A 144,179-nucleotide genomic window follows, 5' to 3' on the forward strand; every position below is an offset into this window, starting at 1 on the left:
GAGCAGTATGCAAGCAATAATAATAATAATATGAACACACGACAACTACTTACTTTTCTGAAGAACTCGCTTGATCCTTCTGTACTGATCGTGTGCCCTCAGTTTCAGGTCTGATCAGCGCTTTCTAAGTTGATCCTTGGATCGTCGTAGCCCAAAATTCTTCTGGAGACTCTTCCCAACTTTAGTCATGATCTTGGCCTTTCTGATATTTGGGTTTGGGTAAGGTCCATAATTCCCATCATAGTCGTTCCCCTTCAATATGTCCACCATCTCCAACATCTCAACAAAAGACATATTTGATCAGGACGTTTCAGGCTCTGGGCTTTCCTCATCCTCCTCCTCGTTAGTGGAATTCTGATCATGCCCCTGCTGTGTCTCTGCCATGTGCTCTCCCCACTGCGCTGAAAGAGAAGGGACGGGGAATAGTCTAGTACATTTGTCATACGTACGATCTGTGAGCAGAGGGAGAAGCTGACTCGACGATCGTGCAAACTAAGGTACAATTTTAACTTGGAACATCACTAGCCTATACTGCTTCTAGATTGAGGCCTGTACTGGGACAAGATTAGGAGAGTTTAGCCTGACATTAGGGTTTGTCTTGTGTCTTGCAGACAAGATGGATGGGTTTAACGACCATAGCTTTCTCCCCCTGTTCATCGACAATTACAGGGAGCTACCCTGTCTGTGGCAAGCTACACATCCCCACTACAGCAACAAATTAAATAGGCAGGCAGCAATGGAGAAAATGGTGGAGTTTGTGAAGCCGGTGGTCCCCAGAGCAGACCTCAACTATTTAAGAATTAAAATTGGTGACCTGTGCTGGAGTCCATGCAAACTGGAGCAGCAACAGATGAAGTTTATGTCCCCAGGCTGTGGTATTATGAGAGGATGCATTTTCTGTCAGACCAGGCTGAGGTCAGGGAATCCCTCTCTACCCATCCTTCCACGCGTCCTTCTGCACTTCATTTCACCCCTGCTGAGTCTTCCAACGCCAAACCTGGGCCTTCCAGACAGGAAGGTGTGGAGGAGCCCAGCTTGAGCCAGGTATAGTATTGTTCTACATATTTTTGGAGTAAAAATGAATGATGTTAACTTGATTGTTGCTCACTAATTGCTGATTTTAGAAAGTGTTTCACATATCAATAGACAGTAGTGGCCAAAACATTTGGGCAAAGAATGAAAAATGCTGGGCTTAGAATGATAGTCTTTTCTATTTGTTAACAATTTGCAACAGTCTTGAGCTAAAAATTGTGTGTGTTTTATGAACCTAAAACTAAAACTATGTCCCTTTTTCATACACAGGAAGACCTCAGCCAGGAGGAGGGTGTGGAATGCAGTAGCCAGGAGGTGGCTGTGGAACGTGACAACCAGGAGGAGGCAGGGGTAAGCGGCAGCCAAGACGTGGGCAGGTGTAGAAGCCTGACTCAGTCACAGGTCCCTCCCCTACTCCTTCCAACCAAAAGGGCCATAAAGGGGGGGAATGTGGAGGAGTCGGCTCTGAAGCTCATTGGGGAGGCTTCAGCGGCCCTTAAAGCCACCCCCACATATCAAGAGGCCTTTGCCTCCTTGGCTGCCTGTAAACTCCAGCAAATGGAGGCGGGGCAACACCTCTTGTGTGAGGAGCTCATCATCCACACACTCAACAAGGGGTTGTTGGGCCAAATCACACAAACAACACACTTGTGTGATTTGGACCATGATCCTCCTCCTCCTCCTTCTGCCACACTTGCCAGCACCACAGCCACAGCCTGGAAGGAAGCGTGGAAGGAAGACCAGAGAGTGATGGTCTGGGTTCAGTCTGGTCTGACAGAAGATGCAGCCTCTTGTAGGACCACAGCCTGGGGACATAGATGTCATCGGCTGCTGTTCTGGATTTATTGGACTTCAGGACCAGACTGTTCTCACTCAGATATGTACTCCTCGGGCCACCAATTTTTGCGTTTAAATTATTATTATTTTTTTTTCAATAAATTTTTATTAAGATTTTATCAAGTACATACATACATTGAGTACAAAAGCAGGTACAAGGTACGTAAATGTAGGCAATTTTTAACAGATAAAATCTAGAACTTATGCATAACAGTATCCAAAATATAAGTCAAACATGTCAAAATAGGCCAACTGGCCGTAAAGTACGATCGGAGCACTCTTGTAGGAGAGGCTATAACAAGGGGGTCAGTCAATACTCTCAAACAAACATTGGTGTTTGCCATAGAGGGCGTGAACATTAATGCAACAGATAAAGGCACGGCAGTGCTGAGTAAAAATACAGAATCCCAACCCATGGTCACCCCTAATGGGCTCTGACTGTGACCATAGGTGGGAGAAATGAAGGATAGTGGTCAGCACTGCAATGCAATTAAGGCAGTACCGTCCTTGAGTCTAGAATATTGAAGGACAGCCGCTCTCTGAACACAAAAGGGTGGGAAAAATGTTGGTTTAGTTCCCTTGTAAGGCATCTTATTTATGAGGCTAAGGGGTTAAGTGGCCCAGTCAATACCAGATGAGCATCCGCTAAAGTTCGATCAACCGATTCACTCAGTAAGTAAGGGACTGTCCGAACAAGGAGATAGTAGGAAGGGGGGGTCTGCAACACTCGAGTATGTTATGGTTCCAATGATGGGCGTGCATTGGAGTAAGAATTTTGTGGTTGGTTAGGGTGAGGTTGTTCAGACATCACGGAAGATCTGAAATGTTTCCAAACTGTCCAGGTTTGCCCGTAGATGTGCGGGGTATCTTTTGCTTGATGAATAAGTTCTTCCATCTCTGCTTGCGTTTAAATAGTTGATGTGTGCCCTGGGGGCCAAAGGCTTAGCTAATTTCCCCAGTTTCACCAGCGTTGCCTCCCTCTTTATTTGTTGCTGACACCTAAATAAAGGTTTTTTTTTTGGTTCAAGAAATACTTGCCTATGTGATTTACTTGAAAAAGGACAGTTTATTTGTAGACAGGTATATTTCAAAAATGCAAAGTCAAATTAATAACAAGGGGCACCAACACCAAACAACACCAAACAACCTCCTCTAGATTAAAAAAGAAAACAATAAAATAAAAAGATAATGGTGCTGTGGTAAGTTGACACACAAAATACACCAAAAAAATTCTGAAGATGAGCAAACTGTCAAAAAAGGAGATGTTGATTAAAACAACCAACCACAAAATTTAAAACAAAAAAAAAAAATGATTGGGGAGATGTGACGAATTAAAATATTGTATTCATGAAATGAGGAAAAAGAATAAAGAAATACGTTTGGGAGAAGTGTGTGTGAATATGAGCAGCGAAACAACTTCATTCTTTTAGCATTCTAAAGAAAAAGAGAATGCACTGCATTAAAGATTTTTTAACATTGCAGCGTGACGAATGTGCTATATCGATTACGAGCAGTAGTTTTACCTGACCGAGCGCTTCCGTCTCAGAATTTATTCTGAGCATGCGTGGCACCTTGTCCGTCAGACTAGGCTACACACGATCGGAACTGATGCACATCAGATCATGTTGTCGGAAAATTTTATAGCCAGCTCTCAAACAGTCCGATGAAGCCCACACACAGTCGGATTATTGGACAACATGGTCCGATCGGACATTTTCCATCGGATTTTCAGACTGTGTGTACAAGGGCTTAAAGTGAATCTGTTCTTAGAGAAAGTATTGAGACCACAGTAATAGACAGCAATAGGCACAGGTCTGTCTAACTAAAAGGAAAAATCCAACCAACATTGGATCGAGGGTTAAAACATTTGTCATGGTTTAAATGCATGCATGTTGAGATTTGCTCTCATTACCTGTTCTGTCTGACACCCAAAACCTAGACTGGTAAAAAGAGCAAGTCTGCATAATAGGCCAAGAACTGAAAGAATCCAGTGCACTCCTTTCTTCCATAGAACTTCAATGTTACTGTGGTGGCACCGCCCTTTTCCCGTCGTTTTACTTCCGCCCTTCCGCCTATATGCTCCACAATTTTTGGTGGGGGTGTACACTTAGATGTAAACACTGTCCCAGAAATTCATAATGTTGTAGACCTTTGTAGCACTGACCTCCGAAGGAGCTGCTGGTTTTATTGGGCTTACCATTACCTTCTTGACTGCTTCTCCATCTAGGGTTTCCCGTGGTAGATGGCCCAAAGAAATGTGGAAACTGACACTGAATCTTCTTTTGGGTTATTTATTTAAAGTAGAAACAGAGTCTCTCAGTTTAGGATAGATGGCTAGGAGTGAGTTCAGGTACTTTGGACTGCAAAAATGGAAAGTCTTTTTACAAGAAAAATCCAGAGAATAACCATTTCACAGCTGGATTTCATAACCCCCACATAGACCTCCTCTCACTAGGCCAAGCAGCCGACAGGGTGCCAAGGAAAGTCTCTGCCACAGACTTGAGTGTAAAACACTTGAGTAAAAGTCTCTGCCACAGACTTGAGTGTAAAATACTTGAGTAAAAGTCTCTGCCACAGACTTGATTGTAACTGAGGGATGTAGACAAATTTAAAGAGCTATAATATGGTACCAGTATCTCTCAGGCGATCCGGCTATACCGTACGAGTGAAGATCCATGAAGTGTCCTTCAACTGAGCCTCCAGGCTCCTTCAGAGAAGCCAGCCTTGTGCACGGCCTTCTCCTGAAGAGTCCTCCCCTGGGGTTCCTCCAGTTGCTGGGCCTCTCCCTTAGATGAGACTGCACGGACCACCTTTGAATCAATAGGCCCCGATATCCATTCAGGCCTGTCCCTGCAGTTTTGTCGCCTCAGGTTAGCCAGCCCCAAGACTCGGAAATGCATGGTTCTGCACCACAGGCCGAACAGAACAGAACCGCAAAGCCCGTGATATCAGTACCTTAAATACCACCTCCCAGAATGCACAGCAGGAGAACACTCCCACTGGGCCGGCTCCAAAAGAAACGTGGCATTTAATACAACCAACTAGACTGTGTTCTCAACCTTGCCGTCGGTGACAGCGACACCTGCGACCAAGGAGAACCCAGTGCAATCCAGCTAGACTGGTAGTGAAACCATAAATTTAGTAAAATTATCCCCAAAACCCAACTGTGGTTTCAGGAGATTTAACTTTAAAAGCATATAGTGAATGCTCATCAGGAGCCAGCGCTACACCTTCTTTAGAATTCTGTACCTTCTCCGCACATGTTGTTGCAGGCAACAGCTTCATGGACAGGTACAGGATCAGGTAAACGAATCTGACATAATGCCCATAATGCGGACACTCTGTTCTAATGGCATGTTCAGCCCCTTGCTAACTAGGACACTGTCAACTTTGAATTCTTTTTGAATATTTTTAGTAGCAGATTCTTAAAATGGCAGAATTAGAAAATCTGAATCGTTGGATCTCCTACTAAAATTGTCACAAGAAAGAATTAGGCGCAGGCCATTTTTTTTTTTTTTTTTTTTTTTTTGATTTAAATATTTTATTACTTTTAATCTCACATTTATATTTTTTCTCCAAACAAAGTAAGTGGAGCATTTAAAGTTAAATATTAAAGGTAAACGAAAAAAATAAAAATAAATATGTTTTGTACAGATCAGCCATTAACCACCTCTTCTCGGGTCCCCCCCGCTGGCTCTCCTGGCTCCTCTTCTTCTCCGATTGCCCCCAGAGGAAGCCCCTTGCTATGGGGGCACTCGTGCATGCCCTCTCCGGAGCGCCGCTCTGTGTGTCCATAAGAGCTCCTTCACACTGAAAGCGCCTGAGCGTCAGCAGTAAAGCAGCGCTACAGAACAGAGCTTGGCCCTCCCCCCACTCTCTCCTCACTGGCTGTGATGGACAGCAGCAGAAGCCAATATCTCTCAGCCAATACAGAGGCAGAGATCTAGGAGAGCAGCCACTCTCATGCACACCGCTGGATCGCTCAGGTAAGTATTTTTTATTTTTTTTTAATCTTTATTTATATCAAAGTTTTTTTTTTCATAACAATATAAATACATGCATGAAAAGGAAAGGGACCATATTCATACAAATACAATATATACCATACCAACAGAAAAGAAATTATTAGATTAAACCTACACCAATGTAATCTTTATATTCCCCCCCCTCCCCCCCCCCCTCAACCCGCCCCACCCATACCTTGTAGAACCGCTAGTGGGTTCCCTCTTAGTGACCGTTATTTTTTAACAGAATAATGGTTTCTTCTGAAGTTTATTGTGTAATTTCCTCCACATATCTCCAGGTCAGTTTAAATTCTTCCCAGGATGCCCATTTATTTGAGCCTCCCTCCTCTGCTGTTACATCAACATCCCCTTCGTTATAGTTTTCTATTTTTTGTATTTCATTTAAACGAAAAACCCAATCCGATATTTTAGGGCTCTCCTTTTCCTTCCATTTTTTTGGAATTAAATTTTTGGCGGTGTCTAACAGGGTTGGAATTAATGAGTTTTTATAATGCTTTATGGGTTCGTCTGTCCCATGAAATAGGACGGTCCACGGATCTTCTCTTATTTCCTTTTTTGTTACAACTTTGATTATCTCTAAGATTTTTCTCCAGTAAGTTTTAATAATGGGGCAGTCCCACCAAATGTGGGCCATAGTCCCAATTTTTTTACACCCGCGCCAGCAATCCGCAGATTGCTCTAATCCAAATTTGGCCATTTTGTCGGGTGTCGCGTACCACCTTGCAAGGCATTTGTAGTTCGTTTCTATCAGTTTATTATCAACAACCCCCGAGTGAATTAATTTAAAAATCTTCTTACGAGTTGGTGTGCTACATTGTGACCCCAGCTCTGATTCCCACTTTTGGATGTATGGCGGGTCCTCCAATTCGTCCCCCTCAGAGAGGATCTTGTATAAAAGTGTAATATTTTTTTTTGATGTTTCTCTCAGACATAGACGCTCCAAGGGTCTCAGTTCCTCTTCACTACGAATTGGCTGAGGTAAACTCGAAATGAAGTGACTAAGTTGGAGAAACCGCCACCCGTCCATTTTCATAAGGTCTGTGTCCAAACTAAGTGCTTGAAATGAAGCTATTTTACCGTTAACTAATATATCTTTTAATTGTGCGGTGTCTTTCCTGATCCAGTTGCCCCCCACCTCCTGTTTACCCGGTGTGAAAAAAACATTATCTTTAAGAAAAATCAAAGGTGAATTGTACCCCCACTTATTTTGTGAATGTGTTCGGTCCCATATCTTTAAAGCTAAACGTGTAATCTCGTGAGCGTGAGGTCCGATGGACCTAAACTGTGGGGGGTTCCATATCGTGCGACCTAAACGTGTTTGACTCATTGTGTTCTCTACACTCACCCACCTCTTTTTATTTGCCTCTTTCGCCCATTCAACTACTCGAGACAGAACCACTGCATTGTAGTATCTTTTTAGATCCGGGACAGACAATCCCCCTTGTCTTTTTCCCCTGCATAACACCCCCATGGCAATTCTCGGTTTTTTATGTTGCCAAATATACTTCGAAATTAAATTTTTCATTAATCTAAAATAAGCAGAAGAGAGCGGAATGGGCAGCATCTGAAACTTATAGATAATCTTTGGGATTAGTATCATTTTAACTGCGTTGATACGCCCTAACCAAGAGAGGGAACATGCTGAGATTTTTTTTAATTCACTTTTGATTTCATCAAGTAAGGGGATATAGTTCTTCGTATATATTTTCCTTATGGTGTTCGATAGATAGATTCCCAAGTATTTAATCTCCTTACGCCATGGGAAACGGAATTCTGACCGAAGATTTTCCTCTTCCTGGGTGCTGATGTTAACATTCATAGCTTCGGACTTGCTGAGGTTTATTTTCAAATTCGATATTTTACCGAATTTTTCCAACACCCTCAGCAAGTTCGGAATCGTGATCCTAGGTTTAGTTATGAAGAATAAAACATCATCCGCGTAAGCGGCTAATTTGTGATCCTCCCCTCCCAGCTTGATCCCCGCTATATCCTTATTTTTTCGGATATGGGTCAACAACGGCTCCAAGGACAGAGCAAATAAGAGTGGGGACAGTGGGCACCCCTGTCTGGTGCCGTTACCCATCTGAAAAAGAGAGGAGGATTCTCCATTAATTTTGACGGAGGCCTGCGGGTGATTGTAGAGGGCCTGGATCGATTGGATCATTCTCGAACCTACACCCATAACTTACAACGTTTCTATCATGAGTCCCCAGTCTACCCTGTCAAATGCTTTCTCTGCATCTATCGACAGGAATAGAGCTGGGGACCCACTGTTTTTTAAGGCCTGGAGGAGGAGTAAGGCCCTCACCCCATTGTCCCTTCCTTCTCTCTCAGGAATAAATCCAACCTGATCTGGGTGCACTAGATCGCTCATCTTGTTCTTCAGCCTGGCTGCCAATATTTTGGCGAATAATTTTGTGTCAGCATTCAATAATGCTATTGGCCTATAACTTGAGCAAAGTGTATGATCCTTCCCTTCCTTCGGAATTACCGTGATTGAGGCCAATAGAGCTTCAGCATTCATGTCATAATTTGTACCGAGCCCATTCATATAGTGACATAATCTTGGGACTAAGATTTCCTTGAATTTTTTATAATAAAGAATCGTAAACCCGTCAGGACCGGGACTTTTGCCCAGTTCTGTCTCCTTTAATGCTCTATATATTTCCTCCTCAGTAATAGGTCTGTCTAAGCTGTTTCTTTCACTCTCTTGTAATCGGGGTAAGTTGGTATCATACAAAAATTCTATAATACTTTCCTTAGCCCCTTTACCACACCTCCCTTTTTGGCCAACATTATATAGGGTACTGTAATATTGTCTAAATACCTCCGCAATTTCCTTAGTGGTATGGACCATTTTCCCCTTCTTATCCTGAATTTTATCAATAAAATTAGTCTCCCTCCTCCCTTTTAGTTGTCTCGCTAAGTATTTGCCTGTTTTGTTTCTCCCATAGTATCCCTCTCTGATTCTCCCTTCGAGTAACCTACTTGCTTCCTGATCCAACAGGTCTTTAAGTTCCTCCCTTTTATTAATCAATAGGTGAAGATGTTCCGGCTGTTGGGCCTTTTGTTTTTTATGCTCTTGCTCTAATCTATGGACTTCTTTAATCAGGTACTCCCTTTTCTGAATTTTAGCTTTCTTTTTATTTGTGCCAATGGAGATGAGGATACCCCTTATATATGCTTTATGTCCTTCCCATAGGGAGGCACCCGAGATATCCCCTGTATCATTCGTCGAGAAGTAGAATTCTAATTCTTTCCGGATTATCTCGATGTTATCGTTATCCTGTACCAGATTTTCGTTTAATCGCCAAGTAAAGGGTTGTCTGTATAACCCTGGTATCCTCAACTTCATTGTCACAGGGGAGTGATCAGAGAGGGAGGCTATTCCTATCCCTGTCTCAGCGACGTCATCTAGCAGCCTGTGATCCACCAATATGTAATCCAATCTAGAATACGTCCCGTGCACTGGGGAATAGAAAGAGAAGTCCTTCGTTTTCTCATGTTGTATCCGCCAAGCGTCAACCATTTGATGCCGTTTAAGGCGTTGTTTCAGTATTTTCAGGGACCTCTCATTCGTCCCCCTTGCGCGGGACGTACTGTCCATGGCGGTATCCATACAAAAATTAAAATCCCCTGCTAAGATTATATCGCCAGATTTAAATTCTGCTAATCTTCGTAGGATCCGTTTCATATATCCTAAGGGATTATTATTTGGGCAGTATACATTAGCAAGAGTAACCGCCCTATTTCCTAGCTCTCCCTTAAGGAACAAGTATCGGCCCTCAGGGTCAGTCAGTCTGTCAATCAGAGTAAATCGTGTGTGTTTCTCGAATCCAATTGCCACCCCCTTAGCCCTCCTAATGGGGGAATCTCCGTAAAACCATGTCGGGAAGCTATCTGAAAATAGCTTAACATTCGAATCCAGGGAAAGATGGGTCTCCTGCAAGAATACTACTTCAGCTCTACATTGATGTAATTCTGATAAAAGTTTGTACCTTTTGTTTAGGGCGTTTAGTCCTCTTACATTATAGGATATAAAATTTACTTCAGTCAACCTGTACTGACTACTGGAATACTTAATCTATACTTATTTGTCCAACCCGCACTTTTCATGTCCCTTTCGGTCCCCCACTCTACAAGGCGATTCTTCTCCCAATCCTCCCCCCACCCCCCCTGTCCCTTCCCCCCCCCCTCTCCCGCCCCTAACCCCCCCCATCCCTTCACCCACCCCCCTCCCCCCCCCTTAGCCCTGTCCTGGCCTATACTTGATTATGGGTGGCCCTGCCCCCCTCTGCAAGTAATACTTTCCAGGGTGTAGCTCCACCTGCGGACTTCCACTTCAACACCCCCCTGTCCCCCCACCCCTAAGGGTGGAGATACTCCGTCTCCTGACAGGGAGTGATGGAGCCCGGATCCGCCCCACCTATCCATCTTCCCTTCCAACCCAACCCCGCACCCCTCCCCCAAGTCCCCCCCCCCCCGCCCCCACCCAAAAAAACAACATTGAGTAAAAAAAAAAAAGCAAAAGCAGTCAGAAACAGACTCAGAAACCTAGGGGCCCATGCTAGAAGCGCTGGGGACCCCCTCCTCCCCTCTCAATAAGCCCATTAGTTTTCACAAGAGTCTCAGGGGAGCTTAAGGGGTGGAATTCCCAAATTGTTGCAAAAGACCTCGAGTTCTTCTAGGAACTTTAACTTATACGTCCTTCCCTCTCTCTGAACAATCAGAGCTGTCGGAAAGCCCCAGCTGTATCTTATATTGACACTTCTCAGGTGTTCCAATAAGGGTTTGAGTTGTCTTCTCCTAGCCAAGGTCCCTGCGGAAAGATCGGCAAAAATTTGTAGAGTTGTCCCTTCGTATTGTAATGAGGGCAAACCTCTTAGTTTACTCCAAATCTTGGCTTTGTCCTCGTAGAGATGAAATTTTACAATCACATCACGGGATACCTCTGCCTTCAGTCCTGGAGGTTTCCTTACTCTATGGACACGATCTATCTTTAGTTCTTCATCTTCCATTCTTCCTAATAGAGGGTTAAATAGCTTCCTCATCTTTGCACCGAGGTCTTCTCCTTGTTGTTCAGGTAAGGTTCTAATCCTCAGGTTCTGTCGTCTGCTCTGATTTTCCTGTTCCTCCAGTCTGTATAGAATGTCCCTGTGAGCCTCTTGCATTTTTCTAGACTGCGCTTTTAAGTCTAGTACTTCCTGAGCCTGTTTGCCCAATAAATCCTCCGTATCTTCTATTCTCCTTAACAGGTGACCCATATCTGCCCTAACAGTTAAGATCTCTGACTTAATTGAATTTTCCAGTTTCAAAAACATTTCTTGTATTTCACCTTTGGTAGGTATTTGGGAGATATCTGTCTGTTCTCTGTTTTTACCATCCAGGTCTGACTCTGTTTCTTCACCAGAGGAATCGCCTTGGATCCCGGTTGATTTTCCAGCCTCCTTCCTCCTCTCTCGCTTGCCCGCTTGTTTTTTATCCAGGCCTGGACTTTTTTGACTTGTCTCTTTGAGATATTTCTGGATAGAGCTTGTGTTTAGGCTCTCTTTGGGGGCTTTAGAGTCATTGACTTTTGGGTTTCTACCCTTCATGTTGTCCCTCTTAGGCTTTCTCTTCCCCAGAGTTCCCTTTCGTTTGAAAGCACCTCAGAGAAAGGCTATAGGATTGCAAATAGCAAACTGAGAATAGGGGTGCAAATAATAATATAAATAATATAGTCAGGTCTTTTCCTCTGAGCTAACAGATGGCCTATCTATGAGACAGCGAGCTCTCCCTAGGAAATCAGACCGTGTAGCTCCCGGGACTCGGTGAAAAACGGGAAGATCTACTGCACCTCTACTTGGGCTAGAGAAAAAGCCGGGTTAACTCCCTTAACTGTTCGTGATTATGAGCAGTAGAGGCCAAGAGGAGAAAAAATAGAGAGATACTGCCAAAACGGGCCGCCAAAGGGCCCCTTTTCTCCCTTTCCACCCGAGTATACTCACCCCCCGATACAAAATAAGATTGAGCGTGTGGTTATCTGGTTCTGGGGGATTAACAGATACTATATTTGGGGTTTTTTGGTCCCTTCTGCACTAGGGGAGTCCTAGTGCGGCTCTCAGGCTTAATCGTCCCCAGTTTCTCCACAAGTTCCACTAATTCCAAGCGGGGGCGTATGGTCATGCCCGTGACTGCCTTGCAAACAGGCGGGGGCCCTTGGGCTGGGCTGCCTTTAGTTTAGATCCACTCGTACCGGAGGAATGGAGAGACAAAGAAAAAAGAAATGCCCCACCATTCAAGGGTGTATCAGTGATCAATACTGAACTTTTCAATGCGTGATTAACATGTAAAAGAAGCTATATATCAACAGCTAACATCAAAGTCCTGGGCGGAACTTTTCAGGGCATAGAGAAGCATATGGATCTTAATGTGTACATTCAAAATGCTGCTGTTGAGAGAGTAAGTTACATTTGATTCCAACAGCCTGCTTGCTCCTTATATGCATCTACTCAGTACTTTGACTGAAGGATATATAACAGTCCAGGAGAAAAAAAACGTAACAGTTTGGAAGGGTCTGACCTGTTAGTAGTCTTCTGCAAACATAGGCTCTTCAGCCCACAGGGACTGCACGCACTCAACGACGTCTAATAAAGGAGTGGAGGAGTAGAGAAATATGGGGGGGGGGGGGTAGAGCCGAGGGTTCCGCTCGCTCCAGCGAGGCCCTCCGTACCGTCTACCGGTGTCCCTCCGGATCGCGCCAGGAGTACTCTCTGGTCCGGGCAAGCGGTGTTCGAATGCGGGTGCTGGTGCCGGAACGGGAGTCATTTAGGAGCGCCGCGCTTTCTCCCTGCGCCTAGCTCCGGATGGTGCGGCGAATCCACCTCCATCCCTGTCTCGTGGAAGCCGCCGCTAGGCTCCTCCCCTCTCACGTACGCCGCATGACGTCCCCCATGCTCGTCGTGATTGCTCTCCGCTCAGGTAAGTATTGGGGAGGCTGTAGGCGCAGGCCATTTTAATGTCACCAGAAAAATGTTGTAACTTTAGCCCTGTGTCTGTTGTTAAGTCATGGCTCCCTTATGTGCTTCTGGTTTAGTGACACCTTCTGGGTTCCAGCTGCAGGCATACTGATTAAGTTACAATAGCAAAAGGGATGCTGGGCTGTTAGAAATCACAGCCCCCCCCCCCCCAAAAAAAAATCAATATAATATTTTGTGAATGAGGTCTTGGGGCTAAATTACATGTACTGTGTCATGTACATTGTGAATCATCTTTTTTTGGGCTTTTTTAAGGCAACATATATTATGCTATGGGGACACAGCAGCTGTAAGAACACAGCCACAGGTACTAATTTGACAGTTGTGTGGGTGCAGGTGTATGTCCCCAAATACAGACAGTGTGCATTTGGGGCCACACCTGTCAAATTAGGACCTGTGGCTATCTTTTATTCAGCCACATGACCACTCTTGGCCACTCAAATGGCCAGAGAACCTTATTGAAACAACAAAGTGATTCTTTGCTCTGTGGTGGCGTCAGGAATAATATCTGCTGTCAAATGCAACCTATTCAAGTGAATAGCGCAGCTCTAAAAGCACCCTGCAACCATGTGCAAGGTACTCAGTTGTGGCTTGCTAGTACAGGGTTGAAGGAGTTAAAACAGGTGGTAAGAAGGCAGTTCATTTCACCCTCTCCACCTGGCAAATGTATGTGCAAATTAATCCTTAATTCTGTTTTAAATTACATTTTAAAAAATTTCCTTTTTTCACAATTTAACCATGTGCCAACTGTGCTATAGCCGAAAAATGGCTACAGTGTTGTCATCTAGTTCTGGGAGGGCATCGATAGACATCCTCCCAGAACCCCGTCCCCTGGGTGCTTCCTGTGGCACGCATTGGACACACTCCTCGGGACACAGCGATCACAGATCAGGGCCAATCACAGCTGATCACATGTAAACAGACTTGTTGGACATCTGTAGTCCTTTCCTCCCACACTGTCTGTAGGGAGGAAAGGAAAGGAAAGACGTTAACCGGCAAGCCTGTCAGCATATCTTCACTCTGATAATTAGGGCACTGAATAACAGTTCCCTGGTTATCAATGCAGTCCCATCAGTGTCAATTATTGACCATCGGTGCCGCCCATCAGTGCCACCTATCAGTGCCCATTAGTGCCACCTATCATTGCCTATCAGTGTCACCTGTTAGTGCTCATCAGTTCCCATCAATGCCGCTTATCATTAGTGTCGCCTATCAGTGCAGCCTCATAAGTGCCCATCTGATCTGAATGGCCCCTACTACATCATTTAAAGTCCCAAATACCTTTGCTCTTTTTCTTAATCATTTAATTAGGGATGGAGGCATACAGTCGCATTAACAATTAATTTATTTCCCCTTTTAATTTTAATTTTGTCAATTTGTCAATTGTCAATTTTGATTGTTTTTGTATACCAATAATCAATTGGATACTACACTTCCCTGTTTTTTCTTGTTAGCTCGATTACTTTGGTTTTATACATGCGCATTGGTGGTATCGGACGTTGTCTGTCTCATGACTGTGCTCTTCTTTGTTATGTTCCGGGGTTGCGACGCGCACTGGGGATTTCCCCCCCCGCCCTGTTCTGATGTAGGGTGGGCGGGATCTCCTCCACTGTGCATCAACGTCATGTTTCCGGTGCCAGATATTTGATGTCCCCGTAGCGCACTTGTACCAGCTGCCGAGTTTTCCATCTCCGACAATTGGAGGGCTCGGTCTGACGCTCACGACTGCCTAGCCTGGTTGGTATGGCAGGCAGCTGTTGGTGCCTTCCTTGTCCCTTTGGATTTTGGGTTCTTGACGTTGGGGGTAAGTCTATGGCGGCGCCCTCTGCATGAGTTTTCCCCCCTCTGTAGGTTCTCATACCCAGGTCTTTTTTATCACTCCTTTTTGCAATCACATGTACAATGGTTTCCTTACCTTCACCCACGTATTCTTAGGTACTCACACATTTGCATCTCCTTTTTTTTTTTCCTTGAGATTTTTTTCCACCACCCGATTTTCTTTTCTGATTCTTTACTTCTATAGTCTTTCCATTTTTTACTTCTTTCACTAAATTTCTTGCTTTTCAACTTTTTCCTTTTTTCCTTTTCTCAGTTTTGTACTTCACTTTCACATTCACTTGTTACACTCAGATTTTTTGACTGTTTATTTTTTAGATGTCCCTTTATTACGAGTCACTCCATCTTCAACAATGAATTTGTGTCATATTCTACACTTTGACCTGCTTGGGGTGTCATTTGTGCTTTTTGGGTGTCGCCTGGGTTTTGCCCCCTCAACCCCGGTCTATGGCATTTTTGGCCGGCCTGACTACCAATGTGCCGCACCACCTCTGCGCAGGTATATATAAGTCCTTCGGTCAAGTGTACATATGGGGTTTTTTCATAGTGTATATTTGTGTTCTCTCTATTCATAGGTTACCATTAGGGTCTTGCTCCTGACGAGTGACAAAAAGGTCATGAAACACATAGAGCTGTCAACTTCCGTGTTGTGTGCACAATTTTTTACAAAGAATGGATGCTACTTTTTGATTTATTCTTTTTTTTTGTTTTTATTTTTCCTAAGTGGCACTTTACTGTGTCACATACCCATATATAATAGGTGCTTACTGAATGTGAACTTTCTCATGTATTTGCTATTAAGTCCTTGTTGGAATGTATATTTTGAAGAAATTGAAAATATTAATGTATGGTTATGTGCAATAATATGTAAATATATGATTATTTGAACTTATTACAACCCGTTTTTTTACCTACATTTATTTTTCTGCTTCCGTGTGCCTCATACAAAGTCCTGCACGTTGCTCCCCTTTTTTTTCTAAATATTGAACCCGGGATGGAGGAGGGGATCTGAGTGGCCCCTACCACCTCATTTAAAGTCCCAAATACCTTTGCTCTTTTTCTTAATCACTATAAACATTTTGTTTGGTTATAGTGTTACCTGACTAAGTAAGTTTTAATCAAATTGTGAGGGCACTGAGAGCTGAAAATTGGCCTGGACAGGAAGGGGGTAAATATGCCCAGTAGGCAAGTGGTTAACAGACCTGTTGGGGGGTTCCAAAACAGATCCATGATGTCCCACTTCTGAGACACAGAAAGGGACTGAGGACATTGATTCCTCAATCCTTTTCTCTGCAGCCCCAGCTGAACTGCAGATGAATGAACAGGAATTGCTCTACACAGACTCTCCCTGTTTATTTACAAACTGAAGCATGGTAAACACAGTTTACTGGGTGGTGGGAACAGTGGAAAGGGGGGTGATTGAAGGGGCAAGGGAGCAAATACTGGACCTATTGGAGACAGGTTCATGAATTCATCAGAGGTATGGTGGGGATGACATTGAGGTCAGGATCCATACTACGGTCACTTCTGTCACCAGTTCATGTTCAGCCCCAGCAGCGCAGTGTTGTTGATTGCTATGCACCTTTGGCTTTTGTGCTGGGAAGTTGTTATGAATGTAAGGGCTTCCTGTACAGCACTAAGATGTCGGGGGCCACCAGCAGTCATCGACTTTCTAGCAACCATTGAGTCATTTCCAGCTCCATTCAGCTAATGGCCACCATAATTGGCCAATGATGTCCACAAACATCCCCTTCCCTTTGAATCTACCGGTTGGCAGCTAAATGGGGTCCGTTGATGAGTCATTGGCTGTTAGAAAGCCATCAGCGTCCTAACAACCACAAGGCACTGTGCAAAAACGGCTTTGCAGCACAAAATTCTCCAAAATGAGTACTACACGCAACTTCAGAGTTGATTTTAATTACTGCCAGTGTGCTTATCTGTGAACTAGTGGTGATCCTTTTTGAATCTGTCACAACCATAGCAACAGATTCGTAAAGTGCCAAAAATAAGTAATACATAAATCTGGTGGGAATTTAGAATCTTTTACAGAAATTGTTAAAATGTTTTTCTGAATTAGGGGGCAGACTGTTTTTATGGACTCATACCGCCAGAAAATGTAGTCACTCCTTTACTAAATTCCCCCATGATCTTCAGCACTGTATAATTTCGGACCAGAGCAGCTTGGAGTTTGCATAAGGTTTCTTCTCTTTACCTACATTTGTAAATGGAGCAATGGGAAATCAAATAATGGTAGTTATATACAGCTAATAAGGAAGCAATGGCTGCTATAGTAACTTGTTACTTTTCCCTGCATGAGCAAAGCACAGGTTCACTCTAATGCCTCGTACACACAATCTGACTTTCCAACAACAAAACCGTGGAATTTTGTTCGAAGGGTGTTGGCTCAAACTTGTTTTGCATACACACGGTCATACAAATGTTGGCCAACAGTTACGAATGTAGTAAAGTATTAGCTCTTGTACACACGGTCGGAGAATCTGTCGGAATGCGTCTTATCGGACCGTGTCATCAGATAATCCGACTGTGTGTGGTATGCATCGGACTGATTCCGTCCGAATCTCCGTTCGACCCAATTTTCCAACATGTTGGAAATATTTCCCGACCAACTGGTTCGATCGGACATACTCCGATCATGTGTAGAGAATTTTGATCAGACCAAGTGCCACGCATGCTCAGATCAAATTCCTACATCAAAGCTATTGGCTACTAGCCTGAACGTAGTCCCATCGTAACGAAATTACGTTATCACGTTCTGAATGATCGGATTTTTCGACAACTTAGTCCGACCGTGTGTATGCAACAGTTTCGGACAAGATCGGATTTGGTTGTCGAAATCTCCGACCGTGTGTACAGGGGCTTAGACATACTATGTGTTTTTTTCAGCTCTTTAGTGCCACACTTTGGGCTCCTTGTGCTAATTTTGTGTTATTAGAAGTTTGATGAGTGTTGATTCGTGCTTTTCAATTTGTTTCTGAACGGCCGTTCGTGAACCAGACATGTTGCGGAATCAGAGGAGATAACGCACTATTTATTATTGGTCTTGCAGTTATTGCTTTGACATAATTTTTTGGGTTGAATAATGATTTGATTTGGTATATTTTCTATATTTTTGGATGCATAGAATGCACTTTTTGGTTCTTTTGGCAGATAGCATGTCTAATTTTATTTGTTTTCTTTTTTTTAATGCACAATAAAAAAAATGTGGAGAATAATACTTGGTTATGTGTTTTACTTCAAATGACAGTTTGGGAGTAGGCAGTTACATTTAAAAAAATACAATGTAAAATTTACAAGGGACGCCAACATAGTTGTATCTTTGATCTTAAAAACTACAGGATAATGGTGTTGTGCTAACTTGCACAAATAAAACAAAACAAAAAAAAAACATAATAATAATCTTGATATCACTAGAAAAAAAAAGACTTTGAAAATTTGTTTGCAATAACTCCATCAGTATCACCAGAAAAGCAGCTTCATTATTATCCCATTAAAGAAGAAGAAATTTGTGCGCTGCATTTGGAAATTTCATAATTTGCCACGTCACGAATGTTAATTCTCCATTACGAACGCTAGTTTACCGACTGGTTCTGCTTCCGAGCATGCGTATTTATACTCTGGACTTTTGCCCGACGGACTTGTGTACACACAATTTGTTGGCGGAAAATTTGAGAGCATGCTAGCCAACATTTGTTGGTGGAAAGTCCGACAACAAATGTCTGATAGAGCATACACACGGTTGAACTTACTGCAACAAGCTCACATCCAACATTTCCCGTCTGAAAATCCGATTGTGTGTACGCGGCATAAGGATTGTCAGGAGAATTCATAAAATACTACAACACTTTTTAGAATGCCGTCGTGGCTCTGCACCAATAATGTTGGTGCGGCGATAGATTCATGTGCCTGTTGAAAACAGGAAATTAATTTGGGACAAGCATCACGTGTCCGTATGGACTTTTCATTTTTAGTTCAGTGAAGCTAAGTTTCCTCCTGCCACTGCAGCTGTCAGACAGTACAGCGCTAAGAAGCTTTGTGGCTGGGTGGGCGGAGCCTAATGGGGATTCAGATACCAATTCCCCATCAGGTTCGCTCTACTTGGTATTGACAGCAGACAGTGGGTGGATCCATAGCCAATAAACAGCCTGCTATTTGCTATAGAAACTCCCAATGCCTTCTTTTAAACTTTCAGCTTTCCCAACAGAATCCATCCACTGTCAGCATCACTAGCTGCTAGGAGGCTGTTGGCTGCAAAGCCAGCAACCTCCTTAACAAACAGTGACAGGTGAGAATGGGAGGGGTTAGCGGAGTCAAATATGCCGCCTGCCACATAACGTACAGAGACAGACACTCTGCCTATCGCTGTGCATTACAGTTGGTCTTAATTACTTCCAGTTTCATTATTTGGGAAATAGAGTGGTAATTATTTTTGAATAAGATACACTAATCGCAACACTATCTAAAAGTAGAGCTATTATGAACTACCTGAATCTGCCCCACATGTTGGTAAAGCTACCAAAACGGGTGGCAGGGGATTTTTGATCCGGTCCATTTTAAAGTGTCATACAACCTGGAAAGTGTTGTTACATCTTTGTTGATTTTCCCATGTTCATAAAATTGCAAAAAAAGTGATACCAATTAAACTATAGAGAAAAATACGTAAAAATCCCACTAATGATTTATAATCCCAAGAAAAATGATAGAAAAAAAAAGTCTAAAGTCTAAATATGTTCTTTTTTTTTTAAGTGTCAGTTTGATGATTTTTTGTTTGATGTGTTGGTTTGTGATATAGGTAAGGACAGAGGCTTGTAATATAAGTCTTCGCTGAGAGTGCTGAGGAGAGCAGGTGCAAAGCTCCCCACAGATCTCGGAAATGAGTCTCTCTGCTAGCCAGCTGTTCCAAGTATTTGAGTCTGAAGCAGGTCAATAGACAGCCTGGAGGTTTCAGCATCTGCTGCCCTATACGTGTCTGTAAGATGCCTCCACATATAACAAGGCAGCCAGGGAAATGACCCCACAAGATTTTTACTACTTTGCTGCCGGAGACAATTGGTAACATATTCTTTTGTTGTTTAATTTCTTTTAATCATATAGATATGAACTGGGACAAAAAAAACATGACGGGTGACCTATAGAAGTGAGAGGCTCCACAGGGCATGTACGATTTTGTTAAGTATCACATGACTATTTTACGGTAAATATGACCATATGCTTTTTACTGAAAACAGGAGCATCTGCTTGGCAAAATTATGGCATATAACATGGATGGAACAATCTTTTTCTGGAAAGTGGTAAGAAAGTCTCAAGCATTGGCAAAGCCATCACAAATAATCCAAAGAAAACTCTTATCAAAAAATTATAACAAACAAAGTGTATCAACTGGTGATAAATAAAGAGTTCAATAAACGAGTGTCCATGTGTATGAAAAATTATTCCATTGGATTTATAAATCTATTTCTCTGTCACTGTATAACTTGTACACTGTGAAAATTCAATAAAAATTATTTTGAAAAAAAAATTATTCCATTGGTATTCCATCAACTGGGTCTGCTATCCACCGTTCCCAGTGATAAGAAAGTATAACAATCCAAATGAAAATTAAATTGGCCTCTTATCAACTCCCGATGATCTCTAGAATATAAGAGATTATCAAACACCAGATCGGCCAATCAGCACTGTCCAAAGGGTCAGGAGTCAGGAAGCCTCATAGGACAGTCAGAGGAGAATGAAAACTCCTTCTTCAAGCTTTAACCAGTGTTTGTCTGGACACTGATAGAAGTCACAAGACTGCTATATACTGCTGATGGGAAAAGGTATTCAGCAGTTTATATTTACTAAAATAATATATAAAATCTAAATATAATATAAAATATATAAAATAATGCATTTATATGTTCTGTGTACTGTGGAAGATCAGATATCGTGAATGCTGGGTTTAGTAACACTTTAAATTAATTGTAAATTATTTTTAAAATGAATATTTTCTTTTAAAAAACAAATGTGTTTTTTAGTTGGTTATTAGTTCTGTACCTTTGAGTTTAAAGTAGAAATGCAGCAAAAATGTGTTTTTTAACATTGGCAATGATGAAAAGATTTTAGACCCTCTGTCAAGTTTCTTTTGCTTTCTGTGCCATCAATGTACAATGTAAATTTCCAACAACTTCCAGTCCTGGGGCCCTTGTTAAAAGATTTCCCTTTTGTATTATTTTGGTGGCAACAGTCCCTAGAGCATATAGGAAGTGTGAATATCCTAAAACAAAACATTATAAAACAATGATAAAAAAAAAAAAGAGGTACTAAACCTTACCCCTTAATAAAAATGGCTACCACTACACTTTAATCCCACAATGCTCTGAAAGGCTCTCAAAGTCAGCCTGTCTCAGATTCAGACAGAGCATATGATGAAAAAATAAATTAGCAAAACACCCTCCAAAAAAAAAAAAATCTGTGGTAGGTCCACAGATTCAAGCAAAGTTATGCAAATCTTGTAAAATAAAAAAGTGCAGCTCTTAACCAATAAATATTACTGTGACTATTGAAAAAGTGCAAAGAAAGAATACCAAAAAAAATTGTGGAAACGAATACACAAAAATTATTAAAGATGAATCAAAAAATATAAATTCAGGTGTCCATATATAAATGCATACAAAAAATATGGAAAATATAAATTCAAGTGTCCATATATGAATTGATACAAAAAAATATATAAAATGTCCAGTGTATGTATAATAATAATTGAAACTTGATTGTTTAATCAAATTGTATTTGACCATGTGGACCCGTCACCTCTAAACACCACTATTAGATGGAGGCTTACCAGATGCCCAGTGACCCCCCCCTATTAGGGGAGGTCAAACTGTGCAAATTAGATCTCAGGTCCCATAGACGTCCTTCGGTTGCGAGACATCTGAAAGATCGGGATAATCTCCGGCATCTGGGTATCTGGACGTCTATGGGACTTAAGATCGAATTCGCGCACGCAGTTCCTTTTTCACCCCTTTTCTCGCGCCTCCCTTCCTTCTCCCTTTTCCCCTCCCAGCTCTATCTTCCCCTCTCCCCTTTAATTTTAAAATTATAATTTTTTTTATATTCCTTTATTTTATTTTATTATTTCTTTATTGTTTATTTTTTATTCTTTTATTTTTATTATATATTTTTTATTTTTATTATTATTCTTATATTTCTAATATTTATTATTTTTATTCTTTATTATTTTTCATTTTTTCCCCGATATAATTTTCCTTTTCCTTTGTTCCTTCTTTTTTCCCCCTTTTTTCTCTGTCAGCAGACCGGGTTAGATAGGGCCCCGTGTTAATGTCCCCTGGCGGCGGACATGTGATCTCCCTGCCATGGACGATATTCAGTTTGTCCTTGCTTGCGGAGGCTAAGCCTGGATCGAGTGATCAATGAGCTCTTCCCCCCGCGCACTTGCGCAGTAGCAACTAGCTGTGTACCTGCACATTGTGGGTGAGCAGACCCTGTGACGTCAGACGCCGCCGTTCTGGCGGTGTGCGCTTGGTGCCATTAGGGTTGGGGAGCTCATTTAGCGGTCGTGCAGACCGTTTAATGGGCAGGTATGCCAGACTCAGTTTTGGGCTGTTGCGGTGGATGGTACACATCACAGGTTAGTACGGTGACCTAACGCTGGGGAGACCTGGTGTCCCTCCAGTGTTTCCTTTTAGCTTTATGTCTCTGCTTGGCTTTCTAATATAGTTATTTTTATACTTTTTACAGATTTGATCCCTTTTGCAGAGCTTTATTCGTCTTTATGGTTCTTATGTTTGCTGTGTCAGTTTCATTAGTTCTCCTTACTGCATCAACGCTCTGCTTTATATTCCAATTTGGTCACTGTCTCATTTGTGTTACCTCCATATGTGGTGCTCCAGCCCATGCAATTACTTTAACTACCTTGATACCTTGGTAAGTTGATTTTAACCAGCATGTACCTCGGTGGAAAGGGTGGCTTTGGTGGTGAGTCCCTGTTCATTGCTTAAATCAAATTTTCTTCTTTTTCACACTTTTTCACTTCCTTTGTATGCTAGTATCTTTACCATCCCCCTTCTTTCTATTCTTCCCTCATTTCCTTCTTTCTTTCCCCCCCCCACGCTTTTTCTTCCCCCTTCCCCCCTTTTCCCCCTCTCTTTTTTTCTAAGGCTTCAGGGGTGTCCATTTCTGATCTTAATTCAAGAGTAATTGTCATATTCATTCCCTTAAAATTAATGGAAGCATCAGTTAGCTATGTTTATTAGATAAACCCAAACAATGAAACACGTTTAACCACTTCAGCCCGGAAGGATTTGCCCCCTTAATGACCAGGCCAAATAGAGCTTTCTTTTGGTGGTATTTGATGACCTCTGCAGTTTTTATTTTTTGCGCTATAAACAAAAACATTTGTTTTACTTCCTGCTATAATACATATCCAAAAAAAAAATATATATAAAAAAAATATAAATTTATCAGTTTATGCCAGTATATATTCCTCTACACATTTTTGGTAAAAAAAAAAAAAATCACACTAGGCATATATTGATTGGTTTGGGCAAAAGTTATTACATCTACAAACAACGGATTTATAGACTTTTTTTTTTTACATTTGTTTTTACTGGTAATGGCGGCGAGCTGTGATTTTTTTTAGCAGGACTGCAACATTGCGGCAGACAAATCTGACTATAATTGACACTTTGGAGGGACCAGTGACATTATTACCTTGATCAGTGCTATAAAAATGCACTGATCAATGTAAAAATTACACTGGCGAGGAAGGGGCTAAAACTAGGGGGTGATCAAGGGATTAAGTGTGTTACCTGGGTGTGTTCTAACTGTAGGGGGGGTGGGCTGACTGGAACAAGACAGAGATCACAGTTCCCGAACACTGGGAACAGTAGATCTCTGTCATATCACTAGGCGGAACAGAGAATTGCCTTGTTTACATAGGCAGTTCTGCGTTCTGCCTCTCCTCAACACGATTGCGGGTCACCGGCAGACATTGAGTCCGTGGGACCTAATGGCATGCTCCCGCATGTGATATCCACCTTGCACAGAGTGACGTACAGGTACGTTGATTCACGCAGGAGAACCGACCTGCCGCAATATATCTGCATGAGCTGGTTGGCTAGTGGTTAATCCACCAGAGATTATTGTTCCAGGGAATATTAGATGGCGCCTGTGGTCAGTAAGAGGAGAAATAGTGCCCCATTGTTAGTGTCAGGGGAAGGAATAGTGCTCCATCACTTGTGTCAATGGGAAGAATAGTTCTCCAAGGTTGGTTTCAGTAGGAGGAATAGTGTCCCATCATTGTTATCAGTGGTAGGCATAGTATTCCATCATTTATATCAGTGGGAGGAATATGTCCCTTTGTTCGTGTCAATGGGAGAAACAGTGCCCCATTATTGGTACCAATGGAAGGAATAATGCCCAATCATTGGTGTCAATGGGAAAAATATTGCTTCATTATTGGTATGAGTGGGAGGAAATGCATTCAATCATTTATATCATTGGGAAGTATCAGTGGGAAGACTTGTTCCCCATCGTGTCAGTGGAAGGAATAGTGCCCAACGTTGATGTCAGTGGAAGGAATAGTTCCCCCATCTTTGGAGTCAATGTGAGGAATCATGCCCCACTGTAGGTGTCAGTAGAAGGAATGGTGCCTCATCATTGGTGTCAGTAGACCCTACAGTGTGGAGACCTTGTCTCTAGATCAACTGTGGGTTTAGGATTTTGTATATGGAGGTTTTCTGTTTATTCTATTTATTTTTTTGGTTGGTTGAACTAGATAGTCAGGTTGAAAAAATACACAAGCCTAACTATGTAATTATGTTTAATTCTGTATATCTGTCTGAATATTTTAACTTTGATAAGTGTTATTAATATCATCAAGAAGATTCTGGGCCTTGGTTGATATTTGGCATTGGAGCCTATGCAAGTTTTGCCCTTTGATTGAAGTGATAATGATTACTTTTTATCCAGTTATTGAGCACACTGCAAAGTGCTCAACGACTTCTTTTTGAACCGACATTGCATCTAACTCAAACTTCCCATAATGCAGTGCAAGACCGCTCACGCCGTTTTCGGGAACAGCATGGATCACAGTTGACATATTACTAGCAACGTGATGATACATACCCTTCAATTGATTCACATGATGCTATATCATTTCTTTCTCCCGCTCCAAAAAACCCGCAATTAATAATGAGCTGATATACTCAGTACTCCATTACAATTCTGCACCTAACGATCATTTTCCCAAAACACAGACAAAGTGACATTTGAAGAGCCCAGGTAAAATATCGGTCTCCCTTTGAGCACAAAATATAATTTGAGAAAGTTCATCACAAATGCTGATCCCATGCCTAATAAAAAAAATAGGTGTTTGCAAAATGAATCCCATTTAAATAAAATCCATCATTCACCGGGAAGCCGCTCAGCTTTTTTTCCAACGATTAATTCCAAACGGTGATATTGATCAGCTCACATATTTCCAGTCTCGGCTGACAATTATTAACCATAATATGAAATTTATAATGTGGGGAGCTGGAATCCTACGAGATTAAAATGCTTCTGACTTTCAGTCTTAGCAAATAATACAAAGCATTGATCGTCAGTGAGCGATATGTTTCAAAGCTCCTGACAGTGTGTGTGTGTGGTTATTAAAAGGATTTCCTGGCTGACAAAGACAAAGCCCCGCATTTCACATGTAGGAAGATCAGAATTACACTTGTAATTTCTAGCTTGAGAGAGTAAGCATTATCCATACGTCACGGAAACATTGTGATGGCCGATAAGTGCCCATTTCAAGCTCTGTCTGTCCATCTCTTTGTTCGCAGCTTGTTTTACATGCAAAACGGTAATGTTTTCTGCTACTTTTCTCCTAAAGAATATTAATACTGTATATATTATTACCTGTTCCCTCCTGTCTTAGAACATTTTATAAGGAAAATGATCATTGTTTTTATGTATGTGTATTTTGTTTATGTGTAATTTTATCTCATCCTATTCACTTCTGTTTACAATTACAACACAGGCTATTCAGAGCATAGCAATAAATGTGGTTTCCAAAGCGAAAAAATCCTTGCTTGCATTAAGAGAGGTATGAACTCCAGAGGGAGACATAACATTTCGTCCCTGTACAAATCATTAGTAAGACCTCATCTGGAATTTGCAGTTCAGTTTTGGGCACAAATTTACAAAAAAGGATATCGGGGGAACTGGAGAAAGCACAGAGAAGGGCAACCAAACTGATAAGAGGCATGCAGGAGCTCAGCTATTTGGAAAGATTAGGGGAACTGAATTTTTTCTCTCTTGAGAAGAGGAGATTAAGTACATATATATACAACTATAATAGTGAATAGTCCATACAGTGAACTTGGTGTTGAGTTATTCGCTTTAAGGCCATCACATAAGGACAAGGGTGCACTCTTTATGTTGGAGGAAAAGCGTTTTAAACTCCAAATATGGAAAGGCTTCTTCAGAGTAAGCTATGGAAATTGAGAATAGACTCCCTCAAGAGCTGGTTCTGTCCAGCTCAGTAGATTGCTTTAAAAAAAAAAAGGATAAACTCTTTCCTAGATACACATAATATAACTGGATACTAACATTTATAGGTAAAGTTGATCCAGGGAAAATCAGATTGCCTCTCGGGGGATCATGAAGGAATAATTTTCCCGTTGTAACAAATTGAATCATGCTTTCCTGGGGTTTTTAGCCTTCCTCTGGATCAACTGTGGGTATAGTATTGTGCATATAAGATTGCATGATTTTTTTTTTTAAAACATTGGGAATATGTAATAAATCAGCTGGTTTATAAATGAATTGCAAAGTAGCCTAAAATGTGCTGCAAGTGTTAGGTAAACATTTTTAAGAATATATATTATATATATATATATATATATATATATATATATATATATATATATATATATATATATATATATGTATATATATTTACAAGTGTAAATGGAACATAGAGTGTACTGACATAGTGTAAGATCCTCATAAAATCTTCAGCTGGTTAAAATAAATATACACAAAAGTGATGTAAAGACACACTTCTCACATAATTCCATAAGGACAATCTCACTGAATGCGCTAATCCGTCCATAAGTGTTTCAATCGAAAACCAAACCCTAATATACTGTAGGCAGCACCTCTTCATTAGAGCCAACTCCCCATCCATCATTGCGTCATTCGAAGACCAACTTCTAATATACCGGATAAAACATTTCAAGACAGCACCTCTTCATCAGAACCATCTGCCTGTCTCTAGTTCTTCAATTGAAGACTATCCTTCAAAATATTGGCTGACATGTTTTGAGGCAGAACAACTCATTGGCTCTAATGAAGGGGCACCACCTCTAAATGCATTAGCCAATATAGTAGAGGTTAGTCTTGGATGAGTGGATGGATGAATACATTCACTGGTAAAGCAGATGTTCCTTATGTAAAATTATGGGTGTCTTTACAAAAGTTCTTGCCAAACCAATCTATTAACCTTCTATGAGGAGGTGAGTTGCCATCTGGATAAAGGAAGGCCCATAGACGCGGTGTATCTGGATTTTGCAAAAGCATTCAACACAGTTCCCCATAAACGTTTATTGTACAAAATAAGGTCCATTGGCATGGATCATAGGGTGAGTACAGGGATTTAAAACTGGCTACAAGGGCGAGTTCAGAGGGTGGTGATAAGTGGGGAGTACTCGGAATGGTCAGGGGTGGGTAGTGGGGGATTAATTCCAGAGATAAAACAATAATTCTACCACTCTACAAGACTCTGGTCCAGTTGCACCTAGAGTATGCTGTCCAGTTCTGGGCACCCGTCCTCAGGAAGTAGGTACTGGAAATGGAGCGATAGTTATGAGGAAAGGTTGCAAGCACTGAACTTATTCTCTCTGGAGAAGAGACGCTTGAGAGGGGATATGATTTCAATATACAAGTATGATACTGGTGACCACACAATAGGGATAAAAAAAATTTGCGGAAGGACAACAAAACATGTGGCCACTCATTAAAATTAGAAGAAAAAGAGGTTTAACCTTAAACTATGTAGAGGGTTCTTTACTGTAAGATCGGTAAGGATGTGGAATTCCCTTTCACAGGCGGTGGTCTCAGCGGGGGCATCGATAGTTTCAAGAAACTATTAGATAAGCACCCGAACGACCGCAACATACAGGGATATATAATGTAATACTGACATATAATCACACACATAGGTTGGACTTGATGGACTTATGTCTTTTTTCAACTTCACCTACTATGTAACTACAATATATTTATTTTAACCAATTCTTTGAGGATCTTACACTATTCAAGTGCACTCTGTTTTATATTGTGGAAATAATTAGAACTTTGGTAGACTTACACTTGTAGATTCCAGCACTGTTAAGCACTGACATTAGTTTATTATTTTTGAGTATTCACAACTGTGTTTCAATATAACTTTGTATTGGTATCTACGTGTACACCTAGTCCTAATTCATTCAAGTCCAGAGCTTAACTTTTTCATTGAAGTGGTTCTAAAGGCTCAAGTTTTTTTTTTCAACTTAATTCATTCTTTTCATTAAGGTAAAAAGCCTTCTGGGTGCAGCTCCCCCCTCAGCCCCCTCTCATACTTACCTGAGCCCCATCTTGATTCAGCGATTTGCACAACAGCAGTGGCTCTCCCCAGTCTCTCTCTCTCCCCATTGACTCACAAAGCAGTGAGAACCATTGGCTCCTGCTGCTGTCAATCCTAGCTAGTAAGCCAATGAGCAGAGAGTGGGAGAGGTGCCAAAACGTGCACTCTATGTGAATGGACACAGAGTGTGGCTCGGGAGCAAGCCTGCTCGAGTGCCTGCCCCATAGCAAGAGTCTTGCTATTAGGGGCACTCAGCAGGAAGGAAGAGCCAGAACTAGCAGCGAGGGACCCAAAAAAAAGAGGATTGAGGCTCTGTGCAAAACCATGTTTTTTTTTTTTTTCATTCTTTCCTTTAGGGCTCTTTCACTTTGCACTTTTATCTCATTTCCCTTCAAATCCTATGGGACTATTCACACTACTGCGCTGTGGGTGCGGTGCACACCAAAAATTAAGCTTCCCATTGAAATAAATGGATCAAGGTAAATAAACGTTTTTGAGTCACGTGTCCATTTTTTATGTGCAGCAGGCCCAAACATGCACCAGAAAGGCAGGGAAAATGCATCTGAAACACAAAAAAAATTGCAGTAAAAACACATAGCATTTTTACCACAATTTTCCTACAGACCACGGTGAAATGGGCCTTAGAATCACATTAAAGAGTAAGTAAACCTTTTTAGTCCTGACCTGTAAAGTAAAGGCATAACGTGCTAGTATGCATTGCAAACGAAGCACGGATCATCCCCGCTGGAAGCCGCATCTATCTTTGCCTGTCTTCCTACTGGGGCCGTGGACTCCGGCTATGTGAATGGCTGGAGCTGTGTGACATCACTCCCATGCAATCGCGCGGGAGCCCCCGGTGACGGCAAGGGCTTCCTGAAGAAACGTCACGAGCAGCCGTTCCTTCAGAGCGCATGACCCAATGACATCATCAGTGTAAAAATAGTGCTGCACCTCTAGTTTTACAGATGTCTGGTATAGAATTTAGGGGCGAACACACTATCATTTAAAGTGGCAGTCAATAACAGCTTTGGACATTTAATTCTGTTTGTAAACAAATGACCAGGGATCCCCTTCATCCATGCCAGACCATATTGTAGATGAGGGCCTGGTATAGATGTTATTTGGGAGATAATACACAATAAAAGGTCCACCTTAAAAATACATACCAGACTCTGGTATGGATATCAGGAAACCCCACGCAAAAAAAAAATAGTGGGGACTCTAGGTTCAGGTGGTAGCATCACCACGTAAGGGCTGGCGAAAGCGTGTTTTGTGCTGCCGCAGGAGATGAAGCTGTGGTAGTACTTGGAGAAGTAGCCAAAGACTGCACACATTCCTCCAGCTGAATGTAACCATCCTGCAGATACTTGATGGCTTGGGTGAGGGCTGCAGGGTGCTGACAGATGTCATCCATTGGAGAGGCTCCTCTTGCAGGCTCAGACATGGCTGTCTGATACTGTCATGTACCTTGTAACAGAGCCTGAAGTATTACAGCCCTGGCTCAGTGACCACTGGAGTTGCAATGAGGTACGAGTGCCTGCAGAATTCCTTGCTGACGGCCGAGATGTGCAGCTGATGGGTTGCCAGACCAGGCTGGGTGATGAGCAGCAAGTGGCAGCAGAAGCAGCAGTTGCAGATGCAGGACAGCATTACCAGATACTGGATGGAGCAGAATGGAGCAAAACTGGAGCAGGGTCAAACAAGCCAAGTCAATCACAGATAATGAGATATGGCATAAGCGGTAAGCAGAGATTGGTTAGTAGACAGGCAGAGGTTGGCAGCAGGATATCAGTTTGAATAGCATGTATAGCAAAGTTAAGGCAAGCTGGGGTCAGGACTGGAGATAAGCAAGCGTAGTCTAGGAAGCTGGGTCAAACACAGGTAATCAGATGCAGATACAGGATTAGACTCCGGTAAAGCTGCAGATCAGAAAGCACTGCACTAGTGCAGCTGTTGTGTTTATATAGTCCGTATGGCACCAGCATTAATGGCTAACGTGCACGCTCATTTTATCGCATGGGCATTAGCCTATGCCCGGCAAGACGGTAGCTATTCATTGAACTCATCATAATGTCAGAACCCCACTGAAGTCTATGAGGAGCGAACCTTAAAAATCATTTCTGGACAATTTTCAGGGTAATATGCAGACAATTGTCAAACAAAGGGCATGGGGAGTTAAGCATTGCCATGGAGGACATGAAACAATGCAAAAACATTTGCATCACTAACACTGTGTTCTGGCCCAAATTCTCACAACACTTATTTTGCATGTGTAAAGAATGTTTTACTTTTGCATCATTGTTTGGCCTAAATATAGCAACAATGCCCCAATCTGATACAATTTGAAAAAAGGCTTCTTTTTTAAGGGTAAATTTATTGGTCTTTCACAAAATACAATAAACAGCATTCATCAGAAAGTATATGGTCACATATTCAAACATAAGCATTTGTGTAGTCACATGTATTACTTTTCAACAGACAGCAATTCAAATATTCTCTGCTGCTACAAAAAAATTGAAAAAATACTTTAGATAGCTTTGCCTGCAACACATTTTTTTTATTCAGTGGTAATAGGCCAAATGGTGGAAATAGGAGCCAAAACAGATCTAAACAATAAAAAAAATTACTCTTATTAAAAACAAAAGCTAAAGCTCTCAACTTTGGACAAATTGGCAGTGGCACAACAGTTTAGTAGTATAAACATTCCACTTGAAAAGAAGAAAAGGACCATGCTCTCCACCTTGAGATCCATACATCCATTTGGTGCATTAACAAATCCACCTGCACCTCCAGCAGGATTGAATTTGTGTTTCACTTGGTGAAGAACATAATTGTAGAGTGCAGGATGGGAGGATACATTTATTTCACCTTAATACAAAGCACCTGCACTCGGCAGGAGTCTTCTAAAATAAGCTACCAGGGAGTGCTCAGTGAACATACTAACAATCAAGCTTAGGATGCTTACAATTTAGTTATAATATGGGAAATTTGCACATAGATATGAAATTTATCCTTCTGACATAAATCTGTCACAGTTGTTTCATTTGTCTTGTGATTTTAATAATGTTTAAATCTGTATCTTTAATAAATCTCAATGATCTTATGATTGTGGGTGGGAGGAGGGGGTTTGTTTCAAATAGCGTTATATGTGTGTATACATATGTGTATGCAGGTAACATTGTGTGAGAGAATATATATGTTTATACTGGGGCTAATCTGCATGAAATGACATGAAGTTGATATAAATCAGATATCTATCAAATCAGTTTGGTATACATATATTAGACAGAGTGCACAAAAAACACTTCAAACCCCAACCCCACTTTTCACAAAGCCATTTCCATCCCTGTCTTCCCATTTAATCATTTAAAATATTCTAAAATGGACTTCAGTTATGTATGTATCTCAAATAAATTGACCGTCTTCAGGAAAAAAAAAGGATTTTTATAACAACAGCTTACCTGCAACATCCTTTTCTTTTGAAGAACATCACGGGACACAGGGCCGTAGTACTTACTATGTGGGTTATAGTCCACCTTCAGGTGCTGGACACTGGCACACCCTAAACAGGAATTTGCCTCCCTATATAACCCCTCCCACTATTGGGAGTATCTCAGTTTTTCTGCCAGTGTCTAAGGTGTTGGTCACAAGTGAAGATGTGCTGTACTGTGCTCCACTGGAGCAATCCTTGCTGGGGCCAGCTATGCAGCCGGATCCATTCAAAGTGTTTTTTTGGCCGAAATGAACAGTACCCGGGCCTCGTTTCCGAAGAAACAAGGTTTTGCCTGTAAACGCTTCTCTTTTTAGAGAGCTGGACGCCGGGATCCAGTACTTTTGGTATTAAGGCCATAAAGTTTTACTGGCGGTGGTGCTATTACAGGTCCAGGATTGTGGGTTTCCCTGAGGGTCCCCAGCTCCTGAAGGTTTGTTAACGGAACCCATCCTGAAGGGTGAAGATTGGGTCTGTTGGTTTTACCACAGAAAACCTTGCGGCGAGAAAGGTAAGTGGATTTTTCTAAGAAATTTTAGAATTTTCTTATGAATGTCTCCTTTAATTTAGGCTCTGTGATGTTGACCAATGTTGACCAATGTAATCACTATCTCCTGCATTCCTGTTTAAAGACTTGCTTTGCTGACATCCCTTCTGTCTCCAGATCCTGCTTGCTGTTCCGCTACATTGATCCCTAACTTCTGGCTTCTCACTATCCGTTCCGGTTACTGAACTTTGGCTATGTTTTAATTACTTTTGTTCTTTATACTTTAATTATTAAACAAGTGTGATTTAACTGTACTTCTGTCTCGGTCTAATTTCATGGTTTCTCGGTCTGCTTTCATGGTTTCTGACACCCGTTCTCTTTCTCGTAGGTTGCAATTTATTGTGATAAAGGCTGTTATAATGAGTGCCAGCACCGGAGCTCACAGGAGCAGCGTCCTCACTGCTTCATGTCAAAACCATGCCCCCCCATGTCCCTGTGTTCTTGATTTTATTTTCAGATTGGGTTTGTGGTGGTCATAATAAACAACACATTTCTACTTAGAAGATACTCCCAGTTTTTTTCTTATGATTCTGATTTCCTGTGGGGGAAGGGAAGGTGATCAACGCTCCAGGTGGATGTATGGATACAAGACTTTCCTCAGAACTGGAGCTCCAGGTGCAGGCTAAGCATATAGCAAAATGAAGCAAAAAGGAAGTTCTGGACAGCCGCACTTTATTTGAAAAAATCTAACAGATGCGAGCCACAGCAAAAAATGGGACAAACAGACTGACGCGTTTCACACTTAACAGTGCTTAGTCATAGCTACTCTCTGATTTCCTGTGGAGCAGAAAGAGCCTCAAAAGTCTGGTTGTCTTATATGCAAATAGCAACCAGTTTTTGTAAAGAGAAATTGGGATGGTTCTGCGCTAAATGGCAAGGTATGGAAAAACATGGGACTTCAAAGTTAGGGGACACAACTGGAATGCCCCAAGCCCCATGTCCAGGTGAAAATAGCATCTTCATCTAATAGCAGTGTAAACCGAGGGGCAGGAATAACATCAAGCTAAATGAGGTATAACAGACTACCACAATTAAAAACAATTTGTGGAATGACTTTAACCCTTCTGCACTAGTCACCTTGCTCTATCCCCCTCACTTGACAAAAATTCCATGCGTTTTTCAGCAACTGAATGATGCAACTTTGAAAAAAAAAATTTCCGTTGGACATTGAAAGATTTTTTTGTTATTTTTTCTTGGTACTTTTACAAACGCTTTGGACTGTCACTTTTGAGGATTCTGAACATATAGCATAATTTATAGATATTGGTTTATGGTTTGCATATGATTTCTTTACTAAGCACATATGTATTATTTTTAATTATTTATTTTCATGCGATTTATTCACTATTTTCTTGCAACACATGTGCATTTCTGAGTTGCAAGTCAACAGACACACATTTTTTCTTTAATTTTCCCTTTTTTTCCTTTCTCAATTTTATTTTAATATCTACTTAGATATACCAACACGTATTTTGGTAGATATCACGTATATAGTAGATTTTAGGAGATTTCCACATTAGTTCACATCAATTGTTTAGATCATCAGCAGAGATAATAGATCACCACACACATATACATAATTTTGGCACCCACAGTGCACGTTAAAAAAGGTTTTAGCGCCATAGCTTAATTTACACTTCAGATTTCTGGCCTACTCCTATATTTAGGGGCAGGTTTCAAGCACAGGCAGCTTCAACCTCTGGAGTTCATCTCACCATTATTAGTTTCATTCACTTGATTTCACTTGATTTTATAGTTTTTTTCTTGACCCGTGTAGTGAATAGGTAGAAGTTGTCCATAGCGCAATCTTATTTATTTTATTGCAATCCCCGACTCTGCCTAAGTTCCTGTAATACAGAGAGCTCCCAGGCCTTGGTCTTTATGGAGAAAATTGATTTAATAAACAGATTTTGGAGAAAAGCCTTAAGGGCGTCCCATCACATACCTGAAGACACTGTATTTGTATTGATAGTAAAAAAATCTGTGAGAGCAGTAGTTACTGGGTCTGGGATAGGAAACAAGGAGAGCTGGAATGGATTTATTTTCCAGTGTTTCCTTTTGCAAGGGCCAGAAGTGGTTATCTGATCCCAATATGGAGAAGGGCCAGAGACCGTCCTTGGTTCATACTGGGCATCAGCAACAAGTGAAAGCATTTCCTCATTGCAGAGACCAAGGTCAATTCTGAAAAGGCCCCTGTGTGAAGCAGAATGGCAAGAATAAGTCCTAGTTTGAGGGTTCTTTAGGTGCCATACATCATGAAGTCCCATCTCTGCCAGAAGATCGGCAAACTGTGTCTTCGGCAAGGGCGAGCCACTGTAGAGTTACCTAACTGGAAATTTAAGTAGTTATTGAAGTCTCCCACCATGAGGGCTGGAACATTAGGATGGTGGGCCAAAAATCCCCCTAAAATCTTAAAGACTTCTGCGGAGAAAGGAGGAGGTATGTACACATTGGCTAATATACAGTCCACCAGCCCCCCCCCCCCCCCCAAGTTGCCTCTTAGAAAAATATACTTCCCATTTTTATCGATTACTGAAAGTGTACATAAAAAGGGAATCCTCTGGGGGATCAATATACTCACTCCCCGAGAAAACGAGGAATAGGTAGAGTTACACTGTTGGCTAAAAAATGAGCTGAGAATTGTACAGATTGATCTGTATGCATATCTGTTTCCTGCAGAAATATTACAGAGGACCATAGGTGCTTAGTCACATGTGTCACAGCCAACCTTTTCACCCTGTTAACCAAGCCTCTCACGTTCCAACTAAGCACCACATGAGATCTAGCCATGATATGTCAGTGAGAAATAGCTGGCAGATAGCTTTCAAAGTAAAACATAATATCCCATTATAGAACCTATATATTCACCATACCATTGTCCATATAGAAAGAAAAACACTCGCCGAGCACAGAGAAGTTCAGTTGTTGACCCGGGATCAGCAGTAAGCTGGGGAATTAAGCTCTAAAGCTTCAGATAGGGTCTTGATCTGTGAACAAGAACATCAAATAGGCCAACAGAGCCTTTGTAAAAAACGTATGAAGAGACCTTCGTCCACTAGGGACCTTTGAGACATCTAGGGTGTGGGGGATTGGGTCTCTGGGCTTCCTGTCTGTGCGTCTTGTAAGCTTAGGTGTCACAACAAGCGTTACTAGCTTGAAGATATTATCGCACATTTCTTAGAACATTCGTCTTGCCAAACATTGAATAACGGTGGACATCAGCAAGTTGTGGCAAAGTTTTAAGGAGATTTGCAGTAAGCTTGCGGCCATCAGAAACCTACGGTTCGTCGTTTCCTCCCGAATGGAGCAATCCTCTCTTTCCAGTCATTAAGAAACCAAATGCGTTTTTTCAAAGAAATGGACCTGGTCTCTTGGCACCATGCGGAGACGAGAAGGGTACAGCATGGAATATTGTACGCTGAGGGTCCTTAAGCATTTCTTTAGTTTGATTTTGGAGTTAGCCATCTTCAAAGCGTCCCCAAAAATTCCTTGCTTTTGAAAGGACCACGCCTCTATCTTTGTAGTTGAGTAGTTTGAATAGAAACATGCGGGGGTTTGCCCGGCGGAAGTGGTCTCATGGGTACCCTGTGAGCTTGTTCAACACAAAACATGGGAGAAAAGGAATCTTTCCCATAAATTTGAAGGAGCCACTGTTCAATAAAATGTGCCGGGTTCTTCCCTTTGGTCTTTTCCAGAATGCCTATGGCCCAAACATTATTTATGGCTGGAGCCCTATGGCCGATATGTATCTGAACAAAACAAGCTTATCATGAGACACCTTATATGAAATGGACCTGAAAGTGTGCCTTGGTCTAATGGACGGTATACCAAAATAAGGGGGCATACCCAGTAATTAGAATAAATGTGATTGAAGAGAAATGTTTTAGATAAATGCCCTAAAAAGGGGATGGGAGGGAGGGTATTGCGCACCGGAAACCGACAACTACCACAGGCGAACGGGCTGGTTAAATACCCCCCGGGCTCCTCCCATAAATTCAGGCCACCATACTGGCCTTCTTACTTATGGCTGGAGCCCTATGGCCGATATGTATCTGAACAAAACAAGCTTATCATGAGACACCTTATATGAAATGGACCTGAAAGTGTGCCTTGGTCTAATGGACGGTATACCAAAATAAGGGGGCAAAACAGTCAGGTAGGGATAAGAGTTTTATTGTTTCCTGGTTAATCTTTATTGAGCCAGTTGAGTGAATGCTCGTGACATCTCTACCTGTGGGTTAGGGATGTACCGAGTGAAGCAGGCCGACTTCCACCTGCCCAACCTTTTGATGACGTGGTCCGGGACCCCATGCCGGGATGCGGATGAAGCTGCTCCGATGCGGAAGGAGTGGCCGGAATACTCACTGGGATTGAGGAGCAAGTTGTGGAGGAGAATCCTGACATGCTTAATGAATTGGTGGTTAGTTAGTGGTTTGACCGGGAAGGGCAAAAGAGGGCTAGAGTCCGGGAGCTCGGGTAGCCGAGAGAGAAGCTGTGTAAGCACCGCGACCGGGCACCAGGCATTGTTAGTCTTGAAGAGGTGGATGTCTACGCCGGTGCCTGTCTGCTGGGTCTTGGTTACCGGGAGGTGGAGGATGAAATGGTCCTGGTGACGGAGCAGATGACGTCTGCGGAGGACTGGGCTGTGTGGGCTGTTGTGAGTGAACTCACCGGGCCGAAGGAAGCCATAGAAGGCTAGGTAAATGGCTGCCTGTATGACCAGACTGGGGAGAGCACCGAAGGGGTAGCTGGTGAGTATGGTGGACATGTCCCTGAAAATGGAACTGGTGATGGGGAGCCGTTTGACTTTCACTGGCGGCTGTTGTTTTTGGATGCCGCGTAGTATGGCTCGGACAGCGTGGGACGAAAAAACAGAGGGATTGGTAGGATCCTGGATTGAGAGGAAGTGCTGAACGCCAGCTAAATATAAGCGGATGGTGTTAAAAGACAAGGCCAGTTGGTTGTGGCAGTACGAGATGAAGGCTAGTATGTGTCTAGCATCTGTGGGGGTGCCTACTGTGGAGGCCACCAGAAATGTGTTGAAGGCCTTCCAGGCTACCTGGTAGGCTTTCAGCGTATTGTCCGATAAAGAACGGTTGATGAGCTGCGTGGCTCCTAGTAGATGCGGCTCTAGTCCAGGGTCAACTGCGACCAATGCGGGATAGGAGCTGATGTGGTATCTGCACTGGGAACCTGTAGAAAGAAGGACCGGAAATTAAAACGGGACAGGGCGTCAGCTGCGAGGTTATATTTCCCTGGGATAAACATGCAGACAACGTTAAATTGGTGCTGTAGCGACAGCTGCACCAGCCTGCGTAGGAAGGACATCACGGAGGGAGATTTAGACCTGCCTTTATTGACAATTTCGGCTGTGGCCTGATTGTCGGTGGTGAAGCCTACCGTTTGACCAGACCAGGTAGGGCCCCAGAGCTGGGCGGCTGCAACCATGGGGTAGAGCTCGAAGAGTGAAGAGGATTGACTAAACCCCGGGATCCTAAGAATTTGAGAAGGCCAGGGTCCGGCGAACCAATGGTGGCCAAAAATTGCTGCAAACCCTGTAGAGGCCGCGGCATCTGTGACTACCTGTGGTGAGAGAGGTGAGATGCACGGGATGAAGAGAGAGATGCCATTCCAGTTGGACAGGAACTCGTCCCACATTGCCAGGTCTGCTAAAGCTGCGGTGTCTAGGCAGAGGATTTGATCCGGGTCTTGAGCCTGAGACAGGTAGACCAACAGACGTGATACAAAGGAACGACCTTGTGGAATAATGCGCATGGCATAGTTGAGCATGCCCAACAGCGACTGCAGCTGTCTCCTTGTACATCCCCTGGTCCGAGTGAATTCATGGAGTGCCGCCTTGATGCGGGTTAGTTTGTCAAGGGGCAGGCTGGCTTTCATGGAGCTGGTGTCTAAATTGACTCCAAGGAAGGTGATTGAACGTGCGGGTCCTTCCACCTTATGTTCAGCGATGGGAACATTGAGGTTCCCAAAGACGGTCCTTAACTTGTCGAGATCCCTCGGAGGTGTGCCTGGCCGTTCTATCAACAAGAAGTCGTCTAGGTAGTGGATAATTTGCTGACAGCCGACCTTGTGTAAGAGAATCCACTCGAGGGACTGAGCGAACATGTCGAACAGCCACGGGCTGCTTTTGGAGCCGAACGTCAACTTCGTAGCGAAGTCATATTGATCCTTCCACTTAATCCCGTGCCAGCACCAGAGGGACGGGTGGATAGGCAACAGTTTAAAGGCGTCGGATATGTCCGCTTTGGCCAGCCACGCACCTGTGCCTACTTTAAGGATGGCCTGAATTGCCATGTCCACGGAGGAGTACTTTAAGGAGAACTCCTCAGAAGGGATCAAGGAGTTTAAGCTGGGAATGTGAGAAGAACGAGGCGCAGACAGGTCATACACTAAACGGTTTTTATTGGAAAACTTGCCCTTGACAAGCCCAATAGGGCTAACTCTCCACATATTGAAGGGGGGCTGAGTGAAGGGGCCTATGACGAAGCCTCGATCCACCTCGTTCTGCAGCAGCAGGTCGATGGCCTGTTCGTCAGAGGCTGCTGAGCGGAGGTTTCTGCACTCGTGGGTTTGGTGGGGTAGGGAGATGAGGCCGGTGTGGAAACCTGAGGTGAAGCCACCGATGAGGAAGGTGGCTAGTGAAGGAGTGGGGTGCGTGTTGAGATAGAAGCCCAGGCAAAGCACATCTATACGGCTTAGTCAAGAGCCTTTGTGCGCTTTGACCTCGCACAAATTTCTGGGGTGTGCCCTGTGGCATATAACGCAGATGTGCAGTAGACGGCACTGGCTGTAATTGCAAGAACCATAGTTAAAGTTATTGCAGATGGCCGCACCCCCAACGGTTCGGACCGTGCGTCCAAATTTGTCCACCTGGTTCTTAGGTGCCGAGCCTGATGGGCCTAGGGCTGCGGCAGAGGTGGAGGGGAACTCTACTGGGCGACTAGCCGGTATGTTGGCGCACCAGGGAGCGGTATGGGTGGAGGACTGGCAGATGGCACACAGGGGTGAACGAAGGCCGGCAAAATGCCGGCAGAATAGTTCCGTATCCATAAGGCTCCAGTCTGTGGGTGACTGGAACTGTGCCAGTTTGGCGGCTGCTTTCGCTGAGAAGGAACGATGGTAATCGTAGAAAGCAAAGCCACCATATTTGTATCCCAGGTCCACCACCGTGTGGAGATACAAATCTAGTTCTACCCTCCTGGCAGGAGAGGCTGAGCAAACGACATCTCTCAGCGTTCCAAAGGCTAGGGTAAACTCGGGGATGGATAGTTTACGGTTCAGCCTGGGGTCCTTAGCTTTGAGGACTACGGATACATCCCCCCAGGTGTAAGCCTTATTCTCTGCCAGGTCATGTACTGAAATGAGCAAGGAGGCAAGGTTAACATCCTTGCCGTCCAAGATGTCCTTCCTAATGCTGGCCGGCACCAGATGTGCTGGACAGACCACGGGACATGTGCCTTCGGTACCTGTTGGTAGTGGAGACGGGACTGCGTCCGGAACCGGGGTGGCTGTGGCTGGGAGTGTTTCTAAGAGGGTCACTCTGGTTTGAACATCCGTGACCGAGCTGGATAGAGACGACACCATGGCATGTAGTTGGCCTATGGCCGTTGAGATGGACTGCAGAGTAGCCTGAGGCGGGGTACTAGGCCCGGCGGTAGCTGGGGGGGTAGAGAGGAGCCTAAACAGCTCTGCTTTCCTAGCTGTGGCTGGGAAGGGGATGCCCCTGCGTCTGAGCTCTGCTGTCAGCCTAGGGATAGTCCAGCCCCTGAAAGACTGTATGCTGTCGCTCACTGAAGGCGGGCGAGGTGACAGGGGGGCAGTAAGGTCTTCGCTGCCGAGCTGGGACATGGCTCCTGATGGATCGTGTCCTAGGAGTGATGTCCTATCTCTTTGGGGAAGATAGATGGACGACCGGAACCTATAAAGGATGACAAAGTCAAGACTGTTTCTCTATTTTCCAAGTGAACCCACCTGTTGCTGGGTACTAAGGCGGAAGCGAACGCGTATACACATATATATTGACGTGTGCCTTAGCGTACATACATATGTGTATCGGTCCGTCTCGCTGTCGCCTTTTCCACTCCTAGCCCTCTTGTTTTTTTTTTGTTTTTTTTTACCTGGGAGATAACGTCCAAGCTGGTGCAGGGTGGACCTGCTAAAGTTAGACTGACCTGGAGAGAGAAACAACAGATGATAATTGTTGAAGGAGCCTAACAAGGAAACTGACAAGCGACGTAAGCGGCTGGCTAACACAACTGAAGTGCACCGGTGAGTAGATATTTCTTCGCCACAATTTCTAAGTCATCGCGCCGTTATTTCCCTCATACTTTCTGTTTTCCTTTTGGGGTTTCCTTTTTTTTTATTTATTTTTTTTTTTTTTGGCCGAACGCCAGGCAACCTGTGGAAAAAATGAATGAAATGTGGCTGTTCCCTCTGGGGCACGCCGAACCGTATCGATGCATCATAGATGCTACTGGATTCGGGTCGGGGCGCTATAAGTGATCGTGAGATGAAGTATGGTTGCCGTGACAGAGGCACCACTGGTCGTGTCGCTAGTACGACTGACAACAGCACGGACTCTGGAGCACGTACTGAAATGTGGGAAATAACCTGGGGCGAACCGGAACGAATCGGTGCATGCGATCGTGCGACTGGATTCGAACCGGAGCGCGGAATGTGACAGTGAAATGAACTGAAGGACTATTGTCATGACAGAGGCCTGGGACGGCCGGCCACGGACTGAGGCTGGAACCGACCCGGATTTCTGGAGCATGCACTGAAATGAGGCCGAAAACCTACAAACCTGGGACCGTCCGGACGAGTCGATGCAAGTGAATGCGATCAGACTCGAACCGGGCGTACTAGATGAGGGTGAAATGTTTCCCATGGTAGAGCTACGACTCGGAGAGGACGCGACTCGCGACCGTCAACGAACGGGCTCTAGCGCATGTACTGAAATGAGGCCAACGCAAACTGGGACACGTCGATCGAAACCTGTGCGTTTTGACAAAGCGACTGGTATTGATTCGAACGTGATAGGTGACGTGAAATGACTCCCATGACAGGGCCCGGGTTGGAATGGTAACGAACGGGCTCTGGAGCATGTACTGAAATGAGGCCAAGATCCTTGGGATACGTTGGTCGAACCTGTGCGTTTTTATTTGAAAAGACGACTGGTATCGATTCGAACGTAGTAGGTGACGTGAAATGACCCCCCCCCATGACAGAGACCCGGACGGTTGGAACGATCGGGCTCTGGAGCATGTACCGAAATGAGGCCGAGTACCTAGGGGCACACCGGGACGAATCGGCGCATTTAGTTTATGCAACTGGATTCGAATCGGAGCGTAGTAAGTGACAGGTGAAATGAAGAAATGGCCTACGTGAGCCAGCTTGTGGCAGAGGCACGAGTCGTTGTGCCGTAAGATACGACTGGCAACGATATGACTGTGGCACACGACAAACAAGATTTAGACAACCAGCTACTAACATAGTATTACAAGCAATATCTACCGAACGACGCCCGTGAAATGAAGGGCGTATGCGGACATGTGCGTCTTGAGTGATAACAACCCGGTATCATCACGAACGATATGACATTTTTGGGGTTTTAGGACCCTCAAACAAATATGGAAAGGAAGGTCAATCGAGACCCCTACCTGTGGCAGTCGAGCCAGCGAGATTGTACAAAACCGGACGGAACACGAGCACTGCGAGACTTCCTAGAAGGGAGACGTTTGTCCGAATGGTAATCAATGGTGATCAACACGCGCTGTCGGCCTAGTGACGTGGTATTGCGCACCGGAAACCGACAACTACCACAGGCGAACGGGCTGGTTAAATACCCCCCCGGGCTCCTCCCATAAATTCAGGCCACCATACTGGCCTTCTTACTTATCTGCATCCTATTTTCCATGTCATCTATGTGGGCAGCCTGCTTGTCAACCACAACTGTATTGTAGTGCACATCTCGTTGTATGGGGGCCCACTCATCCTCTAATGTACTTAATCTTCCCTCCAATACAGTAGTGCGGTCTCCTTGTATTTCTCTTTGGCTGGACGGGGGCAGCCTGCCGCCATCTTGGCCAGCTTGGTCGGGAACAGATTGGGATGCCGATCAGCGTCTAGACATGGTGTGTGGCCAAACGAAAGGCACCGCCATGTAGCTGGGGATGTCAGCTGTCAAATCCGGAAGCAGGATCCGGGAAGGAAACAGGTGAAAGAACACTCCACAGGATCAAAGAGAGGATCTTCGACAGAGCAGACAGCTTTCAGCTAAATATGCTGCTAAGCCAAACCCTGCCACAAGAATGAATTTATGATAAACACAATTAAAGAGCACCTGACACCTGATTCACTGAACATTTAAATAAGAACTATTTGTGTACATATCAAGGATTGATAGTTTGTCTGAATACATCAAAGATTGATCAACTGTTTAAAAGAGCACTAGTCACTTTATTTACTATTATTACTTTCCACTTATTTTGCACATTTCAAGGTCCATTTATGTGCGGTTTGGAATTTTTACTCTTATTTTTCATCTCTAGTTTGTATTTTTAATTTTGAGGAATATGAGCACTTGATAAATGTCCTATGAATAACTACCGTATTTTTCGGACTATAAGGCGCACCGGATTATAAGGCGCACTAGCAAGACCGGCTGATAAAATGGATATTTCCATATATAAGGCGCATCGGACTATAAGGCGCACCGGATTATAAGGCGCACTAGCAACGACCGGCTGATAAAATGGATATTTCCATATATATAAGGCGCATCGGACTATAAGGCGCACGGTCGATTTTGTGAGAAAATTTAGGCTTTTACGTGCGCCTTATAGTCCGAAGGTTAACGTCAAGAGACTTGATCTGTGACTCCATGCGCGCCCATCTGACAGATACTGTTAACAAAGAACTCCAGCGATGTCAACAGGTCATATATAAGGCGCACCGGATTATAAGGCGCACGGTCGTTTTTGGGAGAAAATTTAGGCTTTTACGTGCGCCTTATAGTCCGAAAAATACGGTACTACAAATGTAAGGAAGATCCAATTAATTGCACACATACTAGAGACTAACAATTCATTTGCATCTATCAAAGTTTGATCAGCTGTTTAAAAGAGCACCAGTCACTTTTTACAGTTTGCTTTTTTGCACATGGTTTAAGGTCTATTGATTTTTGTTTCACTTATAAATTTTAATTGCGGATTATGAATATTTGACATACATTTCAGCAATGGTCATTACAACATAAATAAGACTCAACTGAGCATAAATATTTCACCTATTAAAAGGGTACATTCATTTATAGAACCGCGCCACACCTACTACCCCAATCAATTCTCAACCAGCTGTTGGGCTTCAAGCTTTGGCCTATCTTTTCCCGCTTTCTTAATTTTAGGACCCATTGGTGAAACCGCCCATGACAGTGGCACAGGAAATGTAAGACACAAAAGAGGTGAGAGAAGAATGGTCAGAGCAAATGACTACATAAGCTGGTGCATTTTGCAATTTTAGAGTTTTATAAAGTTGCTGGGGTGTGCGACAGGAAATTAACGATCTACAGACACCTGGATTTCACGGCAATATAAAGTAAGTGGCAATGTAGTGTGTTTTATACCCATAGGTTTGCTTTAAAAGATCTATTCAAAGAAGGATATTTTCTCTAGAATGTTAGCAAAAGGTTTGTAAAGAGTTACATTAAGATGACATGCACTAGACTGGACTTTGTCAGGAAAATCTGTTTAGATCTCTAGACTCCAGCTGGTATGCACCCAACGCGCTTCCTGCACGGTCTGCTAATGCAGGTGGTGTTCAGTGTGACCTGTCATCAGAAGCAGCCCTTGTGCATCTCAACCTCCAATGTGCCACATTCCCTGAGAGCATCCACCTTCTGGAAATGAAAGCTGGAGGAGGGCTCTGCAAGATGGCATGGTTAGCCTGGGGCACAGAGTCAGAGAGAACATTGGGGGGAGGGGAGCAAATGATAAAGTTACTTGTACAGAGCTTGTTAAATCTCTTATTGGTAAGTTGACATGCCGTTGTGAATTGTTTTGCTATTAGGTCATAATAAAACATTAAAATTTTTTAACTGTATCTACACACAATGCACATTCATAAGACATACACTGTTCAGCCATAACTTTATGACCACTGACCCATTAAGTGAATAACATTGATTATCATGGTACAATGGCATCTGAAAGTGGGTGAGATATATTAGGCAGCAAGTAAACATCTTGTTCCTGGGTTGAAAGCAGAAAAAGTGTAATTGCAGTTATGTAAGGGTATGCATAGCCACAGACCAGTCATGGTGCCCTACAACGGACATGTGAGCATCAGAACTGGACCACGGAGCAATGGAAGAAGGTGGTCTGGTCTGATGTATCACTTTTTTTTTACATCAGGTAGATGCCCAGGTGCATGTGCTCAGAAACCTAGGGACATGCCATTCATGTGGATGTTACGTGACACATACCACCTACCTGAACATTTTTGCTGACCAAGTACACCCCATGAAATTCCTTGACGGTAGTGGCCACTTTCAGCAGGATAATGCACTCTACCACACTGGAAAAAAAGGTTCAGGAACATTTTGAGTTTGAGGTGTTGACTTGGCCTTCAATTTCTCCAAATCTCAATCCAATCTAGCATCTGTGGGATGTGCTGGAAAAACAAGTCCAATTCATAGACTTCATGGGCTCAATTCTACCTTGAAGCTTACAGGATCTAAAGGATCTGCTACTGATGGCTTGGTGCCAGATACCACAGCAAATCTTTAGAGGTCTAGTGACAGTCATGCCTCGATGGGTCAGGGCTGTATTGGTAGCAAGGGGGGCTGTTTTTTTGTTGGCAAAAGTGGGACCTACCTATTAGGCGGGAGGTCATAAAGTTAGAGCCAATTGGTATATGTTTCTTTTATGTTACATTTCATCAGTTAACCCCCCTGACGGTATTCCCGAGTCTGGCTCGGGGTGGAATTTTCATACCAAAAGCGGTATCCCCGAGCCAGACTAGGGACTGCATCGCTGGATCCAGGAGGAGGTTTACTTACCTTCTCCCTCGGATCCAGCGTTGTCTCCCCGCTGTACGAGCAAGCCGTGTCTCGCTCGATGCATCACATCGCCGATCTCCGTGCCCTGCGAGCGTTGCGACGCACGGGGACGAAGATCGGCGCCAAATTCAAAAAGTGAAACAAACGGTAAACATACAGTATAATGTAATCTTACAGATTACATTGCTGTATGTAAATATTTCACATCCCCGTTGTCCCTAGTGGTCTGCCCAGTGTCCTGCATGCAGTTTTATGTAATAAAAAGTGTTCTTTATGCCTGGAAACTGGAGATTGTCCATAGCAACCAAAACTGTCCTTTTACATCAAAAATGGTTTTAGGCCAGCTAGAAAACAGCGATAATAAATTGGAATCACTCGCAGAATTGAGGGATAGCGATTTGTGGGGAGATCCGTCATCAAATACTGAAAAGTAATGACAGTGACAATTCTGCAGCTGAGCAAATTTCAGTGTTTTTGATTTGATTACATTATTGAATAATTTTTATTATTGTTATATTATTATTTGGTACAATTATTTATAATTATTTATTATATTATAATTTATGATTTCATTTTTCAAACTTTATTATACCCGGGATGTCTGCTAGACTCTGGTTTGGACAGATTTAAGTTATTCCTAAGAATTACAGGACTACAATATAAAACGCCAAATTTTCATGCAAAATAATGGTACCGCTTTTAGCACCTAAAATCCGAAATAATCGTACCGCCAGGGAGGTTAATCAACAGTAGGTAGAAAAACAGCACTGCAGATACTGGTAGATCTTAAAGTACAGTTAAGTTCTATCCAAAACTAATTTTTTTTTTTGCTGGACATACACTTTAACCACTTCAATACAGGGCACTTAAACACCTTCCTGCCCAGACCAATTTTGAGCTTTCAGCGCTGTCGCACTTTGAATGACAATTGCGCGGTCATGCTACACTGTACCCAAATGAAATTTTTATCATTCTTTTCCCACAAATAGAGCTTTCTTTTGGTGGTATTTGATCACCTCTACGGTTTTTATTTTTTGCGCTATAAATAAAAAAATACCGAAAATTTTGAAAAAAAAAAATTTTTTTTTTGTTTCAGTTTCAAAACTTTGTAAATAAGTACGTTTTTTCCTTCACTGATGGGCACTGATGGGGCTACACTGATGGGCACTGATAAGGCGGCACTGATGGGCACCAATGTGGCACCAATGAAGTGGCACTGATAGGCGGCACTGATGGGCGACACGGATGGGCGACACGGATGGGCAACACGGACGGACACTGATAGGTGGCACAAATTGGCACTGATAGCTGGCACGGATGGGCGGCACGGATGGGCGGCACGGATGGGCATGGATAGGCGGCACAGGTGGGCATGGATAGGCGGCACAGGTGGGCATGGATAGGCGGCACAGGTGGGCACTCAGGCGGCACAGATGGGCACTCAGGCGGCACAGGTGGGCACTCATAGGCGGCACAGGTGGGCACTCAGGCGGCATCGGTGTTATAGTAATGGATGCCAATCAGTGCCAAACAATAATGCATGCCAATCAGTGATGCCCATTGTGGGCACTGATTGGCATCCATTATGGGCACTGATTGGCACCCATTGTGCTGACTGGCATCCCTGGTGGTCTAGGGAGGATTATGGCCTTTATTACCTTTTCCCTGGTGGTCTAGTGGCGTCCCTGGTGGTCCAGTGTGGGCATCCTCGGGGGGGCTGTGCTGATAATCAATCGATCGGCTCTCCTCTACTCGCGTCTGACAGACGCGAGTGAGGGAAAGCCGATCACCGGCTCTTCCCATTTACACTGTGATCAGCCGTGATTGGACACGGCTGATCACATGGTAAAGAGTCTCCGTCGGAGACTCTTTACCGAGATCGTAGTTGCCGGGTGCCAGACTGACACCCCGCAACAACGATCGCCGCGATGCGCGCCCCGGGGGCGCGCAGCGGCTCATAATCCTGATCATGTCATATGACGTCCGGTCAGGATTATGAAACCACTTTGCCACCGTCAATTCCCTATAGGGCGGGCGGCAAGTGGTTAAATATTATTTTTACTGACATACATGAAGCATTGGGGTTGATTTACGAAAGGCAAATAGACTGTGCACTTTGAAAAGTGCAGTTGCAAATTGCAAGTCCAGTTGCTTCAGAGCTTAGTAAATGAGGTAAATCTTCACTTTGTAAAGAATACCCAATCACATACAAGGATAATTAAACTGCATGTTTGCTTGTACATAGTTTAATAGTTAGTCAGGTTGAAAAAAAAACACAAGTCCATCTAGTTCAACCATAAATTCAACATGATTGGATGATGAAAGACTAATTTACTAAGCTCTGAAGCAACTGCTCTTGTGGTGTGCAATTGCACTTTGCAAAGTGCACAGTCTATTTACCGTTAGTAAATCAACCCCATTGCATCCTATGAGCATGCCTGAAGAAATTCTTAGTATCATATTCTATAATATATTATTAACCATAATACTGAACAGACTGGTAACATCACTTCCAACCAAAGCCATTTTTAGACATCATGCTGCCCTAGGCAAAACTGAATCACGATGACCTTTTATACATGCCCTGCCCCTTGTGTGAATATGTTAATAAAATAAATTGCTATAATATTCTATTTGAGGTGGCACAGAGTCTACTTTTATGTAGACAATTGTATGGTCCACTGTGCAAAAGAAATAAGTTTAGGTTTCATCTTTTTCCTGGACAATAAGGATTCTCCAGCAAGACACCTTGTCCTCATGTTGTTGATGGTAATCCCCATAGATAAGTGACAAGATATATAGGGGTCCAACCCCCCCTTTCCATTTATCTACAGTACATTAGCTAGAGGAGAAAGCTCCAGCCAGCAGATCTGCATTCTATAGTTCTTTCTCAAATAACTGAATAACTCCTTGAATGAGTATCTATCTGAGACTGACCCTCACTGGGCTATATATGACATACTCTTGACTCCTGTATTCTTTATTCTATATTGTACAACAGTTGCTGGTTGCTAAGTAGTCCCTGTGTTAATGAAGTTCTTCTTTAGGATAGACTGCATGCGGAAAAACATATGTAATGGAATAGTTAAATTTTTCACAAATAACTGTCCTAAGGTTGGTACATGTCTGTTAGACTCTTGGTTGTGGTACAGTAATTAACTACTTCCTGACCACCCGCCGCAGTTGAATTGCATCAGGTTGGCACAGCTGTGCAAATCGCCATCATCATACACCGGCTCTTTAGGAAGGCTGTAGCAGACACGCACTAGCCACTGGAGACCCCCCGATGCGCGTGGCCGGCACCCATGATATCCACCCGTCACCCGCGACCAATCCTCACAAAGCCAGGACAGGATCTGTCAGTGTAAACACACAGATCCCCGTTCTGTCAGGGAAGCAGAGAGAGATCTGCTGTTCCTAGTATTCAGGAACAGCTCTTTCTCTCTACTCCCTGTCAGTCCCATCACCTCACAGTTAGAAACCCCTCCCAGGGAACACATTAAAACCCTTAATCGCCCCCTAGTGTTAACCCCTTCCCTGCCAGTGACATTTATATAGTAATTAATGGCTTTTTTTTAGCTCTGGTCGCTGTATAAACATCAACGGCCCCAAAAATGTGTCAAAAGTGTCCGATCGGTCCTCCGCAATGTCGCAGTCCCGCTAAAAATCACAGATCACATCCATTAGTAGTAAAAAATGATAATAAAAATGCCATAAATCTATCCCTTATTTTGTAGATGCTATAACTTTTGTGCCAACCAATATATGCTCATTGCGTTTTTTTTTGTTTTTTTTCCAAAAAAAGTTTTATTGAAAAAAGGTATGAACAGTTACAGAATGAAGAGCCGAAATCAGGTACCTCAGGTACTCAATAAGTCATTCAAACGTGACAGATCTATGAGGAGGGTAAATACCCTAAAATGGTACAATACATTGAAACAACTTGACTAGCTTTAGATTCTTAAAAGGTACTACAGGAATATAGACCCCAAGGAGTAGAACAGCAGTTTAACCCAATAACGATGATAATAGGTGTTCACATTCTCAAATATTTTCTTAACAAAAGGACACCAATAGACAAGTTATTAGACAGGGGTGAATGAATTAGGGATATGCCCTAAAGAATGGTACAAGGTAATATATAAGTGCAAGGCTCTAGGATAGTAATGAGGAATATTCCGATGAATTTCGGAAATGCTGCCAGCAAGCCCAAATTTTCCAGAAACTTAGTGGAGAATCTTTCGATTGGTGTATTAGTTCTTCCATCTCAGCTACCTTAGAAATGCGATGGAACCAATCTGAGATGGAAGGTGGGGTACTGGATTTCCATAGGACTGGGATGCACATTCTCGCGGCATTAATGAGGTGTTGCGCCAGTGATCCTCGATATTTTGATCTCGAAATCGAGGAATGGTGAAGAAGGAGTTGTGCAGGAGTAAAATCAACGGGGAGGGTAGTGATCTTACAGATGAGACGGTGTACCTCCGTCCAGAAGGGTTGGATACGGGGACATGACCACCAAATGTGGAGGGGAGTTACCTCTTCCTGGGAACATCTCCAGCATGTAGAGGGTACTTGGGGGAAAAATTTGTGTAACTGGGAAGGAGTTTTATACCATTTCGCAGCTATTTTGAAACCATTTTCTTGAACTGAAACATTGACAGATCCCTTGTGTATATGGGAGAATATGGTTTCCCACTCTTCTTCTGACCAATGCAGGTCCAGGTCTGATTCCCAACTGCTGGAGGATTTAAGAGATCTGAGATTACATTCCGTGAAGAAGAGGGTGTAAATTTTAGATATGAGGTGTCTTTGAGGTTCTATCGTGTAGCAGAGAGATTCAAAAGGAGTGAGTGATCTAACAAAGTCTGGTTGATGCTGGTGGGATATTAGGAAGTGTCTAATTTGGAAGTATACCCATTGAGGAATAGGTCGTCTGGAGTCTAAACACGGTACGGATGCACGCGGTAAAAGATTTCCATTGGTGAAAAAGTGCCGGGCTAGTATCTCTGGGTGTGGCCATATGGAACGGAGAAAGGACTCAGACTGACCAATTGGGAAGTCTGGATTATGTCTGATAGGTGTTAGTGGGCTGCGGTGCGACGAGATACGCTGTGTTTGGCACACTGAGGGAAACACATGTAAGGTAGGTGCAACTAACGGGTGCTGTTTACAGATCGTGGGGATGTGTTTCTGGTCCAGCCAGGGTAGATATCTCGTCGGAATAGGTGCAAGTGTGTTCTCCAGATGTACCCAAGCTTTTGTAGTGCTATGTACTTTCCAATCTACAATTCTGGATAGATGACAAGCCCAATAATATTTCCTTATATCTGGTAAGCCTATACCACCTTTTGCTTTAGGTATTGTTAGTCTGTCGTGGCTTAATCTGGGCCTTTTTCCGTTCCACAGGAAATGAGTACAAATCGATTTGTATGAATTAAAAAAGGCCACGGGGAGCCTAATGGGGGATCGTTTGTAGCAAGTAAAGTAATCTGGGTAAAATATTCATCTTGACGATCGAGGCTCTGCCAAACCACGAAAAAATGCCCGAGGACCATTTTTTAAGATCAGTTTGAATGGTCTGGAGTAGAGGGAGGTAATTGTGCGTATAAAGGTTCTTAAGGTTGGAAGGTAGTTTAATGCCCAGGTACGTGATAGCTGAGCTGTTCCATTTAAAAGGGAAATTTCTTTGACAATGCTCCACCGCTGTTTCGCTAAGGGATATATTAAGCGCTTCAGATTTACTAAAGTTTATCTGTAAGTTGGAGATACGTTTAAATGAGTCTAGATCTTTCAGGAGGTTGGGTAATGTAATATGTGGTTCTGTGAGGAACAATAGGATGTCATCAGCAAAAGCTGCTATCTTTTGGACTGTACCTGCCATTGACACACCTCTTATTTCACTATTTGCCCGAATACGATTGAGTAAGGGCTCTAACGTGAGAACAAATAGAATGGGCGAGAGCGGGCATCCCTGACGAGTCCCGTTGGACACGGAGAAGGCATCCGACAGGTGGCCATTCACCCTTACATGGGCTTTCGGCGAGGTGTATAGTGCCATAACATGGGAAATGAATTTGTTAGGTAGACCTATAATCTGTAAAGTTTCTTGCATATAATCCCAGGCCACTCTGTCAAACGCCTTCTCCGCATCCAAGGAGAGGAGGAATCCGTGAGTTTTGGAGGAGGAAAGCCAATTATGTATATTAATTGCTTTAATTGTGTTGTCTCTTGCCTCCCTCCCCGGAACAAAGCCCACCTGATCCAGGGAGACCAGTCCCGGCAAGAGAGGCAAGAGACGATTAGCTAGAATTTTAGCGTAAATTTTAAGGTCCACATTCAATAGGGAAATGGGTCTATAGTTCGAAACTAGGGAATCGTCTTTGTTCGGTTTGGGAATGACCGTGATGTGCGCTGTAAGCAGATCTCGAGGAGGGGGATTTTCGGTGGAAAAAGAATTAAAAGCCGCTAGAAAGCGAGGTTTCAAGATGTCGATAAACGATTTGTAGTACCCAGATGTTAACCCATCTGGGCCAGGGCTTTTGCCTGGTTTTAGGCTTTTGAGGGCTATATCCAGTTCAAGTGAGGATATTGGAGCTTCAAGACTAGTGGCTGTTTCGGGAGTTATAGGAGTAGGGCCATATTGGTGTAAGAATTCTCTAATCAATTGTGTTCGTTGTGCGTTCGTTGAAAAATTATGGGCATCATTCAGGTTGTACAGGTTCTTGTAGAAGTGAACAAATTGCTCAGCAATTTGATGATTAGAAGAGATCATGTTTCCTGTTTTGTCTTTCAATTGGTGGATAGTGTTTGTAGCTTTCTGTTTGCGGAGCGCTCTGGCTAAAAGTTTGCCCGATTTATTACTAAATTCATAAAAGGTTTTGCGTGAAAGTATGTAGTTTCTTTTAGTTCGTGTGGTTATGTAGTTTAATAACTCTTGTCTGGCCTCTATAAGTTCGGTAATAGAATTCTCTACCTGGGATAATTTATGCGCTTTTTCCAGGGTTTTAATTTTGTTAGTGAGGTACAAAAGATGAGCGGATCTATCTTTTTTCCGTTTAGCCGCAGCAGCTATGAAAACTCCCCGAATGGTGCATTTATGTGCCTCCCATAACATCATGGGGGAGATATCAGGGGAAGCATTCTCTTCAAAATAGGTCACCAGACGTTCCTTTGTTGTCGCAGCTATAATGGGATCAGTGAGAAGGGAAGGGTCTAATCGCCAAATTGGGGTGTTAGGGGGATTATCTGAAAGTACCAAAGTCATGGCTATAGGGTGGTGATCTGAGATGAGTTTGGGGTCAATGGTAGCCTCAACCAGACAAGGAAGATCTCTCTGCGACAAGAATAGATAATCTATTCTGGAGTGTCTCTTGTGTGGGAAAGAAAAAAACGTGTAATCTAATTCTTGCGGGTTGAGGGTCCGCCATGAGTCATGTAAATTTAATTCTTGCAATCGTAGTTTAATATTGCGCAAAGTTTTGTGTGGGACTGAGGAGGTTTTGTTCGATGAGTCTTGTATAGGATTAAGCGGCACATTGAAATCTCCTCCCACAACGAGGACTCCCTCCTGAAAGTCTGTTAACTTATTCATGGTCGATGTGAAAAAAGATGCTTGACCAGAATTAGGGGCATAAATGTTAGCCAGCGTGACACGCCTGCCTAACATCGTACCTTTAACGAAAAGAAAACGAGCTTCTGGATCACGGAGGATGTCCTCAACGTGGAAGGAGCAATGCTTCGCGAACAGGATGGAAACCCCTTTCGATTTGCTGTTCGAATTCGTGGTGTGTATCGCTGTGGGGAAATATCTATTCGTTAATTTCGGGGTGGAAGAAGACTTGAAGTGTGTTTCTTGTAAAAATACTATTTTGGCCTTGTTTTGTTGAAGAGAGAATAATAATTGGGACCTTTTTTCGGGTATATTCAACCCTTGAATATTTAAGGAGATAATTTTAGTCCAATCTTGGGGGTTGGTCTTGTGTGTTCGTGTCATCGTGAATTTATGTGAATGTTACAATCCCTATTGAAAAAAAAGGGGGGAAGAAGAAAACACTATCTGTTTGGGTCAATCAATCAGTTAATGTAGATCTGTATTACACTATAATCCTTAGATACGTTCAGGGCCGAACGTAGCAAAGAATTTTCACCAGACCCAGTTGGGAACTGGGCCGGGTGAACGGAAAAGGTTGAGAGAATAACTTACTCAAAAGAGAGCGAAGTATTCGCACGCTGGTCAGAATTCCGGAGAAAAGCAAGTACCAGCTTGCTGATCCTATCCACCTGTGGTGGGCGGTGCAAAGCACAGTATCCGGAGTCTACACTGGGTCACAAATGAAATGTTATCACTTAAAGTGTTCTGACTATTAACCACTGTGTGTGGCGGGTAAGCTCGAGTCGACCGGAGGGGTAAAGGAGTTGATCCAGGTTCTACCCGCCGAACGAGGGAAAACCAAGTATCTGTGAGTAAAACAACTGATGAGAGGTGTAACAATTAATATGAGAATAAGAAAAGGCCCCTGTGTGGAAGTGAAGAATCGGTTGGGGAAGAAGAGAGTCTATATCTGAAAAACTCTAAGTGCGTGTAAAGTAACTGAATGTAGAGCATGGCTTGCAGGGAAGATTGCACCAACTATTAGAGTGTTATGTGCAGCAGAGGGTGACGTGTACGGTAAGGGTACTTGTCCTTAGTCACAAGCCTTGTTAATCATTTAACTAGAACAGAACATAAAGTTTAGAACCATAACCTAAACAAATATACTTCAAATAAACTTTTCAAGAGAGTACATACTGTTTTTAGAGAGTAATGAGTGTAATAGGTCCGTAAAGAGATGGTTAATTGGGGATCACCCCACTTGTTAACGGATTAGGCCTTCTGGAATGTGTGTGCCGTGTAGTAATGCAAAGTTCCAAAAAGAGAATTTTTTAAGAATTTCTAATCCCTTTTCCCTTCCTCTAATTTCCTCTCAATACGGAAGATGTTTAGGAGACGGGAGAGATATAGGTAGGAAGGCGGAGAAGGTAGAATTAAAAGATAAAGATGGCACCGAGCTGGTAGTTGATAATCAGCGAAATAAAATAGGATAGGTACCTTAATGCCAATTATAGTAGTAACAATGAGACACCGTCATATCTCCCGTTCTCCGCTACATCCTGCTAAGAGACTATACAATATTATCGTATACAACTGGGTCAAAAAAAAAAAAAGGGTGGGGGAGTGATGAATACTCAAAAACTTTCCTTCCCCCCTTTCCCTGGTGGGAAGAGAAAAGCGTGTAAGGGATACAGTTCAGTTTCTCGGTCTCTTCTTATTGGTCACACTGGCCTGTAGAAAGAGGAAGAACGTTCGAGTGCAGTGTAGATCCGACAATAAAGAACAGAACCATCGTTTACAGGACTCCGTCAGAACAGTAGAGTGCACTCTTCGTTTTGGCGACAAACAAGGAAATCTTCGTAAGGTAAAGTTGCTAGAACGGTAACGATCAAAAACAGCATGAGGAATGATGCAAAGCAATTCTTATTCAGCGATCCCTTCGGGCTCTTCTGGAGTGTGGAGCCTTCGATGGGCTCTCTCGCAAGGACGCGTCGTTTCTCACGTCCGGGTTCCTATGATCCGAAGGCGAGCATCGTCGTCTGGATCTTTGTTCCTGGAACTCCATCCGTTCGGTTTGGACGTATCCGCTTTTTGCTGCTTGCGGACGGTATTCTGCATACCAATCTGGTGCTTCAGTGAGGGGGATATCGATCGTTTCGCAAAAAGACCTGATATCCTCCGGGACCCGGAGAACAGCCGTTCTACCTCCCGCTGTGGCTGATAAAGCGAAGGGAAACTTCCAACGGTACGGGATCCCCTTCGCACGTAAAACCTCCAATATAGGCCGAAGTTCCCTCCTCCTTTGCAGAGTAATAGTAGATAGATCAGGGAAAATGTTAATCACAGTATCCTTATAGGTCACTGGGGTGGTTAATGCTCTCACCCTGTGAAGAATGTCTTCCTTCTGTCTGTAGTCGATCAGGCAACAGATCACGTCTCGAGGAGGGTCTGATTCTCTGCGTCTCGGGCGCAGGGCACGATGAATGCGCTCCATCCCGATGGGTGAATCTTGAGGCTGTTCTAAGATGGCGTTGAACAGGTTGGACACTTCTTTGGTAAGCTGCTCCGCTTCTATGGATTCTGGAAGACCTCGGAGGCGAAGGTTGTGCCTTCTCCCCCTATTGTCGAGGTCCTCCAAATGGCGGTTCTGATCCCGAAGCTGTAACGTATGGGTTTCGATCACTTGGCATGCTTTCCTGAGAACAGTTGAGTGTGTAGCGGTGATCTTCTCCACGTCCTGAACTCTTCCCGCCATTGCTTGTAGGTCTATCCGCAAGTCTGAGATGGCGGACGTAAGAGCTGAGGTAAGTGTTTCCTTGATGTCCGCTGCAACGGAGCGTAGGTCATGCAAGCTGGGCTGAAGGTGAGGGGTGAGTGTTATGCCCTCAGATGGCGGGCCTTGCGGTGAAGAGTCTGGGATAGAGCCCGTCCTCTGTGACTGACCTCGTGCGGCCGCCATATTGCCGTGCTGGGTGAGGAACATCTCCGGGATATTCTGCGAGATCCTGCTCGCCTCGTCTCTCGGAGATCTCGATCTGGAGGTGGACGAGTTGCGGGACGAGGTGCCCATGTTGTGGGGGACTCTTAGGAGAATTTAGCCTCTGTTAACGGTTTAGTTTTCCTCTCGTCGGCGGGAGCTATCAAGCTATGCTGCCATCTTCCGCCGAGGTCAGGCCACGCCCCCCTCATTGCGTTTTTTTAACCAAAAATATGTAGAAGAATACATATTGCCCTAAACTGATGAAGAGATTTGTTTCTTAATACATTTTTTTTTTGGATATTTATTATAGCAAAAAGTAAAAAATATTGCTTTTTTTTCAAAATTGTCAGTCTTTTTTTGTTTGTAGCACAAAAAATAAAAAACGCAGAGGTGATCAAATACCACTAAACGAAATCTCTATTTGTGTGGAAAAAAATTACCTAGATTTTGTTTTGGGTACAATATCGCAAGACCGCGCAATTGTCAGTTAAACTGACGCAGTGTCATATGGCAAAAAATGACCTGGTCAATAAGGAGGCAAATCCTTCCAGTCCTTAAGTGGTTAAAGCATATTTTATGAGTACAAGGATTGCAGCATATGCTACTGTATGCAAGGTGAACAGGCCAAAGCTTTATGCTTCTCTCACTGTTAGCACAATTTTGCCTCACCCATAATTTGCCACAGCTTGCTCTACCCATCGCCTAATTGGCCTACTTTAGGCATCCATACCTGACCTTCCCTCCTCCTAGGAAAAAATAATAATTCTATGGCCCTTGGCCATATAAAAAAAAAAAAAAGGAAATAAACGCACGCACACACACACACACACCATACAAAGACTTTTTGAAATACATAAAAAATAACGTCCCACTAAATGAACGACTTCTGGGTGCGGCACCCAAAAGCTCAGGAGGCAGACAGAAAAACTAATCATTTGGTTCACCCATTTGGCAAACACTGAACAGGTCAAACTCATGTTGGACACCCAAAATTCATCCCTAGTGGTTGTTAGTCTTGAATGTAGTTTAAAATTGCATATTCTAAAATTTGCGGATTGCAAATTAAAGGAACTAGACTTTTGAGCCTTTCACTGTATCCACACCATAGATAATGAAGAGATGGCAGGAATCTTTGATCTGAAAACTACATATGTTCTAAACCTAACAACAGCTAGTGGGCAGCCAGCATTCAATCATGTGCATAATTTTGCAAGATTTCAGTTTTATTTGTCTTAAAAACAGATGGCCATAGTAACCCTTGAAGCAGCCACGATTGTCAATTTAAAGTAAGCTAAATAGTAACTGAAAAAAAAAAAAATACAAATTGACACCAATACTAAATTTTGCGTTTCAACCATAATTTTTATTGCAAACAAGTTCCCTAAAACAAGCCCAAACTTCAGGAAAATCGAACTACATACTAAAAAAGCATTCACTCTAAAGCTATATTTTTCCTACTCAGTTGATTTAGAATATCTAAAGAGGAGCTGGCTCATCGTCTTCACAACATCTTTGACCTAAAATAATGTCTCACCCACTAGTCAGGTGATAACACAAAAACACTAGCACAATATTAAAAGCGGACAGGATTGTGCTCCTTTCCGTAACCTCCCTGGCGGTGTGATTAGGTCAGATTTTTGGTTCTTGGCAGTTTATATCGTAGGACTGTAATTCTTAGTAATACCACACTTAAATCTGACCAAACAAGAGTCTAGTAGACATTCTGAGTATGATAAAGTTTGAAAAAAGAAATCATAAATTATAATATAATAAATAACTATAAATAATTATAAAAAATAATAATATAATAATAAAATTAATTTTCCCACAAATCATTATTGCTCAATTCTGCAAGTGTTCTAATTTATTATTGCTGTTTTCAAGCTGGTCTAAAACCACTTTTGACATAAAGGGACACTTTTTGGTTGCCATGGACAATCTCAAGTTTCCAGGCAGAAAGAATAGTATACGTAATATAAAAGTGCATGCATGATACTGGACAAAGCATTAGGGACAAAAGGGAGGTGAAATGATTTGATACAGTAATTTAATCTGTAAGATTATGGTGCACCGTATGTGTTATGTTTTTTGTACTTTTTTAATTTTTTCGCTGGGCTCCACCCCATGTGTCATGGGATAATGCCTACTTTATGTTTGATACATGTGCTCATTCACATAGCGTAATTTAATAAAAGATGTAACTTAACCGCTTAAGGACCGCCTCACACCGATGTACGTTGGCAGAATGGCACAGCTGGGCACAATCACGTACCTGTACGTTCCCTTTAAGTGCTCAGCCATGGGTCGCGCGCGTGCCGTCTGTGACGCACTCGCGACCCGGCCCTAAGCTCCGTGACCGTGGCCGCAGGACCCGCGGACCCGATCGCTGCTAGGGTCCTGCGATCGGGTCACAGAGCTGAAGAATGAGGAGAGGTAAGTGTAAACAAACCTCTCCTCGTGCTTTCTACTGAGGCTGTCACTGATCGTCTGTTCCCTGTTATAGTTCCCCCAAGGTTGCTAGGGGTTCCTTGAGCTGTGGCTGATGAACCACCTATTTGATGTTGCCTACAGAGTTCAAGGTTCAGCACCACTTAGCAAAGCCAACAGCATGACACCAAATATCTTTTTGGCTGTCTTTAAGGTTGGCATTCTAAACACCACTTTAAGGGGACTTTTTTCCTATTGACCACTAATATAAGAAGCCTGGTTCCTATTGAGCTCTGATGACTTGGTTCTAGTAAGGGTTCCTCGGGACATGAGAATTATTTGTGGGGTTCCTCTAGGGTTAAAATGGTGAGAAAGCCTGGTGTATATGGAGGTTTTCACCTTGTGTGTGTTGTTTTTCTTTTCCTCTGTTGGTTGAACTGGATGGACTTGTGTCTTTTTTTTTCAACCAGATTAACTATGTAATTATACAGTATAAAATCACTGGTACACATTTCTAAAGCCTCGATTTTTTTACTTAATTCAAACTGATTTCAGTGCATCCTTTCTTCTTGAAATGGCCATTGGTAAGTGATGATTAATAATTCAGGAGATTTACTGATTCATCAATTTTTGATTTGCCTGAATATTTCTCTGGAGATGTATGCAATCTTTGGAGGATCATGCAATTTAAGAATCCAGGCAATGGTTATTCATAAATTGTATGATTCTCTACAGACTGAAAAATCTGCATCTCTATATTTAGAGGTATTAAAAAAAAATCAAATTGGCCAATTTGCCTGCTTTTTAAAACTGACTTACTTATCACTGACTTAACTATATAGGCACTAGAGTCTTGAAACATCGATTGTTATTATCTGACACGACTGAGGACAACTAAGTTATAAATTGCTTTGTAATTTCTTTTTTGCCCTGAATGGTAACAATTTGATTAGACACTGTAATGCCTGTTCTGATAAAATCTCCAACAAACAACTGCATGAGTAGGCAAGTAGTAAAGCTCTGTCATAATCCAGGGACATGGCTACTATTCCCCTCATATCTTTGTAATAGATCAAAAGAAAAGCATAGAGAGAGAAAAGATAAAATGATAGACTGAATGAATTGTTTGAATTACTTCCATTCTTGGTTTAGTAATTTCCCTGTGAAAGATGTTGTGTCTGTTGAAAAATCTAATGGTATTAGGATAGTTAAGAATTTTAGAAATTACTTTTTCAATGTTTATTATACAATGGGGAATATTTAATAAAATTGGAGCACTCAGAATCTGGTGCAGCTATGCATGGTAGCCAAGCCCTGTCTAAACCCAGCTTACATACCCACATAGTTAGTCAGGTTGAAAAAAAGACACAAGTCCATCTAGTTCAATGAAAAAAAGGGAAAAAAATACAAAATAAATAATCATATGCATACAATCCCCTATACACAATCCTATACCGACAGTTGATCCAGAGGAAGGCAATAAACCCCAATAAAGCATGATCCAATTTTCTCCAGCAAAGGAAAAAATTCTTTCCTGATCCCTCAAGAGGAAATCGGATATTCCCTGGATCAACTTTACCTATAAATGTTAGTATCCAGTTACAATATGTACATTTGGGAAATAACCCAGGCCTCATTTAAAGCAAGCTGCTGAACTGGCCAGAATCAGCTCTTGAGGGAGTCTATTCCACATTTACACAGCATACCGTGAAGAAACCTTTCCTTATCTGGAGATTAAATCTTTTTTCCTCTAGACGTGAAGAGTGCCTCCTTGTCCTCTGTGATGACCTTAAAGTGAATAACTCAACACCAAGTTCACTATATGGACCACTTATGTATTTGTACATGTTGATCATATACCCCCTTAATCCCCTCTACTCAAGAGAGAATACATTCAGTTCCTCTAATCTTTCCTCATAGCTGAGCTCCTCCATGCCTCTTATCAGTTTGGTTGCCCTTCTTTGCACTTTCTCGTCTCCCAATATCCTTTCTGTGAACTGGTGCCCAAAACTGAACTGCATAGTCCAGGTGAGGTCTTACTAATGATTTGTACAGGGGCAAAATTATATTTCTCTCACTGGAGTCCATACCTCTTTTAATACAAGAAATTACTTTACTCGCTTTGAAAACCACAGCTTGACATTGCATGCTATTATTACGCTTATGATCTACCAAAACCCCCAGATCCTTCTCCACTATGGATCCCCCATTGTACCCCCCCTTCCCCCAGTATGCATGCATATTCTAAGCCCCCAAGTGCATAACTTTACATTTATCAACATTAAACTTCATTTGCCACATAGCTGCCCAAATAAACAGTGCAATGAGGTCGGTTTGAGACACCCTGTAAGGACGTTATTCCACTGCATAGCTTGGTGTCAACTGCAAAGACTGAAATGGTACTTTTAATCCCAGACCCAATATCATTTATAAAGATAATAAAAAGTAAGGATCCCAACACTGAACTTGGGGTACACCCAGTGGTGTATTTAGATTTTGTGCTGCCCTAGGCCTGACTAAACTCATGCAACCCCTAATTTAAATACGACCCAACCTTCCTGTCAAGGCCACATCCCTTTCTATTTAAGACACGCCCCATCATCTGTAAACCACACCCCTTCCTCTTTCAATTGATGGTACAGTGGCTGCGTTTGATTGCACAGTAGAGGCAATTGATGGACACAGTGGCTGCGTTTGGTGGCACAGTGGCTGCGTTTGATGGGCACAGTGGCTGCGTTTGATGGGCACAATGGTGGTAATTGATGGGCACAGTGGTGGAAATTGATGGGCACAGTGGCTGCGTTTGATGGGCACAGTGGCTGCGTTTGATGGGCACTGTGGTGGCATTTGATGGCACAATGGTGGCATTTGATGGGCACAGTAGTTTCGTTTGATGGGCACAGTGGCTTCATTTGATGGGCACAGTGGCTGCATTTGATGTCACAGTGGTGGCAATTGATGGGAACAGTGGCTGCGTTTGATGGCACAGTGGCTGCGTTTGTTGACACAGTGGCAGCATTACTAAAGCTGCCTGGGTAAACAACTTTTTAAATTGATCCTGACTCCTGGCTCGCTATTTCAATAAATATCTATTCACTCGCTCTAATCAATTTTTGTACCTGTTCCCACTGCCGTCATCCTCCTCTCTCTCGCTCCTCCTCCTCTGGTCAGAGAGACCCATCCTGACTCTCCACTCCAAGCTGGAGAGCATGCAATGATGCCACGCGGAGGTGGGTAGGCAAAGATTTAGGCACCGCCAGTGCTATGTGTGTGCACCACCATATGGCCATTGGCCAATGATACTGACACCGCCACTGAATCTTGGTCCGTCGTATGGGGGTGGCAGTCGCTCCCCCCAGCCAAGTATGCACCCATATTGCCAGTGCTGAGTTAGTGCCCATGATGATATATAGCAAGGCAAGCCGCGGGAAGCTGTAGCTGAGAGGGAGCCGGCCGCTGGAGGCTGTAAGTTAGCGGGACATGGGGAGGACGGGTCGGGGGGTTTTCCCAAAAAGTGCTGCCCTAGACACAGTCCTGGGTACACCACTGACAATTCAGAGTAAGAATTATTGACAACTAGTTTCTGAATTCTTTTAGCCAGTTTTCTATCCATTTCCAAATTGCTTTTTCCAAGCCTGTAGACTTTACTTTACACATTAGCCGTGTGTGGGGAACTGTGTGAACCGCTTTTGTAAAATCCAAGTATACCACGTCTAATAGATTGTTCAATTAAGGTTTGACAATAAAACTTGGAGGCTGATTTTTTTTGCAGATTATGCATGCTCTAGTTTAAGTAAATGCCCCCTATATTGGAATGAGGTTTCACTAATCCAGAAAGATCTGCATAAAATTGTAATGGTTTAGAACAGTGATCTTCGTGGGCCTTTTGCTTGCCTTTATCTGGCTCTTGGGGGTACTTTTCCTCCCTCTGATGTGAGACACTTATCCTCCCACTGACACCAACACTGGGGCATCATTTCTCCAATGAAATACTATTCCTCCCACTGACACCAACAATAGGGCACTATTTCTCCCAATGACACCAATGATAGGGCACTATTCCTCCCACTGACCTAAACCATGGAGGACTATTTCTCCCACTGACATCAAGAAAGGGGCACTGTTCCTCCTAGTAATGCCAGAGACGGGCTTTATTCATTTAAACGACACCAACAATGGGCCACCATTTCTTCAACTGACACCAATGATGGGACACTGTTCATCCACTAATACCCATGATGGGGGGAATTTTTCTCCTCCCACCACTAGGGTATTTTACTCCTACTTACCACAGTCTGCCTCCCCTAAAGTCTGAAGGAGAGTAAACTGACTGTTTAGAAAGTTTGGAGACCCTTGGTTTAGAAGATGGCTACTGATAACAGTAGCGAACTAAATATATATTTTTAAATTCATCTCTTCTGCTTGTCAATACTGAGTGTAGTTGATGAGAGCACTGCAGGTTTTTGGCAAGTTTAAGCTTTAAATAGGAAAGCTACCTATGTCATTACACTGCAAAAAATGTATGATGTCTTGGAGTGTCCAAAAAAGCCTGAGCATCCAGTAGTAAAGTTTTACTTTCCATATATAGTGGAGTACAGAGAACATATATATGTTCTGATGAAAATAGCAATAGGCATACTTTAAATCCAAACCAAACACAAACTAATAAGTAGGAAGTGATTCATTGCTTTGCTGACATACAGATGATCATAATGATAGAAAAGTCCATATAGTACATGCATTGGAATAGAAAACAGTAAGGATGAGGTGGCAGGATGATCAATTCAATCACCATACAATCACCAGCAGCCCCTCATCAAGTTCTGAGAATCACTCAAGAGCATACAAAGAAATGGAAAGTGCGCCAGGTCAGTATGGGTGATAAAGGAGGCAGGACCTCGTTGCATCCTGCCCCCTCTGCTGGAGTCTGGTCTCCTGTCAGGGGCGCGAGTGAGAGCCGGGGATGCTGCCATTTTTTCATCTCCCGAGGAGGGTCCCTGCTTGTGCCCTGCGGCTGTCCACCAGTCCACCCAGATTGCTGCTAGCTGCCTTGCACACCACATCAGTCCTGTACACAGTACCCAGGAGTTTTTAATGTCTGCAATAAATCAGTGCTGCTTTTAACTCATACTTAAATCCAGCTTTATCAGTTACTGATCCGCATCTATGAGGTATGTCAGATCTTTAAACATTTTGAATTTTGGTCTTTTCTATTTAAGAATTCTGTTAAATGCCTGGCATTTGAAACGCCTTATAACTGGCAAAATATGACTTAACCAGCCCTGTTCATTTGCTACATTCGTTACATTTTACGTCAAATTAAATGTTGGTTATGTTAACCACTACAGTGCCGAAAAGGTTTTATCCCCTTCCTAACCAGGCCATTATTTTGCGATACAGCACTGCGTTACTTTAACTTACAATTGCGCGGTCCTGCGATGCTGTGCCTAAATAAAATTGATGTCCTTTTTTCCCACAAATAGAGCTTTCTTTTGGTGGTATTTAATCACCTCTGCAGTTTTTATTTTTTGTGCTATAAACAAAAAAAGCAGACAATTTTGAAAAAAAACAAAATAATATTTTTTACTTTATGCTGTAAAACATATCCAATAAATTAATTAATTTATGCCAATATGTATTCTGCTACATATTTTTGGTAAACAAATAATCCCAATAAGCATATATTGATTGGTTTGCACAAAAGTTATAGCATCTATTATCTATGGGATATATTTTTTGACTTTTTATATTTTTTACAAGTAGTGGCAGCGATCAGCGATTTTTAGTGGGACTGCGACATTGCGGCGGACAAATCTGACACTAAGTGACACTTTTTGGGGACCAGTGACATCATTACAGTGATCAGTGCTAAAAAAATGCACTGTCACTGTATAAATGACAGACAGGAAAGGGGTTAGCATCAAAGAGTTAAGTTTGCTCCTAGGGGGTCCTTTCTAACTGTAGGAGGAGTGGATGCACTGTAGGAAAAGAGAGATCTGTGTTTCTGCTTAGGAGGAACACAGTCCTTTTTCCTCCCTCACAGAATGGCGGTCTGCCTTGTTTATAAGCAGACCGCCATTCTGCCTATCCTCATGCCTCCCGCCGGCAGTTCACACTGCCCTATGCGGACTGCTGGGAGTGTCAATGAAATCTTAATGACACCCCCAGATCAGTCCGCATATCGCAGTGCGATCTGCAAAGTCGGACAGGAATCGGATCGCTTGGTGTGAACACCCATGCGATCCGATTCTGCTGCGGACCAAAAAAGGGTCCTGTGCGAGTTTGCGGCGGGTGCGATGCGAATTCAGCCATACTGTCTGTATGGCTGAACTCGCATCGCACAGAGATCGGATGTGATTTGCACTGCAGTGCGGTGCGAATCACATCCGGGTCTCCCACCCGCAGCGGTGTGAACCCAGCCTAAATTCGAGTTTTACAGAAATGGATATTCATTGGACTTAGGATCAAAGTTTGCAATGCCTGCAGACATGAGCCACCTTGCTTTCTATGCACTGGTAATGAAGTCAAACGACTAGTCAGTCATACTTTGCTTAAATCATTTAGGAGAGTGGGTTTGGGAAAAAAAACTATTATACTTTGTAAATTGTTGTAATATCACCTTCCTGTTTGGTCTATACTAGCGTGAAAAATACCTGCAGCATGAGAAAGCTTAATTTTCACATTTCTCAAGACTGAAACCACAGTATTGTATCTATTAAAGGGAAAGTATGATATATTTCATTTTTATGGTATTATCAATAGGCATGAGCCAAACTTACCTGGGTTCGTTTGATACAGGTTCAGTGAACATGATCAAAGTTCGGATTCTGAATTCGACCCTCATTGAAGTCAATGGGTCTGAATATTAGAAATCAGTAATGGCCATTTTCTGGGCTCATTTTTTATTTTTATTTTTTTTATTCTTGAGCGGGGAGAGGGCCCTTACAGGGCAACATTGAAATTACAACTATCCTTCATTGGCTTAGATGCAGCAGCAGCAACTCAATATAATTGATTTACAAAAGAATAAAAGCTTTATTAGATAGTTTTTTCAAACACAAGGATTATTTGGTGTAACACCGATAGACCATAATTGGGTGATGGAAATAGTAGGGACAATATAGGTAAAAGTGTACGCAAAATATATACTTTGAAAAAGAAATAAAGCTAAAGTTATCAAATCAGATTGCCAAATAGTGTAAAAACAAGTCATATAGAATAGCTTGTAATCTGTTCTGTACCACACTGTATCATGTACATAGTTTAACAAAATATCAACACAGAATGCACCAAATTACCCTAATCCACAAACCCAAACTCCAGAGACAAGGCAGTTATTAAGATGAACTAGAACAATTACAGTACCAAGTTTCAGAGGCAGCAGCCAAACTTTTGGCACAAGGGCTGGAGAATATGATTGGGGCCTAAACAGAAATGTAAGAGGGAGTAATGGCGCATATACGCGATCGGAATTTCGGCCAGCAAAAGACCAATGAGAGCTTTTCATCTGAAAATGCAACCATGTGTATGCTCCATCCGAATTTAGCTCGAGAAATTCCCGCCAGCAAAAATTTGAGAGCATGTTCTCAATTTTCCCAAGGGAAAAACTTTCTATAGGAAATTCCGATCGTGTGTATGCAATTCCGACGTGCAAAAACTCACGCATGCTCAGATTCAAGTACGAGATGGAAGCTATTGGCTACTGGCTATTGATCTTCATTTTTCTGGTCCCGTCGTATGTGTTGTACATCACCGTGTTCTTGGCGGTCGGAATTTTATGTGACCGTGTGTAGGCAAGACAGCTTGAGTGTAATTCAGTCCGGAAAACCATCAGACCTTTTTACGACCAAAATTACGATCGTGTGTACGCGGCATCAGAAGTCTTTTTTTTTATTTTTTATATGGAACGCTTCACGAATTTGCGTGTCATCCTTGCGCAGGGGCCATGCTAATCTTCTCTGTATCGTTCCAATTTTAGTATATGTCCTGCCGAAGCGAGGACAGAAGTCTTTTTTTTGAAGAAGAAGAAACAACAGAGTATGATATTTGAAAGACAGCAGACACAAAAACTGTATAGACATGCTGTACATTATGGAAACATTTCTACTTAGCCACTAAGATAGAGGAAGCGATGAGGCATATGGTAGTCTTAAAATAAATGTGTTTTTTTTTTCACAGTCAAATGCCACCAATATTTTGTGTGTAGAAATGTCATCAGCACACAAAGAACTCAAAAGGGCCCAAAGCTTTATTCACATTGTAACATGGTGCACACATGGCAATGTTTCAAAGCCACACAGGGCCCCTTCATCAGGCAAGTCTCTTGATCACTTGCCTGACAAAAGGGCCCTGGTTGGTTCTCGAAATGTTGCAGTATGTGTACCCTTTGGCCATGTGAATAAAGCTTTGGACCCTTTTGAGGAATCCTTGGTGTGCTGATGAAATGTCTACACTCTGATTGTCTACGGTTTGCAGCTAGTGGTCATTACAGCACCCAAGCACCCAGCATTACTACAGCCATTTTTAGCATTGTGTGCGTGGGAAATATCAAGTTTGAACCAATATTTTGTGGACATGTATGAAAAGGAAGAGAGAAACTTGGCAGGTGTTGTATGTAATCAGAGTGAAATTTTTCAGAGCAACAAGCAAGAAACATGGAACAAAATTTATTGGATGGTGTATACTCTATGTTATGTCAGAAAGAGAGAGCATGCAGATTTCATCTTGAATAAACAAATAACAGTCTTCTGAAGACTGAAGCTTGAAATGTCGGATTATACTTCCCATGTTTGCTGATTCTGGGTTACAGGAGAGCACAACGGAAGTATGGCAAAAAAGCTGTTCTTACCTCCTTGCTGCAGTGCTTTTATTACCTGGATTCCTTTATCTTGTGTGCTGTGGGCATCACACTGTATTCTGTGGGCTTTCATTTCCTTCCCTTCCATTACTTCTGGTCCGCTTCCTAGTTTGCTTGCCTATATAAAACATGTTCTGTGTAACCCACATTGCCTGAGCAACTTCACAGTTCTCAGAGCTCCTGTTCGCTGGCTACTTGTGTATCCTGTGTCTGACCAACCATGTACCGATCCCAGCTTTGTTCATCTGTGCTTGTTTGCTGCCCATCCTGACATTGGGTTGTCTCCTTCTATGTGGACTCTGCACACGTGAGTGGTCTCTGCATCCTCAGCTGGGCATACCTGGGGGGCGCAATCTGGTTTGAACTTGCTGCAAGTCCATCCCACCATCAGGGGCCCTGGTGAAGAAGCAGACTGGGCTTAGATTCCCTGCCCTGGCGAACTCCCGAGTTGGCCATCTACAAGGGCTCACAACCAAAGACGCTTGAGAAGACAGAGTTAACATCAGTGTGTTTTAGGTAGAAAAACAAGGTTTTATATTTAATGTCAATGCCTGTGATAGTGTCAATGTGTTGAGGTAGAATCAAAAAGCAAAATGTGCGCTATTGTTTCTTGGTCCTACTATTTGTTGGTCCTACAACAAATAATACTTACCTGAGTCCCATCTAGATCCAGCGATGTTGCAGGAGTGTCTCGGCTGTCCGGGACTCCCCTCATCATTGGGTGAGACAGCAGCATGGTGCCATTGGCTCCCACTGTGATCAATTAAAGTCAGTGAGGAGAGAAAGTGGGTGGGGCCGGGCCACACCTTTGCAGTGGGGGCACTCAACAGCAGCGAGGAACCAGGAGCACCAAAGAGGGACCCAAGAACACGAGGATATGGGCTGCTCTGTGCAAAACTCTATACGGAGCAATTAAGTATAACATTTTTTTTTTTTTTTTGTTAAAAATAACACACAAGTCTTTAGTATCACTTTAAGCCTCGTACACGCAATGAAAAAAAAATCGGACCATTGATCGTTCATTATTATTTGCACGCTAATCCCATATCACATCCGAGAATGTTAGCTAGCTTGCAGCATTTGCGTGTGCAATCAAGATAAAGGGTCTTGATGAAGAGGGAGTTTTTTTGGCCCCTGAAATGCTTTGTAAAACCATAAATGAATTTAGTCTCTTATACTTTGGTCTGGTGCACCTTCCATTGGTGCATTTTCCCACACCAGTGAATGAGGCAAAGTATCAGGTTGACATATGGCTCCATCCACCATTTCAAAGGACAGGCGGTATGTTACTGGCAGGATCACCAGATAAAAATAAAGGAAAAATAAAGCCTGTAAAAACAAACCTAATGAAGCCACTGCATCTAAGGACTAGTAAGCTGCCATACATTAAATTTTTTTGGTTAGGTTTGTAGCACTGACCCCCGAAGGAGCGGATGGTTTTCTTGGGCTTACCGTTTCCCTTCTCCACCTCGTAGCTGGTCGTTCTTGTCTAGGGGTTCCCGAGGTTGATGACCCAATAACTGCAGAGACCGACACTTGAATTCCTTTAGGAATTTTTATTTGCATAAAACGTTGAACAGAAACTCAGTCTCTCAGTTGGGAATAGAGGGTATGAATAGGAAAGCTCGGGCACTTTTGGAAACTGCTGACACTTAATAAATGTCTCTCTCTAGATGATCCAGGAATAGCCACTTGCAACTGGATACTTCAACTGTTGAATAAATCCTTGATTGTGGATCTAGCAGCCAACAAGTGATTTTAGCTTAGCAAAGTCTCTGCCACAGACTTGGTTGTAAAACTTTAGATGAACACTGAAAGTCTCTCACAGGAACTTAGATGTAACCGAAAGATGAAATTAGGAACTTTCTTACAGTACCAGTATCTTGCAGCCGGTACGGTGATACGGTAAGAAATGCGGATTCAATTAGTGTCCTTACAGCTCAGCTTCCAGGCTCTTACCAAGCAGCCAGCCTCGTGCATGGCGCTTTTCTGAAGAGTCCTCCCCTGGTTGCATGTTGAGTTGCTGGGCCTCTCCAAACCCGAGACGGCACAGGACCACTTTAAAATCCTCCTTCCAGTTAATGCGCCTCAGGCTAGCCAGTCCCGAGACTCGGAAATGGAGGAATCCCAGGCAATGAGGGCTTCTGGGGGCTGGTCAGGAGGACCAGGACCATGGAGTCAGAACATACTTCTGGACCGGAACCCAGAACCACGTGACTTCAGCTCCTTAAGTACCCTCTCCCGGAATACACAGCTTGACAACGCACCCACTGATTGGCTCAGAGAGAGATTGGTACCCAATACGTCCAACCAGACTGCGTTCCAATGCCTGTCAAAGGTGATACCTACTCCTATGACCAGGCAGAACATATTACAGTCTAGCCAAACTGATGCGAAAACCACAACTTTAGAGAAATTAACCCCAAAACCCAACTACAGTCTTAGGAAAAACTAAATTTACAAACATAGCGTGTGCTCTTCAGGAGTACCGGCGCTGCAGGTTTAAAAACTTTATTGTCAGTAAGCTGGCAGTGGCGTTTATCTGAATGCATACAGAAGTAATTGAAAAATACGTAAAAAAGGATATCACAGTAGAATAAGAAAAAATCTCTGAATCACTTTATTAAAAAAAAAAAATATGTAAAAGCTGCCTTCTTCATTCAAAGTATTCTACAAGAAATGTCACACAAAAGTAAAAAAGCATTAGAAACAAAAAGGAGGAAGAAGTTTTCTCTCCTTTTTGTCACACCCCTATGCTCAAAATGAAAATCTTAATTTGAGAATTCTTTTAACCAATCAGAACATGGGAAAATACTGGGGTTCCCACTCGATGAAGAACCCCAGTAACCAGCATTGCATTTTTGATTGCAGGTTTGGATGTAGCCTCATCTGAACAAATATGGAGACATTATGTGTATATAACACACACACTTTGCCAGTTTCCTATACAGCAAAGTTCTTATGCAATGAAAAGGTTAATTTTATTGCCTGCCATAGAAAACGAAACACCACAGATTCCTTTTCTTTCTGTAAAGTCCTGACATAGTGACTTTCAGTCGTCCTTGCTGATGACAGAGCTCCAGGAAAAAAAATGTGCTTTTGATACCATATCTGGAGATACCGTGCACGCTTCAAGGTCGGGAGTAATACCATGGTTCATAAAGAAAAATCCCAAAGATGCATTTTAAAAGCTGAGCCACAGAGAGTGCCTAAAAAGAATTCACTCTCCATTTATATTTTCCATTTTTGAAAGCTGGCGTTAAATCATACAGTGTGGACATCAGATAAGAGAAGGAGCTTTCGGAACATTTTAATGCTCGTCTTAATACAAAAATATACCCACAGCTTCTGCTCAAACATCTGCCATAAAAAGTTTTGGAATAGGGTATAAAATTGGACTTTGGAGCTGCTGTTTTATGATCTGAAGGTCACAACGACTGATTCTTATGGAAGAGATTCTAGGAAGCGGAATAATACTTACATGGAGTAGAAGGAGGGGGGAGTGAGGTTTACCAGGACTAGATATACAGTATAAAGAAAGAAATACATACAAGTAGATTGTACTTTCCAGGAACAGTCAAAAGTTTTGGTACCATGTAAAAAGAGCTGTGAGCCACAAATACAATTTCTCATAGCAAAAAATAAAAAAAATAAAAAACAAACATATACAGATATACTATTGTATATATACAAGTTTCTGGAATTTATCAGACATTGAGATATTACTTTTGTAAGGATAAACTAATACAGTAACACCTTGGATTGCAAGCATAATTCGTTCCAGAAGCATGCTTGTAATTCAAAGCACTTGTTTATTAAAGCGAATTTCCTCATAAGAAATAATGGAAACTCAAATGATTCATTCCACAACCATTTATTCAGAAGTCCTTCAGTTTAAAGTCCATATAAAAAGATTACAGCAATGTGATAGGCTGTGTAACCATAAAATGTTCATCCACAAATGGCAGCCTCCACAAGGGGATTAGAAGCTAAATCCAGATGGAGCTACAGAGTATAAAAGAGAAGAGAGGCGCCTCTAAGTGTAGTAATATGAATACATTTAAAGAGGAAGTAAAGCCAAATGAATAATAAAAAAAAAAAAATAGATCCTGCAAGGCAAAGGCATAATGAGCTAGTATGCATAGCATACTAGCTCATTATGAATAACCTACCTGAGATGGAAGTCCCCAAAGCGACCCTCGCTGTCCTCCAATGCCGCCATCTATCCCGGAGTGACTTCCGGGTATCGCGGTTCGGGCACTGTGACGGGCCAGAGCCACGATGACGTCACTCCTGCGTATGCGCTCAGGAACCGCCACTAATGGAATGATTGGCATTAGCAGCATGCTCAGCATGCTCAGTGAGCCTGTGCGCCGCTGTCTACGGCGCATGCGCCGTAGACAGTGGTGCCTTTCTTTTGCAAATATCTCCTAAACATCGTGTAGGTTTAGGAGATATTTCTTGTACCTACAGGTAAGCCTTAATCTAGGCTTACCTGCAGGTAAAAGTGGTCTGTAAGGATTTACAACCACTTTAATGAAGGTACAACATTTAGCAACTCACATGGTTGATGATTAAAAGTGGCACGTCGAAGTATACAGGCATCTGGGGTAAAGCTGTCCACATAGACCATCCTCCACACCGCCGGCTCTCACTGCTATCAATCTGTAATCGTGACCGGGAAGATTACCCTGCAGTAGAGCGATTGAACCACTCCTGGAGAACAGCATGCAAGGGATGACATCAATGGTGGTGCGGAGGACGGTTTATGTGGACAGCTTTACCCCAGATGCCTCCATACTTACATGTGCCAATCACTAAAATTAGGAAAAAAGCAGTTTAACTTTAACTTTTCTTTACTGTAAGAATAGTTAGGATGTGGAATTCTCTTCCACGGACAGTGGTTTCAGTGGAGAGCACCGATAATTTCAAAAAACTAGCACCTAGCACCTGAACGACCGCAACATACAGGCATATACAATACAATAAATTACTGACATAAAATCACACACATAGGTTGGACTTGATGGACTTGTGGCTTTTTTCAAACTCGCCTACTATGTAAGTCAAATCAATAGAAAATCTTTGCAAATTTATTAAAAATAAAAAAATCTCATACATATAAGTATTCACAGCCTTTGCCATGACACTCAAATATGAGGTCAGGTGCATCCAGGGGTCAAGTGCTGGGGAAAAAAGTGTGGGAACTCTCACCCAAGATCCACTCCCCCACCAAAAAAATAAATAAATAAATAAAGGTACGCTCATATGCATATATATTTCACAGAAAATACAGTACATATATAGTAAAGTGCCAGTTTACAAATACAAAATAAGTTAACTTGTCAAACAGAATAATCAACACAATGGGTGATGATCTTTCCCTCGCAGGGAATTTCTAACACAAATACACCCTGTTCCAAATTCAAATACAGCAAATTAGAAAATATCACACAAACTGGAATAACGTTGCCCTTGCCGTGCAAGATTATTGGCAACGGATCAAAAAACTCATGGATCGGATCATTCCTTGGATCTGAGTCACAGATCGGATCTTTTTTCGGATCAGCAAATAATAAATTTGCAAAAACCTGTGAAAAATGTCACCACCATATAGTCCCCACTGCAATATACATCTCCCCTACTGTAATATCCACGTCATCTCCCCCAATAATATTTTGGCTGAGCATGGATGGGTATGGCTGGGTATTAGCAGAATATGTATTGGCAGGGTAAGTATTGGCAGGGTATTGCAGAATATTGGCAGGATAAGTATTGGCAAGGTATTGCAGAGTATTGGCAGGGTATGGCAGATTACTGCTGGGTATTGCAGATTATTGGCAGGGCATTGCAGGGTAAGTATTGCAGAGTCTTGGCAGGGTAAGTATTGCAGAGTAAGTATCGGCAGGTTATGTATTGCAGAGTATTGGCAGGGTATAGCAGAGTATTGGTGGAGTAATGCAGAGTATTGGTGGAGTAATGCAGAGTATTGGTGGAGTAATGCAGAGTATTGGCGGAGTATTGTTGGAGTAATGCAGAGTATTGTTGGAGTAATGCAGAGTATTGTTGGAGTAATGCAGAGTATTGGCGGAGTAATGCAGAGTATTGGCGGGGTATTGCAGAGTATTGGGTAATGCAGAGTATTGGCGGGGTAATGCAGAGTATTGGCGGAGTATTGGTGGAGTAATGCAGAGTATTGGCGGAGTATTGGTGGAGTAATGCAGAGTATTGGCAGAGTATTGGTGGAGTAATGCAGAGTATTGGTAGAGTAATGCAGAGTATTGGTAGAGTAATGCAGAGTATTGGTGGAGTAATACAGAGTATTGGCGGAGTATTGGTGGAGTAATGCAGAGTATTGGTGGAGTAATGCAGAGTATTGGTGGAGTAATGCAGAGTATTGGTAGAGTAATGCAGAGTATTGGTGGAGTAATGCAGAGTATTGGCGGAGTAATGCAGAGTATTGGCGGAGTATTGGTGGAGTAATGCAGAGTATTGGTAGAGTAATGCAGAGTATTGGTGGAGTAATGCAGAGTATTGGCGGAGTATTGGTGGAGTAATGCAGAGTATTGGTAGAGTAATGCAGAGTATTGGTGGAGTAATGCAGAGTATTGGCGGAGTATTGGTGGCGTAATGCAGAGTATTGGTAGAGTAATGCAGAGTATTGGTGGAGTAATGCAGAGTATTGGCGGAGTATTGGTGGAGTAATGCAGAGTATTGGTAGAGTAATGCAGAGTATTGGTAGAGTAATGCAGAGTATTGGCGGAGTAATGCAGAGTATTGGCGGAGTAATGCAGAGTATGGGCGGAGTAATGCAGTGTATGGGCGGAGTAATGCAGAGTATGGGCGGAGTAATGCAGAGTATGGGCGGAGTAATGCAGAGTATGGGCGGAGTAATGCAGAGTAATGCAGAGTATTGGCAGAGTAATTTAGAGTATTGGCGGAGGGGTAATGCAGAGTATTGGCGGGGTAATGCAGAGTATTTGCGGGGTAATGCAGAGTATTGCAGAGTATTGAGTGACTAACCTGGTTTACTAGTCTTCTCGCTCGGGATAGAACTGGGTAGAGGGGAGGGAGGAGACAGTCCGTATGCCAGCGGCGTGTGTCTGCCGCTGGCTGCGCTGGAGGGCGCATGCGCACTGACTCCAGTGCGTGCCCGCGTGTACGGCCGATGTCATGTGACCGGTTGCTAGACGCGGAGCGGCCCTAGCCTAGCAACCAGTCACTGACTCGGGCGGCAGAGGAGCGGCGGGCTACGCACGAGCGGCGGGCTACTCGGGCTGCTAATGGGAACGGCGTTCCCGTTGTGGAAATAGTACGGGAACGCCGTTCCCATGCGTTCCCGCAGGACTCGAGCCCTGGGTGCATCTGTTTCCACTGATCATCCTTGAGACATTTCCACAACTTGGAGTCCACCTGTGTTAAATTAATTGATTGGATATGATTGGACACACCTGTCTATATAGGGTTCTGCAGTTAACAGTGCATGAAAGAGCACAAACTAAGCCAAGTCCAAGGAATTGTAGAGCTCTAGAGTTTCTCTGTGGAGAGAGGAGACTCTTCCAGAAGAACAACCATCCCTGCAGCACTCCACCAATCAGGCCTATATGATAGAGTGGCTAGACAGAAGCCACTCCTCAGTAAAAGGCACATGAGAGCCTGCATGGAGTTTTCCAAAAAGGCACCTGAAAGACTCTCAGACCATGAGAAACAAAACTCTCTGGTCTGATGAAACAAAGATTGAACTCTGTGGCCCTAATGGCAAGCATCATGTCTGAAGGAACTGCTCATCAGCTGGCAATACCATCCTTACAATGAAGCTTGTAGTGTCAGCATCATGCTGCGGGGATGTTTTTCCATTGCTGGAACTGGGAGACTAGTCAGGATCGAGGGAAAGACATCCTTGATTAAAAAAAACCTGCTCCAGAGAGCTCTGGACATCAGACTGTGGCAAAGGTTCATCTTCCAACAGGACAATGACCCTAAGCACACAGCCAAGAAGACAAATGACTGGCTACAGGACAACTCTGTGAACGTCCTTAAGTGGACCAGCCAGAGCCCAGACTTGAACCCAATTAACCTAACCACTTCAGCCCTGGAAGAACTGGCTTCTCAATGACCAGGCCATTTTTTGCGTCACTTTATTTGACAATTGCGCGGTCGTGCGATGCTGTACCCAAACAAAATGGACGTCCTTTTTTCCCACAAATAGAGCTGTCTTTTGGTGGTATTTGATCATCTCTTTAGTTTTTAGTTTTTGCGCTGTAAACAAAAAAAGAGCGACAATATTGGAGCACACACAATATTTTGTACTTTTTGCTGTAATAAATATCCCCAATTGTTTTTAAAAAAAGCTAATTTTTTCCTCAGTTTAGGCCGATATGTACTCTTCCACATATCGCAAAAAGTGATAAAATTGCAAAAAGCGTATATTGATTGGTTTACGCAAAATTTATAGAGTCTACAAAATAGGGGAAAGATTTATGGCATTTTTATTTTTATTTTTTTACTAGTAATGCGATTTTTACTGTGACATTATGGCGGACACAGATCGGACACTTTTAACACATTTTTGGACCTATTGACAATTACACAGCGATCAGTGCTATAAAAATGCACTGATTACTGTATAAATGTCACTGGCAGGGAAGGGGTTAACACTAGGGGGCGATCAAGGGGTTATCTGTGTTCCCTATGTGTGTGTTCTAACTGTGGGGGATGGGACTGACTACAGGAGATGAAAGATCGTGGTTCCCAGCTCCTAGGAACTCACAAACTCTCTCTTCTCAAAGAACTGGGATGTGCATGTTTACACATACATGCATCTCTGTTCTGCCTCTCGTGCCCGCGATCGCTCGTGGCTGGCGGTCATTGCGACCCCTACGTGCCTGCTATCTCACTTAAAGGGACCAGCATATAGCTACAACGTTTCGTGGGATTCTGTCAACCTGCCGCAATATGACGACGTCGGCTGGTCGGCAAGTGGTTAAACATCTCTGGAAAGATCTGAAAATAGCTGTGCACCTACACTCCCCATCAAACTTGACGGGGCTTGAGAGGTCCTGCAAAGAAGAATAGGAGAAACTGCCCAAAAAATAGGTGTGCCAGGCTTGTAGCATCATACTCAAAAATACTTGAGGCTGTAATTGGTGCCAAAGTCCTGAGCAAAGGCTGTGTATACTTATGTACATGTGATTTTTTTTTTTCATTTTTAATTTTTTATAAAATTGCAAAGATTTCAAACAAACTTCTTTCACTTTCTCATTAGGGGGTCTTGTATGTAGTGGTTTGAGGAAAACAATGAATTGAATCCATTTTGGAATAAGGCTGTAACATAACAAGATGCGGAAAAAGTGAAGCCCTGTCAATACTTTTCAGACTTTCAGTGTTATTAAACCTACAACAGTAAAATCAGTCTGTATATACAGTAATGCATGCTTGTTATACTCACTGTGGGACCTAAGGGGTTAATCCTCTGCATTGTGTAAAAAGGCTGTTTGATCCTTTCTTCTTTGATCCCTTTTTTCCTTCCACAGTCCCCAATCCACCTGCTGAGCCTTGGGGGCACTCTGCACATGCTCAGTTTGGTTTGTATTTCTAGAGAGTTTTTTTGGGAGAGTGCATGTGATCAGCTGTCCAGACAGAGGCTCAGGGGTCCGGCAGCCTCATTGCACAATCAGGGGAGAACAAAAACTCCTCCTACAAGTTTTAACCAATGCTCTGCTGGACACTGATATAAGTCACAATACTGCTCTAACTGCTGATGAGAAATGGTATTTAGTTTGTATTTACTAAAACAATTGCATTTCCATGTTCTGTGTACTGTGGGAGATCAGATATAATGAATGCAGGGTCCTGGGTTTAAAGTGTTTTTATTTTATCTTAATGCATTCTATGCATTAAGATAAAATACTTTCTGCGTGCAGCAGCCCCCCTAATACTTACCTGAGCCCCATTTCGATCCAGCAATGTTGCATGGGAGTCTCAGCTGTCTGGGACTCTCCCTCTTCATTGCTGGAGACAGCAGTGGGGTGCTATTGGCTCCCGCTGCTGTCAGTCAGTAAGTCAATGAGGAGAAAGAGGCCCTGTGGCAGAGCCGTGGCTCCATCTTTGAATGAGAACACTGAGCAGCGCCTCGGCTCGGGTGCCCCCAAAGCAAGCTGCTTGCTGTGGGGGCCAGCAACAGGAAGGGAGGGGCCAAAAGTGCCAGAGAAGAGGAGGATTGGGGCGCTGCTCTGTGCAAAACCACTTCACAGAGCAGGTAAGTATAACCTGTTATTTAAATAAAAAAAAAGACTTTAAGATCATGCCCTGCACAATATTTTATCCAAACTGCCACCATTGGACAGGTTGGACTGTATGTAAAAGTGGATAAAAATAAAAATAATGGCATATTCAATTTATAAAAAGTAATAGTATTAGTTGTATAGGTATTAACCTAGAGCTGCACGATCATTCCTTACAAAATCGCAATCTCTATTCAACCCCCCCCCCCCCCCCCCCCCCCACGTACTTAATCCGGCATTTCCACGATTCATTCATGTAACAAGTGTAGAACCATTCTCTGTTCACTCACAGCTGTAAAAAAAAAAACCCACAACCATCCAGCAAATGTTTATCAATATTGCTCAGCGTTGACATATAAAAGGAAAAATTTTAACATTTAGTTCTTTTAGATTAAAGGGATGAACTTTGGTCTGTAAATGAGGTCAGTTTAACTACTTAAAGACTAAACCTTTTTCTGACACTTGCTTACAAGTTAAAATCAGTATTTTCTCCTGGAAAATTACGTAGGACCCCAAAACAATATATATATATATATTTTTTAACAGCGACCCTAGAGAATAAAATGGCGGTCGTTGCAATATTTTATGTCACGCTGTATTTGCACAGCAGTCTTTCAAACACAATTTTTTGGGGAAAAGTAAACTTCAATTAATTTAGAAAAAAACTGAGCAGTAAAGTTAGCCCAATTTTTTTGTGTAATGTGAAAGATGAGGTTACGCTGAGAATCGTGATCTTTATTCTAAGCAAAAAAAATTGTGGTTCTCTTTTTTTCATGCCGCTCTATATTAACCCCATACAGTTTCCAAATGAGTTTTTGCTATATAGTGGACTTTTAAGCTCTACAAGATATACATTATGTATTTACATAAAAAATTGCAGCTGTCCTATAAAATTCAATCCATAGTGCTCTTTTTTTTCCAGGGGCCATCCACTTAGTACATGATCCCCTCAGCATCTGTTATTCATTTCCACATATCGAATATAACCTGAGCAGAGAATGTAAATGGATGCCAGTGTGGATCACACACCCTCAATAAAAATGCTAAAGTTTAGCAGTATTTTTGTGCCTATCGTGAGTCTGTCAAACTCTGAACTCTCCCTCACATTTCAACTGTGGACAAATGCCCCGCTGTGGGCTTGAAATCCTCTCCCATGGAACAAGACAGTGTAATGAATTGTAAGCAGATGGCTCTATGGAGAGTTACAATTCATGCTTTGCTGATCTGTCTGCCTCAGTCAGAGGAGATATAACATACTGGATTTTACATGTCCGCTCTGTGGAGCTTAACCCTTCGAACGTAGGCTGCCTATGAGACTGCAGGAGCAACTTTCATTCATGCAATACAGTTTTTTGGAAGTAAAAGCGAAGCAAAAAATGTACTAATAGAGTTGAGTAATATCGTGCAATTCTAAGCAACAGTTTCCCACTTTGAGAAATCTGCAAATGAACAAACATGGCTAGTGCAGGGTTTTAGAATTAGGTTTATAGATTATTTAACTGATAGCACTTTTAGGAATACATAGGGTTGTATTTATTAAAAAAAGATTTGCAGTAAATGGTGCCATTACGGATATTGTACATCCTCAAGATCAGGCTGGATTCATGCCCAACAAGTCAACAGCAGTAAGTATAAGGAGGCTTTACCTGAATATGCAGTCCCCGGATAATGTGTGATAGCGGGCCTTGCTCTCACTGGATGCTATGAAGGCCTTTGATATCGTTGTTTGGGAGTACCTGTGGCAGATCCTTTGACGATTTGGAGTTGGAGATGCATACATTGCGTGGGTGCGTCTGCTTTATCACAACCTGCAGGCAGCTATTCGGGCATCTGGGGCCACGTCACACGCCTTTACTCTGGGTATGGGCACGAGACAAGGGTGCCCATTGTTACCCCTGCTCTTTGCATTAGCCATAGAACCCTTGCCAATTAAAGTAAGAGCCCACCTTGGTATTGCCGGCTTTCCAATATGGGTACAAACAGGAGAAACTGATGTTATATGCAGATGACACTATGGTCCTACTTGGAGATGTGGATGGCTCCCTCACAGAAGCCATGTCTACCATAGCAGAGTTCAGCAGGTACTCCGGGCTTCAGATTAACTGGACTAAATCATCCCTGATGCTCATTGATGAAGGGGGGGTGCCCCCATCACTAATACCGTACCTCTAACTACCTCATTCAGGTACTTGGGGGTCCAGGTGACATCTAAGATCCGTGACTATGGGAGATTAAATATATCCCGCTGTTACAAAAGTTCAGGGATCAGATTAAGACATGGAATTCACGCTGTCGGTGGCAGGTAGAGTGAACCTGATTAAAATGATCCTCATGCCTCAGTTACTATATATCTTTACTATACTATATCTTTATTGTTAAAAGATCATGGGAGGATCCTAGGGTAACAAAGACTTCTTAGGGGAGCATCTCTGTGTTTGAGTCGTTGCCATAGAAACATATGTAAAGGGTAGGCGTTGGTAAGATGACCACGCCCATGTGGGGGCACCAGAAATATTTCTGAACCTAGGCGTCTGTGACCCTAGGATCAGCGCTGTGTGTGTATATATATATATATATATATATATATATATATATATATATATATATATATATATAGATATATACACACACTGAGCAAAATTATAAATGCAACACTTTTGTGTTCGCCCATATTTATCGTGAGCTGAACACAAAGGTCTATGACTTTTTCTATGTACACAAAAGGCTTATTTCTGTCAAACATTGTTCACAACTCTGTCTAAATTTGTGTTAGTGAGCACTTCACCTTTGCCGAGATAATCCATCCACCTCACAGGTGTGGCATATCCAGATGCTGATTAGACAGCATGATTATGGCACAGGTGTGCCTTAGCCCTTGTACACACGGTCAGAGATTCCGACAACCAAATCCGTCGGATTTTGTCCGAAACTGTTGCATACACACGGTCGGACAAAGTTGTCGGAAAATCTTATGTGATGACGTTATTTTGTTACGACGGGACTACGTTCACGCTAGTAGCCAATAGCTTTGGTGTAGGAATTTGATCTGAGCATGCGTGGCACTTTGTCCGATCGGAATTCTCTACACATGATCGGTGTATGTCCGATCGGAGCATTTTGTCAGAAAATTTTACCAACATGTTGGGAAACTTGGTCCGTCGGATATTCAGACTGAAACAGGCCGATGTAGACCACACACAGTCGGAATATCCGACAAAACGGTCCGATCGGACACATTCCGTCAGAATCTCCGACCGTGTGTACAAGGGCTAAGACTGGCCATACACCTATAGATTATCTGCAGATTTTCTATGGTCAGATGAAAAAAGTGGAACAGATTCCTCCATCTACACTGAACTGTGTGGATGGCAAAATCTCCCACTGGCCCAAGCTTCCATATCTTGCTAGCTCCCACAATACCTGAACATTCTGATTGGGTGCAGGCGTTGTTTAGGTTGAGAGCCAGCGACTAGCAAGATACTGAAGCTTGGCCCAGTGAGAGATTCCTCCATCCACGCAGTTTAGCATACAAGGAGACATCTGTTGCACTTTTTCCATCTAACCATAGAAAATCTGCAGATAATCTATAGGTGTATGGCCAACTTTAGGCTGGCCACAATGCACAGTTTTTCTGAAATGGGGGGTGTCTGAAAAACAGTCAGTATCTGGTATGAACACCAATTGCCTCACGCAGTGCAGCATATGTCATTCACATACAGTTGATTAGGTGGTTAATTGTGGCCTGTGCAATGTTGGTCCATTCCTCTTCAATGGCTGTGCGAATTTTCTGGATATTGTCAGGAACTGGAACACGCTGTCGTATACACCAATCCAGAGCATCCCAAACATGCTCAATGGGTGACATGTCCGGTGAGTATGCTGGTCATGCAAGAACTGGGATGTTTTAAGCTTCCAGGAATTGTGTACAGATCCTTGCAACATGGCTCCGTGCATTATCACGCTGCAATATGAGGTGATAGTCGGGGATGAATGGCACAACAATGAACCTCAGGATCTCGTCACGGTATCTCTGTGCATTCAAAATGCTATCAATAAAATGAACCTGTGTTCGTTGTCCATAGCATACTCCTGCCCATACCATAATATCACCGGTACCGTGCGCATGCGCGGGAGTGACGTCATCGCGGCTTAGTCGAATGACAGCGGCGGAGCAGCGAGACCCACTGAGAAGATGGATGCTCCGGACTACAGGGGACAGCGGTGACTTCTCTGGCTCCTGTGTCAGATAAGTGACACATAATGGACTACTATGCGATGCATAGTAGCCCATTATGCTTTACCTTTGCTGGGAATCAAAGAGAAAGTAAACTCATCAGGGTTTACTTCCTCTTTAAATCAAAGTATTTTTGCTGGTGTCATCAATGACCCTCAAATTGTAGGTAGGGAGCCCCTGTAGCATTAGATTTTGTCCCCATTTGCACAGAAAGATTGTAGGAAAACACGACAACTACAACAAACTGATACAAACCAACCAAAATGTGCATGTAATTGTAGCGCTATCCCCGTAGGGGCTGCTGGATGTAGTGGTCCGTCTTTCACCCTGCTCAGCCAGGCACTCACTCGTTCAGAGACATGAAAGCATCCTTGAACTTGATTTTTATGTTTTATTGAGGGAGATTAAACTTGGATGGATACTTATGAGATGCCCAGGTAATCCAAAAGTCAATATTAGGACTAAACTATATACACCACGGTATATACAAATTTCTCTTCTGCTCCTGCACTTTCTTACTTGCAGAGTATCACTCGTCTCTCCTCTAGCACATCACATCATTGCTGCATTTCCTGGACTAGCTAGCACTGTAGGCTAGACACTGGCTCAGCCAGGCCTAAAGAAGATGCCCTTTACCGGCAGGGACTGCGGGCCCCTATGGTGTAGAAAAACATAAAGTCCCAGTGCTAGCTGTCACTGTGGCTACTGCTCCCAGCACCACCTCTTCAGGTACTCTCAGCCCTCCTGGCTGCAGCTGCTCCTTTCCACTGCCCCTGCCACCACCATTCTCCAGACTGGCTCAGCACCATCTCCGACTGCTGCATCTCAGTCCACTCAGGCATGCCTCCCAGTCCTCCTGATAGTGTGAACACTCACCAGCCCTCTTGGCTGCCTCTATGGAACTACTGGAGACTTGCCTGGCAGTGTTCTTCCACTGTCCTCTCTTGCTCCTCTCCTGTGCCTCCTGGCCAGGACACCTCTGTGGGTTGTAAGAGGGTCCTGTCCGTCACCCCTTCCCCCCAAGACTGGGGAGCTCCCTCAAAGGCCCTAACACTCAATCTCCATTTTCCACTCGATCAACTCCTCCCCAGCTGGACTGACCTTGGTTATTTAAGGAGGCCTGCCCCCTGTCAATTCAGATTCGGGATTGGTCAGGGCTCCTCAGAATACCCCAGGTTGCTCCACTCCCTTCTCCACCTCTCTTTCCAGAAAGTACCAGAAAATTCTGGAAAGAAGTGGGATGTCCCAGTGAAACCACCTTTGAGTCATCCAGCTCTATTCTAGGTCACTCCCAACCCAGATCACCAAAACGCACCCAGCCTTGGCTGCCAGCCAAGTCTGGAAATTTACCTACTCTCAAAAATCCTGTACTAAGGTACTACATAATAAAGAAGTACCCAATTTTCATATTTCAGTATGCATAATAAACTGACTTTTTATATTAAAAACTAGTTAAGCTAATCATGGTGGTAAAGAGTCATTCTTGCTCCAAAGTTTACATCTTCATTTTCACAAAGTTTATCTCCAATGAAAATTTAGATGGGTAAAAACAAACATAACCCATATGCTGCAGTTTGTCAATAGCATTATAGTATAGCTAAACCCAAAACCAAAAAAAGTATATATTGCAGTATACCCATCATTTTATATGGTGGCCGTAATTTGTTTTCTCTGTTCAGGCTAATTTTTCTTTATTTTCGCTTGGTGAGCCTGCCCTTAACACACTTCCTCTCCCAGGGCGACAATGCTAGTAACAGTCCATATTCCCATTGCACATGTTCCTGGAATGAACTCTCAAAAGTACCGGGTGCTGCATCGACCACCAGCTGGGTACTGGAGCATATACTACATAAATATTCGCCAGCACAGCACGGAGCTTTAACTATGTCCAAAGTTTTTTATTGAAAAAAGCTCACATCACAAACACTGTTTGTGATGTGAGCTTTTTTCAATAAAAACCATTTGGACGTGCTTGAAGATCCGTGGTGTTCTGCCAAACATTTACACTGTGTTAGGGTGACAACATTCACTCACTTTTACACCACTGGGTAGCAAGGACAGTGATCACTCAATTCTGGTTGGCCTGCGGAGGCAGGCCCATGCCGTGCATGCCCGTTTCTCTTCTGTGTGGAACTTTAGCCTTAACAACCTAATAAAAATAATGTTCTTTAGCAAATAACGCACATTCCACATTAATAATTATGCTATGAAAATTAGTGTGTGCCGTTCTTTCTAAAGGCTGCCATTTTGCTGAAGCCCTTGAACAGCAATAAGTCTTTAAGCTTTCAGCAAATAGGCCTCTTCAAATTTCGCACAGTGCCAAAAAATAGAGAGCAACTGAGTATGTGCAGAGCAGGGTGAGACAGTGTATAATTGGATTTTAAACAGTATCCCCTGCAACTCTTCCTCCTCCTCCTCAGTGGCCAATCAGGTCTCAAGATCCACTTCCTGAGCCTGGATTGGCCGGGAGGAGAATCAGGAAGACAATAGCTGTGCCCCGAGCTCACCCTTTTTGAAGCCAATTAGAGCCTCAGGCTCTAATCACGTGCTTCTAATAAAAAAAAAAACCCATTGGAATCCATGCGTCCGGTGCCCTGCATGTAAATAAGGGGCAGCGCTAGCAGGACTTATTTTTCTGACTAAAGTTCCAATTTTTATCATAGACTTTGATCCTGTAATAGCATCAGCTACCTCTCTCTTCTGTCCGGTAGTGCCTTGCTGTGTTATGTATCATTTGGATTCCTCATTGCTGACACCTCTTGTACCTGGGCTTTTTTGGATTGCTGGCTGAGCTTGATCTCAGACTTTTTACTGGATTACGCTTGCTTGCGAACTGCGCTAACCTCATAACTGTCTATTGGATTGCACTTGCTTAGTACTTGTCCTTTGAGCAGGGTGTAGTGTGGTGTGTCGGTGACAGAGAACACACAGAGGCTAGTAATATGAACAGTATATTGAAGATCTTCACAACCAAGTACAATCAGGCCCGGCAAGAAAGCAAACAAGTCTGGGGCTACATATGGACATAGTTAGAGTGGTACTGCACTGGAAGAGTTGCTGACGTCTTCTGTCATGAGGAGCAGGAATGTGGCCTGGCCGATAAAACCCAAACTTGAGACTTCCCAGATGAAGATAGTGGAGTCCCTGCACTTTTCTTACTGCCCTGGAACCTCTCCCTGCCACTATACACTGTCCCTCACAGACATGGAACCTGTCCCTACACTAACCACGTGAACAATAGATGCCAGATCAGGGGACCAGGGGCCTAAATAAGCACTGTCCTCACCCAAGATGGCTGTGGAGGTCACGTTTGGCCCCAGCATCCAATCAGAAAGCTGTTCCCCTAGTGACAGCAGGAAGTCATAAGAGAACTAGGTTTCTCATGACTTCCTTTCCTTTCTGTATTTCCACTTCTGTTCAGCACCAACTACAGTGGGGAGTACAAACTGCACCAACCTATACCCTAACCTGGGAACTGGATATTGCTTGCACTTGGACCTTGGACTGCCCCAATATTCTGCCACCAGTCACTGTTTGACAGCCTTGCGGCTACAGATACCCTTTCTTGTTTCATTAATTCAGTAACTATGTCATCTGGCCAAGAAATATAGCATCATGTTCTAAGACAGGGGTAGGGAACCTTGGCTCTCCAGCTGTTTTAAAACTACAAATCCCATCATGCCTCTGCCTCTATCAGTCAATGTCTCATGGGAGTTGTAGTTTCAAAACAGCTGGAGAGCCAAGGTTCCCTACCCCTGTTCTAAGACCTGAGGACAGCCAAGTACCAGTAGCCTTGATTGCATTAAGGGAACAGGGGCTGCTAAAAGGTAGAGGAAATGCTAGCAAGCTATAGTTTCTGACCTGTCCCCTGAACTTGGACAATTTTCTGAATAACGCTTGCTCGGCCTAGGCCTAACTGATTTTGGCATTAAGAAGTTGTTCCTTGCTTCACCATACTTTATCTATAGAGAAGCATTGATGTCACATTACTCTACACAACTCTCCTGGTCTCCATAACATAGAGGGAATGTGTTCTATATTCCAGAGAGCTGGCTACAATCTAGCTAATTAGAGTGTAGCTAAGGCAGCAAACACAGGGAGCTTGCAGCTGAAGGGGAGAAATTCCTTGAAATGCATTCTGTCCCTAGGACTTGTGCAAAAGTGGGATGTCCCCTCTGAAACTCGGCATGCGCTGTAGTCTGGGTTGTAATTTTGAACATTTCCGTTTCTTAAAGCTGGTATTTTTTTCAGTCATTATTGGTTGCCATAGGCTACAAGAGTGCATAGAAATATTCAGATCAGTATACGCTATATTCTCAAAAGTATTGGGACACCTGTCGTTACATGCACATGAACTTTAATGGCATCCCAGGCTTAGTCCGTAGGGTTCAATATTGAGTTGACCCTTTGCAGCTATAACAGCTTCAAATCTTCTGGGGAGGCTGTACACAAAGGACGAGAAGGCAGGAAATTGACTGCAGAGTCCTGACCTCAACCCGATAGAACACCTTTAGGATGAATTAGAGCAGTGAGCAGCACCCTAAGCGGTGGTTGTGGGGGGCTGCAAAAGAGGTCCTGAGAGCTGTTAGAGGTACATGACAATGGTAGCACTAGTTGCGGGCTTGTTAAACATTTTACTACTTTTTGTTTGGACTTTGTATCTGATTTGTGTATGTGTATTTTTTTTTTTAAATACCTGTTGTTGGTTACTACTGATCTGTGAAATCTGTGTTTATAGTTAGAACCATTAGAACCACACCGAGGACGTTTCCAGGCATTTTAGCTCAATAAATAGCGCCTGTAAATCGCCTGAAAACTGCCTCCCATTCACTTCAATGTGTGTTTTCACACTGGGGTGGTGCGCTTGCGGGGAGGTAAAAAAAAGTCCTGCAAGCAGCATTTTTGGTGCGGGTTTTTGGAGCCAAAAATGCCCCTGCCCATTAAAATTAATGGGCAGCACTTCCAAAGCACTTTGAAAGCACTGTAAAAAGAGATTTTGTTTGTTTAACGTCCTGTTGTCCCAGGAACTTAAAAATAAAAGTCCCACTAGCACTTGAAAAGCACCACAAAAGCGCCACTTAAACTTTGGTAAAGCACCGCAAAAACTATCGGCGCATTAGCGGTGCTTCAGTGTGAAAGGGGTCTTACGCAACCCTGAATGCACAGTTCAGAAGTCATCATTTTGTATCACAGAGTTCAGTAGTTTTTAATGCAGAGTTCATTAGTCTGTAAAGCAGAGTTCTCTGCGTTGCAAACTACTGATATCTGGACTCTGCGTTTCAAAATACTGAACTCTGCACCATAAAAGTCCTTTAGAAAGGTTTTTATTTGCAGGGGTAACATCCAACAAACACAGTCTCGTATGGGAACAGAGGGCAAGGGTGAAGAAACTCGGGCACCTTGAACTGCTAATCACCAAAAGGTCTCTAATACAACCCAGAGAGTAACCACTCGCAGCTGAGCGCTTCAAGGCTGAACAAATCTCTAGTCCGAGAAGACTTTGTATGCCTCACTTTCACTAGTGAAGGCATAGTGATTTCCGTAATGGTGGTAGAAACAGTGTCCATCTGCTCCAGAGTGGTCTCCTCAGCAGTCTCAGTAACAGTCGTAGCAGCATCTCCCTCTGGGATGTCAGCAACCACAGGTGTCATCCCGGTGAAAACCCCCCCTCGGGTTATACTTGAGTGAATGTCCAACTTAAGAAAAAAATGTCCCGAAATGAAGGCGAAAAAGGGGCAGGGGCCATCCCGCTAGGTGCTGCACATGAATCTGCCTGGCGAACCTGTGAGTTTCTCCTCCTTCCCTTGCTGTGCATTAGTGTGTGCAGCCGCATAACGATGCCCCGCCTCCTAGACAGCCTCTTGTGATAGACAGCACAGTGATCCAATGCTAGGAATCATTGTGCCGTGTGTCATAGGAGGCAGGACATCGCTCCCGCGGCTGCACGGCGATTCAGATCTGATGCAGCGGGACATTGTGACATCTCATTACCAGGAACTGGCAGGCTGTATATGATGGGCACTGGCAGGCGGCATTCCACCCTAGGCTTATTCTCGAGTCAATAATTTTTCCCAGTTTTTTGTGGTAAAATTAGGTGCCTCGGCTTATATTCAGGTCGGCCTATACTCGAGTATATATGGTATGTTTTGTATGTGGTTATGTTAGTCATGTGTTGTGGATGTTTTGTCTGGTGGGTTTTTTTTTCTCTTCTTCCTTCTTCAAGCTCTGAATAAATTATCTACATTGTTATACACATTCCAATACAATATATACTTGCGCTACCTTTTCATTGGTTTTAATTTTGTATTAGCATCTACCCAGTAATTGTCTTGAAGAAGCATTTTTTGCAAAAGGCGTACACAAAAGCACATGGTGAAACCTATAGACCCTATTTAACTATATAACCACACAGTCTCTACTGTTATCCATACCTCCATGCCTATTGGGTACTGTTGATTTGGTTTATCAGTAAGGTGCTATGTATGTTTATGTTTTTTAAATTTTATATTTTGTAATAAAGATTGTATTTTTTTATATATCTTTTTGGTCTCATGCTGTGCCCACAAAATCCCCATTTTTTTTTATTGAAGTGTTTCAACCCAATCAATCCTTTTTTTTTTTCTGAGCAATAGGTTGTTGGCATAGTGGGGGTCCTCCCTTTCTTTGTAAAAAAAAAAAAAAAAAAAAAAAAAAGCATCTATATGCACAAAAAGTGGGTGCGACATGAATTTTTAAGGGCAACCCCATGAAAAAAGAAAAACAAGTAAAATAAATGTGGGGTCCCCAAAAAATCCATAACATACCCTTAAGTGAGCATGAAGGAAAGGGAATTAAATCTACACTCCCTAAACCATAGCAGAACAAATACCCTCAACATGGGGGACTTGGACTATGGAAACTCCCTTTAACAATAAGGGAGTCCCAAATACCATACCCCATGTGAATGAGTAAGGGGTATATAGTACAAAATCATGTTTCTTGCAATTGCAGTTGAATTTAAGGTAATTTCAGCTCAACATAAATACTTTCTTTGAATGAACAAATTCTATCCATATCCTCATTAACATGTTTCCATATATGCAAGTATGTATTTAGTTCCCATGTATGTTTCCATATACTGTAGTGTAGTTTAAGTATGTATTTAGTTGCTAGCTTGGAGTTCTGATTTTAAAAATGCGCATAATAGGCTATGACCATTACCCATATAACAACACACATCTCATTTCTGCCTGGTTTGGTAGCAAATATTTTTTATAGCTTTGGATGTAGAAGACCAATCTGACATCCTGTGAAGTTTATTTAACAGAGCAGGTCATTGATTTGCCTCAGTCCTGACTTACATCTCCTTGTGTCCCAGGGCAGATTATCTTTCCAAGTGATGGTGATGAATTTGCTGCTCAAAATATATCACCATAACTTTACATATTAAAAAGCCTGTCTCTTAATGTCACATTGTGCATTGAAGTTTAACAGTAAGAAGATGGAGGATGTTGTACTGAAGAATCTGTTGTCAGGTTGTAATAAGCAGTGATTTCTAAGCTATTCATTTCAAAATATGATGGATGCATACCTGCAGATTACATGTATGCACTAGGGATGGGGGTACATGTTCAATAAAGTACAGGGTTGGCACAACCATTGGGTGTAAATAGGGCTGCCTACTGAAGTAAAACTCTATCTTTAGCCAAAGTCGTTCATTTAGTGGCGGTATTACTACTACCACTAAATGATAACTTCCCACAGTGTGCGGCCTGTAAGCATCTTTGGTTGGTAGGATGCAAGTAGCCTTCTGCCTCCCAGCAACTAAGGACTCTGTACAGGCTGGTTGGCGTCCCAGCAACCAATGCCACAGTGCACCAGAACAATGACAGTTGAAAAAAATTTTTTTGAAGGGTTCCCCCCAAAATTCATTGTAGCTCTTTCCTCTAGTTAGGCTACTATGAGAAATTTAGTTTTTGACTTTAAAGCGGAGGTCCACCCTAAAGTGGAGCTTCTGCTCATTGGAACCCTCCCCCCCTCCGGCGCCACAATTGGCACCTTTCAGGGGGGAGGGGGGTGCAGATACCTGTACAGTACAGGTATCTGCACCCACTTCCGGCATAGATATCTGCAGAAGGTACGCCCCTTTCTGCAGAATCTACGCCCCTTTCCGAAGGTCCCCCGCTGTCTGCTGGGAAACACACGGATCCCAGAGACAGCGGGGACCATCCTTATTGAGCAGCGCGACTCGCGCATGCACAGTAGGGAAACGGGAAATGAAGCCGCAAGGCTCCACTTCCTGATTCCCATACCCAAAATGGTGGCGGCAGCACCCGAGAGATGATCGAGAGATCGGCTTTGGGTGCCGACATCGCGGGCGTGCTGGGCGGGTAAGTGTCATTATTTTAAAAGTCAGCAGCTGCAGTATTTGTAGCTGCTGGCTTTTAAAAAAAAAACGGCGCACTCCCGCTTTAATGTAGTCAGTGGAGCAGCAATTATTTATTTGTTTTTGTCTGGTCAAGGTTTCCAGGCGGGCTGTTTGATTTTTTTTTCACCTACATCTGGAAGAAGTTTCAAGAATATAGGGAAACATAGCATGAATAGTTATCATGCTCCAGCCAATCCCTGAAAGAGGCATCAGATCAGGGCCGTTTTTGTTTCAATTATTTTTATTGAACATGTAAATAGCAAATAACACATCAATTCCACATTGTACTATCGTCACTTTACACACACAATTTTAGTTTAGCAATTGTGTAATGTATTAACGGTTACATTTAATTTTAACAGTAGGGCTCATTCCGTAAAACATGGATCTCTATCTCCGGTATATCCTGCGAAGGAAGTTGGGGGCTTCCCCGTGCACCCCTATGGGATCACTCTGCGTTGCAGGGTACAGTCTCCCCCCGCCATCTTCATTGTGTCAATACTATTCAACTACCTTTACCTAGGTATTCAAAGTAAGCCCCTATGGTCAACATTTCACAAAAAATAACATAACCTAAACATTCTATAAAAAAATCTTTAAAAGTTTAAGGCTTAACAGAGGGAGGGGATGAACTCGGAAGGAAGGCTCTCCAAGGGGACCAGTTTGACTCGTATTTATAAGCATTGTTGTCCTTGTATGCCATTATCCTCTCATATTTGGCTTCGTATTTAATCTGGTTATTACACTACACTAGGGGCTTCTGTCGTTTTCCACCTGTACATTATTGCTGCTCTTGCCGCTAATAATATGTGGGTAATTATAGATCTTACTGGTTTTGGGTAAGTGTGCATATTTATGCTCAGAATTGCTTGTTCAATATTCAACTTTACTCGGGTTCCAAGCACTCTGGAGATCAGATGGGATATATCTGACCAGAATTTACAGAGAGTGTTACATGACCACACCATATGTGTCAGGGGCCCATCTGCATTTGGAGAGTATGTAGGTAGTATAATACCACCTCAGCATGAGTTTTTGGTTAAGCTCCTTGTAGTTTGCACATCTAGCGTATAGTTGGTGGACTTTTATCGCCCATAACCAATTTAGATCTGAGAAATCTTTGCCCAGTTCTTTTTCCCATTTCAGTACCGGACTAATTTTGGTGAATACGGCCTTGGCGTTCAATGCTTTATAGATTAACGTTATACCTTTCAATTTGGGGTTGCTAGAATGCAGAAAGTTCCATATTTTTTCAGGGATCGGTCGATGAGTGGCTCACTGTTTGGAAATACGAGGAGATTTGGTTATATGTGAATAGTTCTGTGTTTAGGAGTCTGAATTTACGTTGAATAGCTATGAAGGGCTTTATTTTGTCCCCCTCAGCTATGTCCGCTAGAGTTAGTACATTATTTGTTGTCCACTTATGAAGCCTTAAGTTAGGTATTGTCCACATTAGGGTATCTAGGGGAATTGGTATGTTAAATTATTGGAAAGTCTACACTCCCCAGTGGACTTAGCTCCATCCAGGCCTGACAAATTGCGTGAATTGTGGGGTGGTCTGTTAGGTCACTGTCTTTTGGCAGTTTACGGGTCATAAGGAGCGAAGCTGGGATTTGACCTTCAGCCATGCGTTTCCTAGTTGGCACCACGGTTTGGAAATGGGTTCAGTAAACCAGTTCCTGAGTTGGTCTAGAACGGCCGCTGTGTGGTAGTCTTTTAGCACAGGTACTCCTATTCCCCCTACTAGTTTAAGCTCATTTTGTATGTGAGGTGAGCATATAGCTCTTTTGCCTGCCCAAATAAACTTCGATAGTTGTTGCATAGTAGTGAAAAAGGACGTAGGTAGTTGAATTGGTAGTGCTCTGAAATAATAGATACATTTCGGTAGCAGTAACATTTTATATGCTGCTAGGCGGCCAGACCACGCCAAATAAAGTTTTTGAATTCTGACAAGTTTCTGCTGAAACATACTAATAAGGGGGATGTAGTTTACTCGATAAAGATTTGCAAGGGGAGATGTAAGTTGAATTCCTAAATATGTGATTGAGCCTTTGGTCCAAGGGTACGGGAGAGATTGTTTGAGGGAAGTTTCCATGTTGCTGCTTATGCCTATGCCTAGTATGTTTGATTTTGTGGTGTTAACCTTATAATAAGATACTTTACTGAATAGTTGCAGTATGTTGTGGGCAGTAGGCAGTGATGTAGTTGGGTAGGATAATGAGATTATAACATCATCTGCGAATAGGGAAATTGTGTGTTGATTTGTATGGGCTTGTATACCTTGAATGTTAGGGTCTGTTATTTTTTCTGCTAAGGGTTCCATAACTAGAGCAAAAATTATGGGAGACAGGGGGCACCCCTGTCTCTTCCCATTTGTGATTTGGAATCTTTTAGAGAACATACCCTCTGTGACCACAAACGCTGATGGGCAAGAGTACAGTGCGAATATTGCGTCTTGTATTGGGCACGCCAGACCGAACTTCTGTAAGACTTCTCCCAGGTACCCCCTCTATGCACTCTATCGAAAGCCTTCTCTGCATCCAACGTGAGGAGCAGAGAAGGCTCCCTTTTTTTTCCATGAAGTGCATCCATTTTAACTTTCGCAGAGTAGCGTCTGTGGCCTGGCAGCCCAACACAAAACCATCCTGGTCATATTTGATTAATTTTGCCAATTGGGTCGCTAATCTGTGTGCTATTAGTTTGGAGTATATTTTAACATCCACATTTAGCATTGAAATAGGTCTAAGCTATTTTTTTAGGATTCGTTACTTTTAAGTTGGTTGTGGGATTCACCAGGTAGGGAATCTTCTGTTTGATTGTCTTCTCTTTCAAATGACTATCTAGACATTTCCCCATCGTGTTTCCACACCTGTAGGACATTGCCTTCAAAGAACGCACCTGGTGGTCCTATTGGGCCACCAGATGGGTTTGCAAGTCTTTTCTAGCTGTAAATAGTACCTCCCTAATGTGTTGGATTGTTTTTTGTTTGTTGAGGTTTTCTAAATGGCTAATTTGGGCTAGTAGGTCAGAAAGTCGTTTAGACTGCTGTTTCCTTGCTTTTGCACTAATTTGTATAAGCAGGCCTCTTATATAAACTTCATGTGTGTTCCATAGCATGAAGGGATCGTCGAACAAGGGAGTGTTAATGGCAAAAAAAACTCCTCCAGTGATTCTTTAATTTGGGCTTAGTTTTCTGGCTTCGATAGATTGTAAAGGTCAATCCGCCACCTGTTTGCTCTGGTCTCGGCCCGGCGATCCCCCACACACATGGCTATAGGCACGTGGTCTGACCACGTGATATCGTGTATTTCTGATTTAACTACTTGTTGTAATACAAATTTGTCTGTTAAGAACAGATCTATACGGGAATATGTGTGGTGTACACTAGAAAAAAAACATATAGTCCTTCTCTGATGCATGTTGGCATCGCCACACATCGAATAAACCTGAGTCTGAGATAAATCAGTCCATTGTCGCTCTACGTTGCTGGAGCCTAGTGCCACTAGACAAATCCAGATCTCTGTCCGCAATCATGTTAAAGTCACCACACCACGTTACATTTCCTTGGCGCATTGTATCAACTTTTTTCCAAATTTTCCCCAGGTAATGTAGCTGTTTCATGTTCGGGAGATAGACGTTCACCAGTGTGTATTTAGTACCATCCAATTCAAATATAAGTATTAGATTTCTACCCTATTCCTCCGAATATGAGTTTAAGCAGGTAAATTGGACCGTGTCCTTGATAGCTATTGCTACACCTCTCTTTTTAGATGGGCTATTCGCCTGAAACACATGTGGAACTTTTGATGTTGAAAAATTGGCGGTCTGTGGGAGGCAAAGTGGTAACAAATCACATCGCATTTAAGTCGAATTGCCTCTTTCCATGCCATGCATCTCTTGTATGGGTTATTCAGGCCCTTAACATTAAATTAAGTCATTTTAAGTGGCATGTTATCTTATGATTATTTAGTGGCTTTGTTATTGTGGCTAGCTTCCTGCACATCAGAGGGTAGAGAGTCACGGTGTCTGGTGGTGGTCATGAATTGACCCTTTGTGTGGTAAAAGTGGATTCTTGCTATAGTATCCCTTGGTAGATGTGAGGCAATATGTTTAGGTTTAGGTAACCTATGTATACGGTCAATAATCAGGTTTTCCTCAGTTGCATCAGGGAGGACTGTTTTCATCCCTTTGGTAAAGTAGTCTTTCGGATATGTTGGCTTGACCATCCTCCTTGTCCTCCCATTGATTGTTGTTAATCTTTTGAAGTATCCCGTGACCTTAACCCCTCTCCTGTTCAAGTTCTTCAGCAATAAATTATGTACTGTAAAGACATCCCCTAGACTGGCCCTGCCTTGTCAGTGTGCATAGAATTGTGCTTGTGGATGGCAGCCTATACACTACTAAGGGAGACCTGGGTATATTTACCAGTTTTACAATTTTGCAAAAAATACTCTTTCTTCATAAAATTAGGCCAAAATATATTCTGCTACATTTCTTTGGTTAAAAAAACCCACATCAGTGTATATTATTTAGTCTGTGTGTAAATCATAGAGTCTACAAACTATGGTATATATATTTAAAAATTGATCAGTCCTGATGTACAGACTGCCTATCTCATGCCAGGACAGGATACCCCCTCAAATTACCCCTTTTTGGAAAGTAGACAGTCCAGGGTATTTAGTAAAAGGCATGGTGAGTTGTTAAAAGTTGTAATTTTTTTGTCAAGATTTTTTTGAAAATGAAGACTTAAGTATAGAAAGTATAAAATATTTTTTTTCCCCACAAAGCTATCATTTTAACAAGTTATTTCTTACCCACAGCATGAGCATGAGACTTTTTCACAACTGAGATGCATAGAGGGACACAAAATCCAAGGCACACCATCATGCGTTTCAGGGGCATAAAAGATGCATCTAATTTCCTGACTACCAATTAACTTTAAGAGGACTGTGGCAGTGATCAGGAACACTGGGACTGGTGTGGTGGTGATCTCAAACACTGTAACTGATGCAGCGGTAATCACAGACACCGTTACTGCTGTGGCGCTGATCAGGGACACCGTAACTACTGTGGTGCTGATTGGGGACACTATCACTGGTGTGGCACGGATCAGCAACACTGTAAGTGGGATGTCGGTGTTTAGGGGCACTTTGAGTGGGTGGCAGTAATAAGAGACACTGATTGGCGACAGGGAAAAAGATCAATATTTTACCTTTTTGTTTTACTTTTTTTTTTTTACATACCGTACTAAAAAGAAAGGGGCTTGTAGGACCTTGAGTGATGCACAAGACACGTGGTAGGAGAAACTGTAAACTTTAATTGGCATATAAACAAAGCATACCTTATAAACATATGATACATGTATGAATATGAGTATTTTTATCTATGTATAAAAGTGATGGCATACAAATGAGAAGAATTCATATACACACACATGCATGCATCTGAAATCTGAAGTTTTTTTTGCATTCTGTTACCCTAGCAGTACAGTGTCACCAGGGAGCACTCACAAGCAACAGATTCGGGGGGATGTACGGGTATGCCCACCTATATCAGCACTCTTCCCTTCTGGCTCTTTATGTACTATGGCCAGACAGAAAGTGATTAAAAATAGTTCCAGGTTAGATACCACTATGCCAGATGTGAGCATGTTACCCTTTTGGAAGCCTGGAAGATTAGAGATCTGAAGGAGCAAAACTCAACACTGATGGGAATGGACAAACTTGAAAGCGTTCTTACTGAAGACTGATACTGATATAGTTGAGGTCTTTCCAAAACACAAGGAATCACTCTTTGACTAAAGGAAAAGAGGTTAGCAGCTAAGATATCAGAAGACAAGGTGAGAAACTCATTGTGTAGCAGAGCAGGCAATTTCAACGAGGGTTCCTCGAGCTGTGGCAGATTCACCACCGAGTTACACTAATTGTAAAGGCTCCTTTTTTTTTTAAATTATACACAAATCATACTTACCTCCTGTGCAGTTGGTTTTGCACAGAGCAGCCCGGATCCTCCTCTTCTCGTGTCCCTTTTTGCTACTCCTAGCCCCTCCCTCCTTTGATTGCCCCATCAGCCAGCAGCTTGCTACACGGGGCACCTAAGCCAAGTCAGAGCTCTGCGTATCCATTCAGACACGGTGCCCCAACCTGGCCCCGCCCCCTCCTTCCCCTGATTGGCTGACTGACTTTGATTGACAGCCCCAGGAGCCAATGGAGAATGCATTAAGATAAAAAATCTTCTGCCTTTACAACTCCTTTAAAGTGTTACTAAACCTACAACAGTAAAATCAGTCTGTATATGCAGTAAAGTATGCCTGCTATACCCACCGTGGAACCTAAGGGGCTAATCCTCCACTTTGGCTGTCTGATCCTGTCTTCTCTGGTCCTCCCCTTCTTCCACAGTCCCCAATAAATTTCCTGACAGTACAGAACTAGGGGACAAGCTGCACAAGCTCAGTTTGGTGTGTATTGCTAGAGAGTTTTGTGATCAGCACAGTCAGGGATCCTGCATGCTCATAGGACAGTCCTACAAATTTTAACTGGACACTGATAGAAGTCACAAGACTGCTATATACTGCTGATAAGAAAAGCTATTAAAGCAGTTGTATACCTGCACATGTAAAAAAAACAAACCAAAAAAAAAAACCCTGTAAGGCAAAGGCATAAAGAGCTAGCTTGTTATGAAGTACCTACCTTAAAACGAGGTCCCCATATCATAGCCCGGTCCATGCCGATGGAGCTGACATCTTGCCCTCAGTGTTTCTTCTGGGTTTGGGGCTCCCATGCCAGAGCCACGATGACATGGAGTATTCTTCCCGTCAAGGTCCGGCAGCGTCTGACGGACCTTCAGCTGGGCATTCACAGTGCATGCGCCGCTGACATCAGCGGCTGCATGCAAAGTGAATATCTCCTAATATTATATGATAAAGACCTCATTATGTCATAACATCAACATTTTTCTTCCAGATTTAGTCATCATTGCTATGAAGGTCCAGCCTTCATAGCAGAAGCTCTGAATCCCCCTCTAGACACCGCACCCACCTCCATGACAGCTGCTCCAAGGAGGGAGCCTGCTGGGGATGCGGGACTCAGGTCCCAGAGGGCAAGTCTCTGTGAGCTATGCTAAGCCCAGGCCATTGGAATAGGGGATGGTGATTTCCAAATGGAATCTCTGTTCAGGCACGTGGTGCAAGAATCCTTCAAAGAGTGGGGTACAAGCCACACGCAAAGTCCAATGGCTGTTACGGCATGTTCTCCCACTAGGACGGCCAAGTAGAACTGGAACCATCCCACCCAAGCCATCCATTTATGAAGACCTCTGACAGTGAGGCAGAGGGAGATGAGTCACTGTGCCCTGGTGACGCCTCTGTTCAAGGCAATGAAGGGGGCATTTACATGCCTATAACCTGTAGAGTCTCCTGCAAAGCAAGAGAAAGTTCCTTAAGCACCTCTAGAGAGAGCATACTATATAATTTCCCATTCCTAATGGAACTAAGGGACATCATTTGGGTGAGTGGCACGGTTACGAGATACCTCCCCTCTGAGCAAAATGGCCAAGCTCTAACCATTTAGGGATATTGTATAAGGATGTGACGCATTTAAAGGTTGCCTATCTAGTTGTTGAGGCCTTGATAAGGCAAGCAAGCATGTCACTCTTCCTTGGAAGATGCAGTGAATGGCTTGAAAGTTGGCCTGAGCTCCTGTAGCCATGTTTAAAGCAGTGAAAATGTGGAAGACAAGTTTTTAAGGATGCAATTTCCATGGTGAGGCTTCAATTGACATAATTCGCATAGTGGATATGCTCTTGTTACCCGTATTTATTGGCGTATAACACGCACCCCAAGTTTAGGAGGGAATTTTAAGAACAAAAAACTTTTAGGAGGGAAGTTTAAGGAAAAAAACTTACATTTAAATGCCCATCATTGCAGCCTTATCAGTGTCCATCTGCAGCTTTGTCCATCATTGCACCCTTGTCAGTGTCCATCTGCACCCTTGTCAGTATCCCTCTGCAGCTTTGCCGTTTAAAAATGGCGCTTTTGAGATACAGAGCCGGATGTCCCGTGTATCTTGGCAGGGCTCGGTAGAATGTGAAAGAATGTGAAAGATTTCAGGACATGTACTTGCCCCTGTGTATGTTCATGAAGAAGAAGAACGGCTTGCAGAGGTCGGTTATAGACCTCATGCACCTAAAAAAATTTCATCAAAAAAAGGAGAAGTTCAAGATGGATAAATTGTCCCCGATTCATAGGGGGTCCAGCCAGGTGACTGGCTCATTTCCATAGACCCAAAGATGCTTACTTGCATGTGCCCATTGTAGAAGTTTTCCACAATTTCCTTTGGTTCACCGTAGGTCAAGGCCATCTCCAGCTCACTTGTCTACCATTCGGGCTTTCAACATCGCCCTGCATGTTTTTTAAGTCTTATTGATTGTTATAGTCTTATCAAGACAAGGGTTTATTTTAGGGGGCAGCAAACAATTCATCCGCTGCTACCATTGGGTTTTGGACGGTTACAATCAGTCACCCAGGTCGCAGGGGTCACAGGCTGCTCACCCCCCAGTCAGTCAGGGCCCTGCACATACCCCATCTCTTGGGCAGCACTCAGATCAGAGCAACGGTTGCTCTCCGGGCTGTGGGCGGTGGGAGAGGCAAGGAGAGCATTGCATCCCATAATTCCTACATTATAGTTCCCATGTGTTAACCAGGGGTCTTTAAACTACGGCTCACTGACCAAATCCAGCCCACTACAGGCAGTCCCCTACTTACAAACATCTGACTTACAAATGATTCCTACTTACAAATGGAGGGAGACAACAGGAAGTGAGAGGAAATCTACCCCTAGGAAGTGAAATTCACTCCTGTAAGAGTTAATATGGGAAAAAGGTGTCCCCAGTGCATGTTTCCCTAACAACCCAAGATTTTCAAAATCCAATTGTCATTGGGACAGAAAGTGAGGTGACATCTTCTGAACAGGGGCACAGACAGTAAAACAAAAGTTGCATCCAAAAAGCTTAAAAAATATTTTTTGGCTGGAGCTACACCTAAAAAATGTATCTGTTCCGACTTATAAACGGATTCAACTTAAGAACAAACCTACAGTCCCTATCTTGTTTGTAACCCAGGGACTGCCTACAGGATTGAAACCAGCCCACAGCTAGGACTAGGTCCCCTCCCCCAAACAGTTTTTCTCCAGGTCAGTTTATTTTTTAGGACCGACAGCACTCTAGTAATCAATGTTGTGCTTATTCCGCTAGAGAGACAGGGCTTCCTCTGTTCACAGTTGCTCCAACTCATGCCCTGCTGTTACAATGAATACAGTCACACTGTAAGCAAGGTAAAGGTCGACCACTGATAGGGAATCTGATGTAAGGTGTATTCAAATGAGGACTCTAAAGAAATGGGGGGCGCTTATGGGCACTTTGATGTAAGGGGGACTCCTAAGGTGGACTTTAATGTAAAGGGGGTTCTGATGGAGACCCTGATGAAAATCCTTGCCCCAGGTTGGCATTGTGTCCACAGCAGTATTTGCAGTGGCAAAACAGAGTAGGACTGGCTAAAGAGGGATTACTTTGATGCAGATGGCCAGCTTAAACAAGTATTGCAATATATATGTGAACTAAATATTCCTATTTTTTATAGCAAATTTTGCGTGAAAAGGTATAGCAGTGTGCAGAGGGTTCATCCAGTATTTTTAGTGTTAATGTGATCTCACCCCTTTAGCACCTGGTAGAATATATGCAAGCTATTGGGATCTGAGAACAGGTATATATTTTTTTCCTGATGAAAGGGGGATCACATGGTGACCCTGATGGTAAGGGCTCTGATGGGCACTGATGGGCACTCTGATGTAAATGGGGCTTCAATGGGGTCGCTGCTGTATGAGGTGCTGTTAGGTACCTGGTGGTGAGCCTGACTTGACGGAAGAAGACCTCTCTTACAACTCTGGTTCAGGGACCACTGGAATGGAGGCAGTGGTCCCGTGAGCGCAGCGGGGTAGGAGTGTCTGAACTGGAAGCAGCAGCTGGGTCCTTCGGAGACTGGAACTGCAGGGTAGATGATGGATCAGCAGTCAGTGGTCAGCAGGCACAGGAGCAACAGCAGCAGGACCAAGATGCAGCACACTTGAATGACAGAGGGATGATCAGGCAGGCCGGGTCACAACAGATAAAGCAATCAGGTATGTTCAGCAGGCAGAAGCGAGGTACAGGCAGGCAGGGGTTCAGTAACAGAAGTTCGATCCAAAGCAAGGTCAAGCAGACCGGGGTCAGGACAGGAGAGGTCAGTAAGGTCAATCGAAAGCCAGGTCAGGGAATACAATCAGCAGGCGGATTACAGGAGACTCAGATACAGAGCTGCAGACAAGTAGCACTGAGCAAGTGCAGCTGCCCACCTTAAGTAGGGCCACTGGCGCCAAACAGCACTAACGCGCACGCTGTGTGCGCACACGCGTCCAATCGCACAAGTGCGATCACCTGGGATGTGCACTGGCGCACACACACGCGCTGATGCCTGGCTTGCCCGTTTCGTGTGGGTAAAACCCTGACAGGTGCTCAGAACCTAGACGTAAGAGGTAACACTAATGAAAGGGGGGGTTCACATGGGGAACTTGATGTAAGGGGTGAGACTCTTTCTTGTTTTGTTCTGAACCATATTATTCTGATTCCAAAACAGCTCCAAGTAAAGCCCATTTATTATTTCTTCATTTCTAAAACTTTTTTCCCCCCGCTAATATTTGTAAAATATACAATGTGGCCCTCTTACTGAAAAGTGTGGAGACCCCGGATGTAGATATCAATGTGTTCCTGCCTTTCATCAGCATCACTTATTCAAAAATGTCATTCATTGCTAGCATATCCCAGGTCCTCACAGTAGCTGGTAATAAATTCAGGGCAGAATAAATACCCAAACACTATGCACGCAAAGACCCACAGTTTGCTTCTAAAGCAATGACACAACTTTTAACGGTGCTTTTTATATGTATGCCACAATACCAGTAATTTCTCTCTATTTTTAGATGAAAATAAATGTTACCCATTTAGTAAAAGGCAGGAGGTTGTAGTTGCACAAGAGGCTGGAATTTAATGAAGTATTAGGGTGGTTGCTGAAGGGTGTCTGGCTCAATGCTTAGTGACAATACCGCTGCTTCTTTCAGTATGTGAGTGATCCTACAGACTGGAGCCATTAAAGCAATTCTCATCTTCCCTGTCATTTCACCCTCATTTCAGGGTATGTATTTATTTAGTTTTTCCATGGTAAAATCATGCAAGGCTAGCAATCATTTGTCTCTCTCGGCAGAACACACTCAAACATTCCATAGTTAAAATAGGCGCAATCCAATTTGCAAGAATATAAAAACAATATATTGTTAAATGTAGATGAATATGCTCCATGCAATGTGGAATTAGTATATGATCAAATGTATATAATATAACCAAATAAAAAGAAATTCATCCTTGAAATGAAAGGTGTAAAATCTGATTGCAGCTACACTTAGGACCGAATGTTACAAAATTTACATTGACAGCAGACTTAAAGTCAGTTCAAGCCTTTATATTTATTAGAACGCAGTCAGAATGCATATGCTGTACATTAATAAATATGGTATGCTTTTCTTTCGGTGTATTCTTACAGGTTTCAAATACCCTATGTTAGAAGCATGATGCAGAATCAACTGCTGCTTGCGTGTGAGAGTTTGGACATAGGTTTCCTGAAGTCCGCTCTCTTAAGTTGGGCAGTTTGAGTCATGGATATTAAAGCCTAAGTGAAGCCTCCGTTTTTATTACTGTAATATAATTAGGCTGCATTTACATGCTATGTATTGCAGCAAAGTTTAAAAATACTTACATGCAGAAGAGTCAGACTGCTGATTTTGCACACCAGCAGGGGCCTGGGTCACTATCAGTCTAATGCTCCCACCCTGCACACGGAGCCAACAGCACTGCTCAGGGAGCTAGACCACTTTTAGTTTTAACAGTACATATACATAGTAGGGGTGGCCCATCCATTAAGTGCGCACAGGCACCACCTCCTCATTCCATCGCCACCATTCCCTATCCATGTGTCCGACCCCTTTCAGGATGATGGGTGCATGGATTCCAATGCGGGGTGGGTGTTGTTTTGAAGCACCTGATTAAAGCCAGAGGCTCTAATAGGGTTCAAAATAAGGGTGGGCTTGGGGCGCAGAGCATTGCGCTACGAGCCCACCCAGGTCTATGACAGTAGCGAATGAATATTCTCTATTCTTTTTCATTCTCCTCCTGACCAATCAGGAAGCCCCATTGGCCTGGGGGTCTTAGGGCTCCCTGACCAATTGTGCCTCAGGAAACACTTCCTGTATCTATTTGGCCGGAAGGAGAATGTCTCCTGTGTGTTCGCCGGAGCGGCCTGGCTCTTCCTTCTCCCTGACTCCTCAAGTTAAGGCAGCCTCTTGGGTGAATGCCGCTGGAGGGGTTTACATGATCACCTCCATCTGTATCTCCCATGGATGGGGTTGCTGTTTTGGATGACACGCTGTCTGTCTCATCTCGGGGGGGGGGGGGGGGGGTGGATTGAGTGTTGGTTGTTCCGCCCCCCAAAAATAGTGAGCACCAGCCAACATTGACTCATAGGAAATGTTAGACTGATACTGGCCACTGCTTGCGTTTGAGAGCAGCAATTTGACTTTCTAGCTGCTAACACAAAATTGTAATCCTTGCTACGATACTTAGGGTTGATTTACTAAAACAGGAGAGTGCAAAATCTGGTGCAGCTCTGCATAGAAACCAGCTTTCAGTTTTTTTTGTCAATGCCTAATTGAACAAGCTGAAGTTAGAAGCTGATTGGCTACCATGCACAGCTGCACCAGATTTTGCTCTCCTCGGGTTTAGTAAATCAACCTCTTAGTATGTAAAATTAGACAGAAGGAAACAACATGTTTATTGATGTATACCCAGCTTAAAGTGATTGCAAAAGTTTATTATTTTTTTTAATTAACATGTTATACTTACCTGCTCTATGCAAGGGTTTTGCACAGAGCGGCCCCAATCCTCCTTTTCTGGGGTCCCACGGTGGCGCTCCTAGCCCCTCCTCTTCATTGTATGCCCCCACGGAGAGCAGCTCTCCAAGGGGGCACCCGTGCAGGCATGCTTCCCAAGTCCTGCTGCTGCATCTATTGACACAGACAGCAGGGCCAGGCCCCGCCCCCGGCTCCCGTATCACTGGATTTAATTGACATCCATCTATCCAATGAGGATCCGAGACAGCGGCGGGAGCTGCTGTGCAAATCGCTGAAATTATGGGGCTCAGGTAAGAAAAAGGGGGGCCAGATGCAGCACAATGTTTTTCACCTTAATGCAGAGAATGAGACTTTACAACTCCTTTAACTGAATTACAGTTATAAATACAGAGGCTTTAATTGGGCATTAGACATGTGCACACTGAAATATTTTGTTTCGAAATTTATTTTTCGGACGAAAACTAAATTTAGTTACTCCCGAAATTCGTTTTTATTTATTTAGTTTAGTTTAAAAAAATGCATTTGTCCAAAAATCCAAAGTAATTAAGGTCGAGTCTGTCATTGAAGGTTTATGGTGTCTGTCGCATAATCTAAGAAGATTCGACAGAGCAGCTAAACTGTAGAACGCCGCAATCGTACATTTCAGGTCGAATGTTCCGCCTACAAGTTATAGTAGAATAATGTTGTATGACACTAGTAATAATCATATTTATTAGTTATTTTTACTAGTCAACCATCATTAGAATTCTTCTCTAGCCTATGACGGAGCATTTGACCATAAATGTCAAATCGCGGTGACTGCTTCATCGAATCTTTATATTGAATCTTTTCTCTCTATGCTGAATAATCTTGGACTAATAGAGTTAGGGTTAGGCACACTCAACCTTTTTTGCTATTGTCTCTATAATGTTGAATCTTTTCTCTCTATGTAGAATAATGTTGGACTAATAGAGCTAAGGTTAGGCACATTCGACCACAGGTTCGATGGCCACAGACCGCTATTGTCAGCGTCATGTCAAATCTCCTATCTATATCAAACTGTTGTCGCAACGAAAATGAACATAAAGCATTTGTTTATGTTGGACCTTCCGTTTTTTTGGACTCCACACGTTCCGATAACGAAAATACAAATTCGGACAACAACAACTGCACATGTCTATTGGGCATTATGTACTGTCATTAGAAGTGTCCTCTGGATGAGAGTAGACTTTGGAAAACCTATGCCTTATATAAATGGAACTATGATGTATAAATACATATACAATTTTCTTCTACTTCTAGAATATTCATGCATTCTTGTTGTAAAGTGGTTTGTGGTACAACCAGAGTATTCACCTGGTATAGATTTGTTTATATCAAACAATCTATCGGTCAGCTCTTTCATGTGCATTAAACTTTGAATCTCATCCACCCATTCTTTCAGTGAGAGGGAGGGGTAGTAGTTCACCATTGTTTGAGAATTACCACCCTGTCAGCTATGAGGAAAAACCTTAGTAAATAGTCCTAGGCTAAGGCTATAGACCTGGGTAAAACAGAGAGTAGGGCAAGTTGGGGGGGGGGGGGGGTTCTATTATTGCACCTTAGAAGAGGCTATTTATTTATTTTTTTTATCCCAGAGTTGGGCGTTAAAGGGCATTTCTGCTTTTTTTGAAAAAACTAAAATCCACTCTGGGTGATCAATGTACATTGTATTGCATTTGATTTTAACAAACATTGCAAATTACTACTTGTAGCTCTTTGTTAGACCATGTCAAGAATGTGCTGAATGATTCTGAATGGGATTGACCGATTCATTATAATCAGCTGATGCACTTTCAGTGTTCTGATAAGAAAAGTTACAGTGTCTGCATTACTTAAGAAGTAATTAACCCTTAGGGAGTATCTTACCAAAAATACATTTTTTGTTGCAGAGGATATCTAAACCTGACTTGTATCTAAATGCAATATTCTTCACCCAAGCAGGAAATTGCATTTTTGGAAGTGTTCTGTACACTAACAGCCTCCAGGTTGTCATATTGCATTGAATTATACAGAAAATAACAGCACTCTTGATTGAGATGGAATGGTTATTTTTAATAAAATTTATTTACAATATAGCTTGTGTAGTAATTGAATATGCTATATTAATTTCTTTCATTTACTTTTTCTCCCCCGCGAAAATTAAGTTACTCTTTAATTCTGGCTCTTAATCAAATGTTTGAGGGCCTTATACTGCAACAGTACGGGAAATTCCGTTGAAGGTCTACTTTGTTTGTTATAGACAGGGTGATGTTAAGAACCTCATTCTTATGAACATTGACCTTGAAATCACTAATGCCCCGTACACACGGTCCGATTATCGTACGACCGATCGTACGACTTTTGTCGACTTGAAGACAATATCGAATACAACAGTGCAAAAAGTGCTCTATGTAGTTACGATTTCTGTCGTACGATTTCGGCAAAAACTTCCGGTGCGCGTAGCTACGTATCGGAAATGAAATCAAATACGTGTGACCCCTGTGTCTGCCACGCCTCTCCGTTCGTAGTGTACAGGCATATTTTTTCTCCGGAAAATTTCTTTACACAAGCTCGCTCTCCGAATCTCTCCGCTCTCCGAACGAACGGACAGAAGCAATGCAGGATCCAGCACTTCCAATTGCAATGTTGGGGATATTGGCTGTCCATAATGTCATGAAAATGAGCAAAAAAAAAAGGACGACATGGTCCAAGCAATGGCTACAGGACCGTCAGAAATACTCCCATATGTCTCTTCTCAAAGAGTTGCAAGAGAACAATCCAGATGATTATAGAAATTTTCTTTTACAAAAGGTTTATTGAAAAATTTCACATCAGTGAGACAATACAAAGATAGCATAAATCTGCCAATAATAGTACAAAGACATGGAAAACGTTACATAGGGACATAACAATGGTGGACTCCTGTCCGGCCTAAAATAGTCACATAGAAACTTCTAAGTTGGTCGCGACTCGCAACCACACCCCATAGAGCAAAGCTAAAGGGGGCATAGGGACGGACAGAGTTCGATTATGCGATGAGGTGCCAATATCTGAAAGCCACAGAATAGGTAAAAAAAGCGAGCAAAAGCTCTTACACCGCAAACAGACGGAGTTGGGCTGCTTTCAGGAGGGGAATAGAAAGAAACCCCCGCTAGTGGACATAGATGCCAGTGAGCAGCCTGAGTGCATTGCGAGACAGATGTGATAAGAGAAGGGAAGAAATGAGAAAAGGGATAGCAATAGAGAAATAGAAAAGAGAGAGGAAGGGGGCAGAAAGAAAGAAAAGGGATGAAGAGGGGGGGGGGGGAGAGAAAGAGGAAGGGAAGAGGGGGGGCGGGGGGGGGGTTCCCTGGAGCGGGGGAGACATCCAATGATCAAAGGGAGAGGAGTGCCGGATCAAATCTAGATGGGCGGGTATAAGCCACCCAGGGCTGCCAGACCCGAAGAAATTTAGCATGGGTGTCTGATGTTATCGCCGTCAATTTTTCGTTCACCATTATGTCATTCATGCAGTTCTTAACAGCCTCATAGCTAAGAACCGGAGTCTTCCAGGCCCTTGCTATGGTGACTTTGGTTGCAGTAAAGAGATGCGCAGCTAGCTGACGCTCCGGACGCAGGAGTTCTGTAATCGGTTTCCACAAGAGGGCCTCAAAAGGGTTTCTCCTAATATCTACATGAAAGAGTGTACGGAGTATAGCATATATTCTGACCCATAGCCTAGTCACCCTGGGGCAGGTCCACCAGATGTGTGCCATAGTGCCCTCCTGCGAGCATCCACGAAAACATAGGGGGGAGCAAGACGGGATAAACGCTGCCAGCCTCGAAGGGGTGTAATACCACCTATAGAATACCTTATACGCATTCTCCAGAAAGAGAACATTTCTAGAACATGTAGGCAGCGCCCTGGTCATGGCCTGCCAGTCCTCCGGGTCTAGCTGCTTACCGAGGTCAGCCTCCCATTGAAGGTGATAGGGTCGGAGGGGCGGCTTTGTAGATGTTAAAATAGCTGTATAGATGAGGGAGATCAACCCTGGAGCGTGGGGTCGAGATCTACAGAGACTCTCAAAAGGGGACAGTGTGTAGGGAGCCGATTGGGGCCCAATCAGTTGGCAAAGGAAGTGCCTAATTTGGAGGTAAGTATAAAATTCCCTGAGGGGAATATCATGGGATGACCGGAGGGCTGCAAAAGGGATAATTTTAGTCGGGGTGAGCAAGGAATGGACATCTACAAAACCATGATCCGTCCACCACACAAACTGACTGGGATTGTCACAACCTGGCGGGAATAGGGGGCAATGTATAAAACGAAGTAACGGGAGATGGGGAGATTGGAGACCTGCAGAGTATTTCACCGAATCCCAGAGGCGAAGAGAATGGGCCAAACCTGGGCCTATGTTCGGTGGGCGTTGCACTTTTGGGAGCCAGGGAAGGGATGCCAATGGAATCGGATGGGAGTCCACCATATCAAGAATTGCCCAGAGGGGCATCTGATGACGTTCATGTAGGCGGGTCAGAGGGGCGATACCCGCTGCCGTGTAATATGCATACAAATTAGGAACAGAAAAGCCACCATTAGCCTTACGGGCATAGAGAACTTGCTTTTTAATCCGAGGTTTCGAAGAGCCCCAGATAAAGCGCATGATTTTGCGTTGGTGGATTCTAAGTACATGAAGGGGTACGGGAACCGGCAACACCCGAAAATAATATAATAATTTCGGGAGATAGGTCATACGCACCGCCGCTATCCTGCCAAACCATGAGATTGGGAGAGTTGACCAAGAATCAAGCAAACCCGTCAGTTTCCGAAATAAAGGGGGATAATTTGCCTGGTAAAGATCTGAGTATTTAGGTGAAAGTCTGATTCCCAAGTACGGCAAAGTGGATGTCCACTGAAAAGGGAATGCGGCCTGTAAAGATTCCATTTCAGCGGCTCGTAGGTTGATGGACATCGCCCTAGATTTCGCTGGATTAACTGCCAGACCAGACAGCGCAGCGAAGGTGTCCAACAGAGAAAACAAATTGGGAAGGGAAAGCCTAGGATTCGTGAGCGTCAGCAGAATGTCATCTGCGAACAGTGACAGTTTATGCATGGTGCCCGCAACCTCCACCCCCGAAATGTCCGCATGTGACCGAATCGCTTCCGCCAGGGGTTCTAATGCTAAAATAAAGAGTAGTGGGGAGAGTGGGCACCCCTGGCGAGTGCCCCTACGAATGGGGAAGACCGGTGAGTCATAACCATAATAGCGCACCTTGGCCTGTGGAGAGTCATAGATAGCCGAAATCCAGCCCATAAAGGACGCCCCAAAGCCATAGTTGGTAAGTACCCGCATCAGGTAGGACCAAGACAGGGTATCAAAGGCCTTGGTGACGTCTAAGGAAAGAAACATGGTCTCCAGAGACCTAGTGTGCGCCAGATGTTGGACTTGTACTAGCCGTCTAATGGCATCACCAGCCTGTCTCCGGGGGACAAAACCCACTTGGTCTTTTTTGATGAGTCGGGGTAGGAAGGAATTCAGACGAGTAGCTAGGATTTTCGTTAATATTTTCACGTCGATATTGATCAGGGAAATTGGCCGGAAGTTGGCCCAAGAAGAAAGGTCCCTATCCGGCTTGGGGATCATTACCACATTTGCCGTTAACATCAGTGGTGAGAAAGAGTGACCTCCCTTCACCGCATTATACACAGCCGCCAAGTGGGGGGCCAGCACCGCAGCCAACTTGCGGTAATACAAAGCGGTGAAACCGTCCGGGCCCGGGCGCTTCCCCACCTTCAATTCTTTAATGCACTGCAGGACCTCTGAGACCTGTATGTCCCGGTCCATAAGCGACATCTGAGGATCCGTTAAGGAAGGCAAGGATAACTCCTTTAGGAAAGCACCCAGGTCCAGAGCGGAGGTTGAAGTCGGGGCGGAATAAAGTTTGGCCAGACGATATCGAAATTCTTCTAATACTAGTCGGGGGTTACCCGTCAGAGTGTTATGGCGGGTGCGCAGGGTGATGGGCTGAAATTTCGGAGTGAAGGTCCGCAACCTCCTAGCCAGCATAGCATTGGGTTTGTTTGCCCTGGCGTACCACCTCTGACGAGCCCAACGGAGGGTGCGTTCTGCATCATCCGTGAGGCATAGATCCAGGTCCACACGAGCTTTGTCCAGTAGCCTACGGTTTGCTAGAGAGGGGGATTGTTTAAAAGTTGTGGAGAGAGCCTCCAACCTTTCCTCAAGCCTACAGCGGGTCTGGACCCTCTCTCTCTTCCTCTGGGACGCTATGCGAATGACCTGTCCCCGAAGGACAGCTTTATAGGCCTCCCAGAGCACCACCGGGGAGGACACTGAGCCAGCATTTGTTTTAAAATAATCCTCAGAAGCTTTGTGGAGGCTCTCAAGTATCGGTTCCAGAGAGAGAAGAGAGTCGTTCATAACCCAAGGAGCACCCTGCGGCTTGACACAAAGGGAGTGGCAGATGGTTAACACGGGATCATGGTCAGACCAGGGGACCGTCAAAATGGAAACAGAGGCTACTAAAGGGAGATGCTTACGTGGCAAGAACATGTGGTCAATTCTGGAATGGGAATGATGAGGGTGGGAATAGTGCGTATAATCCCTGCCAGTAGGGTGGTATTCCCGCCAGACATCAATGAGATCATGGTTTTGTAGGGCCTGCAAAAATTTCGCGGTGGATGGGGAAGGGGATTTAGGGGCCGGCGGGTAGTTGTCCATGGAAGGATTAAATGTCACATTGGAGTCACCTGCCAAAAGTAGAACACCTCTCTGGTGGGCCCGCAACAGGGAGCAAACATGGGTCAGAAAGGGGCCAGGATTATAATTCGGGGCATAGTAACTCATAATGGTAATCTCATTATCTTGGACGGTGCCCTGCAGCAGGAGGTACCTGCCGTCCGGGTCAGCTAGCTGTTTACTGCAAAGAAACGGAAGCGATTTGTGAATGGCGATGAGGACCCCCTTCTGCTTGGTAGGGCTATTTGCTAGGTAAACTTGGGGATAATGCGCAGAAAAATATTTGGGGAAAGAAGAAGAAGAAAAATGTGTTTCCTGTAAACATGCAATGCCAATTTTAAGATGCTGGAGGTATTTAAATATTTTGATTCGTTTTTGAGGGGAGTTCATACCCTGAACATTCAGGGATAGCCAATGAAGCGCCATCATGGCGGCTGTCTGCTACAACATATCTCCTGTTCCCACACCCCAGGGAGCAAAGGGAAGGGGGGAAGGAGCGGGAGGGGAGGGAAAGAAGGGGAAGGAGAAGAAGGAAAAAAGAGAGAGAAAAGAAAAGAGATACAGAAAGCGGAAAGAGAAAAACAAGCTCGACAGAGCAGATAAAGTGAGCTCAAAGATGTACAAAAACGTGGGCAGAACGGCCCACTTAGGAGTGTGACCAAGGCCGAGAAACCCATCTCAGCCAAGTGTACACACATCTAGGGGAGCAGTGGTCCGTCGGACCAACCGGCCTAAACTAAACACATGAGAACAGTATCATGAAATGAACATAGAGTAAAACTAACAAAAACATAGAAACATGAAACAGATTAAATATAACCAAAATACAGCAAAAAAATAAAATAAAATATGGGTGAACCTTTCCCCCAAGAGGGCGGGCGTAAGGGTCCGCCCAAGCCCCCAGAGAGGGCAGCTAAGCCACCACCCCCCAGGAGGCCGGACGAACACCCACAGCCGAGCCACAACCTCTGTCCCCCCCCCCCCACCCGAGTGGAAGGGGGAGGGGTCCAGAGGTCTAGCTACGCGGGAAAATTAGGCGCTCCAAAGACTACCCGTGGGGGAGAAACTTCCCATCCGTCACCCACCCTCCACCCCCTTCTGCAGTCCCTTACTAGAGTTCCACCCGGACAGAGCCACCAGGGAGCCCAGAAAAAGATAAAAAAGGGGGGGATCAAACTGGTGGACATCCGGGCGGCAACGTCGGTGTCAATGTCGCCCTCGGCCGCCAGTGCAACAGCAAAGCGGCCTGCCCCGGGGCATTCCCCTGTGAGCTAAAGCAAGAGTTCAATATCAAATTACAGTCTGAGGGGGGGGGCCCGGGGCATTTCACCAGAACTCCGTGTGGAGAGCCATAGGGGAGGAGAAAAAACAAAAAAACAAAATTTAAAAGGGGGAAAAAACTGTACCAAAGAGAAAAACTTTTGTAAAGTAACGTCCCCACGGCTCAGGAGCTGGTAGTCAACAGATGAGATAGGGCAACATAAAAGAGAAAATATAAAAAAAAAAAGATGGGGGGTAAACCTCTTCATCCTTTACCAGATGGCTGGAATCTTTGGGCTTGCAGGTCCCGAAGAGCCTGGGATCCAGATTGGGACCGCTGGGATGTCTGTGACGACTGACGGAGTGGTCTGGAAGGTCCCGGCCTGGGGGGGCCCGATCTGGGGGGTCCGGACGGAGCCTCAGGGGAGGACGAAGGGATCTCTAGCTGGAGGTCAAGAAAGTGGCGCCTCAAATCTGCGGGCGAGGAAGCCTGAAACTGCCGGCCTTGATGGGAGAAGGTAAGCTTGAATGGAAACCCCCAGCGATACTTGATTCCCTGTGACTGGAGGACTTGGAGGTATGGCTTGAGGTCTCGGCGCCTAGCAATGGTGGCCGGAGCTAGGTCCGCAAACAACTGGAGAGGATTACCTTGGAAGGAGAGGGTCTGCTGCTCTCTTGCTGCCTGCAGGAGTCTCTCTTTGGTGCGGTAATAGTGAAATTTAATGACAACGTCTCTCGGGGGGCCCTCGGTGGGCTTAGCAGCCAAAGACCTATGGATGCGGTCAAACTCGAGCCTCTCTAGGGGGATCTCCGGGGCCAATTCCTGAAAAAAGGCTGTGGCAGTGCCTTGAAGGTCAGTGAGGGACTCAGGGATGCCCCTAATACGAAGGTTATCCCTCCGGGCCCTATTTTCAGCGTCCTCTAGCTTGTCCCGCAAGGCCGCCAACTCCGAAGACAGTTTATCAACCTCCTCCTCGTGGCCCTCAAGAACAGTGGTAGCTAGGTCCATGCGGTGTTCCAACTGGTTGGTGCGGTGGCCTATCTCTTTAAGGCCCCGCACGAATTCAGAAGAAAGCTTACGGGATGCCGCTGTGATTTCATCCCGTACGATGCTGCGGAACCGTGTTAGGAGATCGTCCGTATCAGCCGGGGGGGGGCTTCCCCCATCCATGGGGAACAAGTGCAGGCTGTCTGCGGGGGACGATGGACCCTCCACTGAGAGCTGGGTTTCGTCGTCCGGGTCCGGAGGCTCCGGCGCCATCTTAAACGTACCTCTGGCTGAGGCCTGTGTGGACCTACGATGCTGCTGGCTCCTCGGCGGCTTCTTCGCCGAGCGATGCATCTCCGGAGCCCCCGCGGGATGTTCCGAAGCCGGCAGGGGTGAGTGTGGCACGGGAAGGCTGCGTCTATGTCGGATTAGGCCGGTGTTTAAGATCCGACGGCACGGAGCGAGGGAGTCAAGCTGCCATCTCCATCGCCCGCGCGCATGCGCCCGATTATAGAAATTTTCTAAGGATGAATGATTACATTTTCCAAAATCTGCTGCAAGCTGTCACACCATTGATCATCAAAAAGGATACACCAATGCGAGAATCTATTAGCCCAGAACAACGGCTAATAACCACGCTCCGTTATTTGGCGACAGGGCGAAGTCTTCAAGACCTGAAATTTTCGACCGGTATTTCTCCCCAAGCACTTGGACAAATCATCCCAGAAACCTGCAAGGCTATTATACTGGCATTAAAGGAAGAATATATTAAGGTACAGTGCTTTTTTTTTCTTTAAAGCGGGAGTCCGCCGGGACTCCGCGTTTTTTTTTTTTTTAAAAGCCAGCAGCTACAAATACTGCAGCTGCCGACTTTTAAAAAAGTGACACTTACCTGTCCAGCGCGCCCGCAATGTCGGCACCCGAAGCCGATCTAGAGATCGTCTCTCGGGTGCTGCCGCCGCCATCTTGGGCATGGGAATCAGGAAATGGAGCCTTTCGGCTTCATTTCCTGGTTCCCTACTGCGCATGCGCGAGTCGCGCTGCGCAATAAGGATGGTCCCCGCTGCTTCTGGGAACTGTGTGTTTCCCAGCAGGCAGCGGGGCACTTGCGGAAAGGGGCGTAATCTACGCCCCTTTCCGCAGAGAGCTATCCCGGAAGTGGTTGTAGATACCTGTACTGTACAGGTACCTGCACCCCCCTCCCCCCTGAAAGGTGCCAATTGTGGCGCCGGAGGGTTCTGATGAGCGGAAGGTCCACTTTAGGGTGGACCTCCGCTTTAAAGTGTTATATACTAACCAACATGTCATACGCTATGTGCATGGTTTTTGGACATATTGGCCCTGATCCTCCTTGTATGATGTGTCCCTGGGGGGCTTCTGAATTCTCCTCCTCAACCTTTTGGTGGCTACTTCAGCACAAAAAGGTTTTCTAACTTAAATCGGGACTGCACTGCGGAAAAAAATATTAAAAGCCAGCAGCTACAAATACTGCAGCTGCTGACTTTTAATAAATGGACACTCACCTCTCCCGGGGTCCAGCGATGCTGGCAGCCTAGGCCGATCGATCGTTCGGCTCTTGGCTGCTGCCGCCACCATTCTAGGTGAGGGAATCAGGAAGTGAAGCGAACCGGCTTCACTTCCCGGTTCCCTACTGCGCGAGTCGCGCAGGGCAATAGGAATTGTTCGCGCTGTCTCTGGGACCCGTGTGTGCCCCAGCAGACAGCGCACAGGGACAGGAAGCGGCATAGACTCCCGTGGTAGTCTATGCCCGGAAGTGGGTGTAAATACCTGTCTTTGACAGGTATCTGCACCCCCCTGAAAGGTGCCAATTGTAACACCGGAGGGGGGGAGGGTTCCGATCAGAGGAATTTCCACTTTAGGGTGGAACCCCGCTTTAATGCATGGAATGAATCAAACTAGAAAACCTATAAACTTTACAATTAATTTTGCAAAAATGTTTGCTAATACTGTAGCGTTCCATCTTAATATTTTACTTTTGTTTATAGCCTGTTTTTTTTTCCTTTCAGTTCCCCACCAATGCACAGGAGTGGAAGGAGGTTGCCAATGATTTCCAACAACATTGGAACTTTCCTAATTGTGGTGGCGCCATTGATGGCAAACATGTTCGTATTTTACCACCTGCAAATTCAGGCTCTTACTACTACAATTATAAGGGGTTTTTCAGTATTGTTATGTTAGCAATAGTCAACGCCAACTACGAGTTTCTTTACCTTGATATTGGCAAAAATGGTCGGAACTCCGATGGAAGCATCATCGACCAAACTGAGTTTTACAAGCGTCTCAAGGAAGGGACACTCAACCTACCATCCCGTGATGAAAGCGTTGAAGGCATGAACTTTGTATTCATTGCAGATGATGCATTTGCACTCAGCGAACATATAATGAAACCATTCCCCATGAGAAATCTTACAAGAGACCAAAGGATCTTTAATTATAGGTTGTCCCGGGCACGCAGGGTGGTTGAAAATGCCTTTGGTATCCTTGCCAATCGGTTTAGAATCTTCCTGACCACTATAAACCTAGCTTTATACAAAATCGACTCCCTTGTTCTGTGCTGTTGTGTCCTTCACAACTACTTGCGGAGAAATTCTCATGGATACATGACATCTTTGCCCTTTGAAAGAGAGTCAGATACTTCAACAGCAATGCCAGGTAGTATTCTTCATGGAGACAGTTATGACCGTATGGGATTACTCACTCCCCTGAATAGCGGACATCCCAGGCTTCCCACACAAAACGCCCGGCAATGCCGACTGGATTACATGGATTATTTTGTTGGAAGGGGGTCAGTTCCCTGGCAGGATGACAACTAAAATCACCTTAGCCATTTTTTCAAAAAACATATGTGTTATTGCTTTTCTGTAATGGTTTGTGTTAATGTCCAATAAAATTAGTTTAATAGTTCCACCATTGACTACATGCGCCATTTAACAAAGAAATAAATAATTAATATATAATGTTGATACCATTATTCATTGTAGTCAAGAAATACAAGACATGTTACAAAGTATCTTTGCTTTATTGAAAAGCAGACAACAACATATAAAGTGCAATTATTGACAGAACATATACACAGAAATATAATTTCTTAACTTCAGCGGCAGCAATATTAAAACTTTTCTGGCTTTCTATTTGTTCAAAATGTTTAATAGTGCAAAGCTAAAACAATGACATTCACACTTTAAACAAAAGTGCCTTATAGTGGCATGTCTGCCATGTATATTTCAGGCTGGGTTCACACTTGAATACACAGTTTCTCCCAGCAGAGTAGCATCTCTGATCACAAACTATGCTGGTTCACACTATTGCGATGGCAGACATTGCATGTAATTCGCAGCACCACCGCTCTTCACATTACATGCAATGTCTGTGCAGTGCAATGTCAGCCATACTGCTAGTTCGGCTGATATAGCACCGCATTCAGTGCAAACACGCACAGGGCCCCTTTTTCTGCTTGGAACAGAATCCTATTCATGTCCGAACTATCAGTTCGCAGTGCGATTTACGTACTGAAATGGGGGTGTCGTTAACATATAATGACACTCCCCATCAGTGCGCATATGGCAGTGTGAATTGCCGTGCATGTCGGGTGCGATACTGAAACCCGCAGTTGATTTGCAGGTATCTCAGAACAATAGTGAGAATCGGAAAGTGCAGAAGTGAAATGCCTGCTAGAGAGATCTCACCCACACATAAATCGCTACAGTGTGAACCATAGGCTGAAGTCGAAGAAAACTGAGTCACGTGTTCTGAAAAATAGTTACAGAAAGTTTCCTTGTAAAGTGTTAACAATAGTGCAAAATATAAACAATGGAACTCGGGGATCATGATTTTTTGGTTTACTTCTTTGTTCAAGGAGAAGAAAATACAGTCCCCTTCTTCTAAAACGTTTAAAAATGTTTACTGTTGTGTACAAAAAATTGGCTAACATAAAACAATAGCAGCCATGTATTTTTAGAGCCCGTGATTGCACTTCTTTTTCTGTATTTATGCCATTCCCTGTTTGTTTTGCTTAACCACTTCCCACCCGGCCAATGCATATATACGGCCGGGTGGGAGCCGTCTACTCCTGATAGGCCGTTCAGGAACGTCCTTCAGGAGTAGCGGGATCGCGCGCGCGCGCGCTCGCGCAGCCGCGCGATCCCGATGTGCTCGTGTCACCCGGACATGGCACATCTCAGATCGGCAGGAGGGCTCTGTGATTGGCCCTCCTGATCACATGACGGTCGTGTCCAATAGAACGCTGCAGCCGGCTGATGATCAGTGAGTATGGGCTGCTTTTTACAGCTTTTTACTCACTGATCATCAGTGTAGTGTAAACACACAACACACCACACAGTACAAACACAGTCCCCACATATGTCCCCAAAACACACATGTCCCCAAAACATACATGTCCCCAAATAATAAAAACACATGTCCCTAATAATAAAAACATGTCCCCCACATATGTCCCACTAAAATCACATGTCCCAATGATTATCTGCACACATATGTACGTGATCACCTGCACACATATGTACATGATCATTTGCGTACATATGTCCGTGATCACACAAACCAATTATTATACACTTAACGGATTTTTTTTTACCAAAAACATGTAGCAGAATACATTTTGGCTTAAATTTATGACAAAATTTGATTTTATTGGATTTCTTTTCAAATAGAAAAAAGAAAATATTGTTTTTTTTCCAAATTTCCGCTATTTTTGCGCTTATATCGCAAAAAAAAAAAAAAACGGAGTCGTGAATAAATAACACCAAAATAAAGCTCTATTTGTGCGAACAAAATGATAACAATTTCATTTGGGTACAGTGTAGCATGACCGCGCAATTGTCACTGAAAGAGCTAGAGCGCTGAAAGCTGAAAATTGGGCTGGGAAGGAAGGGGGTGAAAGTGCCCTGTATTGTAGTGGTTAAAGGCCCCTTTCACACGAGGTGGATCCACTTGCATGGAGTCCACCTCTGTCTGCCGGCTCAGCAGGAGAACTCTCCATTGATCTCAGTCGAGCCGGCGGATGACAGGTTCCTCTCTGCTCACTGAGCGGGGAGGGGCTTGTCGAGCGCCGCTGGTCTCTACGGAGAGACAGCATGTCCGCAGAGTGCCCTTACAAAAAAAAGGGAGCAGAATGGCCCTAGAAAGTTTACAACATTGTAAATATAAAAAAGTGTGACAACATTCCACATATATGGACAAAAACAGTCAACATACCTATATCAAAAGGTATAAACAAAATTTCAATATCAAAAAAAGGAACTTAAAAATTACGTGTTTGCTCTTTAGCTATCACATCAATGAGGTACTGCATCTGGGGCAGTATGGATGACGCAGCATCTTTAATCCTTTGCACCTCGGCACAACAGTGCAGTAGCTCGTTGGACATCATGCCCAATGTTGTAGAATCCAAAGTCAAGTCTGAAGAAAAATACATAGTACATTTAATTCATCAAGTAATGCAGTAACATGTGTGTACATATCCATGCATGCTACTCACCTGAGGCAGAGGCAAAATCCACTATGCTTTTCCGTTCTACTGCTGTATCAAAATGAATATTTGAATTATCTTCTACAAGATCGGTTCGTTCAGGGTCACAACGATCACTATTGCTGTCCTGTCTAGAATCCTGGAGGTTGCTTATATTACCTTTCAAAAAAAATAATAACCAGAAATTATTCACAATTAAAAAACAGCAAAATAATAGTGTATTGCCTGAAATAAAATCACATTATAACACTGTGGAACATTAAACGCGAGAACACAGAATAACACATTAAAACAACAACATACAAACCTTTTGGAGATTCCACAGGATAGGACAAATCCTCAAGAATTATCACACCACCATCTTCCTCTAGGACATATGCTTGCTCATTGGTTCTATCTTCTACATTTTCCAAAATGCCTTCTTCTTCACCATCTTCTTGCTCTATTTCACTTAAATTACTTTCTTGCTCTATCCCAAAAAAAAAGAAAGTACATTATGTTTGTTAAGGTTTACATTTTACCAATATGTGACAGTAATCGTAGTTCTAATATGTTTCTGTACCCTAGTAAAATAACAGATGCAGCATTTGTATGTATTGTAAAAGCAATTTTAGCATCTAGCTGCTGGATTGCTGTTACAAGCTGTGAGCGTGAACATAGCCTCCTCCCCTGCAACTTGGGATATCTAGAATGCTTTCAATGACAGAGTGGGGAATGGACATGTGATAAAAGCACAATTTTACACATAAGTAGTACCTGACATATGATGTGATATTAATTTAAAAAATACTGAGAAAAATAATTTACATAAATTAAATTACATTTTAACATTAAAAACAATGGGTGTATAAGACACTAATTATTTTTGAAGTCTATAAAGCTTATGCTATTAAGTGGCCTGTAATATTAAAGGTGTTGTAACGTTATTATTTTCTTAAAATAAAAAAACATGTCATACTTATCTCCTATGTGCATTTCATTTTGCACAGAGTGGCCCCGATCGTCCTCTTCTGGGGTCTCACGGCTCCCCCCCGCAAGAGCTAATCCCCTCTGAGGAACACTTTACAAAAAGGGGGTTAGCTTGCGGGTGAGCTCCCGTGTCATACAATCGGTGTCCATAGACGCCAATTGTATGACCCGGCTCCGACCCCTGCTGGGCGTACAATTGGATGTGATTGACAGCAGCGGGAGTCAATGTCTGTGGTGCTATCAGTCATCCAATGAAGAGCCTAGAGATGCTGGGGGAAAGCAATGTGGCATATCACACATAGAGATTTGGGGCTCAGGTAAGTAAAACAGGGGCTCTGGGGGTCCGTTGACTACAAGGTGTTTATTCCCCTTAATGAATATGATGCATTAGACCCCTTTCACACTGAGGCGCTTTTCAGGCGCCACACCACTACAAATAGGGCCTGCAAAGTGCACTGAAAGAGCAGCTGCTGTGTCTCCACTGGAGCGGAGTGCTGGCAGGACGACGGAAATAGTTATGCTAGCAGCATCTTTGGAGCAGTGTATTCACCGCTCCTAAACCGCTCCTACCCATTTAAATCAATGGGGCAGTGCGGTTATACCGGCAGCAAAGCGTCGCTGCACCAACGCTTTGCGTGCGGTTTTAAACCTTTTTAGGCCACTAGCGGTGATCTATCACATACTAGCACATCATGACATGGTCTTTCATGTATGTAATTTGGAGCAGGTTATTAATTTAAAATATAACAATTATAATTTACATTTGGAACAAAGCTGTTTGCATCAATTAATATTAAACTTTTATATAACATACCTTCTTGAATTCTTTGCTCATGAGCTCCTGAGATGTCTCCGTGTGCTATTTTATGATCTGAGGTGATTTCTTCCAGTTGTTTCTTAATGTGCCTTTGACGCTGCAATTTCTTTGATCTTATTTTTTTCTTTTGCCCTGAAATAAGGAAAACATACAATATATTCAGTTTAGGTATTAGATATTTTCATAAGCCACACAAAAACAATCGGAAAAAGGCAATATATCATTTTTTTACTTACTTTTTTTAATAGTTTGATGAATTTTTTCAAACTGGGCTTTTTCACGGTGCTTTAGGTCAGACCAGCGCTTCCTCAACTGATCCTTTGATCTTTCTACATCATGTTTCCTTTTTAGCAATGCAATCACTTTATCCATGATGATGTCCTTTCTTCTGTTGGGCTTTTCATAATTCGCCAGTTTGCCATCATAATCGTTCTTCTCAAGAATATAGACCATGTCCACCATCTCACTTCTTGACATTGGGGTTGCTTTTGTTTTGTGTCCAGGTCTAGCAGCATGTGCCTTTCTGCCCTCCACGTCCCCCACTTTCTCAATGCTGCCGGTGAGTCTCGTGGCTTTGTCGCGGGCGTCGCGAATATTGCACGTTCAGACATCAGAAAGGGGCGGGGCAACGTACACATGACCAGTGTGTAACGTAACGATTAAACGTTGCGACGTTCGTTTACACGAGGCTAGGACAAGATCGCGCGTTTACACCACGCACGAACGCTATTTTTTTCACACGAACGTAGGTATGTTTCAAACATGTTTTTGGAATCCTTGTTTCTGTATTACATTGCAAAATCTTTTTATTTTCAAGTGCTGTGCACATTAAAGGCCTTGTTTAATGGTATAATTTAGTGCATATTGTGAGTTGTGAGGTGATAGCATAATGTATAGGTAGGTCTGATGTAAAAGATAGGTATTATTTAGAATATTTACATTTTATTTTGCAGACAAGATGGTGGACAGGTTTACAAGCCCAGAATTCTTGGCACAATTCATAGATATGTACAAGCAGATGCCATGCTTGTGGAAAATAAAATCAAAGGAGTACTCCAACCGTAATAAAAGACACGAGGCCCTCACTAAACTAGTTGAACTGTGCAAACCAATTTGTAGTCATGCGGACTTGAACTATGTTCGCAATAAAATTGCTAACCTAAGAACTGTTTTTAAAAGGGAACTCAATAAAATTAATGATTCTCAAAGATCTGGAGCAGGAGCCGATGATATATATGTTCCCAGACTATGGTACTTTCAAAGCCTGAGGTTTCTAACAGATCAAGTAGATGCAAGATCATCAATATCTACTCTTCCTTCAACCTCCAGTACTCTACCATCCACCTCTGCGCATTTTGAACAAATGTCTCCTGAAATGCAGTTTGAGGATTCAGAGGACATACCACAGACACAGGTATTAACAAATATTTGGCTTTTCAGATATTTTCTTACATCATGGTTTGCATCATGTTATTTATTTGCAATACTATAATACTATAATTTCCTTATTTTTTTTTAATAGACAACAACACAGGCACATGAATCACCAGAAGACTTGAATGTGTCCATTCCGAACACACCGGTGACAACATCCATCACAAGTATGACCACTTTGAGTACACCTGTGACTAGGCCCCAGAAGAGGAAGAGACTTGAGGAAGCCACTACATCTTTTCTGACCAAGGCAAGTGCTGCTCTTCAAAAGAAAACAGATGTATTTGACGCTTTGGGCATTATAGCAGCAGACAAGATGAGAAGCATGTCAGAGGAACAACGGCAAATTGCAGAAATTTTAATGCTTGAGATGCTGAATAAAGGAGTTAGAGGTGAGCTAACTAAAAAAACGATAATTACGGAGTCTACTTCATCTCCATCAACACAACAATCACAACACGTTGCTCATGGATCAAATCATCCTGGTGCCCAATGGCAATACATACAGCATGAACGTCAAATTCCACCTTGGTCACAAGACTTTAATTATACACAACTGTAGTTTCAGATTAATGTGTGTTATGTTTAAAATAGTGTTTTTTTTTGGATGTTATCAACATTATGTTGCATTTATGTTTTGACTTGTTCTTTGACCACCAGGTCTATTAGAATGCATTGTTTGTTAGATATCAGCAATGTGGATCTCTTGTGGTTTCATTACAACTACTTCCAGTTTAAAATTTAATGTTTATTATTGTAAAAATGTATACAATATTGGACACATGTAGAAGCACTGAGATTTATTTTGTTCAGTTTTATGACACGCTTTAATAAACATGATCTGATTTGAAAACATTCTGCAAACTTATTCGTTTATTTTTTATTTATTTTTAGGGGAGCAATTAGTACAGTGCAATGAATGTTTAACCACCTCCCGCCCGCCCTATAGCCGAATGACGGCCGTAGAGCAGGCGGGTTCCTTCGCCTGGCCGTCCATGGACGGCCTTGTGTTTACTTCCGCATTGCGCGCCGCCAGGGGCGCGCATCGCGGAAGTTTTGTATTCGCCGTGTCTCCCGGAGACAGGCAAATACAGATCACCGTTAACGGCCAATCAAAGCGGCCGTTCACAGCGCGATCGCAGCTACCAATGGGAGATGATCTCATATGTAAACATATGAGATCATCTCCCATTGCCGTGTCTCTCCCTCCTCACACAGAGACAGCGTGTGAGGAGGGAGAGTGATCTGTAAGTCAGCCCCAGTGCCATCTGTCAGCCCAGTGCCATCTGCCAGTAGTGCCAGTGCCGCCAGTGCCAGCGCCAGTGCCACCTGCCAGCGCCAGTGCCATCTGCCAGCCGCAGTGCCATCTGCCAGCCCCATTTGCCAGAGCAATTAGCCAGAGCAAATAGCCAGCACCATCTGCCAGTGCCAGCCCCAGTGCCATCTGTCAGCGACATCTGCCAGCCCCATCTGCCAGCCCCATCTGCCAGCCCCATCTGCCAGCCCCATCTGTCAGCCCCATCTGTCAGCCCCATCTGCCTCCAGTGCCATCTGCCTCCAGTGCCATCTGTCGGTGCCACATGTCGTCAGTGCCACGTGTTGTCAGTGCCACGTGGGGTCACTTTGTGGGCATTTCCATTGTCCTGGTGCTCCAGGGCCTTCAAAACTGTAATAGGTGGTTAAGAAATAAGATGTGTAATTTATGCTCCTAGAACGACTGATGGTGCTATTTCAATATTGGGCCCCTGTATGTGGCCAGGCTGTGTAAAAGTCTCACACATTTGGTATCGTAATACTCAGAAGGAGTAGCAGAACGTATTTTGGGGTGTCATTTGTGGTATAAACATGCCATGTGAGAGAAATAACCTATTACATTGAAAACTTTGTGAGAAAAAAAAAATCTTCATTTTGCAAAGAATTGTGGGAAAAAGATGACAACATCAAAAACCTCACCATGCATCTTAGTAAATACCTTGGAATGTCTACTTTCAAAAAAAGGGGTCATTTGTGGGGTATTTGTACTTTCCTGACTTGTTCGGGTCGCAAGAAATGAGATAGGCCACCAGTACATCACGTGTGATCAGTTTTGTGCGATTCGCACCACAGCTTGTAGACTCTCTAACTTTCACAAAGACCAAATAATATCCACTAATTTGGGTTATTTTTACCAAAGATATGTAGCAGTATAAATTGAGGCCAAAATTTATGAAAAAAAATATATAATTTGCAAAATTTTATCACAGAAACAAAGAAATATGCGTTTTTTTTCAAAATTTTCGGTCTTTTTTCATTTATAGCGCAAAAAATAAAAACCCCAGAGGTGATCAAATACCACCAAAAGAAAGCTCTATTTGTGGGAAAAAAAGGACACAAAATTCATTTGAGTACAGTGTTGCATGACTGAGTAATTGTCATACAAAGTGTGAGAGCACCAAAAGCTGAAAATTGGTCTGGTCAGGAAGGGTGTTTAAGTGCCCAGTAAGCAAGTGGTTAAATAATAAATATAATTATATCCTATTTTGTAGGAATATCCTGATTTTATAATTAACTACAATATTATCATCTGTTGATTGATTCTTGGAGAAAATTATGATTGGCTACAGGCGATTTTCTGTTCGTATATAGGAGCATTTTCGCGGTACGATCATTGTTTACATTCTCACATCTCCTTCCGGGTTATTTTCGTGTTTCCGATCATGCGCAGTGTTTGTCTATCGACTTTTCGCGGACGCATACTGTACTGATTACACGATTGTCGTACGATGGACTGTCGTCCGAGCAAAGTTTTCCTGTTTGTCCTTTCGGATATGGTTGGACAGACTGTCGTGATCGGCTGTCGAAAGCTGCGTACTAACGATCAGATTATCGAACGATCTGTCCGAAAGCGACTTTTGTGGTCCGATAATCGGAACGTGCGTACAGGGCATTACAAAAGAAGCTCATATAACTTTGTAAAAAGAACTCGCAAACACATGTGCCAGAGCTTTTCCGGTAGCAAACGAATTGTTCCAGATATTTCCGTTAGGCATTTAAAGGCTTTGTATGGAAGCCTAGAGAGAACAGTCAACTGCATATATTTGGTTTGATCAAATCATACAATCTTAGGTGGGGATTCAGGAGTAGAGTTGTTGCATAGAAGGAATTATGGTGCTGAAAGTAGCTACTCTTTTCTCATAGGAATATTCCATACCTTGTTTCGTACAGTTAATTTTAGGGAGATACATACAAGATTGCTTGGCTCTGATGGAGCACACAATTTGTTTTTATTACTGAATTCATGCATAGATCTTAGGGAAATGTTTTTACCATACATATAGGATTGGTCAAGAAGTGCCTGAAGCTCCTTCCATTTTTGTATGAGTTCCTGGTAAAAGAGGGGGTTCGGGGCAGGACTTTCGTAGGGATACTAGTGTATCTATATCAACGAGCTGGCTCAGAATCTGGAAAGATTTAAACCTTCTGTTGGCTGAGTAATTAAAAACTGTGTTGCGCTACCCCATTAAATAATAATCACAATAAAGTGATATTCAAACAATGATAAATATTCACTATGGGATTGATTTACTAAAGGCAAATATACTGTGCAATGCAAGTGCACTTGCTCCAGAGTTTAGTAAATGAGCAAAAGCTTAATTTCACAAAGATTACCCAATCACATGCAAGGAAAATAAAAAACAGCATTTTTGCTTGCACATGATGGGATGATACAAATCAGCATAGCATTCCTTCATTTCTGAGCTTCCCCTCAGATCTAGAGCAACTGAACTTGCAGTGCCCAGTATATTTGCCTTTAGTAAATCAACCACCCTATCTTTACATCAGCACATCATAAACTATAAACATCAATCGCATGTGTAAAAACCCCTCACACTTAATCCAAATGCTTGGTAATCTTGCTAACCCCACACCAGGATCAATGCGATTGCGTATTTAAATACAGTTTAAGTAGTATTATAAAGCAGGTGAGTTTATGTTGCATTATGTAGTGCTTTTCGGCTCTTAAACCCTTAGGGAGCAGTTCAACAGTCAGGCCGGATGGTTTCGTATTTTTGCTTATCACAAGAGAAACAGGGGAGAACAGGGAGTTGGATGGAGGGTATCCGCTATATGTAAATCTACTTGTTACCAGTGGTCATACATGGCAGATCTTGTCCCATACATTTTCGCTTGCATTTCTACCTCCTCACCCCCCCCTCGTCTCCCCGTGTTACCACTCAACCCAGGCCGATGCCACAGATTGCACAGATGCTCCGCTTGGCAAGTCAAGATTCTGGAATCCCCGTTCCACATGCGGCGTTCAAAGAGCCCTCTTCTGCGCTACAGTTCGTTTGTAATCTCGCGATGCTTTGGCCTATGCGGTGACGTAGCTTCCCCTCGGCTCTCCTCGGCTACCTCCGGGTACGCCGCTCGCTCTACACTTCTCCGCGGGGACGCTGGGAGGGGATCTCGCGATAGCTGGATCACCCGCGGGATCGCCCTCAGCCGCTACGGACACACAGGCTCCGTTTCGCTCGGGCTACCTCCACAGAGTTTACAGGGGAAAGAGGTAGGGCCATCCCAGTGTAGGCTGCATGTTAAAAGCGCTACATCCAGGCAACTATCGGGGGGGACGAGGGGAGGCGCAGGCAGTGCAACCTCTCACACTCTCACTCACTCATCCGGCCACGCCCCCCTTATAAAAAAAAGACAGGGGTGCCCATTGTCACCCCTCTTGTTCGTATTAGCCATGGAACCCCTGGCTGTCATGGCAAGATCACGCCTGGACATCCAGGGATTCCGGCGCGGAGTAAGGGAGGATAAAATCGCCCTGTTCGCGGATGATGTCCTGTTCTTTATTGGGGACATGGATTCAACCCTGAACAGGGTAGTGCAGATGATGGGGGAGTTTGGCCAACAATCTGGCCTTGTAATCAACTGGAGTAAATCAGCTCTCCTACCACTGCTTAGACCTGGGGTCCAATGGACGCCACCGGTGATCCAGGGTCTGGAGACAGTATCTAGCCTGAAGTACCTGGGTATCTGGATCTCCGGGGAAGTGAATCAGTATATCAAGGAAAACCTATTACCATTATTAACTAAACTGAAGCAGAAACTTAACAGGTGGTGTGGCCTTCCTCTCTCTGTGGCAGGACGGTGTAACTTAATAAAAATGATCTGGCAGCCACAAATATTGTATATTCTACACAATTCCCCAATCTGGATTAATCAGAAGTGGTTTAAAAAAATGGATTCTCTTATCCGAGATTTAATCTGGAAAAAGGGGCATGCCCGGATCGGGCTACAGACGATGCAGCTTCCTGTAGCGGAGGGAGGATTGGCCATACCCCACTTGAGTTCATACTTCTTGGCTGCCCAACTCCAGCATTTAGAAGGGGCAGGGCTCCAAGAGGGAGGGTCCCCAAACCATAAACTGATGATGGTCGGGGCACCCCACAAGCTACTCGCTGAAGCCCTAGAGGCTAACTCATTTGCCCATAGATGCCCCACCAATACACTAATGAGGAAGGTATGGCACAATGCAAAGCAAACCTTGGGATACGTGGGGGTAACCGGCTACATGCCCCTATGGCACAATCGACACTTACATGAACTAAACAATATAGATAGATCTCTAGAATGGGACAGACAGGGAATCAATAGGTTGGTGCAATTGTACGACGGGAATGTAATGAAATCTTTTGAAGCCCTCAGACAGGAATTTGATGTCTCTAACAAGACATTTTACAAATATTTACAGTTTAGACATGGTATTCAAGCTCAATACGGGTCATTTGAGATTGAACGGACCGAAATTCCTCTACTCCAGGGACTCATGGACCGCCGGCAAGCAAAAGGCCAGATCTCCAGATTATATACCAAGATCAGGGGAAGGACCTTGAAGGGAGAGGGCCCGGAGAAGAGCAGGTTGGGGTGGATAGGAGATGTGGGCCCGATAACCAAGGAACAATGGGATAAGATCCTCGAACAGGGGAGATTGGTCTCTATATCCCCATCGCAGTGTGTGTCATATTTGTTTCTTATATACAGGGTATATTATACCCCCTATAAATTGTGGAAAATTGGCAGGAAAGCCAGCGACAGCTGTCCCAGATGCGGGGCACTGGGGGACCTTTTTCATATGGTTTGGAAATGTCCAAAATTGTATGGATACTGGTTAAAAATTGTACTTAGTATAAACAGGATCTTTAAGATCTCCCTGAAACCAGAGGCCAGAATTTGCTTATTAGGGATTTTTGAGGAGGATAGAATCTCCCCCTTAATCAAGCTGTCGGTTTTGAGATGTTTATATCAGGCCAGACGGCTGATAGCTGTAAATTGGCAAGCCAAAAACCCCCCGACAATTGAACATTGGTCAAATGCAATCAATTCTACCATCTGGTGCGAGAGAGCTATGTTTATAAAGCAAAACAACCTAAAAAAATTTGGAGCAATATGGAACCCGTGGCTGATCGATATGGGTTATCCCCCTGAGGAGGCTAATGTGAGGGCGACTTAGCACTTTCTGAAGCGCTGGCGGCGATGGCTCTTCCTCCTTGGCTCCCCTTTGTCCCTTTTTTTTTTTTTTTTTCCTTTATCTCCCTCTCCATACCAACTTGTTGCTATTGCTCTTTAATTGGCTGACCATTATTAGCGGGGCTCGTGCTAGCAGTGTGTGCTCGAAGAGGGGGTGGGTGGGAGGGATGGGGAGGTTGGGGCGGAGGGCGCGCCCGGCGCGAAGTGCGGGTCGGGGGCGTCCCTCCGTATTGTACTACTTATGTACGTAAGGTGGATATTTGTTAATTGTGGAAAGCACTATGCTCTTTGTACAAAAAATCTTTTTTAACTGAGATGAAGGAACTAATAGAAAAAAAAAGAAGAAAAAAGTAAGGAAATACGCCACGATGATGTGGAATTGGGAGGAGATATAAATGAGCTGCAAGGTGAATTAAGCCTCCTGCATAAACTCACTGAGGTGAAAAAAAAAAAAAAAAAAATAAAAACCCCTCACAGGATCAAAGATTGTGACCCCCGTGGCATTGAGGGACCAGAGTTATTCTGAGTGGACACAGGGTTTTCTCCTCCTGTACACATGAAAGGCTGCATGTCTCCACCCTGTAGGGCAGGGGTAGGCAATCTCGGCCCTCCAGCTATTTTGAAACTTCAAGTCCCATGAGACATTTCAAGACCCTGACATTTACAGGCATGACTCCTAGAGGCAGAGGCATGATAGGATTTGTAGTTTCCCCACAGCTGGAGTGCTGAGGTTGCCTACCCCTGCTTTAGGGTGACCACAGCCTCAACAGATGCAAGTTATTTTAATTGTTTTCTCTATTCCTACTGAGGAACCTGCCAAGATAAATTTCCTATTTGGACCAACTTACTACACTATTAGCCCCTGTACACACGGTCGGAGATTCTGCCAACCAAATCCGTCGGATTTTGTCCGTCGGATTTAGTCCGACGGATTGTGTCCAAAACTGTTGCATACACACGGTCGGACCAAGCTGTCTGATTTTGCGGTTGCCAAGAGGAAAAAATAAATTTCATCTCCAAATACGGAAAGGTTTCTTCACAGTAAGCCCCTGTACACACGGTTGGAGATTTTGCCAACCAAATCCGTCGGATTGTGTCCGAAACTGTTGCATACACACGGTCGGGCCCAGTTGTCTGATTTAGCGGTTGCCAAGAACGCGGTGATGTAAGCCGTGTATGGCGGGACTAGAAAAAGGAAGTTCAGCACCATGTCCGGCACCCTTTGGGCTCCTTCTGCTGATCTCGTGTCTATCGCGTGTTTTAGTAGAAGTTTGGTGAGAGACGATTCACGCTTTTAAGATTAGTGATTCAGATCGCTACCGCTCTTCAGTTTGTGCTTGTCTTTGCGTATCTGATAATCAGTGCGTGCAGTCATTAAGTATTTGCTTCTCATTGTGGATTATATCTTGGTATAGTACGCTTTGAAAGGCATTTTTTATTGTCTGCTTGCTTCTGCTATTCAGGTCGTTCTTTCAGGCCTTGCTGTTTATCGGTGCTTTCTGGTGTCTGTTCTGACCAGCCGACCGTTTTCCAAACATGTTTCGTCTACGTACTCATCGTACAGTTTGTGCTGTGCAGGGGCTTTGTGTTGGGGTTCTTACTTTGACTTTGACACAAGCCCGGTCCATGAACAGGGAGGGGAGGCGTTTGTGGACCAAGAATTGGTTGCGCCAGCGTCACCAGTTCTCCCACATGCCTTTGCTCTGTGAGATCCGCGAGAATAATCCTGATCATTTCTGGAATTTTCTCAGGATGACGGACCCCGTTTTTCACCGTCTGCTGGCTTTGCTGACCCCTTATATCACCAGGCAGGATACCTGCATGTGGCAAGCCATCACTCCGGAGCAGAGGCTCATCGTCACATTGCGCTACTTGGCAAAAGGGAGAAGCCTTCAGGACCTCAAGTTCTCTACAGGCATCTCTCCCCAGGCTCTGGGGATCATTATTCCAGAGACCTGTTCTGCCATCATTCAGCTCCTGCAGAAGGACTATATTATGCCAAGTTTTATCCTTAAACATCACATTCTATGTATTTTATGATTGCTAATGTCTTGCATTTCTATCCTCATTCCCTAATTACCATCATTGCAATATGCTCTAATTCATATGCTCTGCCCCTTTGTCCTCATGCATATTTGCCTCACTAACTTCCCCACCATGCTCTTCTTGGCCCCTAAAACTATAGTCTAGTCACTTAAAAATGTCTTTTGGCAGCTCCAAAGTATTGCTTTCCCCTAAACACCCCCTAAAATGTCTACAAATGTGATGTGTGTGCTTCAATTCATGCAAAGTGACGTTTTTTTTATTTTTGGAGTTGTGCCAAACTCATTAGTAACCCCCCTCTCCCCAACTGCTAGCTCAGCTGATAGCAATCCTCTATCTGAGGACTTGATCCAACCCAATACACACTCTAAATACCTTTTTCATGATCACATTTATGGACAAATCCACCAAAGCATGTAGTGTAAGGGTCTGCCTCAATACATTCACTTGCTATTTTTATTTTTTTAACACATACATTTTCTTGCTATGTAATAGCAGAATGTCAAAATGTGCTTCCATTTTGTTATTATGACACTTCTTACCTGTCCGTGGGCTGCCAATAGTGTAACTAAGGAGAGGCTTCCCAAAGTATCACACATTATTTAGGCATTCAGCTCTCAATCAAGTGGAGAGGGTTACCTGTCCTAAACATCCCCCCTCATTTTTGTTAAAAAAATGTTATACTAATTTCGTCTAAAAATGTGGGTGTCTAATCTGCATGCAATGTTGATTTGTCAAATTACTAGTTTTTGTTCTTGTTTCACTACACAGTGTCCTTCAACGCAACAGGAATGGCAGACTGTGGCCTGCCACTTTGCCAGTTTTATTAAAGTTGTGCCTTTTTCACCAACAGTGCAAACCCAAGTTCAGAGCGAGATGAGGGGACAGTCTCTTCTTCAGATAATCTTATTATGTTGTGGGTCTGCTACACACACACCTTTTTGTTAACTAATGTATGTAGTGCATTACTGATCAAAATCATGCTCATTTTCAGCACCATGGCAGGAAAATGGCATGATTGTCCAAATTTACACCTTACTGTGGGTGCTTTTTCCTAAAGGCACATTTACTATGCACTACAAGTGCACTGCAAAAGTACACCTGAAACTGCACTTGGAGTGCAAAGTGGAGTTGCCTTTAGTAAATCACACTCCTTCTCAGCACAAACTCAAATTTCACTACAAATACATTTTAATCCCAATGAAAAAGGAAGCCACACATTGTTGAGAATTCAACTTTTTAATACAAGCACATTCATATGTGCGTTTAGTAAAGGTTTTTACAACAAACCAAGATATTTTGGGTATCCAAAACCCAGTTTAATCATATTTATTTTTTACTTGTTTTTTTGTGTAAACAGGCATGTATCAAACCGTAAAATACAGAACACAGGAACTTACAAAGTTCAACTTGGAAAAGTGAAGACAATATCAGACATGAGTATGTACAAACTGGGCTGATATTGCCTTCATCACATGGGGTGTGACCCCTGAAAGAAACACATTTGGAAGATGCACACAGTGTGTCAACATGTGCTATCTCCCATCATGAGGGATCAATGTACATGCTTTGGGGCTGCAACCCCTTCATCTCAGACACTTTCCACAAAACATGTACATTGATCCCCCATGATGGGAGACAGCACATGTTTACACACTCTGTGCATCTTCCAAATTTTTAATTTTGAAAAATACAACATTTTTTTGTTAAAAAACAAAAATAAAACCCTATCTTGTTTTTTTAGTTTTCACACTCTCCCCAAAACATCAATGATGTTCTTCATTTTATTTTTAACATCATTGATGTTTTGTTGTACAATTTCCAAATCCCGATTGCACCCCATTATCTCCCCAATCAGGATCTGGGCACTTTCACTGGTAAAACGGGAATCTTCTTCCACATCACCTACAAAACAAAGCAAACAAACACACCATGTAATCCAAATATGGTGATATACATTGATGAGCTTACCGGAAGCTGTGTTCTCCGACACTCACCTGTTGTGGTGACAATTTGTCCAACCTCCACAATTTCTCCTTCCTCCTCCTCCTGCTCCTGCTCCTGTTCCTCTGTTTCTGCTTTTGGAAGTTGCCCTTCTTTGGGAGGGGTGTGGTCCCTGGTGTCTTCATACTTGCCGAGTCTTCTCTCCCCTATGAGAATGTAAACAAAGATTAATTAGCACACAGAGGGCAGAAATAGGAATATGAAACATTGCTTGGAAGTGTTGTACAATTGTGTTTTTGGGCCGAGTTACAAGGTGAGAACATTATTGGGGACACTTTGTTAAGCTGGAATACTTCCCTGCAGAATGATGTTTCATACGAACGAAACCATGACCTTGAAAGTGGCCATTTTAAGATGCACAACATGAAATCAAAGCACATGGAGCATGTATGCAAGCAAGAATAATCATATGAACACACGACAACTACTTACTTTTTTTAAGAACACGCTTGATCCTTAGGTACTGCATGTGCTCCCTCCGTTTCAGGTCTGACCAGCGTTTTCTCAGTTGATCCTTGGATCGATGTACCCCAAAATTCTTCAGAAGACTCTTCACAACTTTATTCATGATCTTGGCCTTTCTGATATTTGGGTTTGGGTAAGGTCCATACTTACCATCATAGTCGGTCCTGTTCAATATGTCGACCATCTCCAACATCTCTCCAAAAGACATATTTGAGGGCTTAAATCTTGTCTTCCTGGATCGGGACGTTTCAGGCTCCGGGCTTTCCTCACCCTCCTCCTCGTTAGTGGAACTATTAGTGCGCACCTGCGTTCTCTCCGCCATGTGCTCTCCCCACTGTGCGGGAAGTGAAGGGGCGGGGAATAGTCTTGAAAGAACGTCAGGGGCGGGCGGAGTTTCACGCATGCGCACTGTATTTAAAACGCAACACGTGTGTATCGTCCGTACGATCTGGGAGGAGAGTGTGAGGCAAGGACGCGACGAACCTGGAAACGAAGGTAACATTTTTAACTTGGTGCTTCACTAGACTAGACTGCTTCTATCTAGGCCGATGTTGGGACAAGATTAGGAGGGATTTTAATTGCATTATTAGTATTTGAGGGTTTGTCTTGTGTTGTGTCTTGCAGACAATATGGACCCATTCACCAATGCAAACTTTATGGGGCTATTCATAGAACTGTACATGGAGATGCCCTGCCTGTGGCAGTTCCACAAGTTTTATACTGACAGATCAAAGAGGAACGCAGCACTGGAGAAACTGCTTGCTTTGTTGCGGTTCATGGTCCCCATGGCAGACATGACCTATCTGAATCGCAAAATTGTGGCCATGAAGATGACATATCTCAGGGAGAGAAAGAAGCACCTGGAGTCCTTGAGAGCAGGAGATACAGATGCTGTTTATTACCCCAGGATGGTTCACTTTGACAGGCTGCATTTTCTGGTAGACCAAGGGGTACCCAGGCCACCACTCAGGCCACCACTCTCCAGGCTTCCTCCTAGGCATCCTTCACCCCCAGCTGAGGCTTCTGATGTACAACCTGGGCCTTCCAGGCAGCACCATGTGGTGAGGCCCAGCTTTTGACAGGTATTGCATTGTTGAACATATTTCTTGTGTTACATTTAATGATGTTAACTAGATGTTCTTATTGATCAGTAAGTTGTGATTTCTCAAAGTGGTTTACATCTCAGGAGACAGTAGTGACCAAAAATGATTAGGACGGGAAAGAAAAATGCTGGTGTCAGAATGATAGTCTGTTCTATTTGGTAACATTCAATTAGCAGAAGCCAGGAGCACAAAATGGTGTGATTCATTTCACGAGATGGTACCGAACGCCGATCGTACTACATAAGTTCTTTCCCTCTGTTTCTCCATTATGCTGGTGGTGCGGCCAAGCAATGGGAACTTTTCTACACATCTGGTGGGAGTGTACATTAATTACACCCTTTTGGGAAAACATTCACAAATGAATTGCAGAAATTACATCGGGAACGCTGGATTTTACGCCGATGCAATTTTTGCTAAATTATGCACCCACTACATACATAAGTCTCAAGCACTCAATCATACCGCATTTATTAAATGCGGCTAAACAATGTATCCCTCTTCTTTGGAGGACTACAACACCTCCAACGGTGGCCAACTGGATTACAAGGGTTGAAAAAATTTCTGAGATGGAACAATTAATCCATCAAGCCCATGACACCCCTGCTAAATACACTGCATTGTGGATGTGTTGGATTAATTTTAGAACTTCCCTGTGACTCGACGACCACAGTCAAATATGTTAAGTTCCTTTCAACATTGTTCTTCTGTTAGAGTTTTACTTTACAGCATATAACAATAAATATAAAGAGGTACACTTTTGTGGTGATCTATATAAAATGACATTACTATGGGTCTTCAGGAATCCTGCCAAGAATCTAAGGGAACGTACACATTCGGTGAAGGCTGGGAATTGAAATATAAATATAAATATAAACGTGACTTCATTGCATAGGAGTAATTAGGTAAAGATCCCTAGACTTTGGACTACAGTTTATTACTGGCTTAGGTGCGTCCCTATTCCCTCCGCACAGCAAGTTCCCGTAAGGGGTGCGGAGGCGGAATAGGGTGTAGCTAGTGACATTTGTTCCCACAGTCATGACCGCAGCATGCCTCGAATACATATTCCCAGCAGACCTAACTCTTGGTATTACACGTTTCGAACTGAGCCTCTTTCAGAGTCGGTAGGAAGGTTTGGATGTGATGTTTATATGGTCCTAATATGGCTCCCTAGGACAAGGTAATAGGACTTGTATTGAATTCATCTCTGTACTGTACGCTACTAATATGTGTGAAAAGATATATATGTATTGACTATCTTTTGAATACTTTTGTACGATGTTAACTGTAAGGGAACATTGTATTCCCATACTATGTATATTGTAATGGTTCCTACGCTTGCATTTACTTAATAAAAATTTTATTTGAAAAAAAAAAAATGGTGTGATTGATGATCAAAGAACTAAAACTATGTCCCCTTTTCATACACAGGATGACCTCAGTCAGGGGGAGGCTGTGGCAAGTGGCAGCCAGGAGGTTGACCAACGCCCTACTTCACCTGCCCCAGCTACAGGAGCCCAGCCACAGCCTGGAAGGATGCCTGGTGGGAAGTCCCGAAGGAAGACGAGAGAGTGATGGCCTGGGTTGAGTCTGGTCTGCCAGAAGATGCAGCCTCTTGAAGATCCACATCCTGGGGACAGAAATGGCATCTGAATTTCCTGCTCTCTAGGACTTCGGGACCAGACTTCTCCCCCTGAGATATCTACTCCTCAGGCCAACAATTTTTTAATATATAATTTAGTCATGTCTGCCCTGGGGGCCAAAGGCTGCACCAAAGTTAAGAAGTTTCTCCAGTGCTGCGTTCCTATTTTTAGTTTCTAGCGAACAAAATAAATTTATTTTTTGTTTGATGAAATACTTGTGTAATGTGTTTTGCTTCCAAAAGTACAGTTTATTTGTGAGCAGGCAGGTACATTTCAAAAATACAAAGTGAACTAAATAACAAGGGGTAACAACACTAAACAACCTCCTGTAGATTAAAAAAGAAAAAGAAAATATAAAAAATACAATAATGTTGTTGTTGTACACACAATTTTTTTTTTAAATAAATAAGGAGAAATGAGCAAACTGTCTTTAAAGGAGATTCTTAGGGAATCCCCCCCCAAAAAAAAATCCAAAAAAGAAAAAACCCTAATCTAAAATTGTGTAGATGTGATGCAAAATAAAATTGTATTGCTGAAATGGTTAAAAAAGAGTAATGAAATCCGTTCGGGAGAAGTGTGTGTGACTATGAGCATCAAAAGAAGTTCGTTCTTGCAGCATTGTAAAGAAAAAGAGAATGCGCTTGATGAAAGAATTTTTAACATTGCAGCGTGACGAATGTGCTATATCGCTTACGAGCAGTAGTTTTACCTGAACGAGCACTTCCATGTCGCAATTTGAATGTGAGCATGCATGGCACTTGGTCCGATCAAAATGCTCTACACATGATCGGATTAGGTCCGACCGGCCCAGTTGGTCGGGAAATATTTCCAACATGTTGGAAAATTGGGTCCGACGGATATTCGGACGGAATCAGTCCGATGCATACCACACACAGTCGGATTATCCAACGACACGGTCCGATAGGACACATTCCGACGGATTCGCCGACCGTGTGTACAAGGGCTTAGGACTCTGACTCTCCCTTTTCTTTTTTTAGTGGACACCCTGTACTGCCCCAGGGTCTGTTGGCCAGTCTTTTGGGATTAAAGCCCTCACACTTCTGCATCACATCCTAAACCTCAAATGAGTGCATTGGTATTTGCCCTGAACTTTTTCTGGGTATGATCGTGACGTATAGATTTATCATAGTGTCCGGTATTGGTTGGCATTTTAGGCTATTTTACCACTTCTAGATGTTCCCTATATAAGATATAAAGTCCTCACCTTCTTGGGTTGAGGTCCACTTTAATTCTTCAAAAGTCTTCTCCGTCTCTGGTTAATTGAGCAAGGAGATATCATATTGCGTTACTTTAGGTATCTCACAGGAGGCAAGGTCGTTCATTCTCGATCTTGTCTCAATCTTGTCAGGGTTGAACTGTAGATTACCTGATGAGTCTTTGATGGTATATAAATTTTCAGATTTCTTTCTTCAATAATGAGTTTTTTTTTATGAACTGATTTTATAGTTGTGTTGGTGGATGTCGAATATATATTTTTTCCACCTATACGTTTTTTCAGGTGCGCTCCAGCAGTTACAATTTAGTAAAAAGTGGCTTTAGAGTAAGTAATGGTAATTTTCTTTCCTGATCTTAGCAGATTCTCCTCTAATTTACTTTTCTTAATAGATTTGCATTTCTTTATGGTAGTGGATAGTGATATACAACAGCCTCTAAATACTGATTTATGTGCTTCCCTAAGTGTAGTAAAATTAGTTATTGATCCCTCACTTTCATTAAAGTAATGGGTTAAGTAGTTTGTTAGTTGGAGCCTTATAGTTTTGTTTTTGAGAAGAAAATAATTTAATCTCCAGTGGCATTGTTTTGTAGAAGTTAAGTTTAAGCTAAATATAAAGGTGCGTGAACTGACTGAGGAAATTCATTAAGGAAAAGAAAAAAAATCAGCATTCAAAATACAAATTAACTATTGTACAGTTTGGAGTGACTGTGTCCATATTAGGGCACTTTCAACAAAAATAACAAGAACAACTGAGTATTATCCTGATGTTTTTTTGTTGTTCTGTTTCTGTCCCAGCTGAACTGGCCAAATCTCAATCCATGTACAGTAAGGCCACCTAAAATGTATCTAAAATTTCAAGGGGTCTGTTGGTATATAACCTTTCAGGACTGTCAGCTAAGATTCAAAATTTGTTATTTTCCATACATCTCACCAGGATAGATCCTTGTCAGGATCTGAATCTGAACCCAGGGCCTCTACTGCATCTGACAGGGGCTCTTCTTACTGTGCCACTTGAACACTTGAAATTATGGACAGCTCCCTGCCTGATCCCTGGGACAACCTTATTTTATATCTTGTTTCTTGTTACCCTTGAACTCTTTGTGCCTCCCATGAATTTCCAATTTAAAGCGGTTCTAAAGACAGCAGCCCCCCTCAGCACGCTAAAACTTACCTGAGCCCATCTAGATCCAGTGATATTGTCCAAGAGACTCAGATGTCCGGGACTCTCCCTCCTGATTGGCTGAGACACAGCAGCAGAAGCCAATGTCAATTAAAGTCAGTGAGCCAATGAGGAGACAGAGGGGGTGGGGTTGCACGGACACACAGATCAGCTGCTCGGCTGCCCCCATAACAAGCTGCATGCTGTGGGGGCACTCAGCAGGAGGGAGGGGCTAGCAGGGCCGGTGAGGGACCCGAGAAGAGGAGGATCTGGGCTAAACCATTATACAGAGCAGGCAAGTATAACAGGTTATTTTTACTAAAAAAACTAGACTGTAATATCACTTTAAGCCGTGTCTCTACACTTCCTGTTTGCCAGCTTGTGCTGTGCTCCAGCCAATATCTTTCTCCTTGTGTTTTTGCTGCCATCTGTATCTTCTCTACCACTCTTTTCTGACCTTCGGCTTGTTCCTCAATTATAAATAGAAAGATAGGTGCTTTTAAATGCAATAATACCAGTATTCATTAAGCAAATGCACCCACAGAAAGTTAGTGTAAAACAAGCTCATACTCCCACACAGACCTGAGGTTTGACAAGAAGCTTCTGCACATGTTTCAAAATGAAACTGCCCCTTGTGACGTCACTTCCAGTGCATGTCCTCGAAGCAGGTCCTGGAAATTCTTTTTCTCTCTGCTGCTGGTTGGCTAGTGAGGATCCAGGAGAGCCATGACAGGAGAACTACCACCACGTCTGTGTGGGATGGTGAGCTTGTTTTACACTACCATTCTTTGAGTGTTTTTAACCAGATTTGTTTATAAAAAATTCTGGTGTTACTGCACTAATGCCGCGTACACACGGATTATGGTCGGAAAAAGCTGAGGGTTTTCCCGACAGAATTCCGTTCAAGCTGTCTAGCCTACACACGGTCCAACCAAATTCCGACCGTCAAGAACGCAGTGACGTACAACACTACAACGAGCCAAGAAAAAATCAAGTTCAATGCTTCTGAGCATGCGTAGGAATTGTTTCCGAGCATGCGTAGGAATTTTGCGCGTTGGAATTTCTACAGATGATCGGAATTTCCGATAGAAACTTTTTCTATCAGAAAAATTGAGAACATGCTCTCAAATTTTTGCTGGCGGGAATTCGACCAGCTAAATTCCGATGGGGCCTACACATGGTCGCATTTTCTGATGAAAAGCTCTCATCTGTCTTTTGCTGGCCGAAATTCCTCTCTTTCCATTTCTATTGAGTTTGCCATCTGTGCATCCTCCAGTTGTTCTTAGTCCCTTTGGATGGTAGCCCAGAGAACCAGGATATACAGAGGTTCCATTCATATAGGAGCATCCTATATAACTCCACCTCACCTTTCCAGTTGTTCATCAACTATACTTCTGTTCGACCCCAATCTGCAACCACTCAATACTGAACTTTGGCTTGTTCTTCGATTATGCTTCTGCTTGATCCCAACCTGCTACATATATTACAAGACTCCGGCTCTCTCACCTCCTGGTGGAGTGATCCGCAACCTGGCACTAGTAGGCTGCAAATCCCATCTCCACCATCAGGAGCTTTGGTGAAAACTGGTCAGTGCTTAGACTCTGCACCTCGGGCGAGCTCACATCACCAGACAGGTGGACCTGCTTGTGTACTGGTAGACTACAGCCTCATACACGCGATTGGATTGTTGGTCAAGAAAACGGTGGAATTTTGTCAGCTCTTTAGTACCACCCTTTGGGCTCCTTCTGCTAATTTCGTGTTAGTAGAAGTTTGGTGAGTGTTGATTCACACTTTTAATTTCGCACTTTTCAATTCATTTCAGAATTGCCGTTCGTCAACCAGCCATGTTGTGGAATCAGAGGAGATTACGTGTTATTTATTATTGGCTATTGGTAGAAAAGGACAAAGTACAAACATTCCAAGTACAGACTCCATAAGTAACAATAAGGCAAGCAGGAAATCAATTTACTCTACATAAAGTATTATCCTGTCTATATAGAGTTCATGCCATTCATTTACTTATGTTTTCTGTTCAGATAAAACAAAAAGGCAATCTAAAACTAAAAATGAAGAAATAAAAACCAAAACTTGTTCAATGTATGTATACCTCTTATACACATGTATGTAGTTTACTGAATGTGCCCACCACCAAATGATATTCCATTAAGAAAAACATGTTTCTCTGGTCCACTGAAAACGCTTTCAAATTTTTTTTTTCAAATAAGAAACAATCTGGTAAGAATAAGCTGTTAAGGGGCTCTAGCCATTCGGGCCAGGAGTCTCTAGCCATTCTTGCAATTTTGTTTGGAATTTTTGAGGTGTGTTCTTGTGCTGATACATATTTTTCTCCTGGATTAAAATGTTATTAACCTGTTGAATCCACTGCTGTAGGGGATTGAGGAGATAACCAGAATCTTGCTATAAGCTTTCTGGATAAATAAAGCTGCCTGATAAATGCAAAATAAGTGGGAGGAGGATATAAATCTTCTACTAAACCAGCTAGAATACAACTGACTGGGTTTGACTCAAGTTGTGTGTGATATACACGATTGTCTTCATAACTTTCTGCCAATACCTTACTAGTTTAGGGCATTTCCATAGCATGTGACTTAAGCTTCCCTGGTGCGTTTGACATTTCGGACATATACCCCATTTGTGGAGCTGTACTGGTGTGTGATATGCACGGTGGAGAATAAATAGGTGTGACATCTCATGAGCAGCCGATACAGACACTAGTGGGCCAGCCGTCAATATTTTCTCCCGGGTATCCCCCTCTATAGGGAAAACATCCATCTCCCATTTTTCTCCACAAGGCAGAAAATCTGGGGTCTGGATATAAGTCAGCAAAAAAGCATGGATATAAGAAATGATTCCTTTTTTATCCGAAGTGGAGAAAATATTAAGAAAACCTAAGTCCGCTAAGTGTAATATAGAGCTTCTAGCCTGCATTCTGAGAGCATGACGTAATTGCAGATACATATATCATTGGTTGTGCAGTGAAGGGAACTCTATACACAGTCGACCAAAGTATTTCATTGCTTGCCCACTAAAGAGCAGTGACAAATATTTAACTCCAGCCACTATCCACACAGAGTAATTCAAACGTTTTCCAAGTTCAGTGTAGGATCTCTTGTGCCATATAGGGGTACAATCAAGAAAATCCACAGTGCCCAGCCTACGTTTTCCACTCTACCCAAAGTTTTAGTAGTAGCTGCACTGTGGGGAAATTTAAAGGTATGAATATGGTTAAATTAAAGGTGTCTCCTGGCATGCCCATTTCTGATTGAGACATCGTAGAAAATTCCAAAAATTAACAAATTACGTCCTAGAGGGATTAACTACCATTGGAAGATCCCACCCAGTGAAATGCTGCAACTGGGCCGCCACAAAATAGATGAGGGAATGTGGGACCACCATTCCCCCCCTGATTTTTAGGATATTGTAAAGTGGTTACCTTAACCCGTGGTACTCCATGTTTCCAAATTAATGCTCGGTATTGGGAGTCTATCTGGTAAAACCAATATTTAGGAATTCATACAGGGGCATTGTGTAGAACATACAACAGTTGAGGGGTCCACACCATTTTAATGATATTGGCATTAATAGTAACAGACAAGGGTAATTTGCACCAGTTGGAGCACTTCTGTTTCCATTTTTGTAAAATGGGTTTAAGGTTCAGTGACATAAAGTCCCCAGTATCTCCTGTCACTATGATACCCAAATATTTAAAGGAGCGATCCGCTTTCATCTGGGAGGCTAACACTGGGAGAGCATTAGTGGATCTAATGGCAATAAAGATGATTTGTGGCAATTAATAGCAAAGCCAGATTGTTGCCCGAATCTTTCAATAAGCCGCATAACAGCCTCCAGGGAGCTAGCTGTATCGTTTAGGTATATCAATGTATCATCTGCGTATAGGGAAGGTTTATCTACCCTCTCTCCCCTATGAAACCCAACAATATCAGTAGATGCTCTCACCATTGGTTCTAGCCCCATGGCGAAGAGCAGAGAAGACAGTGGGCAGGCCCCTGCCTAGTCACTTGGTACAGAGGAAAGGCTCCAGAGAGCACCCCATTAATCCGAAATCTCACACTGGGAGCCACATACAGTAATTGGATCCAGGAAATAAAAGACTTCCTCACTCAAAACTTACGTAGCACAGCCCACAGGTATCTTCACTCGACGTTGTCAAAGGCTTTGGCAGCATCAAGGGAGAACACTGCCCTATTGCCCGGGTTATTGACCAGTACCTGTATGTTCAGAAATAATAGTCAGATAGATATTTAATGCCATAGACCATGCAGGTATAAAACCCAACTGATCAAGATGTATCAATCCATTCACCACCCTTGCCAAATGAGTAGCAAGCACCCTTGCCAATAGCTTAATAACCGTATTTATTAACGAAATTGGCCTGTAAGAGTCAAATAGTAATGGATCTTTGCCAGGTTTTGGCAATACTACAATAATGACCTCACTCATAGAGGAAGGCAAAGTGCCTCTCCCGACAGCATAATTTAAAGTAGCCAAAAGTACAGGTAAAAGAGGTTCACTGTAACTTTTATATACCTCTGCAGGTAGCCTGTCAGTACCTGGAGATTCACTATTGGCCATAGCAGCCACTGCTTCTGTAAGTTCCTCAATCTTTATGGACGCATTCAACATTTTACAATCCCCTTCGGACGATGGCGGAAGATTACACTGGTCCAAAACTAGCCCCAATGCTTTCTCTGTGGGGTTAACCTTAGAAGCATACCGTAAGTCTCTATAAAGTAGTTACTGAAGACACCTAAAATGTGATCTACATCCTGTAATGTATTCCCTGTTGGGCTCTGAATGGCATCTACAAAGTGGTACTCCTTGCTGTGAACAAGAAATCACTGCCAAAGCGGTACTCCGTGCTGTAAACAAAAAATCACTGCCAATCATAGGCGTGTGCACAGGATGTGCCTGGGCACACCCTATTCACCCCATGCGCATTAGCATTATCACTCTGTATGCCAGCAGGAAGATAGGTAAGAACTCCCTCTTACGACTCTACCATAAGAGAAGTGCCTACTCACTAGTGATGGACGAACTTCCGACGGGACGTTTCGCGAACGCGAAACGCGAACGGACACAAACGTTCGCGAAAACGACCGTTCGCCGCGGGCTCCATTGACTTCAATGGGAGGCGAATTTCGCAAACCTTTAGGTCGAATTTGCGGCCACGGGGTAATTATTAGGGGGTAGCACGTAGTCCCACCACCTGGACAATAGCATAATACATGTATGAGGTGAATTTGGGATCGATAACTACAAGCATTTTTTTTTTATTTGGGAAATTGTTCTGACAATTCAGGACTATGGAGCTAATGAAGGCAATGGAGGAGAGGGAAGGTCAGGGACCAGGGTAGGCAAACAAGAGGGTGCAGGAGATACAGAGCACTGACAGCAGCACCGTAATACAGAGCACTGACATCAGCACCGTGACATACAGCGCTGACAGCAGCTCCGTGACATACAGCGCTGACAGCAGCTCCGTGACATACAGCGCTGACAGCAGCTCCGTGACATACAGCGCTGACAGCAGCTCCGTGACATACAGCGCTGACAGCAGCTCCGTGACATACAGCGCTGACAGCAGCACCGTGACATACAGCGCTGACAGCAGCTCCGTGACATACAGCGCTGACAGCAGCTCCGTGACATACAGCGCTGACAGCAGCTCCGTGACATACAGCACTGACAGCAGCTCCGTGACATACAGCGCTGACAGCAGCTCCGTGACATACAGCGCTGACAGCAGCACCGTGACATACAGCGCTGACAGCAGCTCCGTGACATACAGCGCTGACAGCAGCTCCGTGACATACAGCGCTGACAGCAGCTCCGTGACATACAGCGCTGACAGCAGCTCCGTGACATACAGCGCTGACAGCAGCTCCGTGACATACAGCGCTGACAGCAGCTCCGTGACATACAGCGCTGACAGCAGCTCCGTGACATACAGCGCTGACAGCAGCTCCGTGACATACAGCGCTGACAGCAGCTCCGTGACATACAGCGCTGACAGCAGCTCCGTGACATACAGCGCTGACAGCAGCACCGTAAGCAGCCCCAGGAGGAAGTCAGCACAGCACAGGGATGGTGTGATCCCCTCATAATAAGAACCCCCAGGAGGAAGTCAGCACAGCACAGGGATGGTGGGAGCCCCTCATAATAAGAACACCCAGGAGGAAGTCAGCACAGCACAGGGATGGTGGGAACCCCTCATAATAAGCAGCCCCAGTAGAAATATGACACCGCTCAACCTCTTCAAAGAGGAGGGTAGGGGCATATAGTACGGTGTGCTTTTTTGGGTCAGGGAAGTGAGCCAAATGAATTAAGAAGGTCTGTGTGCTTGATTCCAAAAATTGTTTATAGACATATACATGGTCTACTGATCACATGTGTTGAATTCCTCCGAGATCCATGCCTCATTCATTTTTAGAAATGTGAGGTAGTTAACACTGTGGTGAGCTAGGCGAGTACGCTTATCGGTCACAATCCCCCCTGCTGCGCTGAACGTCCTTTCGGACAGGACACTGGATGAGGGGCAAGCCAACAGTTCGATTGCAAATTGGGCAAGCTCTGGCCAGAGGTCAAGCCTGCCCACCCAGTAGTCTAGGGGTTCATCACTCCTCAGAGCGTCCACATCGGCCGTTAACCCAATGTAGTCGGACACCTGACGGTCTAGGCGTTCCCTGATGCTGGATCCGGATGACACCTGTCGATGGGTCGGCTGAAAGAATGACCTCATATCCGAAGTCACCAACACATCTTCAAACCGGCCTCTTCTTGCAGGCGCTGTTGGATTGGTACCCGCAAATCCTTCTCTGGGAGTGGGAATTGCTCCTCTGCCAGCGCACGCAAAAGCAGAATGCAGCATTTCTCGAAGCAAGGCCTGGAAGTGCTGCATTCTGACAGCCCTCTGCGACGGCGGTAACATTTCCGCCATTTTGTGTTTGTACCGGGGGTCTAAGTACGTTGCCACCCAGTACTGGTCCTTGACCCTCATGCTTTT

The 144,179-nt window shown here is 43.4% G+C and overlaps 1 non-coding gene across 1 annotated transcript; it reads right to left on the minus strand.

The window, feature by feature from the left end:
• Window positions 1–66,384: 66,384 nt before the first annotated feature.
• LOC143989626 (U6 spliceosomal RNA) lies at window positions 66,385–66,491 on the minus strand. Its single transcript, XR_013277049.1, has one exon. It is a non-coding gene; the product is annotated as a U6 spliceosomal RNA (small nuclear RNA).
• Between the last annotated feature and the right edge of the window lie 77,688 nt (window positions 66,492–144,179).

This window comes from Lithobates pipiens, unplaced genomic scaffold (assembly GCF_037356315.1).
Source record: "Lithobates pipiens isolate NorthernLeopardFrog02 unplaced genomic scaffold, aLitPip1_a1.2 Scaffold_1, whole genome shotgun sequence".
Classification (NCBI taxonomy): Eukaryota; Metazoa; Chordata; class Amphibia; order Anura; family Ranidae; genus Lithobates; species Lithobates pipiens.